At 38.9% G+C, this 126008-nt stretch overlaps 3 protein-coding genes across 3 annotated transcripts; 1 reads left to right on the top strand and 2 right to left on the bottom strand.

The window, feature by feature from the left end:
• Positions 1-4740: 4740 nt before the first annotated feature.
• Positions 4741-37865, bottom strand: Tcea1 (transcription elongation factor A1). Its single transcript, XM_042696135.1, has 10 exons — positions 37586-37865; positions 28421-28483; positions 23678-23783; positions 20878-20965; positions 17118-17263; positions 15964-16020; positions 14547-14701; positions 12308-12454; positions 8128-8199; positions 4741-6206 (listed from the first exon to the last, which is right to left on the bottom strand). The coding sequence occupies exons 1-10, from the start codon at positions 37646-37648 to the stop codon at positions 6198-6200; spliced, it is 906 nt and encodes a 301-aa protein (XP_042552069.1). The 5' UTR covers positions 37649-37865; the 3' UTR covers positions 4741-6197.
• Positions 37866-50362: 12497 nt separating this feature from the next.
• Positions 50363-82929, bottom strand: Lypla1 (lysophospholipase 1). Its single transcript, XM_042696139.1, has 9 exons — positions 82750-82929; positions 81766-81797; positions 66223-66288; positions 65503-65550; positions 64581-64651; positions 62204-62277; positions 58683-58784; positions 56021-56197; positions 50363-52277 (listed from the first exon to the last, which is right to left on the bottom strand). Exons 1-9 carry the CDS (start codon positions 82816-82818, stop codon positions 52224-52226), a joined length of 693 nt encoding a protein of 230 aa, XP_042552073.1. The 5' UTR covers positions 82819-82929; the 3' UTR covers positions 50363-52223.
• A 17479-nt stretch (positions 82930-100408) lies between these two features.
• On the top strand, positions 100409-108773 carry Mrpl15 (mitochondrial ribosomal protein L15). Its single transcript, XM_042696153.1, has 5 exons — positions 100409-100586; positions 101414-101568; positions 102398-102563; positions 107181-107304; positions 107573-108773. The coding sequence occupies exons 1-5, from the start codon at positions 100479-100481 to the stop codon at positions 107908-107910; spliced, it is 891 nt and encodes a 296-aa protein (XP_042552087.1). The 5' UTR covers positions 100409-100478; the 3' UTR covers positions 107911-108773.
• Positions 108774-126008: the final 17235 nt, after the last annotated feature.

Raw genomic sequence — 126008 nt, 5'->3', positions numbered from 1 at the left:
ACAGTACCACCGACAGAGAACTGGGATAAAGCAGCTCACTCCTACCTAGAGCTGGGCTTAGAGATACCACAGCTGTTACCTCAAGGTGCAGGCTGAAGTAACCCCATGCCTCCAGCCTTGGGAACACCCACTGACACATAATGAGAGGACCTGAGGGCAGTGAAGTTTGGTTGTGCCTGGAGAACTGAACCTTGGAAAACCAGAGCACACAAGGGTAACAAGCTGATGGAGACAGGCTGGAGTCTGGCTGCATGGAAACCTCAGGACTCCCTGAGGAGCCAGTGAAAAGCCACAGTCAGTAAGAGCCCACAACTTAATCTCTAAGTCCTTCTCTCTAAGTAAGGGATCTTTGGTGATTAAAACACCTAATACTTCATCACGTTTTTGCTGTACAAAAATAGTCTTTGAGACAAAGGACAAGGGGGGAACCAATGCAATAGCAATATACACAAAAGACAATATGTTGGAAATGATCTGTACAACTTGGGGTGGGGGGAGGGAAAGTAGGAGAAAAATGAGGGAAGGGCTAACAAGTTTGACAAGAAATATATCTATTACCTTACTTATGTAATTGTAACCCCTCTGTACATCACCTTGACAATTTTTTAAAAGAAAAAATGATGTTGGACTTAGTATAGCTTCAACTATATTGAATGTTGTATTTGTTAAATTCTATTTTTCACTTCAACTATATTGAATGTTGTATTTGTTAAATTCTATTTTTCACAGCCATAAATCAGAAAAAGGTGATTTACCTTGCAATCTCATCAATCAACCACTGTGATTCTACTACCACCCTTTCTTCTTTTTCTCCTTCCCTCTCTTAAGCTGAAAGCATGTGAACCACTGTCCCTACCACTTAATCCTTTTTTTTGGGGGGGGGGGGGGGAGGGTTGGTCATGGGGCTTGAATGCTGGGCCTGGGCCCTGTCTCTGAGCTCTTCAGCTCAAGGTGAGTACTCTACCACTTGAGCCACAGTGCCACTTATGATTTTTTTTTTTGGGGGGGGGGGGAAGGTGGTTAACTGGAGATAAAAATCTCAGACTTGGGGGGGGGGGGGAAAAAAAAAATCTCAGACTTGGGCTGGGAAGGTGGCTCAGTGGTAGAGCACTTGCCTTGTATGCATGAGGCCCTGGGTTCGATTCCTGAGCATCACATAAGCAAAAAAGAAAAAAGCCGGAAGTGGCTCTGTGGCTCAAGTGGTAGAATGCTAGCATTGAGCTGAAGAGTTGAGGGACAGTGCCCAGGCCTAGAGTTCAGGCCCCATTACTGGACCAAAAAAAAAAAAAGAATCTCACAGACTTTCCTGCCTGGGCTGGCTTCTTTGAACCATGATCCTCAGATCTCAGCATCCTCAGTAGCTAGGATTACAGGCATAAGCCTGGCTTCACTTAATCCTTTTTTATACTGTTTCCCTTCACCTGAACACCTTACCCCATTTCCTAATTGACTTCTACAAAGCCTAATCTCCACCATTCCTCTCCCTGTATAACTATTCCAAGAGGACTACACTCTCAATATCTGAACTACTCCTACCCTAGTAAAAGAAGATATACTAGAAAACAAAGACACACCTTGGTTAAATTCAATTAAAAACTGGAAGCAGTGACCCATTCATGTTTTGAACCTAAAACATAACAATGGTATACCACCTACAAACATCTTTAAATCCAAGCTTTTCTCACCCAGAGTAAAAATAAGATACACATGGAGTCTAGAGCATGGCATTGCTAGAAGAGCAACAGGAGTACATAAACCACCTGGATCAGGACACACAAAGGATGGAGATGGAGCTGCAGGAGCTAGCTAACTAGCAGTTTATTTGAGAACAGCTCAAGTACAGGCAGCCTCACAGAGCTCAACTGATGAGCCCAGCTCAGGCCGCTGGGAACCCCAGGAAATTAAAACTGCCTGTGAAGATGACTTTGAACCTGCATTAAGGAGCCTGCATAAGGGGGGATATGGGTAGCTTCACCCCTAGAGACTCCTACTGCACAGCAAATCAAGCCAGTGCTGCCTGACCTCCAGAAAATGGAGGAGGCAAACTTGGGCAGCTGCTGCATCCCCTTCTTCTACCAGCTGCTAAGGGACACCAGATGGACATCTGCAAAAACAGAGCCCAAGCCTAGTGGGGCCAGGGCTCTGCCCTACCCCAGACTTCATCACCCCAGTTCTTTTCACTCCTGTCCCTGGCACCTTGTCCCTACTATTCCTTCCTTGTCTCCCCCCGCTTTATCCCTACAGTGAGATCTGACCCCTTGTGTAACACATTCAGACCCTATGCTATCTTGGCAAGGACTGAGACTTTATTCACCCCTGCTCAAGAAAAGCAAGAGTCACACAATTGCCTCTCTGAAGTGGCAGCAGATTAACCTCCAATACAGTCACTTTGGCCAAGAACACACCACATTTTGTTGAGGGTCTATGCACAGACAGGCACACCAGCCAGGTGAGTGCTTAGTCTGGCAGGGCAGTCCTACATTCAGTAGGATACATGTTGTTTTTGTGCCTGGAATGGTGAAGATGATTCTCAATGGGGCACTTCCCCAGACCAGCTCTCTTACCTCTGACCAAGATTAGCTGGCAAGGTTCTTATGGACCCTAGGCAGTAGGTGCTGACCATGGGCTAGGCAAGGGCTGAGACCATTATCTTGAGCATCCCACATTTTCAGGCACCTTAAGGGCAATCAACTCCAGGCATCATTCTCTCCGGACTTATGAAAAATGGGGGAACTAATGAAAATCGATGAAGGGAAAATGCTGAAGGGATTAAAATGTAAGGCATAAAAGAGATAAGGAGTTGGAATAGAAGGGCCACAGTTAAGGATTATATAAAACAAATTCTTTACAAAGAAACTTGAGGACAATAGAATAGTTTTATATATTGTTATAGTTACATTTGTTTTATTATAGAATATTTTGTTATATTCTTAAGCTACTAATTATACTTATATTTTACTTTATTACAATCTGTGAGAGTAATGACTCAATAATTTTCAAAGCCCATTGAACTCTAGACCAGTCACAGTAAAATTCATTGTCTACGAATTAAAGGGTCACAGCCTGGGCACTGAAATGAGAAAACACAAAACCTATTACAAAAAAAGAAAAGGTATTAATAAAGCCGAAGTTTTACTAAATTTGCTCTTTTTTTCATAGCTGGTCATTTAAAGTCTTAGAGCACACAATGAAACCCACAGGTACTATTTTAAAAAGAGAGGGAAGAAATATTACAAAGGGTAACTATACATATCTCTGAATTTTCATATTAAAACTCTTTGTCCTGTTAATGAATTCTAAAAAACAAAAATGACCAAAAAAGGATGCACTCCTCCAAAAAAGCCAAAGCTCACCAACACATGGTGAAGTGACACCTAATGAAGGCCCTTCTGAATCTGTCTCCAAGAAAGATTTCTCCCTTCAACATCTGAATTAACATATACAATTTGATGTCATCTTTATATAAACCACAAGTAATTAAGTAGCTAATTTAAATCTGAGCTTTCCTACCAATAAAGTTTAAGAAGAAAATATATAGCCTAAAGGAAGTGTTGGAAGATTAGAGTATTAGATGTGTCCAAGCCTTTCTAAAAGCTATCTTTGGTTAATAGTTCTTTCTCCTACTTCTGGGTCAAGTTATGGCTCAAAAAGTCTTCTTTATGAAAGGGAAGCTGAATTACATGATTTCTCTGACATGCAAACATCCAATGAATCTATTTTAATCTAAAAGCTAGACCATAGTCTATTACCAGAGCAACAGCTTAGCTGGTTCCCAGAAGAATGCTTACATAAAGCTTATGGAGGCTAAATAGTGTAATTTTTCTAGTTTGTAATTTACTACACATAGAACGTTATAGATTTGCCCTTTTAAATTCATGCTATTTACAAAACAGGCTAAATAACCATGTACAGAAAAAGCAAACCCAGCAAAAGAAACTCAGGGGCAGAGATTATGCCCTGAGTTCAAGGCAAAGAAAAGAAGAGAAGAGAAGGAAAAGAAAAAGAAAGAAAGAAAGCAAAAGAAAAAGAAAGAAGGAAAGAAAGAAAGAAAGAAAGGAGGGAGGGAGGGAGGGAGGGAGGGAGGGGGGGGGAGGGAGGGAGGGAGGGAAAAAAGTGAAACAAAATGGCCTGGGGTGAAGATTAAGTGGTTACAAGCTTCCCTAGTAAGCACAGGGTTCTAAATTCAATCCTAAGTATAGGGAAAGGAGTAGCTTTTAAAAGGAAAAGATACTTTCCACATTTGAAATATTTGAACAGCAAGTTTTTAAAATAAGCATGTTACATTGTGTGTGTGTGTGTGTGTGCATATAAAATAATAAGTTGAATTTAAAAACTAGAGTAAGGCACCTGCAAGGTTATACTACTGTGACAGCAGCTGTGGACTGGATCCTGGGCTTCTCCTTGGCTTAAAAAAAAATCTTCTAGTACCTTGCCTTCAGAACAAGGAGGCTGAGATCTGTTCACAGTTCACAGCCAGCCCAGGCAGGAACATCCATGAGACTCTTATCTCCAATTAACCACCAGAAAACCGGAAGTGGCACTGTGTCTCAGGAGCGCTGGCCTTGAGCTGAAGAGCTGATGGACAGCGCCCAGGCCCAGAGTTCAAGCCCCACAACCAACAAAAAAACCAACCAAACAAAAGTACCTTGGTAGTTTAGCAGGAAGAGGAAGAGAGGATATTTTACAAATGATCAAACAAGAGTCAATGTCTTAAGAAAACGACAAAATGTGATACATGCATAACAACAACAAAAAGCTTTATTTATTGAATTACAAATTTTAAACCGATCACTTAATTTAAAAATGGGATTATTTTAACTTTATTATTATACTCATTCTTTCAAAAATGTACTTTAAAGTGATAGCGCAAAACTAACAAAGTAAAGGTATGTTGGTACCCATAGACATTTCAATGTTGTTTTCTGTATCTGTTAAAATGATCTGCAGTAGAAACAGAAGGAAGGTACAAAGTGGGTACAAGTATCTCTCCACAATTGTCTGAAAGGAGGAAGTCTCAGCATGATAAATGAGAGACTGTAATAGTGGCCTTTAAGAGAGTATCCCAAAGAAGCATGTAAACCCATCATTTCTTATTCCTAACAGAACAAATGGTACAAACTTAAAAGCAAAACTTCGTTGTAAGATCTATACTGTAAAACTACTTTCTATAGCCCATGTTTCAATTCATTGAACAATCTTATTCATAATATGACAGGAAAGTCAGCATGTAAGACTCAGGATAAAAACACCTTCTATCTCCATTGGGAGACTACAGCTTTAATGACTTATATATGGTCCTTACGCTTAATTCTTGGTCAGTATAGCTTTCCAAGTCAAAATCAAATTAAGAACTGTTTACAACAGCTACATCATACTAAAATGCCAACAGTTCCTTCCCAGTATTATTCCTATGAGGAGAAAAATATGTATCAGAAGCTTTTGCTTTTTGTCTATGAGAAAATTCATGAAAAAGTCTACCAAACAATAATTCTTCTACAAAACTAAATACACTGAAAAGCCAGACAGGCAAATAAACAATAAAAACAAACTGATTTCTGAGAGTAAAATCTATTAAGAGAAGTTAATATACATGTATGAGAAATATAAGAAATGATGATCATGGTTAGTTACAGATGCAAAATAATACTCAAGGATTGTGGACATAATAATTAAGTCAAAATCATATACTAGTTCAAATATGTACAGTTTTGATAAGCTGGTCAAGTATTATGTTTGATAAAACTAATATATTACCTTTTCTCCTCATAGGTACATACCAGTTATGAAAAACAAAGTACTTTCTATTTATGTATTAACAGAGAATAACAGAATTTCTACTGTACATGTGTGCATGTTTTAGACTATAAAAAAGTTAACATGTCCTTTAGGAAGAAAAAAATAATAAAATTGCCAAAAGTTTAGCTGATAAAAGTTTAATATCAATCTACTTACAAAAATGAAAAAAAGTTTGAAACCAATATACCAGTATTGTGGCCTCCCTATTGATCTGAAACTACAGAAGGCATTTGAGGAAGGGAAGTTAGGTTACAAACGAAGACTAACCCAAGGGATGTATGTAGGAAGTATGCTGCTTTAAAAATCCAACTTGCAGGAAAACTAGTTACTTGACTTAGTTTTAAAGCTAATTACAAAATCCATTTTCTTAATGGTCCAGATATTTTGCCAATCCATCCAACTCAACAGAACTGTGGGGAAAAAAAAATATTTTGTGAGACTTTTAAATAGAAACATTAGGGTATGACCTCCCATTTAGCACAGCAGCATACAGCTTGTATACTATCTTTCTGTTGTCTGTTTGGCAGTACTAGGAACTGGATTCAAGGCCTGTTGTTTGGCAGACATGTATCATCAAGCTACAGCTACAGCCCTTTCCTGACCTTGGGATTTTTGGGACAGTGTCTTGCTTCCTTCCTAGATGGATACCTGGACTGCAATCCACCCATCATGTTATAGGTAGGGTAAGTAGTGTGTACCACTGTACCAATTCTCCACTGAGAAGGGGTCTTATAAACTTTTCTACCTTCCAAATAGTTAGGATTATAGGCATGAACCATTAGCACCTGGCTTTTTATTCATTTTTTTAAAGGCATTTTGGAATAAAGACTGGGTCCAAGTCTGGTGATGCACACTGTAATTCCAAATATTTGGGAGGTAGAGACTGATCTGGAGGATAAAGGTCTGAGGGCAACCCTAGAAAAACAAATACAAAACCCTATCTGAAAAATAACTAAAGCAAAAATGTATTGGAGTTAGGCCAAGTAGTAGATGCCTGTCTAGCAATCATGAGGCCCAGACTCCAGATCCCACAAATAAAAGCTATTATAATTTTCACACAATTTACACATCTTAAGTGTCTGAGTTTTTTCAGTCTAGAATTAGTAGTAATTTAAATACATGAGAACATTACAGTGAATTAAAATCAGGGTATACAAACTTCAAAGTCTTGTTGTTACCATAGCTGCCTCCCAACTTTGTTTACAGTGAAAGTGTTCCTGTGACTGATGTGTAATCCTTCTAAGGTTAATTTCTTCTCCTTTTTTGGGGAGGGAAGGGGAAATATAGAATATAGTCACCACGAATGACAGGCACACAATAGATCCAGCCATGTGTTTCCCTACTACTTGGTTAACAGTTGTGTATAGTCATTTTGTGAGATGGAGCCTCACAAACTTTTCTGCCCCAGCTGGTCTGAGATCATGATCTCCTGATCTCTGTTCCCCAAACTAGCTAGGATAACAGGCCTCAGCCTTTCTGGCCAGTTATTTATTTATTTATTTTTGTAACTCTAAGCAATTATTCAAGAATAAATTAAGTAACACTGACATGTCTGTGGAGCCAAATTTAAGAATATACAGGCAATGCAAGTACTTACTAAAAAAAAAAAGTCTACCAAAGTATGACAGCATTGATCTGTAATTCCTAAAATCAACTCTAAGATCACTGGACTCCATTTCAATAAAGAAAAATCTCAAGCAACAAAATCTTTTAAAACAAGTGATAAACACAGATTTTTCTGGAAGTATAACAGGGGAAACCAATTTATCAATGCTAGAACAAATAGGATTATTATGGTAACTGTACATTTAAGATTCTTGCTAGCTGAGTAGAATGGCTCATACCACAATCCCAGCTACTGTAAAAGCAGATATCAAGAGGACTGCAGCTCCCACCCAGTCCAGGCAAAAAATCAGAACGATTCCCATCTCAACTAATAAACTTGGGAATGGTGGCATGTACCTATTATCAAGTTAAGTGGAAGGCATAGTAGAAGCATCATCAACTTGGGCAAAATTTCAAGAAAAATAATTAAATAGAAAATAAGTATTAGAAAAATAAAGCAAAATGGGTTGTGGGTGTGGTTCAAATGGTAGAACACCAAGTGTTCAAACCCCAGTACCATCAAAATATATACACAAAGTGGTAAAATCAAGTTCACTATTTCTAGTAGGTTATATATTAATACATATACAAGTAGTTATTCAGTCACTTGACAGTGCTAGACATTGTGAGCATACGAGTGCAATTCATTATACAGAGATATGAAAAGACCAGAGAAAACTGTTCTATTATAAATGAAAACAATATGATTACAAGAGAGTACTATACCTTCCATCGGTTTCCACATTCGTTACAGACAACAAATGTTGTCATTGGTTCATCCGCACTACGAGTTTGCACCTACAGCAAAATCAAGTGAAAATATTACTTTATAAAGCACCATTAAAAAAAAATCTCATCTAAACAAAGACAAATGGCATAAAGGTATATAATAATCCTAATGCTACCACAATAAAATGTGTAAAAATCTGCAACAAGTTCAGAAATAGTATATAATGTCAAAAAAAAAAATTACTGCCAGGTGCTTGCTTGTGGCTCATGCCTGTAATCCTAGCTATGCAGGAGGGTGAATTCTGGGGATTGGATCATGGTTCAAAGCAGGAAAGGCCCATGAGATTCTAATCTCCAATTAACCAACAAAAAAGCGAGAAGTGGAGCTGTGGCTTCAATGACAGAATGCCTTTTCTTTGTTGTTGCTGGTTGTGGAGGCTTAAACTCAGGGACTGGGCCCTGTCACTGAGCTCTTGTGCTCAAGGCTAGTGCTCTGTCACTTTGAGCCACAGCACAGCACCACTTCCATTTGTTGGTGGTTAATTGGAGATGAGTCTTACAGACTTTCCTGCCCAGGCTGGCTTTGAACCATGATCCTCAGGATCTCAGCCTCCTGAGTAGCTAGGATTATAAATATGAGCTAATAGTGCCTGGAAGAACATCATCCTGGAGAAGAAAAAGTTAAGGGATAGTACACACTGGTTCAAGAACCAGTACTGTTATATACATACACTAAAAAAAAATTATTTAGAAGCTTCAGTTCTCTAATATCTCCTTGTATGTCATATGGAATTTATCTCAGACAAGTAGGAAAATCCTCTAGTCAATCATTATACTTTTATACTAGCTAATAGGAAAAACAACATTAAGAAACAAATGTAACATGTTAATATTCATTTACAAATTCTAAAGGTAATAGAAGTCAAATTCAGAGACAAAATAGAATTCTGGTTGCACTGGCTAAGGGGAAAAGAAAACTATTGCTTAGTGAGCAACTTTTCATTTTATTAGAGAAAAAGTGATCAGGAGGAGAAAGGCACAATGCTATAAATATTTGAGACCCTGTCTCAAAACATGTACATATTAAAAAGAGAACTAAGCAAGAATAAAACAAGTAATATGATTTTTATAAATAGATATAGGACTACAGGTTTCTGAAGCTCTTCACTAAAGAAAATTACTAAAACAAAATGTCTCAAAGTCAGAAAAATTGCTTCTCTAAACTATACACATTCCAAAATAAGATGGAGGTTTATTGAAGTTATTCTTAAAAGTCAGGCACGGAGCCAGGCGCAGGTGGCTCACTCCTGTAATCCTAGCTACTCAGGAGGCTGAGATCTGAGGATCTCGGTTCAAAGCCAGCCCAGGCAGGAAAATCCGTGAGACTCTTATCTCCAATAAACCACCAGAAAACCAGAAGTGGCACTGTAGCTCAAGTGGTAGAGCGCTAGCCTTGAACTGAAAAGCTGAGGGACAGCTCTCAGGCCCAGAGTTCAAGCCCCACGACTGACAAAAAAAAAAAAAAGTCAGGCATGGTGGGGTTCTCTTGCAATCCCAACACTAAGAAAACAAGCAAGAGGATGAGTTCAAGACTGGCCTGGCTACTTAGCAAGATCCAAGCTTAAAAAAAAAAAATCAAAGAGGCCTTCAGATAAGTTTTACTATTTTAAACAATTTCAACAAATACTATCTGGAGCCCTAAAAATATATAAAAGTACTTTATGCTTTCTGGGGAAACCTTTAGTAACTTGGTAGCCACAATAACCAAGAATCACCTTGAACTATTTTTCTATTGTTGTTTGGTGGTACTGGGGTTTAAATAGGCCTCATAGTCATTCTCACTAGACTTCCTTGTTCAGTTGGTACACTACCTCTCTCTCTCTCTCTCTCTCTCTCTCTCTCTCTCTCCCTTCTTCTCAACCTCCCTTCCTTCCTTCTTTCCTTTTGCTGATTATTTTAGAGACTGAATCTCATGGACTATTCTGCCTTGGCTGGGTTTGTACTGTGACCCTCTAGATCTCCCATCTCCTGAGCAGCTAGGATTACAGGTTCATAACTACACTTAATTTTTTTTACGCTATATGCACAAGAACTTTGGAAGGTTTGTAAGGAGTGCTTTCTGGTTAGAAGAAAATCATTTCACTTCTAGACTAAATTCTGTTAAAAGAAACAACTGAAGATGGGTACCTTGACTCATACCTGCAATTTTAGCTACTAAAAGAGGATCCCAGTTTGAGGCCATCCTAGGCAAAAAGTTTGTAAGTCTCCATCTCAAAAAATAAAAAGTTGTGCATGGTGATACATGCCTGCCATTCCAATTATGTGGAAAACCTAAATAGGAGGATTGCTATCTAGGCCAGCCTTAGAAAAAACCAATACCCTATTTAAAAAGTAATAAAAGTAAAAAGCTAGTGGTATGGCGCCAGTGCCAAGAAAGCATGAGGCCCTGAATTAAAACCCAGTATTAGTCAGGTGCCGTGGTTCACATCTGTAATCCTAGCTACTCTGAGATCTGAGAACTGTGATTTGAAAAGTCCATGAGACTCTTAGCTACAATTCAGAAACAGCTGGGAATGGTGCTGTGGCTCAAGTGATAAAGCGCTAAGCTTGAACACAAAAAGGCTTAGGAACACTGAACCAGCAAAACAAAACAAAACAAAAAACCCAATACTGTTAAAGTAAAAAAGCAAACTGTATATCTATGATTTTTCTAGTTGTTAACCTTAGCTCTCTATAATCTGCTTTTGTAAATGTATCACTCTACTTTGCTAAAATTTTCCTAAATAAAATGAGTAATTCAACTTGTACAACCTGTATACAGAATGATACTAATACTGTGGCTTGTACTCAGTGACTGGCTGCTGTGCCTGAGTTGTTTGTTTTTAAATCAAGGTTAGTGCCTTACCACTTGAGCCACAGTTCCATTTCTGGCATTCTGGTGGTTAACTAGAGATAAAAATTTCATGACTTGCTTCAAACCACAATCCTCAGATTTCAGCTTCCTGAGTTGCTAGGATTACAGATGTAAACCACTGGAACAGCAGATTTTCTAGATGCTTAATTTTGTTAAGAGAAAAATACCCTAAATCTATGACCTGAAACATATCATGACCTGTAAGAGAGAATTCTGAATTTGGCAGATTATAGCTATAGTACAAAACAAAAGGACAAATAAAAAAACCCTATTTGGCAAATGAAACTGAAATAGTGATAAATTATTTTCACATACATAAATATAACCATAAGAAGCATATTCAAAAACAAATCAGTCTGCTGGAGCCAGGTGCTTATGCAGGAGGCTGAGATTTAAGGATTGCAGTTTGAAGCCAGCCTTGGCAGCAAAGTCAGTGAGACTCTCCAATTAACTACCAATAAGCCAGAAATGGAGCTGAGGCTTAAGAGAGGGCACTAGCTTTGAGCACTAAAGCTCAGGGACAGTGACCTGGCCCAGAGTTCAACCTCCAGGACTGTGGCGCACAACACATACACACAGACACACATACAGACACACACATACAGACACATACACATACATACACACACACACACACACACACCAATCATATGATACATGCAAAAGTTATCAATATGTTAAAAAAAAAAGTATCCAGAAAGCAGTTATACCTGAAGTTCCCACATGTCACATGAGAGAGTGAAGAACTTTCCTTCTATTACATCTGTTGTTTTGCAAACTATGAACAATTCTGACTTGTTTATATATTAACCAATATGGTCAGGGATAACACTGTCCAAAAACAAATATACTTATTACCTGACTTATGCAACTGTAAACCCTCTACTATAAATCACCTTTATAATAACAACTTTTAAAAATTAAATGATTACTTTATTCAATTTCATTTAACTGATACAATTCACACAGTAATTTTCCATGAAGATATAACTATACCAACTTACTGTCAGTTAATAAAGTACAGAGAAAGTATTCTTTCACCAACAGATCACATTTCCTTGTGAAAATGTCAAAGTAACAGTAAGCATTTTTGCTACCTGTATAAAGCAGGAGCTGCAAGCAAGCGCTTTATTAACAAGAATTTATTTTAGTATAACAGGGTTAAAGTAAGGAGAAATTTCTTAGAAAAGGAGAGGTTCTCTATTCAGGAAACTGGAATTAAAATAACAATGCAAGCATTTTAAATAATCTAGGATCACAAACCTGTGTGTAAGTACAATTCTTCTTTTTACATTTGCCACATGTAAATAAGTCAGTCTGAGTTCCACCTGTCTTAGCCATCTGATGCTCTCTGATGGCTTCTTTGGTCAAGTTTTTCCGCATCTCTTTTAGCTCATCACTAGCCATTTCCTATGAATGAAGTGGCAATATCATACAGTTACACAAACATACACATACACATCCAATATATATATTATAGCCTGAATGCTTTTATATTCAATTAACTTTATATGAATAAAAGTAAAATTAGCTTGTAAAGTTTTGTGTTTTTTTTGGTCCAGTCATGGGTCCTGAACTCTGGGCCTGGGCACTGTCCCTCAGCTCTTCAGCTCAAGGCTAGCGCTCTACCACTTGAGCCACAGCATCACTTCTGGCTTTTTTCTTTTTGCTTATGTGGTGCTGAGGAATCGAACCCAGGGCCTCAGGCATGCAAGGCAAACGCTCTACCACTGAGCCACCTTCCCAGCCCTAGCTTGTAAAGTTTTTAAAAAGTATATCTCATATTTTTCCTTAGATGACTTAAGACTTTGTCTCCTTTAAAAATATTCCTTTTAAATACTCTTAAGTTTAAATATGAAAACTGGATTCAAGTTTTGTTTTCAAAAGCTATGTTAAAAAAAAAAAAGAGACCTACAGAAATGAGTACCTGTAATATGCAGATTTTGTGTTCTCTACCACTTCCCCACTCCCCCAAACCAGCGACCTTTGTAAATGTTCAGATTTGTTATAAGACAAGAAGTACACAGGATATGCCAGGGTCACCATTTTGTGCCAGAAAGTCCAGAAGCTACCAGAGTATTATGATTAAACCAAAGGAACATAGGATGAACATGAAGGAGTATCTACTGGTCAAAATAGAACAATTTCTTCAGTCACCAAAATGAATTACTATGAGGCAATATTTAGAAGGGCACCATATGCAAAAACCAGAAATAGCTACCAGGGCCATTAACCAGGGAACCAACTCATTGTTTTGATAACTGGTAACGAGAGAAAAAAATTTACAAATTTATCCTGCCTCTTAAATTTTAACAGGTTGCGTTAATAAGAGAAAATGTTGCTTTATCAAAACAAATCTAGCTGCAAAGGGAATGACAAAATTACAACAATCACTCTCTTGCAGTGGTTAACCCTACTAAACAGTCAACTCAAGATCATCAGTGAGTGAACTCGAGCAGAAGAGGTCAATGGAAAAGTTTACAATGGAGAAACCTTATTATTGTATGAACCCTGATGGATCCCAGAACATTATGAGGAGTATATGTCTCCTGATATAATGCAATGGAAGTGAAGAGCATCACTTATCAAGAATTTATGCAGAAATAAGGTTGAACTTAAATGTAATTAATCCTACAAGAATTGGTTAGTAGCTTTCAGGATAGAAAAAAAACAGAGAAGACAGAAAAATAATGTCCTTAGGAAGAAGCAGATAAAATCACAATGTGGGACACAGAATTAGTTTCTCCAAGTAGGAAAATACATTCCTTCAGATTTAAAGAAACAAGCATATAAATCAACTTCAACACACCAAAGTAAACGTAGTGGGTAGACTTTAGATTCTGATACAAAGTAAAGTGAGCCAACATTACATAGTACTTTAGTGGGCATGAGAACAGGTAATTTATCAGAAAAAAATATTTTTAAGGATTCTTCCTAAGTATACAGAGGTGAGAGGCTACAATGCCTGAATTTTCTTGAAAATAAATTTGAGAAAAGCAAAGTGAGATGAAAAGGATGATAAATTCTCAATACTTATATTCTCTTCTTTGTGAAGGCTTAAATTTAATGTGATTTTTTAAAAAATTGTAAATATAGTAATTTTATTAGCTATGTAGAAAGATAAATCCCTTCTCAAGATACTTAATAGATTGGTGCCACACTGTATCTGTATCTATAAATTTCCCTACATAAATTTAAGAACAATGAATAAGATAAAACCAATTTAAGTATACTTAACCAATATTTGTAATTAGAGATTTAATTATTTTAGATAAATTCATAAAGACAGTTCTAGTTTTAGATGATTTACTGTTTGTCACTCAAACAACAATATCATATAACAGTAATAAAAGGGTCAAAGCATTGATGTCAATAGATTCAATAACCATAAGTATTTGTATATCAACTTGCTATATATGCACTATTAACATAGTACTTAAATAGGCTTTCCACTTGTTATCAGGGAATCACATCAAGAAACTTTACATACAGACATGCTTACCTCTGCTGTCATTCTAGCAAATAAATCAGGAGAAATATTGCCACACAGTACATTTTTCCTTAAGTTTGGATTCTTTGCATCTTTCAGATTTGATATCCTACTTCGTACTCTATTCTTATATTTCATATCTGTGTTCCTTATTTCTTGATATATAGGTATCTGACCGTTAAGGAAAAAAATATAAATTACATAAAAAGAAAAAAAATGAAATTATAAATATAAGAATATTTTTTATATTCTGCCAAAATAAGAATTCCTGAAATTTCTAAGCAGTTATAAAAATTGCTTCCAAAATTTAAATAAAAATAAGGCTCTGGTTCTACCTAGTCGAGATATAATCAGCAAATAGTACTATTAGTACTTTAATACTTAAGATGAGTAATTTTTTTAATGTTTAAAGTCAACAGCATGCAATTCAATAAGGTTTAAAAAAGTATAACTCAGATACGCTCAATCTAAGTGAGCAAATTTTTGGAAAGGAGCTCAAACAGGCAAACTTTAACTTGTCCAAACATGAATTTCACTAAAGACACTACGTCTCAATGACTATGTCCAAGATTCTCAGTCTTCTGAGAAGAGACCATTCAAGGTGGCTCAGCAGGTTAATCTCTTCTTCCTACTGAGCACAAAGATGCTTTAGCAAGTTCTTCTGCACAGAAGGTCAGGCCACAGAAGAAACTGAGCCCTAGAGGAGCTCTCTGCCTGAGAAGGTCAAGATATTCTCTGTTCCCCTCACCATATGGTGTCCAACATAAACATATTTCCAAACTTCACGATGAGGATTATGTATGCTTTGCTAAGATCTCCAACTAAGAAATCTTTACCTGTGTGTGTGTGTCCCTAACTTTTTGCACAATTAAATTCAAATGCTACTTCCCCAACTTTCCAAGGCAGAAAAACAAAATTGCCTTGAATAGCCTTGAATACTATGAGGTTTACTTTTTTGGGGGGGTGGGAGGGGGAAGAAGGGGGTGCTGATTTCCTAGGGCTTGAACTCAGGGCCCAGGTGCTGTCCCTGAGCATTTTTTTCTTCCATTCAAGGTTAGTGCTGCTCTACTACTTGAGCCACAGCTCTATTTTGGCTTTCTAGTAGTTAGTTGAATATGAGAGTCTCACAGACTTTCTTGCTTGGCCTGGCTTCAAACTGTGATCCTCAGACTTCAAGCTTAAGCTTCCTGAGTAGCCACCAGTGCCTATCTTCAGGCTTACTTTTGAACAACAGGACAAGCAAATGGAATAAATTTCTTGGCAGAATAGAAAAATTGTTCTTATCCTTATTTAATTTTTAACATTCTTTCCAATCAAAATAATACAACCAAGAAACTGAATAAACCTTTGAATTATAAACTAGAAGGAAAAAATTACAATTAACATAGCAATTACATAAAACAAGGATAAATGTGCATGCAAAGGATATCTTCCTCAATCTGAGATCCTAGTTCTTCTTCATCAGCTCCAATAGCAATGTAGTCATCTAAAACAGGTACAAAGAACTGTCAAGACACTGTAACTAACATGCTAAAAAAAAAATTCCAGTGCAGAGTTAAGTACATGATTCCTATTTCTTCAACCCCATTTGCCTCAAGTCCTTTTAGTTTAGTCTTGTTAGAATCTGGCCTCTTACTACCCACTAGACTCCTCCTCTGAGATTCACCTAATATCCATAGTGCTCCTGCATTGATGACTCCTTTTTCCTCAGGAGTGAGGAAGTAATTCATCTAGCAGGCAACTCCTCATTTCACAATTCCATAAATTCTGGTTGCTCCAGCAGAGAGTAGAGAAAGTTATAGAAAGAACTGTCTTGTCTCCTGTGACTCAGGCTTCAATGCAAAGAAACCATTTGTTTCATCTGCCAATCACATATACGGACACACTCAGAAGACTCCTATACAAATATTCAAAAGGATAGAAGGAAATAAATAGAAACTAGGAAGGAAAAAGGAATATTTATATAGAGAAAGACAGTAAGGAAATCAAAGTTGGTCAAACTAGCTATGATTCAATATAATAAAAAAGAAGAAAAAGGGTAAATTTGTGAAAGATGACAATAATTCCTGTATAAGAAACTTTTCTTTTAAACAGAAACATACACATTTTTTATACTTAGTTAGAATATATTTCAATTGTATATGAGACTTTAAAGACAAAATTCTACATGCTAAGTCTAGAGAGTATGTAAGTTCCTATAAAAATGTCAAGATCACTCTTCTAATTTTAAAAATTAAACACAATTATGAATATTCAATTTATAGGTTATACTAATATTTAACAATTCAGTATTGTTAACTATAATCTAAGGGTGGTATAATCAGGAAAATGAAAAAATGTGGGGAAAAAGTTTAAATTAGTATGGAAGATCTATATAGTAGCAGCAGTATATTTCCTGAAATTATATAGTAATAAGTAGCAAAAAATACTATAAGGAATTACTTATAGTAATGAGTAGTAAAAACTTGTTTCTGAGCTAAGCAGGGTGGGAGACTATTGAAAGGAAAGCTCATAAAACAACATTTATGGAGATGAAGCTCACAGTAGTGGTATGCTGAAAGCCTGAGAAGCAAAACAACTTACCTCCTGTTCGAAGAGCAGCAGCAAGCATCTCCCTACACTTTAATCGTACGGAATCAGAAGTGCTCGGTGCCCGAGGAAAAGATGAAACGTAAGTATCTCGAGCATTTGTCTCATCCTTTCTGCTGCTTATGTTGCCACTGGAACTACTAAAATACACATACATGCATACAGACACACACAAAAAAATCAGGTAGAACTCTCTTAAAATAACATTACCATCACTCTCTAAAAAACAAAAACTTTTAGACTACATAAATAAGATAGTATTTCAGTGATTCTTACATAATAAGGAAAAACGTTGCCTACATATAGACTAAATGAAATTAGAGATAAATCACATTCTATTCTTTAAAATACCAAATATTTACTTTGTCCTTTAAAACAACAGTACAGTGTTTACTATATTGAATTATACACATTACAGCTTTCCATACAGTACATAAAAAGCAAGGATCTTGGTGTGAGGAAAGCTTAATAGGATGAGAATATGGGGTGAGGGAAGAAAAGCTAAAATTGCAATGGAAGATCTAGATGACAGCTTGCAACAAATTAGAGGGAGAAAAATAAAAGGGCTGAAAAGACCTATTTTAGTTATACAATTAGTGTTCCAATGAGTCAATATTCTCCTTATACATGTATACTGTGAAATCTTAAAATACTATAAACACAGTTTCCTAATTTTTTCCAAGAAACATTGACAGCAGGAATAACTTTCTAGGCAGCCTAATCATTGTGGTTGCTTCTGATTAACTTTTTGTATTTCACTTTCAACAAAACAAGTTATTTCCAGGTTATTTCTGATTAGTTCCAATTATATTGCATCACATTGAAGATATTTGTGTTAAATATTTGAAACACTGATTAAATTGTTCTCCCTCAATAGATGTAACTTGTTGCATTTTTTTCAAGGATACAACCTCTTTGACTTTTCGCCAAAAATATGATTTTTAAAGCTCAAAGACAGACAACGGACAAAACCATCATTTGTGTCTAGTAACTGTAGTCAATACTCCCTGATACTCTTATGATCCTCTGCATTCACATTACAATTACTGTCTACATACATAAGGCTTTTCAAATAGTCTTCCCTAACAGATCTGACTATGACTTAATGCTCTTTGTATTTTCAATATGTACCATAATATCTGTCGGTGGTAAATAAACACATTTTAATTTCTTAAATATTTTAATTAAATGCTTTAATTAAATTGCCTCTCTTCCTATATTCAAACGCTCAGTGTGACCACTGAAAACTGCCCTAGTACACTGACAGCCTTTCCTCATTAGTGTCACTGTAACTGGCTTCAACTTCTGCTGCCTCCTTCTAATCATTTAAGCATATAATTTCCTCAAAGTCTTGCATCCCAATTACTAACAACTTAGATCTAACTTCCTTTATGTTATACTTCAGATTAGTTTCTCCAGTATTGTATTTTTTCCTTTTGTGAGTAGATACCAACCATTTTAACAGATTTCAGAAAATAATCTCAGAATAAAAAATTATAAGAAAAAACTACATTAATTTGACTAAACACTGCTATTTAACCCTATCTTCATCAAGTGCATTTAGTATTAATATACATTTTTTTTTAAAAAACTGTGTATGGAATATAAGCATTACTTTAAAAAAAGAAAAACAAAATACTTGTATCATGTTCTACTTGCATGTAGACTCTGTGTTAAACTGCAACTACATAAAATTCATAAATATACCAAGAATTTCTTCTTGCTTTAATGCCTACTTATTTTCTTATACTTCATATATTCAAGGCATTAAGCCAATGAGTTCTGAATAAAAATTACATTAAAACTTCAGATTTAGGAGAGGTAGAGTGGAAAGGAATGGTAGGGGAAAAACAAAGGAGGGGGTAACAATGCTGGATAGGAAATGGACTCATTACTTTGCTCATGTAACTGTAACCCCTCTGTACAGTATCTTTACAATAAAAATATTTTTTAATTCTGATTTTTAAAATATGACTATAAAAAAATTTGTGACATTATGGCTTATATACCAATGTCATATAAAACCAGCAAAAAACAAAACAAAACAAAGTATTCCAGATTAAAGGATACCATACAGATATGATGACTAAGTGAAATATGTGATCCTGGGTGATATGTTGAAAAAATACTTTCCCTTGTAATAAATCATATTATTAGGACAACTACAGAACATAGGAATAAGTCCTACAGCAAGAAAAAAGTATTATTTCACTGTTACTTTCCTATTATTGATAACTGTACTATGGTTTTATATTTAAAAATGTACTTGTTCTTAGAAAATACACACTGATATATCTAGGAGTATACAGGGCAAAACATCTGCAATTTAAAATAAAGTTAGTTTATGTATATACACACCTTACATTAGGACTTATTGGAGGTCTCATTCTTAATTTTCTAAAAGTGGAAAATAATCTCAAAATAAAAAGTTTCAAGGAAAAAAACTACATAAATTTGATTAACCACTGCTATTTAACCTTCATCAAGTACAGTTAGTACTAATATATATATTATTTTAAAATGTATGGAATATTAGTATTACTAAAAAAAAAAGGAATATAAGATCAACTTGGTGGAAATTGAGAAATAAAGTTAAAACTGATAGTAGGCCTAATGTCCTAAATACCTCTAAGGCAGTAAGTGGGTTACACAGCAGCACTCAAAAGCTCATAACATACAAGCAAGATAGTACATGTCTATAATCCTAGCTACTAAAGAAGCAGAAGGAGGAGGATTTCTGACTAAGGCCAGTATGGGTATCTCAAAGTACCTGAAGAACTTGTTAAAAATAGAACTCTGGGCTATCACAAGAATTCCTGATTCAGCTGGGTGCCAGTGGCTCACTAGCTACTCAGGAGGCTGAGATCTGAGGATCACGGTTCAAAGCTAGCCTGGGCAGGAAAGTCTGTGAGACTCTTATCTCCATTAAACCACTAGAAAACCGGAAGTAGCACTGTGGCTCAAGTAGTAGAGCACTCGTCTTGAGCTGAAGAGCTGAGGGACAGTGCCCAAGCCCAGAGTTCAAGCCCTACAACTGACAAAAAAAAAAAAAAAAAGAATTCCTGATTCAGTAGTTCAGAGTGAGACCTAAGCATTTCCATTTCTAACATGTTGTTACACTCTGCTTTTCTAGGGACCGCACATTGCTCTAAGTCAATGTTAACAGAACAGGTAAACTACATGCTTCCCCCAAACCAGAAGAAATACTTAGATGTAATCTACTATACAAATATCATTTGCTATGGCAACATTTTGGATACTGCACAGGTTCATGGTATGTGACAGCAAAAAAAATAATGCAAAAACCTCAAAGGAGCTGAGACAATTTGAGCCCATCATGCCTGTATTTCATGTTTTAAGCTTCTATGGTAAATGGCTAAGTTTGTAAGGGAAAAAAGCATTAAAAAAAAAAGAGCATAAGATTCAGAGCAAAATAAATCTAAAACAAGAAACATGGTCAAAAGAGGAAGAAGTCATTAGAATCCCTTATCTGTACCTTCATTATCAGTTTTACAGCAAGCCTGAGCAATCATATATAATGGGTATAATTTATATCATTTCTTTTTACTATGTACTCCTCTACCTCTCTTCAAAATTCTAGGAAATCTTGCTTAAAACCTTAGAATCATTGGCTATATACATTTTCTAATTTCCATTCAATTGGAAAGCAGAGAGAGAAGTGTAGATCATTAATCAATAATGGAGCAGGTAACAAACACTATGGAACATCTAATGTATAATTTCCTTGAAGTACCTTTCCTCTCTTGCTTCAGGGCTATTCTGGGATGGAACTGCAGGTTCTTTTTTCTTTTCCTCAGAGTCTTTATCGGTCGATGGTCCATCTGAAAAAATGTATGAAATCCCATGTTTGCACTTGTTAAAAATAAAATCTGAGGGCTGGGAAGGTGGCTCAGTGGTAGAGCGCTTGCCTTGCATGCCTGAGGCCCTGGGTTCGATTCCTCAGCACCACATAAGCAAAAAGAAAAAAGCCGGAAGTGGTACTGTGGCTCAAGTGGTAGAGCACTAGCCTTGAGCTGAAGAGCTAAGGGACAGCGCCCAGGCCCAGAGTTCAGGCCCCACGACCGGACCCAAAAAAATAAATAAATAAATAAAATAAAATCTGATATACATGTTAACAGACTATATAGAACAAAAGGAAGGAAAGAATATGGGAAAAATATGAGAACTAACATTTTTTAAATGACACTACAAACAATAGGTGATAATTTAATAATGTTTCATGAAGTCAAAAATCTATAGTAGTATAAATATAAATACAAATAAGTTATCTCCAGGCTAGTGAATGAAACATTTTCACAGAACTAGAGGTGTGGTTCAAAGAGGTAGAATGTCACCCTTGAAATGGAAAGACTTGGAAAAATTATACTAAGTGAAATAAGCCAGGCCCAAAGAAACATAGGTCCCATGGTTTCCCTTATTTACAATAACTAGTGTATGTCTGAGACAAGCAGAAAAGGTCAGATAAGATGATGTTAGGCAAAATGAACCACAAGACAAGGACACAAGTGGTTTCTTTCTTGCTATTGTTTCTAACGTATTTATAAGGTGATTTTTTTTTATGTCCCTCCCCCACGGTATAACCCATTTTCACTGTATTTGATGTTGGTATAATTTGGGGAGGGGAAGGGAAAAAATAAATCGTTTAAATAGGAATACAGGTGGACCCATTGCAACAATGAGATGTACAAGTCGTTATATCGAAAAATGAACTTTACAACTTTGGGAGGGGGGGGAGTGTAGTAGTGGAGATGGGAAGGCAGGAATAGTAGGGGAAAAACAAAGGAGGAGGCAACAATGCTTGATAAGAAATGTATTCATTACCTTGTTCATGTAATTGTAACCCCTCTGTAAGGTATTTTCACAATAAAAAAAAAAAAATACCACCCTTGAGCAAAAAAGCCAAGCAAGAGCACAAGGCCAAGTTCAAGTGCCAGGTTGTAGTGAGAAGTAAAAACTCTAATACAGGTCAATCTTAATTGCTTACAATGTGCTACCTACAAGTACTAGTAATTGTCTAGAAATTGAGCTAAAGATGAAAGGGAAAGCTTTAAACAGAAGATATTCATAAACATATTCAAAACAAGTAATTTAGCAGAACAAATTTAGTAATAGGCAAGTGCTCAGCTAAAGCATGACACTCGGGCTGGGAAGGTGGCTCAGTGGTAGAGTGCTTGCCTTGCATGCCTGAGGCCCTGGGTTCGATTCCTTAGCACCACATAAGCAAAAAGAAAAAAAAAGCCAGAAGTGGCGCTGTGGCTCAAGTGGTAGAGCGCTAGCCTTGAGCTGAAGAGCTGAGGGACAGCGCCCAGGCCCAGAGTTCAGGCCCCACAACCGGACCCAAAAAAAAAAAAAAAAAAAAGCATGACACTCATGGATGGATTACTCTGACGTTACAATGGAAAAATACAAAATATTTTCATAAAATGGCCATAAATAAGTAAATATATAATATAGTAAAATTATAGTTAGTGGAGTAAAATCTACGGCATGGAGGGGGAAAAAAGACAAGGGTAACAAGTAACTAATGATTGTATTTGAAAATTTCTGTTTTTCCTACTTTAATTTTCCTAATACTAAGCTGGGCACTGGTGGCTCATGCCTGCAATCCTAGCTATTCAGGAGGCTGAGATCTGAGGATCACGGTTCAAAGACAGCCCCGGCAGGAAAGTCCATGAAACTCTTATCTCCAATAAACCATCAGAAAATCTGAAGTGGCACTGTGGCTCAAGCGCTCGCCTTCAGCTGAAAAGCTGAGGGACAGCGCCCAAGCCCAGAGTTCAAGTCCCATGACCAACAACAACAACAACAAAAATTCCTAATACTAATTAACATACAAATCTTTTCTTGAACTTTTTTGAGGGGCACTATTTGGACTTGAACTCACGGTCTCCTCTTTGCTAGACAAGCGCCCTTACCACTTGAACCACACCTCCATCCCTACCTTGCAAAATATTAAAAAAATCATTTTTTTCTAGGCTGAGTACCAATTGTTCAAGCCCATAATCCTAGCTATTCAGGAGGCTGAGATCTAAGGATGAAGGTTCAAAGCCTCCTCCAGCAGGCAAATCTTAAAGTATTACCTCCAATTAACCAGCAAAAAAGCTGAAATTGGAAGCTTGGCTCAAGTGATACAATATGAACAATGAACAAAAAGGCTATGCAAGAGCACAGGTCTTGAGTATGAGTTTAAGGCCCAGTACCAGCACATACAGTTTTCTAAAGAAGAATGTAAACTCTAATAAATGTAAGAGCAAAACTAGCACAGCTGTAATGTCTTTTTTTTTTCTCTCACAAAAATTTAAACACTCTTCTTCCTCTCTTCTTTCTTTTTGGTGACAACGTTTGTTGTTGACAACTCTTTTTTTTTTTATACAACTTTCAGGAAGTTAAACATCCCTCCTACATACACATATTCTGAGGCACTGCTTTTAATACATCTAGACTCATACAGGAAAAAATACAACAACCATTTTAACAAGCCAGAATAACATAAAGATCAACTAAAGCCAGAATAACATAAAGATCAACTATACCTAATAACTTTTTCCACGATTTGATGAGCGACTTTGCTAAAGATGTAACTTCTTCATCTGTACTCTGCTTACGAATAGCATTAACTGACATTCCAATTCTAGTAGACTGAAAAAAAAATTGTACAGCAATTTTATTTCAAACAAATTAGTACATCAAACAAATTAGTACATCATCCACATCTTCTTTTTCTGATTCCCATCTCTCCTTTGAAATCTTTTTAAAACTTGAATTATTTGAGCCAGATACTGGCTCATGCCTACAATCTTAGCTACTCAAGAGGCTGAGATCTGTGTATCATTGTTTGAAGCCAGCCCAGGCAGGGAAGTCTATGAGACTCTTATCTCCAATTAACCACCAAAAGCCAGAAGTGGAAGCTGTGGCTCACTCAAGTGGTAAAGCACTATCCTTGACCAAAAAAAACAAAACAAAAAAACATTAAGGACAGAAGCCAGGCCCCCCCACACACACACACACCACCACCACCACCACCACCACCACCACCACCACCACCACCACCACCACCACCACCACCACCACCAGTGTCTGTAAACATGCCAGCCCCCCCCCCCCACACCACCAGTGTCTGTAAACATACTACTCAGTAAGTCTGATTAAATGAAATCGGTATTTCCAAAGGATAAAATACAAAATGTACTTTTATACAACTAATTATACACATCTGTTTCATTGCATTTTTCTACATGAAGGGTATCACAGAGCACAAGAGCAACTTATAATAAAGGAATCCACACAATAACTACCATCTACAGAGGTTTACATCCACTTTTAGGGAGATTAGGGAGTATGAGCCTGTAACTAGCATATAATCACAGATACTAAAACAGACTTTGCAAGATAAAGGTAATCATATGGTACCAAATTTGATATATGGTAGTAATAAGCAAGTGGCCAGGACATCACATTCAATAGACATTCTAACAACCCTTCAAAGTTGAGACCATTATCCTTATTTTTAAAGATGAATAGACAGGAAGTATCAATAATAACCTGTCCAGCTTTACACTATTACGAATTAGCAAAGCTCAGGACTTTAATATTGATTTGTCTACCTCCAAAGTCTATGCTCTTTCAAACTCATCAATGGTTTTCAAACTGTGCTGAAAGAACACAAAGGTTTAACTATGGATGAGAAATAAAGAATGATAAATTATTTAGTAAGTTCAGGTTATTAGCAGACAATCTTTCAAAACATACAGTCTAAGAAAGAAATCCTTAGAGGTTAAAAAGAGAACTCCTGCTGTAAGCTTTGAGGTAGAAAAATAAATTGGTACTTAAAGGTTTCCTTCTAAATTATTCAGTTCTCCACAAAAAGACAGATTCAAGAAAGATGTTTTGTTCAAGAACTGAATATATGATTGGCTGGAGTATTTATTCTATGCTACATCTTGGAAAGCTGAGCAAAACAGGTAAGATTCAATAGCAGAAAGATAAAGGGGACAACATAATTTTAAAGACTCCAAATAGTTTGGGGTTAACAGCATGTTTTCTAGAAGAAACCCTATTTCTTTTTTTTTTTTTTTTGGGGGGGGGGAGTTTTGGGATCCGGTCATGGGGCCTGAACTCTGTGCCTGGGCGCTGTCCCTCAGCTCTTCAGCTCAAGGCTAGCGCTCCACCACTTGAGCCACAGCGCCACTTCCAGCTTTTTTCTCTTTGCTTATGTGGTGCTGAGGAATGGAACCCAGGGCCTCATGCATGCTAGGCAAGCGCTCTACCACTGAGCCACCTTCCCAGCCCCAAGAAACCCTATTTCTGTAATGAGTGGAGAAAATAACTTCAGTTTCTAAAGCAGTTCTGTGCATAAGAGTTAACACAAATTAACAAAGAAAATGGTATTATAGGAGAAGCTTAGAGGAGACCAAAGATAATAGATGAATAAACTATACTTTTGGAGGATTGCTTTTAATTACAATGTTTTAATTACTAAAGTCAATGATTATCTTGCTTTGCACCTAAGAAATCCATTCTGAGCATACAGTTGTCTATCATAAACATGTTCAACTAAGGAAGAGATTGTCCAATCAAAATAAGAAGAAGTAAGGCTGTTGAGGTAGACTAAAAAGTAAAATTAGGATATATACTTTTTGGTCTTTAGGAAATATTCTGAGTGGAATGGAATTAAGAGAGGGACTGGCTAGGAAGTCATTTAGTTGAGTTACCAAGTTTGTATTTGTCTTTAAAAATTCTTTAAACTGGGCTGGGAAGGTGGCTCAGTGGTAGAGAGCTTGCCTTGCATGCATGAGGCCCTGGGTTCGATTCCTCAGCACCACATAAACAGAAGGGAAAAAAAAGCCGGAAGTAGCACTGTGGCTCAAGTTGTAGAGCGCTAGCCTTGAACTGAAGAGCAGAGGGACAGTGCCCAGGTCCAGAGTTCAGGCCCCACAACCAGCAAAAAAAAAAAAAAAAAAAAATTCTTTAAACTAGCTGGGTGCTGGTGGCTTACACCTATAATCCTAGCTACTTAGGAGGCTGAGATCTGAGGATCGTGGTTTAAAACTAGCTTAAGCAGGAAAGTCCATGAAACTCCTATCTCCAATTAACCAGCAGAAAACTGGAAGTGGAGCTGTGGCTCAAAGTGGTAAACTGCCACCCTTGAGCAAAAAAGAAAAAGAGCTCAGGGACAGTGCTTATACCCTGAATTCAAGCCCCACTATCAGGGGGAAAAAAAACAAAACAAAACCCTTTAAACTCCAAGGACTATTTCTGAAATTAATATGAATATGCTAAGATTTACAAGATGTGATAGGTGGACTATTAAAAAAAATACTCAGTGTGCAAACAGCATTGGGACTATGTGGTTCATCAGTTGACTATATAATGAATTATTAAAATAAGCTATACATTCTGATGTACTGAGAAATCATGTGCCTTGGCACAAGGTTTCAATGGAGCATCAAATGTTCATTTAGAAAGACAATATACAATATACCTTGGCAATGAGAGAGAGCCATAGCTGAGTCAAATTAAGGGAATCAGTTACATACTGATAGTGAAACAAAAAAAAAAAAAAAGAAGACTACACATAATAGACACTTTAACATCACAGCAAACAAGCAGAGTTTTCAGAAGAAAAATTTCCTTCATGATCACTCATGAGTTTTTGCCAAGATGACTGAAAGGTTACTACTACATCAATCAAAATCAACCCTATTCAGTGCAGAGGACTGAACCTAAATAAGACCTTGCTCAGTAAGCACTCTACCCACTGGACTATGATCCCAGTCAAACCATTCAACCTTTGGTAAAAGTCCATACAGCATTTTATGCAGCTACTATAAAGCATATATAATATTAACACACATAAGAACTACTAAAAACTTTGTGGAAAAAAATCAAAGATGACCTAAATAAAAAGACATCTTATGTTGAGGGATTGGAAAACTTTAATGTTAACAGTAAATACTAATTAAATTCAATGCAATGCCTACAGCAATCTTATCTGCCTTATGTGCATAAACCAACAAGCTTTTCCCCTTAATTACAGAAATTCAAGGGACGCTAAACAGCCAAAACAACCCTGAAAAAATCATTGGATATTTCAAAATGTTAAATACTGACATACCTACTCCCTTACTGAAGTATGAAACAAGATCTAGTAAAGATGTAATAGCCATATGAAAAGCAAAACTGGACTTTAATACATTTTTCAACAACTTCAACTGAAGCTAAAATGTTTGTGATTTCTTCAGTTACACCCACAATATAATTGAAATTTAGTGCCTTCAAAATTGAAAGAAGTGTTCAATTTCAGCTATACAATAATGAAAATAAATATATAACTTGCTCTCTCACCATATCATATTCTCCTGTAATTCTTAAATTCTGACTTAATGAAATAAGAAATATCAAGGAAGACACTAATTCATAATAAAATATGTACAATGGAAAAACAGCAGATTTGAGTTACTGACTAAATTTTTTAGTAGTTTAGCTTTTAAGGTTTTATGTTTTTAGTTTTGATAGAACATTAAAATAAGAACTCAGGGGGCTGAAGGTATGGCACAGTTGGTAGAGCACTAGCCAATGAGCAAAAGCATCAGCATGAGTTCAAGTCTCAGACCAAAAAAAAAAAAGAAAAGAAAAATAAGAATTCAGTAATGAATCTATGTAATGTCTACTAAACATTCAAATGTCTTACATACTTGGAAAAGAGCAATAAACAGCCATCCCACCCTGAGGCTATGTCATGCTGGCAGCAGCTATTGATGACAGACCAAGAAATCAAAATGTTGATGAGATATACAAGACACTATGTCGAAAAATGAACTTTACAATTTAGGTAGAAGGGGGGGAGTGTAGCTGTGGAGATGGGAGGGAGGGGAAGGGGTGGGAAAAACAAAGGAGGCAATAATGCTTGATAAGAAATTACCTTGCTCATTACCTTGCTCATGTAACTGTAACCCTTCTGTACAGTGTTTTCACAATAAAAAACTTATTTTAAAAAAAAGAAATCAAAATGTTGAACATCAAATCAGGGCCACAAGTTCAACACTATCTCATAGTGCGCTTTCTCGGTCAACCCTGGAGATTCATGTTTTATTCTTCTTGAGAAAGAGAGTATTTTTAATAATGGCAACTTAGGAGATCATTGATGTATGATGCCCATCTTCAGAAAAAAAACAGAATATACCACAATAGGACAGTTAAAAAACAAACCTGTACTAAAGATGTTTCACTATTTTACAATTACCAGTTCAAAAGCAATTGTTCATAGAAGTACATACCTGTAGTAATTCCAGAGTCATGGGAATATTCTTAAGCTCTTTGAGCAAATCCAATGCTCCAGCCTATAAAACAAAATAAGGTCATATTGAATTCCCCTGGCTCTAAAGATATTAAGTAGGCAAATAACTCACAATGGCCCATTTACTCATAGATGCATACATGTATATATATGCATAGTATTTCAAGTAGGGTTGAAAATAAGGATCATAAAAACCAACTTAATGAATTATGACCAGCACTAGTTAATTAACTGGTGTATACTGTTGTGTGAAAGTTTCTTTTTGGTAGTGGTTTAATATGTATATTCTGAGAAGAAATATAAGACTCCTTACTACAGTGGTATAACACACTCAGATTTCCATACAGAACACCTGCCTAGAGAAGGAGTCAACTCTGAGAAAGTGGGTCCCATAGATGTTGCAGTGCCTCTAGCATTCACTCAAGCATAAGGTGAATAGAAAAGGCATCTTTTCGGGGGAGGGGATACAAAATTCACACTTGTCTCTCTGTATCTCCCATTCTGTTGGGGTTTTTTTTTTTGTTTGTTTGTTTTTGTAGGTGGGGATTGAACTCTGGGCTTGGGCGCTGTCCCTATGCTCTTCAGCTCAAGGCAAGCTCTCTACCACTTGAGCCACAGCGCCACTTCTGGTTTTCTGGTGATTTATTGGAGATAAATTTATTGGGAGTTTCACAGATTTTCCTCCCTGGGCTGGCTTTGAACCGTGATCTTCAGATCTCAGCCTCCTAGTAGCTAGGATTACAGGCATGAAACACTGGAGCCCAGCTCCCAGTCTGTATTTTACAGTCTCACAAGAACACTGCTACCTACTTGGTTCTTGCATAATAGTAAAGAACAAGCTCTGAAAGAAAATTCCTAATTAAGGTCTGTGCTAAGCTCATAAGCCTACCCATTTCCAGTTCCTACTAGGAATCAAAAACTCCTATGTAATGATCAAAATAGATTACTAAGACCCATGGAATATTTGTAGAAAGCACCTCAAGTTAAAAAAAAAATAGATAAGCCACAGTGCCACCTACATTTTTTGATTAAGCATTTGAATTTGATATTCATTTAATCTCATATTTCAACTAACACATTCACTTAGTCCCATTTAAATGTGCACCTTGTATACTATATTTGAACATTCATTATTACAGATTCCAGCAATACAGAAAAAAGTTAAGTTACAACAATATTTAATTTTCTTTCTTTTTTTTTAAATTCCAGGCCTTATTTTCTTTTCTTTCTGGGCCTGGGTGCTGTCCCTCAGCTCTTCAGCTCAAGGCTACTACTTCTGACTTTTTTCTGCTTATGTGGTGGCTGAGGAATCGAACCCCAGGCGTCATGCATGCGAGGCAAGCACTCAACCACTGAGGTAACTCCTAGCCCCTCAGGCCTGGTGCTTTACCACTTGAGCTAAACCTCTAGTTCTGACAATGTTTTCTTCTGTTTTTTTTTCTCAAAATATTGTTTATCAAAAGGATTCCTTTAGAATTGGCATTATAAATCAACTTTTACATACATAAAATAGAAAATATTAGCAAAATAAGCTTAAGTGTTGCTAAAACTATTTCACATTCAGACAGAGGCTTATGAAACACTTGGACTCATATTCTACATTATCTCTATTTACCCCATAATGCAGAACTGTTCCAAGAGCATTAGTGATAGACTAGGCATGGTGGTGCATGGTAATCCTAGCACTTGGAAGGCTGAGCCAGGAAGATGACAAGTTGGAGGCCAGCTTGAACTACAGATAAGACTTTGTCACCAAAAGGGAAAAAAATAAAAGAAACACACACAAAAGAATCCATAAAAGAGCTAACAACATGCTGCTTTGTATTATGAGGGGCCATTCTTCACTCTGCTGCTGGCCGTTTGGTTACTTCCTTGGAGTTCAAGAGTACTTCACTAATGTCTTTTAGATGTTCTTCCAAATCAAAGATACCAACTACAAATTCTGATGCTAGATTTGATGTGAAATAGTGATAGTTTGTGAAAATACACTACTACAACCATTTGGCCAATGATATGTATAAAGTCATCTTCTTTTCCAAAATAATAAAATATGAAAATCACCCTTCATACAAATCAGTGAAACACTATGTATCCTAAAGGATGAGGCAAGCAACAACTTGCATAGTGTTACATTTCATAAATGTGAAACCAAGAAAAAGTTTTCAGTCATGTGATCTTTTTCCCCATTCGAAGGCCTTCCATAAGTAAACGTTTAAATTCAGGAAGAATTATAAAACAGGTTATAACACTTTTTGATCCTTCCTGATGTGAAGTTCTATTAATTCTTTTTATTTAGAGGGAATAAAAAACTGCAAAACATTGTTACAGAAGAAAAAGATGTTGAGTTAAAAGTTATTAGTTAATAAAAATTTCCACAGAATTGCATTTTTTATGAGCAAATACAAACACATAGATGTGTATAACAAAATGAAAAATCTTCAAAAAAAACCCCAACATATATAGGCATGTTTCTTACAGAGCTTTTTGTTTGATTTCGTTTTGGAGGTAGAGCTAATACTGGGATTTGAACTCAGGGTCTCGCTCTTGCTAGTCAAGTGTTCTATCACTTGAGCCACATCCCCATCCTTTCTTAATATGTTTTAGTTTTGTTTTGTTTTTTGGATTTGTTATTTGGGATTTGAACTCAAGAAAGCCTTAAGCATGCTAAGCAGGTGCTCTAGGACTTTAGTTATGCTTCCAGCTCTTTCATAGGTTTTTAATGAAGTTATTTGGCAGCAAAAACAACTTCAATGGATGTAAAGCTACTCATGTCCTATTTATTCTACTATTTATCCCACCTAGAGTACTCTATTTCACTTCAGAAACATCAATGTCTGATTATGAGGAACTGCCCAGATCCCAACCATGAGAATTACACAATGTATGATGGTGCACTGTATCTTTTTGATAAAATCTGAAAAATTTGAAATACCAAATATATCAGACTCCAAGGGTTTTAATTAACTGACTAGTTCTGTACCCTCTATCTACTAGGAACAATTTTTTTTCCTACCACATCTCCATGGTCTTTCTGATCTACTTCAAATCAGAAGATGATCAAAGGCTTAGATTCAAAGATGAAAATAGAAGGAAAAGAACCAACACTTAAAGGAGTTCCTTAAAACACAGGATCTCTCCAAAGCTTATATAAGTAACTCTGTTGGTCATATATGAAGTTGATTACTTTAACTCATCAGAAATGTGACAGTTTAAGCTACTTTCTAAGGCAATAGATTTGTATTACTTTTGTTATTTTCCCTGTCTACTCATACCTCTTTAGTGAGACAGTGTTTAGAAATACAGGCCAGAGTAGGGAGAAAAACTAACACTCATAGATAGCTATTATAACATTCTCCCATAATTATCATGTATTCTAACCAGTTAAGATAAATATTTCACTCAAAGTTCTTTAAAAAAATAAACTATGATTATCTGAATGAGTGAGATTAGCAAAAAGCAGATAATTATAAACAGATTCAGTAACAACTATCTTTGAGCGTTATTGTGTGCTTAGTATTATTTTAAATACTTCACATGTATTATCTCATTCAAACCTTTAAAATAGACCCCACAGACACAAGTACTCTAGCACCTCCATTCTGCAAGTGAAAAAATCAAAACTAAGGTATATTAGGAAACTTGAATATGGCCATATGATTATTAACTTAAAAAGGTGAGGTCTATTCCCATTTCTACCAAATTACTGCATCTCAACAACTACTCTTAATGCTGAGGACAGAATAGAGAGTAAGAAAGAAACCCCCACTGGCTTTATGGAATTTAACTTATTTTGTTTTGGTGCTGGGGATTGAACCTATAGGCTAACACAGTGTTCTAACACTAAACTACATTGCCGGGCACACAGAATTCTAAGACAAACTTTTGAGCATGTCAAATTACTACATTATATATTATCAATTATCCAAATAAAAGAATATTAACCAAGAAATGGAAACTGACCTGCTCAAGGTCTTAACAATGGAAGCATTAACATCAAGGACAAGAAATTCAGGGGTTAGGGATGTCACTTAGTGGTGCAGCACTTGCCTAGCAAAGCCTGATGTCCAATTCCTAGCACTACAAAACAACCAAAAAACCTACCCAAAACAAAATACTATAAGCCCTTGATCTTATACCATTGCCCTTTCTATCCAGTAGCTCACTAGTGTCAGCTCTGCTCTATGAACTCAAGCACATTACCAAACAAAAAGCTGTATTCTATTTTCCCAAACACCTACCTCCAAATGTCAAGTCTTTTGCTATGGATAATGATGCAAGAGAAAGAAAAAACTAACTTCCAAAGCCATATTTCATTCACAGAACTGGCTGAAAAATAAAATTACACTGTTGGTTGGTATCCATTAACAGAAATAAGTGCTTTTACAAAATATGGTGTTTAAACTTGTACAGAAGCCCAGTATACACAAGACTAGTAGACAAACATCCCTCTTCACAAGATTTTTTTTAAAAAGGAGCAAGTAATATGGTACTTACAATTAAGTATGAGTTATATACATGTGACAGATTTAGATCTAAATCCATGTTCTTGTCATTTCCTAATTATAAGTACTTGTCAATGTTCCTTGACCTTTTCAAGCTTCAGCTTCTTGTATATAGATAGGTGAGCATAATAAATACACTGACCCAGAGTAGTAAGTGAAGTGGTCACATTCAATAACACAAATGAAATATCAAAACAGAAGAAAGGCGACAAGAGTGGTACCTATAATCCTAATGATATAATCCTTAATAACTCAGGAAGTGTGAGGCAAGAGGATCTTGAATTTGAGGATGGCCCAGGCAAAGGTAGCACTAGACCCTGGCTCAAAAACAAAATACAAAAGAAAAGGGGTAGGGGTATGGCTCAAGTGGTAGAATACTTGCTTAACATTGTAAGACCCTACTTCAATCCCTAGTACCTCATAAACAAAACAAAAGATCTGACACACATGAGACAGCTGATATACAGAAGTATTTACTTCTACTGTAACATTCTCAAATAGCCATAAGGCAGCATGTTAAGTGAGTATATTTACATTCGATGAGTTCAAATCTTAAGATTTTTTTGAAATTGCAAGGATTTAAAAAAAATTTTTTTTTGAGACAGTCACTGTAGCCCAGGGTAGCCTCTAACTTCCATTCTCCCTGTCTCAGCTTTATGAGTGCACATCACTCTGGCTATTTTTTTTTTTTTTTAATGGAAACACCAGCTGGACATGGTGGCACGAACCTGTAATTTTAGCTACACAGGAAATGGAGATAGAAGACTCATTAGTTTAAGACCAGCCTGGATTATACAGTGAATTCCAGGCCTAGGCTACATAGGAAGACCCCAACTCAAAAATAATAATAAAGAAAAATTTAAAAACACTATACAATTTTGAGTTGCAGATCAGTTACAATTTTACTATGCCATGCCAAATTTGTAGTTTTACTATGCCAAGAGCACAAGGAAAGCAACAGAAGAAAAACTACATAAATTCACTTCATCAAAATTAAAAGTTTTGTACTACAAAGCACACTATCAAGCGTAAAAAGACATGTGCCACAACAGGTGACAATATCTGCAGATCTGATAAGGATCTAGTATTCAGAACATAAAGACCTAAAGAATGTAAGCCAGATATAGTTGTGCATGTCTGCATTGGGAACACTCAAGAGACTGAAGCAGAAGGATCAAGATTTGGAGGCTAGCCTGACCTACAGAATGAGTTCAAAGCTACATATCAATGCTTGTCACAACAACAAAAATGAACAAAAGAACAGGATATTATTACTTGACCAGTATGCATTGGGTCCCCGAGTAGATTCTAAACATCTACCTGAAACAACAAAAAGTAGGAGAAAGGGGCAATGGGGAAAACGAGGCAAAAGATCTGAAAATATTTCTCCAAAAAAGACACAGAAATGGTCAACAAATAATGAAAAGATACCTAATATTTTCAAATGTAAGAAAAACTCAAATCAAAACTGCCAGATACCACCTTATACTCAGGAAGACTATAATAATATTTTTTTAAAAAACAGATATCATATGTTAGCAAGATGTGAAACTGGAACTCTTATACAATGCTGGTCGAATGTAAGTTAGCAAGATGTGAAACTGGAACTCTTATGCAGTGCTGGTCCAAATGTAAACTGGTGCTGTTGCTTTGGAAAGCAATAGTTTTTACTGGGAAGAGAGGAGAGAGCAGTTTCTCAAAAGGTTAAACAGGGCTGAGGAATGTTTGCCTAGCATATACAAAACCCTAGGTTCTACCCCCAGCCCAGCAAATTAAAAAAAAAAAAATTAGACATAATTATCATACAATCCAGCAATTCTACTCCTAAGTATACACCCAATAGAAATGAAAAAATATGTCCATACAAACACTGGTACAGAAAAGTTCTTAGCACTATTCATACTGCCAAAAGTGAACCAGAAGTGGCTCAAGTGGTAGACTGCCAGCAAAAGGAGAACCAAAACAACACACAGTCAAAAGTGATAACAATCTAAATATACATCAAAAGATGAGAAAACAAATGTGATATATCAATAAAAAGAAATGAGGTATAGATACAAGATATAACAGACTGCTCTTTAAAACATTGTACTAAGTATGGGAATATCACTATGAAATCCCCCATGTTGCAATTAATATACACTAATAAAAACAGGAGGAGGGCACATAGTACTAAGCCAGGGATAGTAATATACAGCCACAATTCCAGTTACACAAGAGACCCAGATAAAAAATTCAGAGTCTAGGGGGAGTTTGCATTTTCTCAATTCTTACTTTTAGAATGGGGATAATACTTACCTTGTAATGTTGTAAGCAACAAATGAGGTAAAGTAGATAAGTACTATCCTTAGCAAAATACCTGAATCAGATTAACAGCCCAGTGGTAGCTGTTTTTGTTTTAGTGTAGTATCTATAAAGTATTAAGACAAAACAAGATCCAATAACAGCATTCGAACTTGACAATCATTTCTATTCAAGCAGATTTCATTTGCAAAGTGTAAAACAAATACAAAAAACAATTTTTAATAGCTCATAGCTGGACAATAGTGGTTCATACTTGTAATCCTAGCTACTCAAGAGGCTGAGATCTGAACAGCAAAGTTCTGAAGCAGTGCAGACAAATCTAAGAGACTCATCTCCAGTTAACCAGTAAAAAATTCATTTGTTTGGCAAGGTGAATTATACAATCTCAGTTTAGGAGGACGAAGCAATAATATTCCACATGAGCTTCGGAGACCCTTGTACTACACCTAACTAGACACTATCTCAACCAAGAAAAGGGAAGAAACCAAAACAGTAACTCAAGAAAATCAGAAACTACAGATTTAAAAAGGGGATGGGAGAATATCTATCTATCTATCTATTCATCTATCTACCTCCCTCTTATCTATCTTCCTACCCTAAAAGAGCTTCTGTCAAATACTTTGGGGAAGGGAAAGAGTATCATCCTGCCCTTTCTCTATATTTCATCAGCCTGTTAGTTTCAAATATAAATGTGTGTGTGTGTGTGTGTGTGTGTGTGTGTGTGTGCATGTGTGAGTTTTACCTTTTATCTTTTTCAGAGTAAGTCTTCATAATGAAGTTTTGAACTATCAGAAAACTTAGATTTGAGATGAAAATAGAATTTAAGGATTACCTGGGGCTTATGCACTCTTTCTTTCCCAGATGGATTACAGGGAAAAAAATGAAATACCCAACAAACTTATTTGTGGAAGTCTAAAGACCTTCGGGTAGAGAAAAAAAATTCCCAAATGAATCAAAGTAAAAGCAAATCATTTAAGGTGGATGAAAAAAAGGGCTAAATCGGTAAGAAAAAAATAAATGGCCTCGGTTCATATATGGAACAGAAAACAAACAGGAACTACTTTAAATGGCCAAAATTGCAAATACAGATTATCAGGGCATGAAATTAAATGCTGGGCAATGCACCTGTTGAAGGAAGAGGAACAGAGGACGTTAGAAGCCCCAAGGATTTACTATTAACACTAATTCCTAGTCTGGCAGTGATGCTGTCCATTAGAAGACTTGGCTTCTGACTTAATCCACATCTCACAGTAAGTGCTTGTCTTAAACAGGAGAACTTAACCTCTAAATCAGTCTCTTAATCTGGAAAAGGGACACATTTTATGTGCCCATGTCTGTGTTGTGAGTTACAAAAGCATTCTGCACAGATGGTTTAACTCTGTATGAACCTGAGCAACTCTTCCATTTTTTTTTCATATTAGCACGGTGTGGAATTTATTTCATAGCTTGGGGGATAATTATTTCATGTATTTGTGCGATGTGCTAACACAGAGTAACAAGTTCAGGTGCAACTGTGGAAGTTCAAGCTCAGTAAAAGGCTTGCAAGTGGCATTCACAGGTAGACAAAAAAAAAAAGAAGAAAGAAATGGTAGTGTGAGGACCTCGTATAAACCATAAAGAACGTGGGCACATAAGTACATCCAGGGCAAGATGACAGTACCCAGAAATGAAACTTGTCTGGATCTCTTTTACCCGCAGCAGCAGCACCGTGGTTTAAATATGCTCTTATCAGAGCTCTTTGTATTCTATCCCTGTGGAGATCCACTTGTTCAAAACAAAAAAGGGGGGTGGGGGAGGCAAACAAACGAAAACAACAACAACAGAAAGTTTAGCCACTTGCCAAGAGCCCGGAAAATGCATTTAATTCTCTGAAGTGCTAAATGTGCCTGTGCCTGCAGCACAGCTGAGACAGCCCGTGCAAGCTCGGCCCTGAAGGGGAGACTCACGCGTGAGCACCCTGACGTCCGGTCACCGCTCCCTCCCGAACGCTGCCCCGTCCGCGGCCGAGGCCGCCATCCGGCCGCCGCCGGGGCCTCCGCTCTCCAGCCTTTCGGGCACCTTCTGTTGGCTAGTTTTTACTACTCTGGAAGTTTAGCCTCGCAGGGGAAACGGGCCCCGATTCCTAACTCAGCGGGGCTCTGGCGGCGGTGCCAACCAGGAGGGAAGCCGCGGGCGGGCCGGGCCTGGGAGCGCGGGCCCGGGGCCGGGCACGGCCGCCCCTCGGCGGACGCGGGCGCCGGCTCGCGCTGAGAGGACCCGGGCCGGCGGCGTGGGGCCGGGGAGACGCCGCGGGCTGCGGCTCGGCCCGGCCTCGCTCCCGGCCCACCCGCCGCACTCACCGCGTTCTTCTTCTGCACCATCTTGTCCATCTTCTTGGCAATGCGAACCACCTCATCCTCCATGGCTCCGGCAGGCCTTCCCCGCAGCCTGCCAGCTGGGGACGAGAAGGAGGCGACGCGGGCACTGAGAAGGGCAGGAAGCGAGCCTCGGAGGTCTGGTCCAATCCGGTCCGGTCCAGTCCGGTCGACGACTCCGGTACCTCAGGCCCGGGCCCAGGCCCTTCCCCTCACAAGCCAGCCCGCGGCAGCCGTGACAGAGGCGAAGGCTCCGGCCCGCAGGCAGTGCCAGTCGAGCGCCGCGCGCCTCGAAAAGGCGTGACCAATCTACGGCCGAGGGGGGGGGGGGGAAGGGGCGGGGAGAGCCGAGACTCCCGCCTGGTTAGCCTCTGTTCTCCGTTCCCGCCCACGGGGCTGGGGCGAGTCCTGAGGCGCGGCTCCCGCCCGCGGGAAGGGCGGGGGCGGGGGGCGGAGGCTGAGCGTTCCTCTCGGCGCCCCGCGAGATTTCGCCTTCAGGTCTCTTCCCGAAGGGTGGGGTGGCAGAGCCCGCCGCGGCCCGCGAGACGCGCCGACCTTTGGCGCGTTTTTAAACGTGTGGGAACCGAGCTCCTTCGCCGGGATAGACAGCCACGGGGCCGCCGAAGGGATCCCGTTCCCCAGTGTGTCCCCCAGGTGCCTCAGATTGGACCCCAAGCCTCCCCACGAAACGTTGACGTCGTTTGAAACCTCCTTGGCCGAGACTTAAGCTCGGAAAGCGCGTTCTGCGGGTAGCTGCGTGGCACGGGAGAGACGCCAGAGCGAGGGATGGAACGGACGCGTCGCCTGCCCGGGGGAATGGACCGGGAGCCGCCGCGGCTGCAGCCGCAGGCCGGGTGGAAGATTCCACGGGCGCTGTCACGTGGAGAGGCCGGCGCGCCCCTCCCGCGGCCGACGCGCGCCAGTTCAGTTCCCTTCGGTGAAGGCTCACCCACTGATGACAGGCTTTCCCTGCCGACGAGACGGCGAGCCCCCTCGCTCGGTCTCTCTGGGGAGGAAGGGTCGTTTAGACTCTTTTTCTTAATCTATTTCGTTTTATTATTATCTTGAACTCCTATTGAGGTAAGAATTTGGGAAATAACAGATCCTAAGGTGCTCTTTTTCTTCTTTTGAGGTTTGTCCTGTGAAATTCTAGAACTAGACTTCCTTTGTCCAAAAAGCAAATACAGTGTTCACGTAGGACTATTGGCCAGAAATTGTATTGTTCCCATATCCACTCTGGTTGAATCTCCTCTTGCGCATCAATTATGGTCATTTAGTGACTACTAGAATTCTTTTTAAATTATGTCACTTTTGTGTTTTCTCCCAATAATAAGTCACTTTTCGGGGGGAAGTGTCCGTCGTAGGTCTTGAACTCTGGGGCTGGGCACTGTCTTTGAGCTCTTTGGCTCAAGGCTAGCACTCTACCACTTTGTGCCACAATGCCAATTCCCACAGCACCAATTCCAGTTTTCTGGTAGTTAATTGGAAATAAGAATCTCAGCAACTTTCCTGCCTGGGCTAGCTTTGAACCATGATCCTCAGATCTCAGCCTCCTGAGTAGCTAGGATTACAGGCGTGAGCCACCAGTGCTTAACACCTTTTAGTGTTAAGTCTCAAAAATAATCTCCAAATGAAGACCATGGACATTAACTATTACCATTTTAACAATATTGTCTTCCAATCTATAACAATGGCATGTCATTCCATTACTGTAAATCGACTTTAATTTCTTTTGGTAATGTTTTATCCTTCAAATTTTTTGAATTTATTAGCTTTAATAGAGCTTTTAAAGGACTTTTAATGGTGTCAATTGAATTTTTATACAAGGTTGCCTCATTTGTAAACAGCTTTTCTTAATTCTTTGCGATTCCTTTTCTTTTTTCTTGACAATTTCTGTCAAGAACTTTCAGTACACTGTTGAATGAAATAGGCAAAGACAACAATCTGTTAGAAAGAAAGCTTTCCATCTTTTACCATGAAGTATGATGTTAGCTGTGAGTTTTTCAGACACATTTCATGTTAAGGAAGTTTTCTTCTCAGCTAAGCATTTCTATCATTACTGGGTATTGGGTTTTGTCAGATGCTTTATCTGGATTAGTTGATACTCATTCTATATTAAACTATGATTATAGACCTAGAGATTTTTTTTTTTTACTAGAATTTCACTGAAGAGTTTTATAGCTGTATTGATTAAAGATTGTGGTCTGGAGTTCTTTGGATGGTTTTGTAACAGGTGATACTGGTCTCATGGAATGCATGAGGAGATGGTCTTTTACTTTAAAAGTGTTGAAAAGTATTGTCAAAAGAAAAAATAACTTAGCTAAATATCTCACTTGTTCTTATTTTCTACTATATCTTACCATGTAATTTTCTATAAAGTAGAGTGTTCTAATAGGCTGGGCAGGAAAGGTGACTTTTATGAGACAAATGAAAAGAAAAGCTATGAAACGGGCGTCACTGGCTTACACTTGTAATCCTAGCTACTCAGAAGGCTGAGATTATGATTTGACGCATGCAGAAGTTGAAAAAATGAAAGCAGATTGTTCATTGAAAAATTGTTTTTCTTACATGATGGGATGAAATGACAGAGCAATAAGTAAAAATGGGCAATTTTTTGGTACAAGGATTAAGGACAGATAATTTCATTATCATGCTAATTGTACTGGTCTGTTTGGGAAATTTGGCTGATTTCTCCCTAAGTCCTGAAGTTTAGCAATGTGAAATAAACACTCTGATTTGGTAACTAGAACTTTAGCACGAGCAACTCCATTTTGATTTTTGGCCTGGTCTATTGGGATCTAGTGTCAGAGTTTAATACAAAACAATGGTTTATAATTTTTATTAACCATTCTTTATTTGATAGAATTTACCACTGAAACCCTCTGATCTTAGGCTTTTCTTTATTGGTAGTTTTTATGGAGGATCCCCATTTAGGGAGACATGACAGAAATACCAGGGTCCAGGTAAAATGCAAAATAGGCCAGATGAAATACAGGTGTAAAAACTAAGCTCTCAGGATTTTTATGCATGTGCCAAATTCAAACCATGGTCTGAATTCTGCCACGGAAAGGTAGGTAGCCAATCAGCAAAATTTCAGCTATCCCCATAAAACCTGTACCCAACACCCTAATGGCACAGCAGCAGTAACAGCAATAACAGTGCTGTTCTTTACCTAGCTGCCCAGCATTTTTCTCTAATAGTGTCTTAATAAACTTTTCCTTCTCTTATTCTAACCCAATGGTTTTCACAATCTCTTGGCTTTTTTTTGGCTAAAGACTGGCACTTGAAGGAAAGACTTGGAGGACTTATTTTATAACAGGACCTTTAGTAATAATACTTAGATGTGGAAGAAACTTCAGGTCTCTGGACAGATGACTCCATGGTGAGACCTAAGATTTCCTCCTCTCAGGTTTCTGGAACTAATCACTCCTAGGAGTAAAGGACCTAAAATTTCTATAGACTCTTTGGTAGAATGACCTACTTCTGAAAATGCAGATCTCTGGCTAGGGCAACTCTGGTGAAACAAAAACGATCAGGGCAAAAGGACTGCCTGCAATCTGTAAGAGTGAAGAGCCTGTCATCTCTGTTTCAAGTCCTCACTGCCAATCCAAGAGAGGATTCTAACTCTTTCATACTTTTACTTCCATACCCTATCAACTCCAAGGACTTTATCTCTGCCCTACAGAAGGGTGCTGCTGCCATGTATAAGAAATGTTGATGCCAGAGGTGAATAATGGTTGTTCATTGTCCCTCCTTTTCTCTGGTCAGAGCTAGTCTAGACCTAGTACTTTGACTTCAACTACTGGGGTCCTCTCAACCCTGAAATTGCACTACAGGGGTCCACTCATCCTTGAGAATGTTCTCCTGATTTTGGGGTCCCTCTGATTAAAAAGGATACCCCACTAAGGGTAACACACCCAATTCTGTCCCCCATGTGCATCTAGGCCCCTTTTCTGCTGCTGGAATGCCCACTGACAGTCCCTTTTCCAATGTAGGATAAGCCACATCCACCCACTTAAGACTCATTCTTGGGGCACATTTTCCAATACTGAGCTAAATTTGATGCCCTTTTTTTTTTTTTTGTAATGTGGCATGGCTGGTTTACAAACTGTCAGATTGAGAAATCTGCCTTCAGAACTGCATTCTTAACTGTAGCACCATTTTACAACTTTTCTGCCACAATTTCTGTAAATGTTCTGAGATTCCTTCTGTTGAGGCCTCATGTTGTCTGGCATGCGTCCTCAAAAGTAAAGATTCCTTTGATACTCTAAATGATCCTAGCTTTCCATTGCCCTGTTTGCATGATCCAAACTGCTCATAGCCCTCTCCTGTCTTCCAGTTCCTAAGATGCATCCATTCGTGAAGACTTTAACCTTTTCTCAAATCTCTGGAGGCTTAGGTAGGCACTCTAAGCTCTGCCGTATGCAGACAACTATGAGTTTCTATTCCCTTCACATACTAAGTCAGGACAGATATTTAATGCCCAAGTTTTCAAACTCAACAAAGATCCAATGGATCTTCTTTCAACTCTCTGATATGTTCCCCCCATCCCTCAAAATTAAACATCTCTTTTTTTTCCCCCCTCTAGAAACTTCTATTACTCTTAACTTTCTGGACAGACTTTGCATTTTGCTCTCTGCCCATTGGAGTTTTTTGCTCTCCTCAGATATTTTTTGTGTTGCTGGTTAAAATCCAGATGAAAAAAGTTTCTATTTGTGTTATCATGTTACCCAAGCTATCAAAAATTAAAGGAAATAGGACTGGAGGTGTGGTTCAAATGGTAGAGGGCCAGTCATGAGTGAAAAAGCAGAGCAAGAAGACAAAGCCCTAAGTACTGGCACGAGAATAAATAAATAAGTGAATAAATAAGTAAATTTCATTTGAAAATATTAAATGAAGTACAGTCTAGTTTGAAAGGAGAACTTCTTAAATTGGTTCTATCACCTTTTTCTGGGAATCCCCCCGCAAAAAAAAATTCCCATTTGTTTGTGTTTTCCACATTTGATTTGTGCTTATAAGTTGTATATAGCATGGCTTATATTTCATCTGAAAGTCTTTTGGAAAAATCTTGTGGTAGCCTCCCCTAGTGGCCATATTCCATAGAGACCATCTCTCTTCCATGATGACACTTGGATGTCATCTTATTGCCCCCTAGGGAGAATTGTAATTAACCTCTGGCCAAAAGATCCGAGAATACGCTAAATTAATATAATTGTTTATTGGTAAGATTTTTGTACACTAGTCTATCAACCATCAGGCAAAACTTCATTTGTCTCTGGAAATGCACAAAATATCTGGCGTGGTCTTGTGGCTGATTTTTTTTTTTTTTTTTTTTTGCTTATGTGGTGCTGAGGAATCGAACCCAGGGCCTCAGGCATGCAAGGCAAGCACTCTACCACTGAGCCACCTTCCCAGCCCTTGTGGCTGATTTTCATCAGAGGACTTTTTTTTTTTTTTTGTCAGTCGTGGGGCTTGAACTCTGGGCTTGGGCGCTATCCCTCAGCTCTTCAGCTCAAGGCGAGTGCTCTACCACTTGAGCCACAGCACCACTTCCGATTTTCTAGTGGTTTTTATTGGAGATAAGAGTCTCATGTGGACTTTCCTGCCTGGGCTGGCTTTGAACTGTAATCCTCAGATCTCAGTCTCCTAAGTAGCTAGGATTACAGGCATGAGCCACTAGCACCCAGCCTGAGGGCTTTTTCTAATGTATACTTCACTCCTGTGTATGTCATACATATGTATGTGCAAATATCTTTAGAAATATTTCTTAAAGTACTATAAAGTTAATATATAAAAAGTTATATATAAAAATTATTCTCCTAAGAAAAATTGGAAATCTTATCTCAATCAGGTCTAGCTAAAATTTAGGCATTCAGATACTAATCCCCAAGCTCTGGACTAAAGAAAAAGTGATCTTTTTAAAAGTCAAATGGAAGTCATGGCTATCTAATACCTACCAATAGGAATTAAATTTCCACCTATTAAGCTTGGGAATCAAATATTCAAACTACAGCATGATCCACGCACATCATTCATTTTGGTCTTGATTTCTTTACTAGTTTGGTGTGGGTTTTTTTGTTGTTTTTTTGTCTTGTTTTTCTGTATCGGGGCTTGACCTAAGGGCTTCCTGCTGTACCACTTGGGCCATGCCCCAGCATTTAACTCTTCTGTGTTTTTGATGTTGTTTTTCAGATACATAGAGCATTGGACTTTTTGCAAAGATCACCAATCAGACCATAGTTGGTCTTTTCTTCACCTGCTGAGAAGCTGGGATTATAGGCATGTAGCACCTCACCCCATCCTAAATTTTGTATTATTTTGCTTTTCACTAAATCTCAGTAGAGGTTTTGTTTATTCTGTTAGTAGTAACTTCTTCAAATCTGTTTTCTTTCAAATCTAGAAATTTTTCAGGCATTTTACCATTAATTATTGCTTGTTTTTCCCTGCAATTTTCATTCAGCTTTATATTGAATCTTTTATTTTTGTAGTCTGTTAACTTCCCTTCCCTTTGTTAAACTTGCTTCTGAGTAAATTACTCAGAAATATCTCAGTTCTCGGGTTTAATATAGTTTGTATCAATCTTTTTTTTTATTGTGAAAATACTGTACAGAGGGGTTACAATTACATGGGCAAGATAATGAGTGCATTTCTTATGAAGCATTGTAACCTCCTCCTTTGTTTCCCCTTCCCATCCCCCCCCCCCCCCGCGCCCCCCCCATCTTCCTCCCCTCCCCCGCACCAAAGTTGTAAAGTTCGTTTTCGACATAAGGACTTGTACATCTCATCAATCTTTTTTTAAAGATCTTTTTAATGTAGGCATGTGTGCCTATCATCCCTTTTAGAACTGCCTTTGTTTTATACTATCTGTTCTAGTATGTTGTTTTCATTTTCATTTGAAAAAGCTTTGTCTCCAATATTTAGTGACTAGATTATTAAAATCTGTGGTTTCTTTCAATTTTTAATTGTATTAGCTTCTTTTGATTTTTAATAGTATTCTATTACGATCTGATAAAATACATTATTTTTCACATTTGTAAAGACTTGCTTTATGGCCAAAATGTGATCTATATTAAAGTTTCATGGACTGCTGTGAACATGTAGATCACCTCAGTTGGATGAATATTGTTAGTGTCTATCGTCAATTTAATTAATAGTTAAACTGTACTATTAATTAAGTTCGTTGGGTTTTTATGGATGACTTACCTATTGATAAGACTGGAATGGGGGGAGGGCAGAGTTGGAGAGATGGGGAGGGAAGGGATAGTAGGAGAAAAACAAATGAGGGGGTAACAATGCTTAATAGGAAATGTACTCATTACCTTATTCATGTAACTGTAACCCCTCTGTACAGTATCTTTACAGTAAAAAAATTTTTTTAAGACTGGGATACTAAGGTTGCCTAATATTGTTTTATCTGTATGCACCTGTCTATGTTCAGTAGTGTTTATTTCATGAATTGAATGTACCAACATTTTGTGTACATAAACTTCTAATTGGCATTTCATAATTGAAATACCAATTCCTTATAGTACTATATAGTAACTCTGTTTATCTCAGTTTTTATTGGGTCTCTTTTATCTGATTAGGTATAGTTATTCATGCTTCCTTTCAGCTTCCACTTTCTTGGTATATTGTTTTCCATTCATTTCACAGACTGTATGTGTCCTCTCTATTGAAACATCTCCCTTGTGGATAGCAAATACTGAGATCTTGGTTTTTAATCAATCAGCCAATCTGCATCTTTTGATTAGTTAAGGCTATTTGTATTTAAGGTTATATTGAGAAGTGTTTGCTAATATCTATAGTTATGTTGGATTATTTTTCCCTTGGTTGATACTATCAACCATTAATTTTTACCATTAATTATTGCTTGTTTTTCCTGCGATTTTCATTTAATTTTATATTGAATCTTTTATTTTTGTAGTCTGTTAACTTCCCTTCCCTTTGTTAAACTTGCTTCTGAGTAAATTCCTCAGAAATATCTCAGTTCTCTTGGGTTTAATGTAGTTTGTATCAATCCTTTCACTTTTATTTATTTTGGAGGTTGCTGGCTTACTGAGTTGGAAATAACTAATTCTTTCTAATTCTCATGTATTCATCTATTTTTGAAATCTATTCTTTCCTGAGCTCTGGTGTTTGTGACTGTCTTCTCCACACCTATTTGAAAGATTAAATATCTTTAACAATGTTGGGTTAGTGATCATGAGCAGCTTATTGTGCTCATCATGGAAGGTCCTTATTTCTCCTTTGATGTTGAAGGGTAACTTAGCTAGCTGGGTGCCAGTGGCTCATGCCTCCTAGCTACTCAGGAGGCTGAGATCTGAAGATCATGGTTCAAAGCCAGAACAGGCAGGAAAGTCTGTGAAACTCATCTCCAGTAAACCACTAGAAAACTGGAAGTGGTAGAGTGTTCGCCTTGAACTGAAGAGCGCAGGGACAGCGCCCAAGCCCAGAGTTCAAGCCCCATGACCCACAAAAAAAAGGGGGGGGAGTAACTTAGCTGGACTTAATATTCTTAGTTAATGTTCTATACTCTCAAGCCAAGCTCAGAGAGAGAACCAGAGCATGTTTTCTCTCTTATGTGGAAGCTAAATCTAAAATACAACTGGACATAAAAATGTATTAAAAGATTTATGCATTTACACATAAACTAAGGAGAATACATTTAGGGTAGGAACCAAAAGGCAAAACTCCTCTGAACAACTAAAGTACTATGCATCAAAACAAATTCCTGGAAATAGAAACATATTTTTGTGTGTGTGTGTGTGTTTTTTGGGGGGGGGAGAGGAGGCAAAAGGTAGGCACAGGAATGGAGGGAGTAAGGGTGAACAAATGCAGTCAATATACACTATGAACTATGGCCAGACACTGATGGATCATGCATGTAATCCTAGCTACTCAGGATCTGAGGATCATGGTTCGAAGGCAGCACAGGCAGCAAAGTCCTTGAGGCTCTTACCTCCAATTAACCACCAGAAAAACCAGAAGTGGAACTGTGACTCAAGTGGTAGAGCACTAGCCTTGAGCAGAAGAGCTCAGGGACAGCACTCAGGCCCTGAGTACAAGCCCCATGACTGACAATAAAATTAAAAATTAAACAAAAAAAACAAAACCACAAATGAAAAACAAAACCCTTGCAACTTGTAGTCAAGAAAGGGAAATGGGAAATGAAGATGAGGGAAAGCTAAGAAAGGGGTGAATTGTCCAAGAAGCATTGTACTCATCTGATTTATGGAATTTAACCCCTTTGTTCAATGCACCACTGGATCTAGCCATTGATTTCCCCAGAGCTTTGTTAAAATGGTAAGCCTTATAACACAATAAAAAAATATCTGAAATTCGTATATCTGAAAATATCTGAAAAATGTATACCAAGGGCAGCTCTGCTTTCTCCCCTCCTTTTTACCGTCATTATTTCATTTTTTTCTTAAATACGAATTCTAAGATATATGATCTTACTTCCTTATACCCCTTTCAGCTCTTTATACTATTTTTCATCAGAGAATCCTTTCCAAATGAAAATATTATGCATTCATTCCATTCTCATAATTCCACAGCATTCCATTTTATTTTGAATTTATTTAGCTGGTCCATTCTTATGTATTTTTCTTCAAGAATTTTGTACCTTCTCCACCAAATTTTTTCTGTTGGAAGAAGTATTTTCATTTCTACACCTCTTTTTCTATCTTCATTTTCTTTTTTGGGGGGGTCCGGTCGTGGGGCCTGTACTCTGAGCCTGGGAACTGTCCCTCAGCTCTTCAGCTCAAGGCTAGCACACTACCACTTGAGCCACAGCGCCACTTCTGGCTTTTTTCTTTTTGCTTATGTGGTGCTGAGGAATCGAACCTAGGGCCTCAGGCATGTAAGGCAAGCGCTCTACCACTGAGCCACCTTCCCATCCCCTCTATCTTCATTTTCATGCCTTTCCTTTTATATTCTTACATCTAAGAACTATATTACTTAAATGTTCTTAGCAGTCTAACCTTTCCTCTTTCGTCACCAGCTGTTCATTTGTAGTGACTGTTTCATTTGGTTTGCAGTTTGGGGAGTGCAGCTCAGCTTCAACAGGGCTGAATTTATACAGCTCCTGAATGTAAACTTTGACTCTTTATATCTTCCACGTGAGCTAAAGGCTAGCTGGTCCAGAGGTTCTTGATGTTAATTTTTGTGTTACTGGCCCAGAGAAATAGTATATTCAAAATCTAAAGATACGTACACATAAGATCCTGCCTAAAAACATTTCAGGGGGAAAATCACTTTTCCTAATCTAGCACCCAGCCCAATATATAAACAAGCTTCTGTGTGTGTGTGCGTGTGCGTATGTGTTGTTCTTAGGGCTTCAGCCCAGGGACTAGGTGCTGTCCTTGAGCTTTGAAACTGAACCAAAGCTCCACTTCCAGCTTTTTAAATGTTTAATTGGAAATAAAAGTCCTGAAAGTGGAGATATGGCTCAGAGTGGTAGAATGCTAGCCTTGAGCAAAAAAGCTCAGGGATAGCATCAAAGCCCTGAGTTCAAGCCCCAATAACAACAAAGTCTAGTGGACTTTTCTGCCCAGAACGTGCAGTCCTCACAGATTTCAGCCTCCTGAGTAGCTAGGCACCCAGAAAAGTACAAGGTACCAGACAACAAGCTTCCTTTTATTTTCCTGTGCTGGGGCCCAAACCTTTCCCCTTGTTTACTTTGTGTGCAACTCTTGGCTTTATCATGGTGCATTATTTCCACACCTTACCTCATCTGAGCTCAGTGCACACATGTAAGTGTGTTTCATTGGTCTCTCTGGCCACTAGAGATTACAGTTTCTCTATGGCACAATGACTTGCATCATAACATTACTCAGCATTTCTAGATATTTCATATCAAATAAACTTTGTGCTAAAAACCTCTGATATCACCCCAATTGTGCATAGAACAAGGTTGTAAGGGACATTAATTTGAATCTTAACAGCTCTGTAATCACAGGCACATTGTTTATATCCTGTCTAATTACAGGATCATATGAATAAAGGATCTAAAATGTTTAGTATAAGTCTGGTATTGCCTAATTTATTTATTTTATTTTTTTAAATTTTTTTGTCAGTCATGGGGCCTGAACTCTGGACCGGGGGCGCTGTCCTTTAGCTCTTCAGCTCAATGTTAGTGCTCTACCACTTGGGCCACAGCACCACTTCCAGCTTTTTCTGTGTATGGTGCTGAGGAATCAAACCCAGGGCCTCATGCATGCAAGGCCCTCTACCACTGAGCCATCTTCCCAGCCCCGCATAATTAATTTTCTACAAAGTAAAAAAGTACTTAGAAGGTAATAAATGTGTTGTATATCTTGTTTTAACAGTGTCAAAAAGACTGACTACAATAGCAAGGAAACTTCCCAATCATGTATGTGTGTTTATGCCATATCTGTGACCTCAGTAATATACTAATAGCAAGCTCTGATCATTGTTAACACACAGTATTTTTTCATAGTGATGATGGAAAAAGAAATAAAAATAATCAAATGTACTGCTATGGACGGTAAATCTACAGAGGATATTAGACAACTTTTTTTGGTGTAGAACTCTCTTGCCATGAGGATTATACCAAAAGTAAACAAACACTCACTTAAAGCTGAGCTGGTCACTTTAAATATTCAAAAACAAACTGAAAGGCTTGGACACTGGTGGCTTGCACCTATAATCCTAGCTACTCACAAGGCTGAGATCCGAGGAAAGGCCATGGAGACTCATCTCCAATTAACCACCAGAAAAACCAGAGGTTTTTCAGTGGTAGTTCACTCTCCTTGAACTGAAGAGCTGAGGAACAGCACCCAGGCCCAGAGTTCAAGCCCCATGACTGACACCCCTCCCCCCCCCAAAAAAAAAGCAACTGAAAAACTGACAACACAGAACAGAACAAATCCTCCTATACTAGGAAAGGTCAGAAATCAATAATGTAATACATGGAGGAAAACTTCCAGTATAACTGATTTTAGGACACTAATTTTAAAATTCCAGTGAATTTTTTTTTTTTTTTTGCCAGTCATGGTGCCTGAACTCTGGGCCTGGGCACTGTCCCTCAGCTCTTCAGCTCAAGGCCGGTGTTCTACCACTTGAGCCACAGCACCACTTGCAGCTTTTTCTGCTTATGTGGTGCTGAGGAATGGAATCCAGGACCTCATGCATGCAAGGAAAGCACTCTACCACTGAGCCACCTTCCCAGCCCAAATTCCAGTGAATTCTATACTAAAAAGGCAAAAGGAAAAAAAATAAGATTCTTAAATAGGTTAAGAACACTGAAAACAAAAACTTTTTAAGCAGATTAAAACAGCATGAGATTCTATCATCCCTTTTTCCATTCTAAGCTTATCACACCATCATCAAAATCTTTTTTTAGTGGCTTAGTGGTAAGAGTGTTTGCCTAGCATTCATGAAGTCCTGGGTTCAATTCCTCACTACCACATATACAGAAAAAGCCAGAAGTGTCACTATGGCTCAAGTGGTAGAGTGCTAGCCTTGAAAAAGATGCTCAGGGACAGTGCTCAGGCTCTGAGTTCAAGTGCCAGGACTGGCAAAAAAAAAAATATCTTTCCTAATGTATTTTCTTATGATTACACTGTTAGTTTTCTTTTTAATTATAGATACCCATTCAAAGTTAAACCCAAATGTTAAAACAGTCCAGCATAATATACACCTGTATTTGAGGTATAGCGGGAAGATCAAGAGTTTTAGTCTACCTGGGCTATATATCAATACTCTGAAAACAAAGCAAAAGCAGAAATACTTGAAATAACAGTCACAGAAAAGTCAGAATTAAATTTTATCTCACATTGATAGAAACCGTGAAAAACATTTACATATTCCCATGTTACACCACATTTCACTGGGGTATTTCTTGCCATAAAGACCTTATTGGTTTGTGTAACTGAAATGTTTATGTTCTTCAAGGCAAATGACTTAGTAAATGATTGTTGAAATTTTTCAAATCCAGACACAAACATATGGCTTCATTATTAACATCCTGTATAATCCATTACTAAATTCCATGATCAATTAGCACCCATTTATAAAGATGCATTCTTAACATTGTTTTGATCAGTTGGAATACAGCAGAAAAATTAACACTGTTCAGAAATACCAAGCACATATCTTTGCTACATATTAAACTGTGTAGTATATATTAAACAGTATAGGGTTCTGATCTTTATTATCCATAATTTGTTTTTAAGTAATTTTTACTGTTAATCCAGAAATTTTTACTTAAAAATCAAATACTATTTCTAGGTTTGCTCAAAAGATCTTTTCTTGGTACTAGTACCTAGGGATTGAACTCAGGGCCCAGCGGCTGTTCTTTAGCTTTTCCAGGCAAAGCTGGCACCCTACTACTTGAGCCACAACTCATTATTTTTGGTGGTCATAAACTCATTATTTTTGGTGGTCACAAACTTCCATGCCCCAACTGGCATCAAACAGTGATCCTCAGCTCTTAGCCTCCTGAGTAGCTAGGATTATAGGTGTGAGCCATCAGTGCCTGGCTCAAAAGAAATAATTTTTAAAATTCATTTGACTAAAGTGAAAATTTCAAGTAAGTCTGTTCACAGAAATAATGTAGAAGTTTCTAATGAAACACTCATGGGTTTCAAACATACATACAGAAAAGGTAAACTTAAAATTCTATGCTACATACCCAATCATTTAATAATTTGATTTTAAGATCAATCTTAAACATCTCTGAACATACCAGAGTATTAGCTATCCTTTTTTTTAACAAGAAACTAAACCACATAATCATATTACCTAAATATTCTAGTAATTAGATCTAAATTTGGACTAAGGTGTAATCTGAAATACGTAGTACAGGAAGTTTATGTTTGACTTCTTTTATAATGTACATAGATTTTAAATACCATGTATCTGATTCAGAATATAAAATTACAGCATATCTTGACAGATGTCTATGTCAGGGAGTCAATATTTGGTCTACTGTAAAAGTCAAGAAAGAAAATATTTTTTTGAGAGGATAGAAGGGTATTAAATAGAAATGATATCTGGGAAAAAGCCTTGTCCCTCAAATAAAAAGGCCATTCATTCAAGAGTACAGTATTAGTCTTTTCTGATATTTAAAAGCATTATTCCTAGTATTAGGAATAATACCATTACCATCTAATTCTTATGTATTACAGTAATTACATATCCATGAATACAGATATAAAAATACAGACACTGCATGACAGCTAAGCAATTGTGGAACAACTCCCTAGACTAAACCACAGCATTAATACATCATTTATACCTTAACTGCTTGTTTACATCTGAACAAAGTTTCACTAAGAATACTAGTAGTTTTTAAATGATATAATAAAAACTCTGATTACAGTTTTATTATTTTCTAAATTATATTTGAGAAAAACAAGCTGATGGCTTCACTTATTTTACTACTACTATAATCTGGATTATCTTATACAAATACATGTATAGAAACTTAAAAGATCATATTCCCATGGGGAGACATTATTGAATCTGAATCATTGTATGTATTTGCAAAACATTTTACCACTGCAAACATTAGAAGTTTTAAGATCAGGCATGGGAGAAGGTTTATAATTGACTACAGTGATGCTGGTGTACTTCCACACAAGGCCTCTTAGTGACATCAATCAATTGGAGGTAGGAGTTTATCAATGAATTGTTTGACATCCATCATTTCCTGTTTGGAAAAAGTAATTTAATAAGCAGGTATATAAGTCAGAAATTAGGTCATGAAAATATCATTAAGTAAACCCATAGATAAAATGAGGCCATGTATGTATTTTTTTTACAACTACAGTGAAAAGACACACACAAAAATGGAGGCCCAGGGTATAGCTCAGTGGTAGAGCACTTGCCTAGCATACTCCAGGGCCTGGGTTTCATTCCCAGCCAATAACAAACAAGGGGGGGAAGGTGCAAAAGAAAAAGAAATAAGAGCCTCCAATAGTTGTTGTTTTTGTTGTTATGGTACAGAATTTGAACTTAGGGACTTGCACTTACTAGGCAGGCACTCTACCCAACTCATGTGCCTTTAATAGAAATTTCAGAGCCGTCTCTATAAGGTTTACTTAGACTGAAATGATAGTTTTCACCTATTATCTAGTTCCATGAAAATGATATCTTCTTATTCTTAAAAACAACACTAAGGAGTGAGGAAGTTTAAAAGAGACAATCTCTATGCCAAGAAATGTCAGTAACTGTAATTAGTAACAACTATATAGAGAAAGTGGAGAAGCCTAGCTTTTACCATTTTTCTCATTAGAATGCAATGCTAACTAAATCCATAATATGAACTATTTGTGCCTTTCATAAGGTATTGCATACAACTAACCATTTGAAAGAAAGTATGTCTTATAATAGCCTGGAAATACAGATGAACATACCAAGTCTTTATTAGAAAACAAACTCGAGGAAACCTCCAGTAATCTGGCTTTGTTTCCCATCTCCCTCAAGCCCATTTCAAAGGCATCCACCTCACCAGATCAGAAATTAGCTATGTAGAGGGGCTGGGAAGGTGGCTCAGTTGTAGAGCGTTTGTCTTGCATGCCTGAGGCTCTGGGTTCAATTCCTCAGCACTACATAAGCAAAAAGAAAAAAGCCGGAATTGGCGCTGTGGCTCAAGTGATAGAGCGCTAGCCTTGAGCTGAAGAGCTGAGGGACAGTTGTGCCCAGGCCCAGAGTTCAGGCCCCACGACTGGACCCAAAAAAAAAGAACTTTGTAGTTACTCTGACAGTGTCCTCACCAGACCCTGAGGCCTATGACACCTCCTGCTGCTCATTTCATTCAGTGTCCTCAAATGTGTTAACACAAACACCTTGCTGGCCCTGAAACAGACACATGCTTCTTGGTTGCTGTTTTCTGTCTGTATTGATAATTATATACGACCTTTAAAAGATGTTATAAATATCCAAATGGCCATTGGCAGGCATGAGAGAAGGTTCCCTACCCCTCAGTAGGGAACTCCTAAATGAGTATGCAAGGGGCCAGCTCCTAACTGACCCTCCCTTTTCTGGATGGAATACTTCATTTTAGTGGGAGAGCACTTAAAGGATTCCTGGCCCTCTTATCATTCTTTCCCTAAAGCAAATGACTTAGCCAAGCAAGCTGAGTGGTTGTGAAATAGTGTTAGCTTGGACTACTTTACTGCTTAGCAGTTAATCTCTTTTTATTACAAGACTTTACAAGTTCCACACCTATCCCAGCTTCCTTTGTTTTCATCAAGTGAACCTATTTCTTTATTGAAAAAGAGCATCAAAATGAAAGCTCTTTATCTGTTACACATATCCATTATCTGTCTCAATTCACTAGTGTTTTCTCTTTGTTGTAGATAAGACAGTCCATCTATGGTTTTAGTTCTATCATATGATCTCTAAGATTCCCCCCCTCCCTTTCTTCCCTTTTCCTCTTCTTGTCGTTTTCCTTTTTCCTTTTCCTTTTGGTACTGGAGATTGAATTCAGAGCCTCACACTTGCCAGCTAAGTACTTTACCTTCTTGAACCATACTTTCAAACCTTTTTCTTTTAGTTTGATTTTCAAATAGGTCTGTTAAATTTTTCCCCCTTTTTTTTACTAGCATACATTAATTGTACAAGGAGTACTTCATTGTAACATTTCCATACATACAGACAATGTATCCCAAATCAACCTTATTCCCTTCTCTATCAGTCCCTTACCCCATATCTCCTCACTTCTAAAACATTTTGACAGGTTTCATTGTTCTATTTTCTTTTTTATTGGTTTTTGGGCTTGAACTCAGAGCTTGGGCACTGTCCCTAAGCTCTTTCACTCAAGGCTAGTGCTCTACCACCTTAAGTCACAGTGCCACTTCCATTTTTCATGGACTTTCCTGCCCAGACTGGTTTCAAAACACAGTCCTCCTGAATAGCTAGGTTTACAGGCCTGAGCCACCGGTGCCCAGCTCATTGTTCTATTTTCATCTATGCAAATAAATTACCTCAACCATATTCATCAAATAGGTTTTGTTCCTTTTTGCCCAGAATAATCTCAGACCTAATCCTTCTATCTCTGCCTTATGAACAGCTTCAATTACAGGCATGTTACCACTATGCCAAGCATTTTGACAGTATTCTCCTACAATAGTTGTTTACTGATCAACAATAGTGACAGTTATTCCAAATCTCCATTGATAGGCTTGAGTATCAGACAGATATGTTCAACATTCCTTTGCTGTCACAGGGTATGTCAGTCTCAATAGTCACTAAACTTAGTAGTATATTCTTCCTATTAACCTTAAGTGTCTAATATTTCCTTCTTTCCTATCAATAGAATTGACCTGTAAATTCTACTGGATTCAGTCTTATCTGGTTGTTCCAGAATGTAGATTAGATCACAACTCACTTCAGTCAGAAATACATGGTTTCTGGCTGACTACAGAATGGAGTCTTGCTGATAGTACAACCTAAAAGCTTCTACAACAGAACCCCTGCTCCTTCTCTCTTATCTTAACATCAAGCTTTTCATAAAGACTCCAGCCTAACTGGACATTTCAATTCTCCTACCCTATAGTCCCTTATCTGCATACTTGGTATATTCAGCCTATTCTTCAAAAATCTATCTCTTCTACTGTAATCTCAATGCTCCTAAAATAAAATTATAATCTCACTCCTCTGTTTTCCAGGATACTTTTCAGTAACAGCTAATCTGGGTTTAGAGGTGTGACTGATCTGTAGAGTCCCAACCTGGCAAGTGTTTAGTTCAAACCCCAGAACCACCAAAACAATGCCTGCTAATATAATACACATGTATCACATTCTGCTTTCTCTATATCTTTCTCTCCTGCTAAAAATATTTTTTTTTTCTGGTGCTGGTGCTAGGGCTTGAACTAAGAGTCTAGGCACTGTCTCTGAGCCTTTGTTTGTTCAAGGATAGCACTCTACCACTTGTGCCACAGCTCCACTCTGGGTTTTGGGTGATTAATTAGAGATAAGAGTTTCACATACTTTCCTGCCTGGGCTGGCTTTCAACCACAATTCTCAGATCTCCTAAGTAGCTAAGATTACATGCATGAGCCACTGATGCCCAGCTCCTCCTAAATTTTAAATAAACCAACTCCTCCTACTAAATTTTAAATAAACTATTTTAAATGTTCATGAATAAAAGAGAATATTGTTCATCTTTGAATTCTGCACAAAGCTAACTCCAAAGTCGGGCACCAGTGGCTCACGCCTGTAATCCTAGCTACTCAGGGGGCTGAGATCTGAGGATCACGGTCCAAAGCCAGCCCGGGCAGCAAAGTCTGTGAGACTCTTATCTCCAATAAACCACTAGAAAACGGGAAGTGCCGCTGTGGCTTAAGCGGTAGAGCGCTCGCCTTGAGCTGAAGTGCTCAGGGACAGTACCCAAGCCCAGAGTTCAAGCCCCACGACTGACAAAAAAAAAAGCTAACTCCAAGTACCTACCTGTTGACATGAACTGTGCATCATGCCTTCATATGTTTTGAAAGTCACATTGGCTGGATTGACCAATGTTTTCAGTTTTTCAGCAGTCAGACAACCAAACATTAGGGGAACTAAAGGGTCACAATCTCCATGGCACTGGAGAATAGAAATATCTCTATTAGCTCCACTTATAGGACCCTGCAAAAAAGCAAGACAAAATAGTATTATTGATGCAAATATATAAAAAGCATTATAAGACTGTAGATATGCACCTTATCAAGTATATTTGGCCAAATGAAATTCCTTGATCCCTCATTCCTTTACTTAAACTTCTAAAGGATGCATGATTATTTTGCCTTGGTAGCCAATTAGATCTTAATTCACCTTCCTATTCTCAGTATCTTAATATGTAAGGTAATTAGTACTAGCATACATCAGGCAAATGAATGTGTTAATAAATATTATGTGTAATATACCAGCTACTATACAGAGATAAAACTCTTAAATTTAAAAATGAATTGGTCATTGCCTCACTATTCACAATAGCCAAGATATGGAAACAACCCAGATGCCCCACAAAAGATGTGTGGAGCTATATACAATGGAATTTTAAACAGCCATTAGAAAGAATAAAATAATGTTATTTGCAGGGAAATGGATGGAACTAGAACAAATCATGTTAAGAGAAGAAAGTCCAGATCAGAGAACAAGCACCACATGTTCTCTCTGATATGCAGAAAGTTAAATCTAAAATGCACTGGGATATGACAAATTACACAGGATTCTAGATACTCACATATACCTAGGAGAGAATCACAAAGGTGTAATACCCAAGCACCTCTTCAGATAGATAGATAGATAGATAGATAGATAGATAATATACATACTGAATCAAACTACATAGATATGGAAACAAAGGACTTTAAATTTTTTTGAATGATTCTGTATTTTTTACCTAATACACATTGTATTCATGTGCACATCTGTGGGAGGGGAGGACACAGAATCCGAGGAAAAAGGGTGAAAAAGTGGAGCACAATGGACATTGATGAAAGTGAACTATACAACTCATGGGTGAAGATGGGAGGGAGGGAGGGAATAGAAGAGAATGAAGAAACAGGTAACACCATACAAATGGAAATATACTTATTACCTGATGCATGTAAATGTAACCTCTCTGCATGTCACTCTATAATCAGTAAATTTTTTAAAAAGTGAACTGAAATTGGCACTGTAGCTCTAGTGGTAGAGCACTAGCCTTGAGCACAGGCTCAGGGACAGTGCCCAGGCCCTGAGTTCAAGCCCTAAAACCAACAAAACAAAAACACACAAAAAAAAACTGAACCAAAAGCAAGGTGCCAATGGCTCATACCTGTAATCCTAGCTACTGAGCTAAAACCCAAAGGATCACAGTCCAAAGCCAGCCCAGCAGAAAAGTCTGAAAGACTCAACCCTGAATTAGCCAGAAATAAAAAAAATCTCAGCTAGGAGCACAGCTTAAGTGGTAGCGCACTAACTACAGGCTGAGCAAGCCTTCCTCTGAGTTCAAACCCCAGTACTGGGATGCTTGCAATCTAGTACTCAGGAAGCTGAAGTGGGAGAATATCGTAAGGACAGCCTAGGGTAAAAAAGACTGGGGGAAAAACAAAAAAAGGCTTCAAAAAAAAGCAGGCTTCAGCACACATGCCTAGCACACATAAGGGGAAAAAAAGCCATAGATTCAATCCCCAGTGCTGCAAAAAGGAGTTCAAAAATAATGTCCAAACCTCCCATGTGTTCTGTATATTGGCTCTATTGTTTGAATTTTTAGAAATTATATCTGCCTGTGCACTGGTAGCTCACACTTGTAATCCTAGCTACTCAGGAAGCTGAGATCTGAAGATCACAGTTCAAAGCAGGAAAGGCTATGAGATTCCTAATTCCAACTCACCATCAAAAAGCTGGAAATAGAAGTATGGCTCAAATAGTAGAATGCTAACCTTGAGCACAAAAGTTCAGGGACAGTGTCCAGGCCCTGAGTTCAAGCCCTAGCAGACAGACAGACAGACAGACACACACACACACACACAGAAAGAGAGGGAGAGGGAGAGGGAGAGGTAGGGAGAGAGGGAAAAAGGTACAGAGGAAGGAAGGAAGAGAGGGAGGAAGGGAAGAAGGAAGGGAAGAAGGGAGGGAAGGAGGGAGAGAAATTATATCTGATAGTAAACTTCAAACACTAAATATTTTAAACATTAAAAATACTCTGTTAAAACAGCCCTATTTCATAATACTCTAAAATGTACCAAATCTTCAAATATTATGATTCATAACAATAGACTTATTTCTTATTGCATTTCATGTAACCCACAGTAAAGACATTACAGTATATAGATATAAAGCCCAGTAATACAACAAAAAAACTTTAGGGAAATTCTCTTAAACTATGATTCATGAAAACCATGAGGTGATGAGTGGTGCACGTTCACCATCTGTAACCAAGGTACCACTGTGGTGTAGGATGTGTACAATGGGAGAGGCTATGTTCCTGGGGAAAAAGGAACTCTGTACTTTCCACTCAATTTTACTATAAGCATAAAACTGCTTTTTAAAAACAACGGCTTATTAAATAAAAGGATGAACTCCCCAACATTATCTATTACCTCTTAGCGCTGCAATTTTATGTTATGCACATCAACCAAGCTACCTGTGGAAACGAAGTCCGAAGTGGAAGCCAGCAACTCAGTGCAGTGACGCCTGCCAGTTTCTGCTGCATGGTGAGAGCAGTGTATAAAGATAAAGCTCCTCCCTGAAAAGAAAGCAGGGACTGACTGGAACATGCATTCTGTCTGCAGCAGGAAAAATTTCCCTTTCTTAATGATGTTCATAAAGTAACAAAATAGTCCAGCACTGGTGGCTCACACCTATAATCCTAGCTACATAGAAGGTTGAGATCTGAGGCTAGAAGTGTTAAGCCAGCCTGGGCAAAAAAGTCTGAGAGACTCCATCTCCAATAAACCAGGAACAAAAAACAAACAAACAAAAAAGCTGCACTTGAGGTGTATCTGCAGCACAAGTGAATCAGCCATGAGTGAATAAAAAGGCAGAGATTGGAGTGTGAAGAGAGAGTGAGTTCAAACATTACAAGTAAGGTAGCCATATTCTAAATACGTAGTTACCATTTTGTTCTCTGAAAAGTCTTAGGCAAAAAAATCTAACCTAGAAGCAAATTTGTATTGTTTTCTAAAACAGAAATTCAAGGTAATGACTGTATAGCAATCCTATCTACTACTGTTTAGCAGTAGTGTCTGCCCATACCCTGTCTTGGGAACTACATTCTTACTAGCCATCTCCAGGCCCCTAATTCTGTCTATGCCCACGAGTCATGGGGCATGAGAGTCTTTCTCCCAGGACTATGGACTACTAGTCTCTGCATGGCTGGAATGGTAACATGTAGAAGCTAGGAAGCTCCAGGATGCAAATGCTTCAATGGCCAACCAATGATGGAAAGGTAGAAGAAACAGTTGAACAGAGAGACAGAGGAAGGTAGAAGAGTCCTCATGGCTTGCTCAATCCTAGCTACTTACTGAAGCCTTGCTCTATTTTTATCTACAGTTCCCTAGATATAATGCCAAAGACTCCTGACCTACTCCTTCTTCCTAAATGTATTAGGAATTGGTTTTTGTAAGCTGTAATTGATGAATTATAAGTAATAAGATTCGTATGTCTCATTTTAATCAAACATCATTAGTCTCTATCCCCATATTGTGTCAAGACATTATCACCACAATCGCCAAATCAAAACCTTCTAACTAAATTTTATCAACAGCATCCCTTTCTATTGAATTTTATTTTTTTAATTTTTGTCAGTCATGGGGCTTGAACTCTGGGCCTGGGCACTGTCCCTCAGCTCTTCAGCTCAAGGCAAGTGCTCTGCCACTTGAACCACAGCGCCTCTTCCAGTTTTCTGGTGGTTTATTCGATCAGAGTCTCATGGATTTTCCTGCCAGGGCTAGCTTTGAACCGTGATCCTCAGATCTCAGCCTCCTGAGTAGCTAGGATTACAGGCATGAGCCACCAATGCCCAGCAAATTTTATTCTTAAATGATTCTAGAACTTTGAAATGTCCCCTAAGTTCTTGATTGAGGAGACTTATGGATTAGAAGCTACTGTATTGGGGAATGAGTTACATGAGCAGAAGTACTGATAGAATCTTAGTCTAAAGAAACTGGCTGTGCATTATTTACTATAGCTAAGATATGGAACCAACCCAGATGCCCCTCAGTAGATGAATGGAAAATGTGGTACATATACACTATGGAATTCTATGCCTCCATCAGAAAGAATGACATTGCCCCATTTGTTAGGAAATGGAAAGGCTTAGAAAAAATTATATTAAGTGAAGTAAGCCAGGCCCAAAGAAACATAGGTCCCATGGTTTCCCTTATTTGCAATATATAGTATATGTCTGAGTCAAGCAGAAAAGGTCAGATAAGGTGATGTTAAGGAAATGAACCCTAAGATATGTATTCAAATGTATTTTTTCTTTCATGCAATTGTTTCCAACACATTTGTAAGATTATTTCTTTGTTGCTTAGTATGTCCCTCCCCCACAGTATAACCCCTGCTTTCACTGTATTTGATGTCAGTATAATTTGTGGAGGGGAAGAGGAAAAACAAATCATTGAAATAGGGATACAGGTGGACCCATTGCAACAATAAGAAGTACAAGTCGTTATGTCGAAAACAAACTTTACAACTTTGGTGCGAGGTGGGGGGGGGGTGGACTGGGGGGGGGGGGGAGGGATGGGAAGGGGAAACAAAGGAGAAGGCTACAATGCTTGATAAGAAATGTACTCATTATCTTGCCCATGTAATTGTAACCCCTCTGTACAATATTTTCACAATAATAAATAACTAAATAAATAAAAAAGAAACTGGCTGTGGAACTATGTATATTGCAGCATTATTTACCATAGCTAAGATATGGAACCAACCCAGATGCCCCTCAGTAGATGAATGGATCAAGAAAATGTTATATAATGGAATTCTATGCCTCCATCCATCAGAAAGAATGGCACTGTCCCATTTGTTAGGAAATGGAAAGACTTGGAAAACATTATATTAAGTGAAGTAAAGCCAGGCACAAAGAAACAGGTCCCATGGTTTCCCTTATTTGCAATAACCAATATATGTCTGAGGCAAGCAGATAAGGTCAAAAGCTACAAACACACAACCAGATAAGATGATGTTAAGCGAAATGAACCCCAAGATAGGGACACAAGTGGTTTTTTTCTTGCTTGCTATTGTTTCTAAAGTATTTATAATGTACCATGTGATTTTTTTTTGTTTCTTTGTATGTTCCTCCCACACAGTATAACCCGTTTTCACTGTATTTGATGTCAGTGCCCTGCATCTTTTGTATATACACTTCTCTAATTTGGGGAGGGGAAGGGAAAAAACAAAATGCTTAAATAGGGATACAGGTTGACCCATTGTAACAATAAGATGTACAAGACACTATGTTGAAAAACGAATTTTACAATTTGGCAGGGGTTAGGGTAGTTGTGGAGGTGGGAGGGAAGGTATGGTAGGAGAAAAACAAAGGAGGAGGCAACAATGCTTGATAGGAAATATACTCATTACCTTGCTCATGTAACTGTAACCCCTCTGTACAGTATTTTTACAATAAAAAAAATATTAAATTTTAAAAAAAGAAATTGGCTATGGAGAAAGTACAGAAGGTTGGAGAAGAAATACAAAGAGGAAGACACCAAAGTGAACATTACATACTTTTATCCATACCTATCTTATAGGCCAAAGAAGGAAAAAAGTTCTCCTTTTCCCTTTCTTATGGTTGCCACTAGTAGCTTTCTCTAAGAACTGTGCAATTAAAAGGGCATATGTTATTAACTTAGAAACCTAACTACAATGTATTGTGCTTATTTTTTAAAAGTACATTCCAGGCTCCAATCTATTATTTAATGAATAGATTTTGCAGGCATTCTAAAAGGTAATGAACACTGAGACCAGGAAATTAGAAAAGCAAAAAAAAAAAAGTATACTAAGCAGAAATTAATTAGTTCCACTCTAATCAAATTTTATTCCATACAACTACAAGATTCTATAACAGCTTCTTAAAGAAAAACTCTTCTCTAGAAAAAAGAAACCATAGAAACCATACATTTCTATATAAATAAATATACTGAAAGTACTGACATATCTTACCTGAGAAAATCCTCCTAAAATAATTCTGTTAGAAGGAATGCCATTCTTTACCTCTTGATCTATCAAAGCTTTTACTTAAAAAAAAAAAGGAAAGAAAGTTACTACAAATACTTTAAAAATTAAGTATATTTATACAATTTAAAATAGGAAAAAAATAAGAACAAAGTACATTCAAGATAGAAATGGGAGTATGAGCCTCACTCTGTTCAGTAATTCGCTTTGGACAGGAAAGAAATAAGAAGTATTTCATAGGCCAACTCTATTGTGAGGACAGAACTTTTCATTCTGGAATTCACTAGGCTTGCCTATCTAGCAGGGCCTGGCCTCTTCCTGTCTTCCACAGAGAAGACATTCCATCTTCCCTTACTTGAGGTCATACTTTTACCATCTTTTATGCTTAGGCAAAATCTTAGCTTTAAGATCCTAGCTGGCTGCCAGTGGCTTGTGCCTGTAATCCCATCTACTCAGTTTGAAGCCAGCCTAGGCAGACAAGTGTGTGAGACTATTATCTCCAAGTAACCATCAAAAAGTTGGAAGTGGAGGGCTGGGAAGGTGGCTCAGTGGTAGAGTGCTTGCCTTGCATGCATGAGGCCCTGGGTTCCATTCCTCAGCACCACATAAGGAAAAAAAGCCAGAAGTGGTGCTGTGGCTCAAATGGTAGAGCACTAGGCTTGAGCTGAAGAGCTGGGGGACAGCACCCAGGCCCAGAGGTCAGGCCCTATGACTGGCAAAAAAAAAAAACTTGAAGTGGAGGCATGGCTCAAGTGTTAGAATGCCAACCATCTAAGCAAGGCAAGAACGTGAGGCCCTCAGTTGAAGCCCCAGTGTATATGTGGGCGGAGGGGGGGGAGCTTTGATTTATGTTTTGATGAGTCCAAAAGTCAATCTTCGTGGTTTGACATTCCCAATCATCCAATGCCTCTTGAATGTATTTTCTTCAATCTCAAAGAACTCTAAAATTGTTTTCTTTCTTTTTGTGTTAGGCCTGGGCTTGAATTCAGGGCCTGGCACTGTTCCTGAGCTTTTGTGCTTAAGGCTATCACGGGTCATAGCTCCACTTACGACTTTTTGGTGGTTAACTGCTAGGCTGGCTTTGAACCAAGATCCCCTGAATAGCTGGGATTATAGTATGAGCCACTGACACCTGGCTTTCTAAATTCTTTTTTGTTGTTAGTCATGGGGCTTGAACTCGGCCTGAACACTGTCCCTCAGCTCTTCAGTTCAAGGCTAGCTCTACCACTTGAGCCACTGCATCACTTCTGGTTTTCTGAGTAGTTTTTTGGAGGTCAGAATCTCATGGACTTTTCTGCCCAGGCTGTCTTTTAACTGCGATCCTCAGATCTCAGCTTCCTGGGCAGCTAGGATTACAGGCGTGAGCCACTGGCGCCCGGCTGGCTTTCTAAATTCTTAATGATAATAAAAAAGACTTACTGAGTTTTGGTTTTTAATGTATTTCAGAAAATTTTCAAACAAATTCAAAAGTAAAAAAGAACAGTGTGATAATTCTCCGCCTACACGGCATGTGGGTCAATTCCCGGCTGGGTTCTTTCACCAGTGCTGCCCACCCTCAGGAATCACCACCCAGAACATTTCCAATTCCAGTCATCAGTGTTCTAGTTGTAAACATCTGCATACATTTAAAAAGAAGACAAGGAAGCTTCTATATATTTTTTTAAACTACATCATCCCACAGAAAGTTAATGTTCTTTTTGTTTTTACACACCAAATAAGCCAACTTATTATTACAAAGGAGAATGGAATACTAACCAGAAAACAGGCTCTGGATCTGGAGATTCTTAAAGTATAGCCTATACTATGTAAATCAAAGCAAGGTTCTTACGTATTTGACAGAGCTGAAACTTGATAACTGTTTGTCTCTTATCTACCTTACTTCCACTGGTCACAGATATGTGTATGTGGTAAGAAAACAACAGAATGAGAATGGAAAAACAGTAAAGCATTTGTGAAGTTCATGGCTTCCATCACCACCACCACCAACAAAAAAAACCAGCAACAACAAAACCCAAATTTACAGGTTGGGAAGGTAGCTCAGTGGTAGCGTGCTTGCCTTGCATGCATGAGGCCCTGAGTTCAATTTCTCAGCACCACACAAGCAGAAAAAGCCGGAAGTGGGGCTGAGGCTCAAGTGGTAGAATGCTAGCTGAAAAGCTGAAAAGCTGAGGGGACAGTGCCCAAGCCCAGATTTCAGGCCCCACAACTGACCAAAAAAAAAAACCCACATTTACAAAAGAAAGAAACAACACTACCTCTTGAATTTACATAATTGTGTCATATATAATCAGCGTCAATTTCACTACTGAGTTTCTTAAGAATAGTTTGAATGACTCTGTCTTTATAAAAAATTTTCTGTACTTACCACTTTCTGATGCCTGTTTAATTCCATACTCATCTTCCTGGGATTCTGGTGAAAGCCCAATAATATCAAACCTAGAAAATAAGGCCAAATCTTAAAAGACCAATTCAATTTTAAGAAAATCTATCCTTGGTGAGTATCTTTTACTAAACAAGTGTCAAAGGTACCAAAGGCTCTATCCAGAGCCAATCGCAGGAATCTTAGACAGCACTGAGGAAAAATCACAACCTGTAAGCAGCACAGAAGAATGAGAACTTAGTCCTGCTTCCCGATCATGAAGTGCAAAAGAAATATGAGAATTTCTTGAGGGAAGAAAGAGAAGTGATTGTCTTGGAAACTATCTAGCTCTCAGGAAGAATAAGAAGTGGGAAAAATGAAGAGGTTCTAATTTAACTGATGTACCACATGTGATCATTCAAATGTCTAATTACTGGGCTGGGAAGTTGGCTCAATGGTAGAGCGCTTGCCTTGCACGCCTGAGGCCCTGGGTTTGATTCCTCAGCTCCACATAAGCAAAAAGAAAAAAGCCAGAAGTGGTGTGTGGCTCAAGTGGTAGAGCGCTAGCCTTGAGCTGAAGAGCTGAGAGACAGCGCCCAGGCCCAGAGTTCAGGCCCCACGACCGGACCCCCAAAAAGAAAACAAAAACAAAAACAAAAAATCAAATGTCTAATTACTGAAATCAATAAAGCCTTATTAAGCAGTAAGAGATGTTTCGCTCCAATATTTCTATTCCCTCAATTTCTCATTCCCCTACCTGTTTAGTTTAAATTTACCCACAATCTAAAGCATTGAAATCTTAAATAAGAGCATAAACTTAAAGTTATTTATGTAATTTTGCAATATAAAACTGGCTAAATAAACAATATACACAAGGGTACTTCTGATAAAAAACTAAAAAGTTCTTAATGAATAAACTCTTACTTACCATGAAGGCATAGCCATATTCATATTTAATGTAACAGGCATAATTGGCCTACATGAGAATACAAAAACAGACAAGTCAGATTAAAGCCAAACCTGATAAATTCTGTCAATCAATAGTTGGTAGTTATTTTAGACTCATACAAAATTTCATGCTGTAGTATTTACTAACATGAACTGTTTTGTATTTTCACACCTAAATAAGCTGCTCTTTAGGCCCCCAACTATTTTCTAAAGGGAGAGAAACAACTGCAAAGAACTAAGCTAGCTAGGGGGGAAAAATTCTTTCTCAAGTCCTTACTTTACATTGTAACTTTTCAGGACATGAGAAGGCAAAACCAGAAATCAAGACAGTTGGAAATAAATATAAGAACAATTTACTGTTCAAACAATGTAGCATTAATTTCCATATGCTCAGATTACGCTTTGCTTATTGTCTATTTCTTAGCTTTGTACCTGCTAAATAAATTAAAGCTATGCCTAAGTGTCGCTTACATCTGAGGCAAGGCTGGCATGAAAAATAAGGGTGGACAATCAGAAATTATCCAGGCAAAAAGAAAAACATTCTAAAATCTAGATACTCCCTGTTTCCTACAATAAATCTATATTAGAAGTTACAAAACCTAAGTTGGATAAAAAGATATTAATATTCAACTGCTTTTCTAGAAAAGCAAGGCTCTAACAACTGTTCTGAATTACAAACCTAAAGATGAGAAATACTCACGCATGTGGGCAGATGTATTTGATATGTGAACTTCTGATACCAGCAAAGGCTTCTGCCCATCCATGCCTGGTGGAAAATATTATTTGGAAGCACTATTATATCCGATACTGTTTAAAATGACAACAAATAACAGTAACAACAGTATTTAAAATTTGTGATGTTAAAAAGTGTGGACTATCAGTATTATTAAACAGTATCATGGACCTAGAAACACCCCAACAGATTTTGCAGACAGTCTCATGCCTCTAGACAGGATGTATGTGCTTCTTCCTATTTTTCACTGTACTGCAGTTTTAAAAATATATTTGTGTATTTATATCCCTTTATAACTTTATAAACAAGTTATAATAGAGGCAAGACAGAGAAGATAATTCAAATTTTGTGTGAAAAAAGGCCTCAAAAGAATAAACGAGTTTTATTCTATTTTTGCATTATTGAAAACTTGAGTTAATATTCTTCCCTTGTGCATTTATGCAAAAATCTGTGTAGGCTCAAAATAAAACACAAGAAAACTGGAAAAAAATACTTAGGCAAGATATAAAGTCCTTTGACATATTTTTGATATTATTTCTGACTTTTTTCCATGATTACCACTTGAGAAATATGATCAGAGATGTCAGTGAGATCACCAGCCTAAATGCAAACAAAGCCCTGGGTTCATTTCTCCAGCTCCACTCAAAGAACAACAAATGTGATGGAAATGGGACATTCTCTACAGTTTCTTGCTTGTTTACATTTTACATTACACTTGATTTTTTATATGTTATTTCTAAAGGATAAAATAGAAGAAGTAACTTAAGCCTTTTGTAAAATTATCTGGACATGAATGTTAAAAACTTCTGTTGGGGCTGGGAAAGTGGCTCAGTGGTAGAGTGCTTGCCTTGCATACATGAAGCCCTGGATTTGATTCCTCAGCACCACATAATCAGGAAAAGCTGGAAGTGGCACTGTGGCTCAAGTGGTAGAGCGCTAGCCTTGAGCTGAAGAGCTGAGGGACAGTACCCTGGCCCAGAGTTCAGGCCCCTCGGCCGGCAAAAACAAAAACAAACAACTATACCAACTATGAACTAGACTATTCTAGGAGCTCTGTGTTTGTGCATGTGTGTAAGTGTGAGTTTTATGTACATATGTGAGATACAGACCATATGTAATGTACATTATACACATATATATATATATATATATCTTTGTAACTCTTACATATTTTACTTTGAAAACTATAAAACATTTTGGAAGAATTGAAAAGCTTCATAAATAAAAGATGTTTCGTGTTCACGGCCTAGAAGACAACATTTGTAAGACAGCAGGACTCCCTTAATTGATCATCAGTGAACATAATCTTTATGAGAACCTAGGTGAGTGTGCAGAAACTCACAAAGTCCTGGGAATTCAAGACTCAGAATAACTAAAACAATCTTTCAAATAACAAAGTTGTAAGGAGTGAAAACAGAAAGCAATAGAGAGGGTTATTCTGAGCAAAACATAATACATACACATCTTAAATACCATAATGAAATCCCTTGGTATAATGGAAAGACACTAAGGGTACTAGAGGGAGAAGGGAGGTTTGACAGAAAGGGTGAATGAAGATGAATATGGTCAATGTATAAAAACAGAATATTAAATTGTTTTTAAAAAGAGAGTAGGATGAGGGAAAATGATAAGAGTTAAGCAGGGTGTGTGTGAAAATGTTACAATGAAACCTCCCTTGTACAACTAATATGTGCTAAAACAAAAAAATTTTTAAAGAACAAAGTTGGAAGACTAACATTTCCCAACTTTAACATTACTACAATATAAGAAAGATGACAGTAGTAGCCCAAGAAGTATTGATGTATATCAACTGAGAACCCATGTCAACTTAAAAATACCAGAACAAATCCATAGAGAAGGAACAGTCATTTCAACAAATGTAATGGACAGGTGAGCATGTACATATACAGAATGATACTTGACTGCTACTTCACACTGTATATAAAATTAACACAAAATAGGCCGAAGACTTAAATATAGTAAATGAAACTTTTACTACCAGAATAAAACATGCATACATCTTTGTGACCTTGTCAGTGATTTTTGAGATACAATGGAACAACCAACAAAGAAAAACTACATAAACTGGAAATCATCAAAATTTAAAACTGCTGTGTTTCAAAGGACAATGAATAAAGTGAAAAGACAAGCAATTAGAAGAAATATTTGCAAACCTAAGTCTAATAATTGTTTAGTATCTATAATATATACAGAATAATATTACACACACACATAGACACACACACACACAATCCCCTCCCCATTTACAAATGGGCAAAGGACTTGAAGATAATTCTTCAAAGAAGACAAGACAAATTGCCAAAAGCATAGGAAAAATACCTAACATTATATTAGTCATTAAAGAGATACAGTGAGGGCAATGGAGCACCTCTGTATTCCTAGTCCTCAAGAGGCTAAGGTTGGAAGATCTCCAGTTTTAGGCTGGCCTGGTATAGACTTACAGTGAAACTCTGCCTCAAAAACAATGCGAATTCTATTTTATACCAGGATAGCTATAAAATTGTCTAAAAACAAACAAGAAAAACATAAAGAGGGCCAGGCATTAGTGGCTCATGCCTGTAATCATAGCTATCCAGAAGGCTGAGATCTGAGAATCTTGGTTTGAAGCCAATCTAAGGCAGGAATCTGTGAGACTCTTATCTCCAATTAACCACTCAAAAGCTGAAAGTGGAACTATAGCTCATGTGGAAGATTGTTAGCCTTGAGCAGAAAAGCTCAAGGACCTCTCCCAGGCCCTGAATTCAAACCCCAGGACCAAGGGGAGCAGGGTGGGAAAAGGGAGGACTTAAAGAATTACAAGAGCCTGGTAAAGCTGTAGAGAAATCAGAACAAATATATATTTCTGGTGAAAATATAAAATGGTCAGGCATTGTGAACAACAATTGGGTAGTTTCTCAATAAAGTAAGTGAAATTACTAAAGGACCCCAAAACTTCAATTCTAGACAGATACCCAAGAAAACTGAAAACATACAGATAAAATGCACATAAATGCTCATAACAGTATTATTCAGAACCACTAAAAGATGAAAATACTGTCAAAGGTCCATCAGTGGACAGATGGCTAATATACTTATGACAAGGTATTACTCCACTATAATAAACATTTTAAATTATGACATGCTGCCAAAGTGGATAAGTCTGAAAACTATTTTTTTTACTCCATCTCAAAACAAACCAACCAAACTGACTGCAAGATACATCATCATATCCACCAAAATGGTTATAATAATAATAATAAAAAGATAATAGTGTTGAAGAGGATGGAGAGAAACAGAACCCTTATACACTGTTGAAGAAATATAAACGGTGCAGCCACTTTTGAAAACCATCTGGCAAGTCGTCCAAACATTAAACATGAAGTTACCATATGATCCAGTTCAACTCCTAGGTCTATCCAACAGTACTGAAAACATGATGCCCACCCCCAAAACACATAAGAGTAATGCTCTTAGCAGCATTATTCTTCTCCCAAGTGGAAATAATCCAAATGCCCACTAAATTTTGAGGGAGACAGAGCATACACAAAGATATCTACAACTGCAAGCGAAGGATGAACTAATAAACAAAATATGGCATATCTATACAATGGAGTATGATTAAACAATGAAAAAGAATAAAGTACTTATTTGTACTGATAAATGGATCCTTGTTGATTTTTCCTAATTTAAGATATTGCATGCTAGTTATGTTCAGTGTCCTTGTGAATGAGGAACACAAGCTGGAATTCTGCAAGGTGATAGATCATATTTGCAGGTTCATCTCAAATGTTGACATAATCATGTATGTGTGTTTGTGTGTGGGTGGAGAGAAGATAAAGAAGGGAAGAAAAATGAAAAATGAGATGGAGACAGAGCAGATACCTCCACCTGCATGCAATGGACTGAATGCACAATGGAACATATTCAGTAAAGAATTAATGACTTGGAAAGCTCTAGGTTAGTGATGTGTCATTTTACTGTATACACATATGACAGAGTGTGGTGATGCAAGCCTTTGACCCCAGAACTAGGGAGATTGAAACAAACAGATTTCAAAAACAAGTCTTGCTTAAAGTTACACAGAAAGGTACTCTCAAAAAATATATACAAAAAAAAAAAAAAAATACACACCCTAGCCGGGAGCTGGTGGCTCACTCCTGTAATCCTAACTACTCAGGAGGCTGAGATTTGAGGATAGCAGTTCAAAGCCCATGAGACTCTTATCTCCAATTAACCACTAGAAAACTGGAAGTGGTGCTGTGCCTCAAGTGGTCCAGTGCTCGCCTTGATCTGAGGAGCTCAGAGACAGCGCCCAGGCCCAGAGTTCAAGCCCCACAACAGACAAAAACAACAACAACAACTACACACATACCTATTTTTAAAAACTTGGGTGATTTTGGGTGGTGCAATGTGTGTAAAAAAATTATTTTCTAGCAGGTGTTCAAAACTATAGTTCTAGCTATTTAGGAGACCAGTTTGAGGCCAGCCTAAGCCAAAACATTTGTGCATGTACCTGTTATTCCAGCTAGGGGGGAAGAATAAAAGGGTGGGTGCAGTGGTGCATGTACAACAGGGAAACACAAATAGGAAGACCTAGTCAAGGCTAGTCTGGGCATAAAGAGAGACAGGATCTAAAAAAATAACCAATACAAAGAGGGCCGCTGAAGTGGCTCAAGTGATACAGCATCTGCCTAACAAGTGCAAGGCCCTGAGTTCAAATACATGTGTGTGTGTTTCAAAGTATAAATCTTATAGAAAAACGAGTAAAAGGAGTTGGATATGCCAACAATTTGCAATTCCATATACATAAAGGTCAAAACCAGACAAAATTTATCTGTAGTAGCAAAGAATAATGGTTCCTACTAGAGATGAGAGGATACTAGCTAAAAAGGGAATGATGGAACATTTGGGAGGCTTTATCTACATCTGGTTGATGATTACATGGGTGTATGCATGTAAAGATTTATCCAGCTAGACAATTCAAGACTTGAATATTTGACTATATTATACACCAACACAATTAAAAAAAAAAAAGCTTAAAATCACAACCAAGTCAATCAGGATGCTAAGCTGAACCAATTTAAATTAAGAACTATATAACAGCTGCAGACCAGCTGATACATTCTCTTCTACTTGCCACATTCAATCACAAAGTGGTGAAGTATTTGGCTAATGGTCACTGGAGTTGGCTAAGTACAGTCTTTCTGGGCTCCCAGCAACTCATTGCTCATAGATTCTACTACTGGCATTAGGATAAGCAGTCTGAAAAATTAAGCTGAGGGAAATAGATAGTTGTCATGAGATTAGTCTGAAAAGATTTGGGAATTCATTTTAAGCCAAGACCACAGATACTAGGGGTTGGGATATGGCTTCAATAGTAGAATACTTGCCTAGTGTGTGGGAGGCCCTGAATTCCTTCCCCAGCACCACAAAAAACTTACAAAACCCCTCTGAGTCTACAGATAAAAATCATGTTCTTCCATGTAAAGGTATTAACTGTATTAACTGACTCAAGCCAATTCACAGCTCTATGCTAAACAACCCATTTAATAAACCTTTCATTGCCTTTCATTTTACACTTAAATTTATTACTGCTTTTTATGTGACTGTGACCTATTATACAATGTAGTTATATTTTGGCATTAATAATTAGCAAGTTTTCTAATATTTTCAATAAAATTAAGGGCAATATTTCACAGTATGAGTATAGTTAGCATTGCAAGTAATTTACTTACATTGTATACAATAAATAACATTATACAATATTCATAAATAGTTAACTTACTTTCACTCCCAAATAAAAATGGACCTATTTGTTACTCCCAGAAATGATCAAGCAGTCCAGTTATTCCTTGCTTCCAAGTACAAAGTGTAATAGAATCTGCTTTTGATGAAATTAGTCACTCTTTACCTGGGCCTGCAAATGTCCAAAGACTAAGAAACAGAATTACAACTGAGCTTCTCTACCTTACCTTTTTATCTGCTTCCTTTGCTCTGAGATACTGTCACTTCACTAAGGCCACTATTGGCCACTTCTAAAGGCGAGAACAGGATTGATGGATAAACATCTTGTGACAAGAGTTAAAACTACCACCAAAAACACATCTTTCTACTATGACCAGGCTCTCACTACCAATCCTGAGATGACCACCCAGATCATATCTTTGACCACAGGACCACACTTGTAATTGGACTGTCTAGAAAATGATGCATTCTTCTGGCACCCTGCCCAATCTTCCTCTGTTTAAACTTAAATCTCATGTACCCTGGAAGATGCCTCTTCCTAAAGAGTGCCCATACTGCAAAATAAACCCTTTTTTTGGTTGGTCATGGGGCATTCAGGACCTGAATGCTGTTGGGATTTCTTTTGCTTAAGGCTAGTGCTCTACCATTTTGAGCCACAGCTCCACTTCCAGTTTTCTGGTAGTTAATTGGAGATAAAAGTCTCAAGGACATTCCTGTCTAGGCAGGGTTCAAACTGTAATCCTCAGATCTAGCTTCCTGAGTGGCTAGGATTACAGGCATGAACCACTAGCACTTGGCCAAAATAAACCTTTTTGTGCCCTTCACCACAACTCTTGCTCTTATTTTGCATTTTGGAGCAAATGACCAGACCTAATGGGTAGAATCCCTGGAGTTAGGTCTTTAGCCTAGAACTCCTGTTACCAGATCTTTTCAACAATGTGATCTACAAGGCACTGCTGGGTATAGTGGCTCACATCTGTAATCCCAGAGCTCAGGAAGCTAAGGCAGGGAGATTATGAGTTCAAGGCCAAACAAGGTTATATACCTTATATACCCGTCTCACAAAATTAATTAATTAAATGCAACACCTATTTGTTATTCCTATAAAAGATAACAATATAATCAATTATAAAAGGTCAATTCCCTGGCCACTGCCAATGCTGATTTTATGTATGCCATTTTAGCTTCTATCCTCTTCAATTTCTAAGAGTATCACTAGTGTATTTTCCATTTCAGGATTTGTGCTAATGACCCCAGGGATAACTAAACAAGCCCTAAACATCATAGTATTATTTCAGCTAATTATAGCTTTGGGATTGCACAGCTACTTAAAGAAAAAACAATTGTCCACCTATTTATTCGACTCTGAATGGAACATGGTTTCAATTACATTCCTTAACATGGTTAGCTAGGTGGATGACAATCTTATTTCCTTCTGTTGGCTAGGTGGATGACAATCTTATTTCCTTCTGTTTTACAATGTAAAAACATTTTATGTAGTTGAGAAGTAATGACTTAAATCTATGGTGACTATATGAAACAGAACAAGATATATTTTAAATTTAATGTTAATTTCAGAAATGTTCTAGCTTTCTGCTAGCAAATCAGGTAAGTCTCTCCTCAGATCTCAACCTCCTAAGTAGCTACAATTATACATATGAGCCACTCCCAGCAAAACTCAAAAACTCTTCCCTCTTTTCCAAAGGATCTTTAATATGTACAGAGATCCAAACTGATAAAAATGCATGTCTGTACATATGTGAATATATGCTTTGTTCTGTCCTCTGAAGGCTCAGAAGAAACAACTGAAATAAGCACATACAACACCCAACTCTTTGGTTCCTACAGACTGTTCTTTACCTGAAAGAACCAAGCCTGGTGGTGGTTTGGGGGGAAAGGACTGAGGAGACTGAGTCCAGGACTAAATCCTAGAAAATCTTATTTCTTTTATTTTTGCCAGTCCTGAGGCTTGAACTCAGGGCCTTGGCACTGTCTCTGAGCTCCTTTTGCTCAAGGCTAGCACTCTACCACTTGAGCCACAGCACCACTTTCAGCTTTTTCTGTTTATGTGGCACTGAGAAATTGAACCCAGGGCTTCATGCATGCTAGGCAAGCACTTTACCACTAAGCCACATTCCCAGTCCCCTGGAAAAGATCTTAATTACACCAGAAAGTAAAGACATGCTCAAATAATGGGGGAGGGGAGTTGTATGCCCAAAGAAAACAGCCTGGGGCTGGGAAGGTGGCTCAGTGGTAGAGCGCTTGCCTTGCATGCCTGAGGCCCTGGGTTCGATTCCTCAGCACCACATAAGCAAAAAGAAAAAAGCCGGAAGTGGCGCTGTGGCTCAAGTGGTAGAGTGCTAGCCTTGAGCTGAAGAGCTGAGGGACAGCGCCCAGGCCCAGAGTTCAGGCCCCACGTCCGGACCCAAAAAAAAAGAAAACAACCTGAATATGTTCCCACTGGCCAAGTGTAAAGACAATTTGAGCCTCAAAATAAATGACAGGTTTAAGCAACAGATTATAATCCTCAGAGTAAAACAAGAATCTGAAAGCTTGTACTGATTTAAAACCTTCAAATGAATATATACATACATAAGGGAAATAGACTCAATCCCACTGTAGACTCCAATAGTCAAGAATAATTTTTTTTTTTTTTTTTTGGTCAGTCGTGGGGCCTGAACTCTGGGCCTGGGTGCTGTCCCTCAGCTCTTCAGCTCAAGGCTAGCACTCTACCACTTGAGCCACAGCACCACTTCCGGCTTTTTCTGCTTATGTGGTGCTGAGGAATCGAACCCAGGGCCTCATGCATGCAAGGCAAACGAGCTGAAGAGCTGAGGGGCAGCACCCAGGCCCAGGGTTCAGGCCCCACGACTAACAACAATAACAAAAAGAATTAAAAATTTTTAAATTTTTTTTCATTAAAAAAATTTTTTATTACCTTTAAGTAGTTGTACAAAGAAGTTCCCATTCTACAAAACAGTATATGAGTACAGTGTCTGATAACATTGTCACTCATTGCTCCTAACCCACCCCTTCTCTCACTTTTTTTTTTTGAGATTATGTGACTACATAAATTTCACATATTTCACAGTATTGTGGAACAGTAAGTCACAAACACATTTTAACCTTCACAAGGCAAATTGTCATTATCATGATCTACAACATTTGTGAATTCTATGAGCTTTGACAATAATTTCTTCCACTTTTTTTCTGTTTATGCCAGTATTGGGCCTTGAAGTGAGCACCTCAAGCTCTGGTTCAGCTTTTTTGTTCATGGTTGATGTTCAACTACTTGAGCCATACCCCTAGACCAGCTTTTGCTGGTTAATTGGAGATAGGAGTCTCTTGGACTTTTCTACCCTGGCTGGCTTCAAATAATGATCTCAGCCTCCTGAATAGCTAGGATTATAGGTGTGAGCCAGTACTTACACCTGGCTCAAAGGTCATAATTTCATCTTTCTACATTTAAATATGGTATTGGGCAACTATCACAACCATTAGTGTATGCTAAATCCATGGGTGAAAATATGGTGAGAAAATAATTATCTTCATTAATATCAAGGTATCTTCCTACAAATTATTTGTAAACACCTATTAATAAAGTACACCTCTGTGGATGTTTGTGATGGCAATTCTAGAAACAATTACATCCAGAGGGCTCTGACATAATGAATGGATTAATCACATTATGGAGTCATACTACAGAGGTGTTACTACAAGTGGTAAAAGGTAGGAGGTAGGACCTTCTTAGAGAAAGGGGGTCACCAGGGGTGCATCCTTAAGGAGCAGATCCTTTTCCAGTCCCTTTCTAGATTCTCATTCTCTGCTTCCTATCTACCAAAAAGTGAAGATCAACCTCTCACCACCATAGTGTTCTATCCAAACACATGAGGAAAGGCAACCATACACTGACCATGAGTTCAAATAAATCTTCCCTCCTTTACCTTGTTCTCTGAGGTAATTCAGTCACAGTTACAATAATACAACTATCTTAACCAAAAGAGAAAACATGTAAAGTGACCTATAATGGAACAAAAATCAGCTGGAAGCCAATGGCTCACTCCTGTAATCCTAGCTACTCAGGAGGCTAAGATCTGAGGATCGAGGTTCAAAGCCTGTCCGGGCAGGAAAGGCCATGAAACTCTTATCTCTAATAAACCACCGGAAAAACGGAAGTGGTCTGTGGCTCAAATGGTAGGGTGCTAGCCTGGAGCTGAAGAGCTGAGGGACAGTGCTCAGGCCCAGAATTCAAGCCACATGACCAACAAAAAAAAAAAAAAAACACCACACTCTGTGTGATATGATACACTGAGGTAAGCATAACAACATTCATGTGTTGTTCCTACTAGAAAGGGATAAATCACAAGATAAAACCCAAACCAAGGGCCATTCTATAAGTGACTACCTTGTATGCTTGAAAAAAAACCTCAGCTGTTATGAAAGACAACTTCCAAAGTGAAGGAGAGTAAGAAAATATGATAACTGAATGTAATACCTGATGACAGATTAGATTCAGGGCAGATAAAGAACATTATAAGCCAGGTGCCAGTGGCTCATTCCTGTAATCCTAGCTACTCATGAGGCTGAGATCTGAGGATCCCGGTTCAAAGCCAGCTCGGGCAGGAAAAATCTGTGAGACTGATCTCCAATAAACCACTCAGAAAACCAAAAGTGGCACTGTGGCTCAAGTAGTAGAGAGCTAGCTTGAGCTGAAGAGCTGAGGGATAGCACCAAGGCCCAGAGTTCAAGCCTCAAGACTGACAAAAAGAAAAAAAGGGGGGGGGGGAGGAGTGTAGTTATAAAGGTGGGAGGGAAGGGATGGTAGGGGAAAAACAAAGGAGAAGGCAACAATGCTTGATAAGAAATATACTCATTACCTTGCTCATGTAACTGTAACCCCTCTGTACAGTATTTTCACAATTAAAAAAAGTACTTAAAAAAAAAGAACACTATAGTCATATAAAAAAATGTGAATACAAACAAGACCACACTAAAGCTACCAGCACGATTATGTTTATTGCAGCATTATTTACCATAGCTAAAATATGGAACCAATGGATCAAGAAAATGTGGTATATATACACAATGGAATTTTATGCCTCCATCAGAAAGAATGACATTGCCCCATTTGTTAGGAAATGGAAAGACTTAGAAAAAATTATATTAAGTGAAGTAAGCCAGGCCCAAAGAAACATAGGTCCCATGGTTTCCCTTATTTGCAATAACTAGTATATGTCTGAGTCAAGCAGAAAAGGTCAGATAAGTTGATGTTAGGGAAATGAACCCTAAGATATGTATTCAAATTTTTTTTCTTTCATGCGACTATTTCTAACACATTTGTAAGATTATTTCTTTGTTGCTTTGTATGTCCCTCCCCCACGGTATAACTGCTGCTTTCACTGTATTTGATGTCAGTATAATTTGTGGAGGGGAAGGGAAAAAACAAAACGTTTAAATAGGGATACAGGTGGACCCATTGCAACAATAAGATGTACAAGTCGTTATGTGGAAAACAAACTTTACAACTTTGGTGGGGGCGGAGGATGGGGGGGCGGGGGGAGGATGGGGAGGGATAGGAAGGGGAAACAAAGGAGGAGGCTACAATGCTTGATAAGAAATGTACTCATTGTCTTCCCCATGTAATTGTAACCCCTCTGTACAGTATTTTCACAATTAAAAAAAATGTGAATAGAAGTGTTGGATTAGATGGTAGAATTAGATCAGTACTAAATTCTAGATTGATGGTCTTACTGTGATTATGCAGGAGTATCTGTCTTTATATGTAAAAATATACACTTCAGTAACAAGGACTAATGAGTCAGTGTGTCTGCAACTTATTTGTAAATAGTCCAAAATGTTAATCTGAAAAACATACATGGAGCTATAAATGCTATTTCTGTAACTTTCATATAAATTTGAAGTTGTTTTTAAAAGTAAATGAAATTAAAACATAACAATAATGGAATATAATCCTCTGAATCTGAATCTGTACAAAATACTGAGCAAACAACTAGTTTGTCTATCAAATAAAAGACATGATAGCAAATAGTGATTCAATCAATAATCATTAAGAGTTGCTTAAAATACTGGATGCAAGTCTGATGAAGAACAATTTATGTAATCTCAAAGTATCTCCCCACAACTTGCTCTATTACAAAGGAAAAATAACTGCAATAGAAAACCCTGATACTACCTTAATCAAGCAACCCAAGTTAACACCAGTAATAACAAACATGACATCATTCATCTCTTGATATGATACAATGAATAGGACCCAGCACTTATATAACATTAATACCAAAAATGTATAAATTCATCTAGAATGAGTCAATATCAAATAAATTTAAAGATAAGGATGTTCTCTGAAAAAAAATGCCAGTGTCATGAACAACATTTCTGCCTGGGAAATTCTGCCACATGAAAAGACATTGAAGAGATGTGACAACTAAATTCAATGTGTGATGGGGAATTGAATCCCAAGAGGTAATGGGATGGCTAGAAAGGATAGTACTAACACACAAGCAAAGTTTGCATATGCAGTGTATAATATTCTGAGTTTGAAAACTGTAGTTATATAAAAGACTGTGCTTATATAATCATAAAGCATTCAATTTATATATAACTTACATGACTTACATAGCATACAGGAAATACATACTAAAGTGTTCTGAAAGTAAGCAATCACATATGCAACTTACCCTCAAAGGGTACAGCAAACATAGATTATATTCAATAAATACAGAGATTAGTAAATTTAGGTAAAGGACACTAAGAAATCTATTTTTTTGCAGCTCATCTATGAATCTGTAAATATTTCAAAACAAAACTTTCTTAAATGCTAAATGTAAAATAAATAGGCTATCTTTGGGCTGTGGGATTTCAAGTCATTTCTTTATAAGCATAGTTGCATTTTGAAATTTTTTACAATACAATTATTTTCCAAACCACAACAAAAGCTATTTTTATTTTAGAAGAAAAACTGATCTCATACGCTATACCCTAAAACATATTTCCTCAAATATTAACTTCACAGTTCATTATAAATTATCCTTTGATCACATGTGCTTCTAAAACTTCTTTTTTTTTTTTTTTGAGGGAGTCACTAGGCTGAGGATTAAACCCGGGGCCATGTTAAACTGTCACTTGTTAAACTGGTTTGTTGAGTTTTATCATGTATTCATGGAACCAATCTAGAATAAGCTTTTCTATAGCAATACCCCACACAGTGTGTTCACAACCAGAGACATTGAATTTTTTAATGTAAACTTTAGTCATGGGCTGGGAAAGCAGCTCAGTAGTAAGAGTGCTTGCGTAGCATGCATGAGGCCCTAGGTTTGATTCCTCAGCACCACATAAGCGGAAAAAGCCGGAAGTGGCCCTGTGGCTCTAGTGGTAGAGCGCTAGCCTTGAGCTGAAGAGCTGAGCCCAGGCTCAGAGTTTAGGCCCCACGACTGACCCCAAAAAAAAAAGTCAGGATCTTGATTGTCCTCACAATTACACTCTTAACTTCAAGACTGCAGAATGGACATGGAGTCCATAGAGAATCTGGCTACACTGAAGCTTTTTTTATTTGGACTGGTCCTTCAGGCCTAGAAGCTCTCTTACTGGGTAAGTTATAAGGTAAGCAAGCATCTCCCTGGCTTGCAGAACCACGAAGGGTTTGGTAATAAAGCAGAGGTTCTGCTATTTAAGTGGCTCCTTTTTGTAAAATAAACCTGTCCTTTTCATCAGATAAACTGACAAAGTCTAATAATGTTTCTCTGAAACTCCATACTAGTCTTACTATGGCATAAAATATGAAAAATCAATCTTCAGAACTGATCTATCCCAGGAGCTGGTTGTTCATACCTAATTCTATCTACTCATGAGGCTATGATCTGAATTCATCCATCCAAGACAAAAATCTACAAAACTCTATCTCTAAAATAACCAGCAAAAAGCTGGACTCAAGTGGCACGGCTCAATGAAGCAATCAATGCCAATGAAGCAATCAAGTTGAGCAAATCTGAGGCCCTGCCTCCAAACCTCAGCCCTAAGTTGAAATCACCATTCTAGGAAAAACAAAAATAGATCTACCCCATCTAGCCTGTGTGAAGAGCCGTAACACTTAATCTCATCTGATCTCCAAAGCTAAGAAGGTGAAGCCTGGGATTAGTAGCTGGAAAGGGAAATTAATCTAGCTGCATGTCTCATTATTCATTCATACATACATACATACATACATACACCCATTCTTTCATTCTGAGATTTTGCAGTGTTGCCTGGGATGGTTCTAGGTTCAAGTGACCCTCCTTCCTGCACCACCCTGTCCCCATTGGATGCCTCATTTTAAATAATCTTCAATAAAGTTTTCACTACTTTATTAAAATTTATCTTCTGTGTTTCTTCCAACTGCTATTTTTAAGGACATTCACACTTTACCTAAGTTTCAAACATAATCACAAATTTAAATACAAAGTAAAAGCCTCTCAATATGGAAAAATCTTGAGTAAAAAATAAATCACAAGCCAGGCACCAGTGGCTCATGCCTATAATCCTAGCTACTCAGGAAGCTGAGATCTGAGGATTGTAATTCAAAGCCAGCTGGGGCAAAAAAGTCCCCATAAGACTTTTTTTTTAACCAGTCCTGGGACTTGAACTCAGGGCCTGGGCTAGCACTTGAGCCATAACGCCACTTCTGGCTTTTTCTGTTTATGTGGTACTGAGGGCTTCACGAATGCTAGGCAAGCAGTCTACCACTAAGCCACATACCCAGCCCCCCCCCCCCCCATAAGACTCTTATCTCAAATTAACCACTCAAAAACCAGAAGTAGAGCAGTGGCTCAAAGTGGCAGAGTGTTAGCCTTGACCAAAAGAGCCCAGGGACACTGCCCAGGCCTTAACTTCATGCTCTATGAAGTTAAGGTGGTAGATCCATGGTAAAAAGTTTGTCCAGAACACATAAGATTCTAAGTTTCATTCTCAGCACTGCAAAAGCAAAATAAAATGCTTGATGAGCCTCTGCCTCTGACTTTCAGCTTATCTTCTCTGTTCATGTATCACCTAATCCAAAACTCTGCACGTCTTAAGTTGCTACCATTTCAACTAATACCCAGTGCCACTAGACCAGGTGGTTCACACCTGTAATCCTAGCTGCTCAGGAGGCTGAGATCTGAGGATTAAGGTTGGAAGCTAGCACCAGCATGAAAGTCTGCGAATCTTTTGTCTCCAATAAAAAAAAAGCGGGAAGTGTCATAATGGCTCAAGTGGTAGAGTGCTAGCCTTGAGCAAGAAGGAACCCAAGGACAGCATTCAGACCCACGAGGGAGGGGGGGGGGAGGAGGAAGGGGGGAGGGGGAGAGGAAGGGGGGAGGGAGGGGGAAGAAGGGGGGAGGGAGGGGGAGGAAGGGGGGAGGGAGGGGGAGGGGGGAGAGAGATCAACTAGTCCCTCTCCAACTGCTCTGAAATTCCAACTCCCCTGGAAAGCTGTACTGCATACCCTCTACAAAAATTCCACTCTTCTCTGGTATCCAATACCCCCAAGTAATCAAGGAGTAGTTTACAATTTTAAAATGTTCCAGAAAGAGAAATTGAAAAATTATAAATTCAAGATAGAGGGATAAATTCTGGGAGTTTCTCAAGCAGAAACGATAGTTATCTTAACACAGAAAGAAATACCATTAGCAATCTTTGGTTATGCATTTTCAGCATTCTTAAACATAAACCTTTGACCAGTAAGCAAAGTTACGTGACTCTATTTCATGAGTTATAAATAATGGCACCTACCCAGTGTCTCCCAGTCCATGAAGGAAAATAACCTAAAAGAGAAGGGAGAAAAAAAAATTTTAATCCCCCCCCAAAAAAATCCACACTAAACAGTTACTTGCTGTAGCTCTGGGTATGGTGAAGGTAGAATGAAAAGTCTTTTCCTACAACAGAATTGTTTGACAGGCAAACTGATCTTACTTTAAAAGGGCAAAATTACGAATCAGCCTTTGGAATTTGTTTTTTCCTTTTCTTTAAGAAAATGTCTTGCTAGGTAGCCCAGCTGGCTTGGAACTGGCAGCCCACTAGCTTCAACCTCCCTAGTACTAGGATCCCAAGCAGGAGCTACCCCACCCAGCTACTTCTCCCTTTAATCCTTGAAGATAATTAAGATAATTAGCGAGGGATTTTAACACTTAGAGGTCCCACGAAGACATCCTCAAATGCAAATGGTCATGCTCTAAGAAAACTAGTTTGTCTCTGTCAAGTCACCAAAGTTTCACATATATATATATATATATATATATATATATACTTTCTTTCCCCATCCCAATAAAAGGATTTTCGGGAGCAAAAGTTTGAGATTCTCACAGCCAAGTTTCCTACCCACGGCCAGCATCTTTCCGGTTTTTAAGGACACTAAATCCTAAACTTTCACTGAGGACAAGAGTGCAAAGCAGAGCACTGGGGCACACCTCCCCGCAATCCGCGCACAAGCCGCGGCACGGGTCCCTCTGTCCAGCCGCGTCCACCGAGGGGTCCGCAGCCCGGTATCCCGGCCGGTCGGTGACCGCAATGCAGAGGCCCCGGGGCAGGGGCGCGACGTCCCGCAGCGTCGCGTCCCCAGGCCGGGCCTCCGCACCGAGGCCCGCCTGCCGACCCACCCGCACGTACCCACCCGGGCAGGCAGGGGCGGGCGCTCCCGCCCTCCGGCCGCCCCCACCCCGGGCCTAGGACCGCGCCGGGCCCACTGGGCCCCTCCGAGCTCCAGTGGCCGCCACTCACCGCGGCGGTGGCTTTGCGGGCGGCGGGCACAACGGCGGGCAGCGGGGCGGACATGTTATTGCCGCACATCCACCGGCTCAGCAGACAGCGCGTCGGAAGCGGAAGGGAGAAGCGGGCGCCGGCCGCGGCCCAAGGGCGTGCGAGCGGCGGAGTCCCGGCCCCCGAGTCCCGGCCCGCCCCGCCGGGCGCGCGCTCAGGCGCGTGCGCGCCGACACGGCGCCGCACCGCGGTCCGCCAGCTCCGCGCGTTCCTGGGGCCCGCCGCCCCTCCCCCGCGGCCGGCCTCGCGCGTCACAATGTGGTGGCTGCTCCCGGGGCCCCAGCTCGAGCGCGGCCCGAGCCGACCTGCGCCCGCCCTGCTCTCCCGAACCGCGCATGCTCGGGCCACGGAGGCGCGCGTCCACTACACCCAACCCCGAGTGCGCCTTCCCGCCCTCCCGCACCGGTGTACTGGACAGCCCCGGCGGGAACAGTCGAGCTTCTGCGGCGTTTCCATTTGGGACTACATCCGTGTGTGGACTGGGCTTGATGCCGCCCTTCTTGCAAACCTTCCTTCGAAAAGCAAAACTCGCCGGAGTCACCGGGAATCCACTGGGTCCCTAAATTGATCGCCACTGCTTACTGGGTGGGTGTCGGTGGCTACAATAGGGATTCAATCACAGGACTGCACGCGTGGCTGCACCGCCTGAAAATGCTTATTGCATGCATGATATGGAATGGGCAAGACATAGGAACACTAAGGCCAAAATGTGGTCTTGAGCAGGCTACAATTCCTTGCAGTAAGGGAAAGGCTACATGCAATCCTTGTATGGCATTGTGTCGGACTGGGGAACAAAACACAAGGACAGAGCACAGTCCTCTTTGTCACACTGTGGCCCCAGTACCGAGGGTTCAGGTCTTGCTCAAACTACTTTCATCATTCCTGTCCTGGATTCCAGTAGCAAGAATTTTGGCACTCTCAAAAAAAAAAAAAAAGTTGCTTAATGGGCTGGGAAGGTGGCTCAGTGGTAGAGTGCTTGCCTTACATGAATGAGGCCCTGGGTTCGATTCCTCAGCACCACATAAGAAGAAAAAGCCAGAAGTGGCGCTGTGGCTCAAGTGGTGGAGTGCTAGCCTTGAGCTGAAGAGCTGAGGGACAGCGCCCAGGCCCAGAGTTCAGGCCCCAGGACCAACCAAAAAAAAAGTTACTTAAACTGATGTTAATTTATTCAAAGTGATAATAACGAAACTTGCTTTTCAAAATGAACTCCAGGAAATGGAAACAATAGATTTTTTTCTTTGTTGTTTTTCTGTTCTTTTCTTTTTATCTTGTTTGTTCGGCTGTCTTTGGGAGGGCAAAGGGAGGCACAGAAATGGAGGTTCAGAGGATGAACAAATGCAGCAGTAGTACTCACCAGACACTATGTTGAAAATGAACTGTAGGGCTGGAAATGTGGCTCAGTGGGAGACTTGCTTGCCCAGCATGCATGAAATCCTGGATTCGATTCCTCAGTACCACATAAATAGAAAAAGCTGGAAAGTGGCACTGTGGCTCAAGTGGTAGAGTGCTAGCCTTGAGCTGAAGAGCTGAGGGACAGCGCACAGGTTCAAGCCCCACGACCGACAAAAAAGAAAAAAAGAAAGAAAAAGAAAAAGCTGGAAAGTGGCCCTGTGGCTCAAGTGGTAGAGTGCTAGCCTGAGCAAAAGAAGCTCAGGGACAGTGCCCAGGCCCTGAGTTCAAGCCCTAAGACTGGCAAAAAAACAAAAAAGGAAGGGAGGGAAGGAGGGAGGAGGAGAGGGAAGGGGAGAGAGAGAACTGTACAACTGGTTAGTGGGACAAATGGAAAAATTGGGAGAGAGTGAGGGAAGAGCTGACATTGTCCAAAAAGAAGTGTACGCATTACCTGACTTATGTAAGTAACCCCTCTATACATCACCTTTTTAATAATAAAATAATAATAATAAGGAAATTCACATAACTTGTACCAGTACATTTATGTAAGGTTTTAAGTTATTTTATTGTAATGATATAAAAGAAAATGTCTTGAGTGCTTACTAAAAACATAACATTGTAGAAAAGTATTATGTGAAATGTTTTTCTACTTACATTTTTTAATTAAGAAGTTGTAAAAAGAAGTTCCCATTTAACAAAGCAGTTCATGGATACAATACATCTTGATCAATGTCACTCCTTTCTACAGTCTCAATTATGTGAATTTTTAAAAGTGATTTAGGGCTGGGAAGGTGACTCAGTGGTAGAGTGCATGCCTTGCATGCCAGAGGCCCTGGGTTCGATTCCTCAGCACCACATAAGCAAAAAGAAAAAAGCCGGAAGTGGCGCTGTGGCTCAAGTGGTAGAGTGCTAGCCTTGAGCTGAAGAGCTGAGGGACAGCACCCAGGCCCAGAGTTCAGGTCCCACGACCGGACCCCCCCAAAAAAAAAAAAGTGATATAATATGTAGAATTCCAGATGGCACCAATGATTCTAGTCAATTTACTCCATGTGAGGTAGTAGGAAAGTTCCTGCCTATCCAACCCAGTATCGCTTGTCCTGTAGTGTTTGCCTGAGTCCTACATGTTCAAAGGAGCCTATTTTTACTGTTCTAAATCAACTCTCTCTTCCACAAGTAAGGGAATAAAGTAACTATAAAATTGTTTAAACAGGTGGAACATTGCAACAATGAGATGTGCAAGACATTATTCTGAAAAACGAACTTTACAACTTTGGCGGGGCGGGGAAGGAATGGGAAGGGGAAACAAAGGAGGAGGAGGCTACAATGCTTGATAAGAAATTTACTCATTACCTTGCCCATGTAATTGTAACCCCTCTGTACAGTATTTTCACAATAAAAAAAAACTGGAAAGAAAGGCAAAATTATTCTACAGACAATATGATTGTACTTTTAACTCAGTAAGAAAATTCAGTAGTAGGGTCTGGGAAGTTGGCTCAGTGGTAGAGCACTTGCCTTGCATGCCTGAGGCCCTGGGTTCAATTCCTCAGCACCACATAAGCAAAAAGAAAAAAGCCGGAAGTGGTGCTGTAGCTCAAGTGGTAGAGCACTAGCCTTAAGCTAAAGAGCTGAGGGACAGCGCTCAGGCCCAGAGTTCAGGCCCCATGACCGGACCCAAAAAAAAAAAAGAAAATTCAGTAGTAGAGAAGAGACACTATTAAATCAATACACACAAAAAAGAATGGTTTTCCTAGATACAAACTATCTCTTAGTTTAATCGAACAGAGGAAACAATACAATAGAAAGTTAAATATATATATATATATATATATATATATATAAGCAAAGGGTTAAAAAAATCATTGTGGTATGGTTGGTATATAAGTGCATGTTTAGTCAATATATTTCAATGAGTTTGGAGCTAAATAAATACCCGAGAAGTCATAAATATATCCACCACCTCCCCAAAACTTTCTTTTTATTATTGTAGGTTTTGTTTCTGGCTTTTGTTTTGTTTTTGTAAGAACACAACAGAAAGTCAATGTTTGAGTATTTTAAGTCTTCCATATAGTATTGTTAGAGGCACTATGCCATGTAAGATATCTCTAGAATTTACTAGTCTTGCAGAAGTGGAACTTTGTACCTTTTAACCATCACCTCCCCATTTCTTCTTTTCCTCAGCTTCTGGCAAGCACCATTCTGCTTATGTGATCTTGATTATTTTAGATTCCACATGTAAGTTAAATTATATGTTTCTGTGTCTGGCTTATCTCACTTAACAGGATATCCTCTAAATCCTTCCACTTTGTCTCCAATGGCAAGATCTCCTTCATTTTATAAGGTCATACAAGCCCAGAGCTGGTGGCTCATATCTGTAATCCTAGCTACTCAGGAAGCTGAGATCCTTGCTAGAAATGGAGCTATGACTCAAATAGTAGAGTGCCAGCCTTGAGCTAAGCAAGAGCACAAACCCTTGAGTTCAGGTTCTACTACTGGTGCGTGCACACACACACACACACACACACACACACACACACATGCACACACACAAACACACAAGAAGACTGGATAATATTCCATATAGTATATATGCTACAGTTTATCTGTCAATGAACATTTAGTTTACTTCCTTATCTTGGCTATCATGAACAATAGTACAATATGGGAGTGCAGACATTTCTTTAAGTTAATGATTTTAATTCCTTCAGATGGATGTCCATCCAGAATTTGTATAACAGTTCTGGGTTGTTGTTTTTTTTTAGTTTTTTTGTTGTTGTTGTTGCTGTTGTTGGTCATGGGGCTTGAGCTCTGGGCCTGGGCGCTGTCCCTGAGCTCTTCAGCTCAAGGCTAGCGTTCTTCCACTTGAGCCACAGAACCACTTCCAGTTTTCTGGTGGTTAACTGGAGATAAGAATTTCATGGAGGGCTGGGAAGGTGGCTCAGTGGTAGAGCGCTTGCCTTGCATGCATGAGGCCCTGGGTTCGATTCCTCAGCACCACATAAGCAGAAAAAAAAAAGCTGGAAGTGGCACTGTGGCTCAAGTGGTAGAGCACTAGCCTTGAGCTGAAGAGCTGAGGGGCAGCGCCCAGGCCCAGAGTTCAGGCCCCACGACCGGACCACCCCCCCAAAAAAAAAAACTTAAACATTTACTCCAAACTCCAGAATATTTGTAATTAGCTATTGGGCATGATTATGACCTGTACTTGATATAAAATGTGTCACATACATTATGTCATTTCTTCCTCACATTACCTAGTACCAGGTACTATCTCCATCCCAGCCTTCACTGGATAAAGAATGGAAGAGTTCCAAAAGTTAGCTAACAAAGAACAATAAAATTAGTAAATGGAGAAATAATAGACTCAAAAGAAGAAATACAAATGACAAATGAATACAAGAAGAAATTTTCCACTTCCTTAGTCAGAAAGGAAGTGCAAGTCTGTATTATTATACTGAGTTTCTATCTCACCTAAGTCATAATGACACCCATAAAGAAAACTAAGTGTAGGATTCAGGAAAGAAAGGAAATTTACAACATTGATTCTATTTATCCATGAGTATGGAAAGTGTTTTGCATTTCCTGGAATCCTCTGATTTCTTTCTTCAGACTTTTACAGTTTTCACTATAAAGATCTTTTAAGTCTTTGGTTAGGTTAATGCCTAGGAATTTTTTTTTTGAGGCTACTGCAAATGGAGTTATTTTCATGATTTCCCTTCTTGCTTATACATTCTTGGCATACAGAAAGGCTACTGACTTTTGTGTGTTAATTTTGTATCCTGTTACTTTGCCAAAGTGGTTGATCAGCTGTAGGAGCTTGGAGATACAGATTTTTTTGATCCTTTAGGTAGAAGATCAGGTCATCTGCAAACAGGGATAGTTCGATTTCTTCTTTCCATATGTGAATCTCTTTTATATCCTTTTCTTGCCTTACTGTTCTGGCTAGGAATTCCAGAATTATATTGAAGAGGAGTGAAGAGAGTGGGCATCCTTGCTTTGTTCCTGATTTTAGGGGAAAAGATCTTAGTTTTTCTCCATTCAGTATGATGTTGAGTGTTGGTCTGTCATATATAGCCTTCATTTAAAAAAAAAAAATGTTCCTTCTACTTAGCTTCTGCAAAACTTTTAACATGAATAGATTCATTGACTATGGAAATCAATTTGGAAATTCCTTTAAAAAAATGAGGATCTCGCTATACCACTCCTAGCTATATATCTGAGGGAATGTAAATTAGCATACAATAGAAATACCTACACATGCATGTATATGACAGCACTATCCAAAATGGCCAGACTATAGAATCAGCCTAGGTGCTTATTAAATAATGAAGGAGGGTAATTTGGATTATATATATATATATATATATATATATATATATATATATACAATGAAGTATTACTTAGCCATGAAATAATAATTAAATTATATTATTCATCAGAAAATGGGTGAAAATGGAGATCATCATGTTCAGCAAAATGAGCCTGATTGAGAAAGATAAATATCACATTTTCTCTAATTTGCAGAACTTGGACTGGAGATATGGTAGTCATAGGTCATCAGATGTAAGTCTGCTCCCAAGGCCTTGGCAGCTTTCCAGGGACTATTCTTTGCCTTGAGCATCATGGCTGTGGTCTTTCTGTGCTTGCTATACAAATAGACTCCCAGTATCTTGGAAGTGCAAAGACACACTGCATATTCCACACAGCCTTTCACCTCCTCAGTGATGCATTCAGTACCAGACATCATGACTAATATTTCTTTTGATAATGATCATTTCAACTGGCATTCAATGGTGATGGTACTTCATTATTGTATTGCTTTTCATACCCTTGATGGTACTGAACATCTTTTTCATTTTCCCTTTAGTCATTTAATGTCATTGTTTTTAATGCTAGGGATACAACTCAGTGTTGTTGTGCATCCTTAGCAGTACTTCCAGTCTTTCAAGAAATGTCTATGCATAGCCTTTACACAATTTTTATTTTTTTCTTTTTAGTTTGATGTGATCTCACCTGTTTACTCTTGTTTTTGTTGGCTGTGCTTTAATGCCATTTCCAAAATAGCATTGACAAGACTGTCAAGGAACATCTAGATATTTCTAAGCTCTAAGCTTACATTTAGAATTTGGTACTTTCAGTAGATCTTTGTGCACAATATAAGGGCTCAATTTTATTATTTTGTATGTGGATGTCCACATACAAAGAGAATGTCCTTTCTCCATTGTGTACTTGTGGTCAAAAATTGGTTGACTTAGAGCCAAAGACAAGAACCACATGACCATCTCAATAGTTGTGAGAAAAGCATTCCACAAAATCCAACATCTATTCATGTTAAAAGCTTTGCAGAAGCTAAGTAGAAGGAACATTTTTTTTTTTAATGAAGGCTATATATGACAGACCAACACTCAACATCATACTGAATGGAGAAAAACTAAGATCTTTTCCCCTAAAATCAGGAACAAAGCAAGGATGCCCACTCTCTTCACTCCTCTTCAATATAATTCTGGAATTCCTAGCCAGAACAGTAAGGCAAGAAAAGGATATAAAAGAGATTCACATATGGAAAGAAGAAATCGAACTATCCCTGTTTGCAGATGACCTGATCTTCTACCTAAAGGATCAAAAAAATCTGTATCTCCAAGCTCCTACAGCTGATCAACCACTTTGGCAAAGTAACAGGATACAAAATTAACACACAAAAGTCAGTAGCCTTTCTGTATGCCAAGAATGTATAAGCAAGAAGGGAAATCATGAAAATAACTCCATTTGCAGTAGCCTCAAAAAAAAAATTCCTAGGCATTAACCTAACCAAAGACTTAAAAGATCTTTACAGTGAAAACTGTAAAAGTCTGAAGAAAGAAATCAGAGGATTCCAGGAAATGCAAAACACTTTCCATACTCATGGATAAATAGAATCAATGTTGTAAAAATAGCTATACTGACAAAAATGACATACAAATTCAATGTAATCTCCATCAAAATCCCAATGACATTATTTACTGAGATAGAGAAAACAATCTAAAATTTCATATGGAACAATGACCTAGAATAGCCAAAGCAATTATAGAGGGAAAAAAACAATGAGAGTGGTATCACAATACCAGACTTCAAACTCTACTAAAGAGCCACAACAAAAAAAATATCTTGGTATTGGCACAAAAAATAGACACAAAGATCAATGGAACAGATTAGAAGACCTAGAAATAAAACAATACACTTACAGTTATCTGATATTTAACAAGGGAGCTAAAGACATACAGTGGGGAAAAATAGCCTCTTCAAGAATTAGTGTTGAAAAAACTGGGCAGCCACCTGCAGAAAACTAAAAGTGTATCTCTGCTTGTCACCATGCACCAACATCAATTCAAAGTAGATCAAAGACCTCAATGCCAGACCCAAAACTACTGCAAGAGACTGTAAGAGAAACATTAGAATTTACAGGTATAGGCAGAAACTTCTTGGATAGAGTCTCAAGTACAACAGGAGAGAGACTCAACAAATGAGACTACATCAAACAAAAAGTTTCTGCACAGAAAAGAATATAGTTACTAAACTAGAAAGACAACTAACCAGTTGGAAAATAGATTTTTACCAGCAATACATCTGACAAAGACCTAATATCCAATAAATACAAGGAACTAAAGAAACTAACCCCTCCCAAATCTAACAAATCAATCACTAAATTGGGAAGGGAGCTAAGGAGAGACTTTTCAGAAGAGTTAAGAATGTCAAAGAAACACACGAGGAAATGCTCATCATTTCTGGCCATAAAGGAAATGAAAATCAAAGCAACTCTGAGATTCCATCTCACCCCAATTATATTGGCCAACATTGTGAATTCAAAAAACAACAAATGTTGGTAGGGATGTGGGGAAAATGGAACCTTACTGCACTGTTGGTGGGAATGTAAAGTAGTACAACCACTTTGGAAAGCTGTCTACAGGTTCCTCAAAAACTAAACATAGACCTTTCCTATGATCCAGCCATACCACTCCTAGGCTTCTACCCTGAACACCATGGGCAGGATGTAAGAACACCTGCACATCCATGTTAATTGTTGTACTATTCACAATAGCTAAGGTATGGAAATGACCCAGATGCCCCACAACAGATGTGGAGATCCAAAAATTGTCCTACCAATAAACCACCAGAAAACCAGAAGTGATGCTGTGACTCAAGTGGTAGAGCTCTAGCCTTGATTTGAAGAGCTCAGGGACAGTGCCCAGGCCCAGAGTTCAAGCCCCCAAACACGTGCGCGTGCGGGCACACACACACACACACACACACACACACACACACACACACACACACCACACACACACAATTTGTATCTTCCACCCTGTTCCAAAGCCACTTGCATAGTCTAAGATTTATTATAGCAACATTACACTTTCTGATGCCAAAATCTGTATTCATTTGCTAAGGCTCTTATAACAAAGTATTGCAGATATAAACAACAGAAATTGTTTCCTTACAATTCTGCAGTTTGGTAGTTTGAGAGCAGGTGCTAGCAAAGATTGGTTGTTTCTGAAAGAAGTACCTCCATTGGCTTATAAATGGCTGTTCTCTCAGTGTCTTCATATTGCCTTCCCTCTATACAACTCTTGTGTTCAAATAATCTATTCTCTTTTTCTTGCTATTATAAAGGTGATATACAGAGGAGTTACAGTTTCATAAATCATGTAATGAGTATATTTGTATTTGGACAATATCACCCCTTCCTTCTCTCTCCCATAATTTTTCCCTTCTGTCCCCACCCACAAGTTTTACAGTTCATTTTCAACATAGTGTCTATTAGTACCATTGCTACATAAATAATCTGTTCTAATAAGGTCAAAAGGGGATGAGAACATGGCTCAAGTGGTAGAACACTAGCACAAGTACAAGGTCCTAAATTCAAACACCAGGACCTAAAATAATTATTATTATTTTGCACTATAGCCTATCCTAATGATACCATTTTAATATAACTACCTCATTAAAGAACGTATCTCCAAATACAGTCTTATTCTAAAGTATTGGAGCTTAGAATTTCAACATAAGTGTTAGGTTTTTAAAAAGAGGTTGCCGAGTAAGAACCACACCATGCATGTGGTATTCAGGTAGGGGGTAGCTTTATTCAGTAGACCTGCTGGGACCAGGCCAGGTTGGCACTCCACTAGGCTGGCAAAGAGGGCTTCTGGCCCTGAGCTAAACCTTGTCTAAGGTAGGGGCAGGGAAAGGTGTGGCCAGGTAAAGGGAGGTGGGACCAAGTGGGAGAAAGATGTGGTCACATCAGATCCAGATGTGACCTCAGGGGATGCGGTTGTGACCTCTTCCAGGTGTCCTAGTTGCCTCGGTAACACAGGTACTAGGTAGGGTCTGCTCGCCATCCAGGAGTAGACCTTACAATAATGATTCTGAGACAAGCACAATTCATTTTATAACATGAACATGTATACTAAGTGCAAAGTGGGGAGAGGGTTATCATTGCCCAGTTCTCTCAGTCAGCCACCAATAGGAATACAACATTTTCCTACAAGTAGGGACTAAGTGACTAAGAGAACCCAGTCCTCATAGCTATATTTGCCAGACTAGAGCTTCTGTAACATGAAGCTGGGGTATTAGAGATACCAGCAGCCAAGCCACTCAAGAAGGAGCTATAATTGTAAATTAAGATCTAAGAGGCAAAATAGAATTCTTGATGACTTCCTCTTAGTAGCTGTCTGGAGTAGGTGATGTTACTTTAAGTTGAGGAAGGAGATATTGATAGAAGTGTGTGTTAGCTCACAGGATACAGATCATTGCTGTTCTTACCCTGATTTATTAGATTTTCTTGAATTAATGTTTCCTTGTATGCTCTATATCCTTGGGATAGTTTCAGGAGACTTTAAATTTGAAAAATAGTTTTCATGATATCCATAGTTGTTTCACTGTGGAGATGTTCTCCTTACATTGTCATTCTAGAAGTCCTAGTGCTTCTTTTTTTTTTTTAAATTGAGAAAATACCGTACAGAGGGGTTACAATTACTTGGGCAAGGTAATGAGTACATTTCTTATCAAGCATTGTTGCCTCCTCCTTTGTTCCCCTTCCCATCCCTTCCCATCTTCCCCCCCACCCTCCCCATCCCCGCCCCTACCCGGCCAACGTTGTAAAGTTCATTTTTCAACATAACGATTTGTACATCTCATTGTTGCAATGGGTCCACCTGTAAACCTATTTAAACAGTTTGTTTTTGCCCTTCCCCTCCACAAATTATACCAATATCAAATACAATGAAAGCAGGGGTTATATCGTAGGGGAGGGACATACAAAGCAACAAAGAAATCATCTTATAAGTATGTTAGAAACAATCACAAGAAAGAAAAAAACATTTGAATATTTATCTTGGGGTTCATTTCACCTAACATCAACTTATCTGGCATTGCCCATTTGTTAGGAAATGGAAAGATTTGGAAAAAAATTATATTAAGTGAAGTAAGCCAGGCCCAAAGAACCATAGGTCCCATGGTTTTTTATTTGCAATAACTAGTATATCTCTGAGACAAGCAGAAAAGGTCAGATAAGCCCTGGTACTTCTTAAGTTGCTTCTTAAGTTAGTTTGAGTTGTTTATGCATGTATTTCAAGAAATTTGATTTCAAGGAATTTAAGTTATTGAGTTTGTTGGAATAAAGTAGTCCACAAAATTCATATTTCATTTTTTTAATGAAAGACCCATAGTTAGCTCTCCTCCTCTGCCACCCCCTCCTTGCCCCCATTTGTCTCTCTTTTGTACTAGTCCCAAGGCTTGAACTCAGGGATTGGGCAGTGACCCTGAGCTTTTTTACTCAAGGTTATAACTCTACCCCTTGAGTCACATCTCCCTTTCAACTTTTTGGTGGTTAAATGGAGATAAGAATCTCATGTAGCTGGGTACCAGTGGTTCACGCCTGTTAGCTACTCAGGAGGCTGAGATCTGAGAATCCCAGTTCAAAGCCAGCTGGGGGGAAAATATTCCCTGAGACTCTTATCTCCAATAAGCTACTCAAAAAAAGTGGAAATGGCACTATGGCTCAAGTGGTAGAGTGCTAGCCTTGAATGCAAAGAGGCTTAGGGATAGCACCCAGGCTCTGAGTTCAAGCCCCAGGACTGGCAAAAAAAAAAAAAAAAAAAAAATCTCATGGACTTTCTCCTACCTGAGTTGGCTTCCAATCACAATCTTCACAACTCAGCTTCATGAGTAGCTACATGCATGAGCCACCAGCATCCAGCTGCTCTCATTATCAACATAGTTTGCATTTCCCCCATTTAGAATACCAAAATTCTTTGGCTACTTCCTCCATGTGTATCTCCTCAAAATTCTTTCTAGGATGTAAGTAGGGGCAATCATAAGGTTCCTGCCTTTTGTTTCATTTCCCTCAGACATTTCTGTACTTATGGAATGTATTTGATATTGGAAACCTTTGTGCCAGACTTTTTCTCCTGGTTTCTTAATTGTGTAGGGTGAGAAGGAAAAAAATATTTAAAATGGAAATATAAAAAATTTTCCATTTGGTGGAAATTTTTCATTTAAAATGGAAATATAATATTTTACTTTTCATAATATATGTAGGCATGACCAAGTACTTCAATAAAATGGAAAAAAACCTGTTTAAGAATAAATAAATACCCTTAGCTTAGGACCAGTGCTTACTCAAACTATCAAGGTAAAAATTTTCAGCTCCTTCCTTTTTCAAAATTAATTTTGGGAACTGCAGGTATGGTACAAGTGGTAGAGTAACAGCTGTGAACAAACAAAATTTATTTTTGATGGTGCCAGAGGCCAAACTCAGGACCTCACATATGCTATGCAAGAGCTCTATCATTGAGCTTTATAAGCTCAATGAAATTAGCAAGCTTTATGATTCTGTGGAGTTTATTGTATGAGCTACACTGGCTCTTTTGTATACCCTTATATTGAGTCCTTGTCTCAATGTAAGCTTTATCCTGATATGAAAGGGCTCTATTGTTATCTTGTTCCTGGCTGCTTCCTCATATCTTAATTATAACCATGTCTCCAGCTGTTTTCTTCTCCTCAGTATTTATCTTCACAAAACTAGTCTGTTCTTGGTCTAATTCTAAACTGTTTACTTCTTGGCTTATAGTAAATTTCTGCAATAATCTAAAAACAAAAATCCTTTTCTGCAGGTGCTGGTGGCTCACACCTGTAATCCAAACTACTCAGGAGGCTGAGATGGGAGGATCATGGCTGGAAGCCAGCCTGGGCAGAAAAGTTCCTGTGAGATTTCATCTCCAACTAATTACTCAAAAAACAGACATGGAGTGGTAGAAAGTGGTAGAAAACTAACCTTGAACAAAAGAGCTCAAGGATAGCACCCAGGCCATGAGTTCAAGCCCCGTGACTGACAGGAGGGAAAACAACAACAACAACAACAAAATATCTTTTCTGCAATGGTGGCTCATGCCTATAGTCCTAGTTATTCTGGAGGCTGAGATCTAAGGATGGTGGTTTATTTGTTTTTTTTTTTTTTTTTTTTGCGGGGGGGGGGGGGGTCCAGTCATGGGGCCTGATCTCTGGGCCTGGGCGCTGTCCCTCAGCTCTTCAGCTCAATGCTAGTGCTCTACCACCTGAGCCACAGCACCTCTTCCAGCTTTTTTTCTTTTTGCTTATGTGGTGCTGAGGAATCGAATCCAGGGCCTCATGCATGCAAGGCAAGCACTCTACCACTGAGCCACCTTCCCAGCCCCTAAGGATGGTGGTTTAAAGCCAGCCCTGGAAGAAACGTCCATGAGACTTTTCTCTCCAATTAACCACCAAAAAGCTAGAAGTTGGGCTATGTCTGAAGCAGTAGAGTGCTAGCCTTGAAAAAAATAAAAAAGCCCAGGACCAGCTCAGCACCAACATCCAGCCCTGACTTCAAGCTGCATGACTGGCAGCAGTGCACATGTGTGTGTGTGTGTGCGCGCGTGTGTGTGTGCGTGTGCGCACGCGCGCGCACACACACACACACACACTTGCACACACGCACCTACACAAAGAAATCCTTCTCACCTATTCTCTGACAAAATATTAATTAGTTATCTTATTTTCTCTTTTCGGCAGATAAGATGAAGTGGTTTCTGTTTTTTGGATTTGTTTTGTTTTGTTTGTTCCAAGACTTGAATGCAGAGGGTTAGCTTCTGGACCTTCTTACTCATAGCTGGTACTCTATCACATGAGCCATGCCTCTAGCATAGCTTTTTGCTGGTACTTGGACTTTGTGCCTCTCTTTTTCTTCCAGGTCTCAGACTCTGGAGTAGCTAAGCTTTCAGCCGTAAGACACTGGTGCCTCATTGTTTTGTTTTTGAGACAGAGATTTGCTTCAAAGCCCACACTGGCCTCAAACTAACCAATCCTATTGTCTCAGCCTCCTAACTGATGGGTTTACAAGCTTGTACCACTGTACCCAGCACTGTTTTTGCTGTTTTCACCATTGCAATAGCAGATAATTAGCAGATCAAACACTACATTTTTGCAGTGTATTATTTTTATGGTCATGTGATGAATTCAGTCCCTTTTATTTTCAGTTTCTTACTCCCATTGTCTGCTCACTTGAGTATTTTTAAAAATAATGAACTAAAAGGAGTTAATCTATGTTGACAGAGTATTAGACATTGGTTAGATGGGGGAAGATTATTTGAGAGTGTGTGAGGCTTTCCCAAAGAACTTTAAATTGTATCATCTTTATAGGGTTCATTTCAGTCTTTTTATGTAATGATCAGTAGTCACTATTAGCTAAGCCTGGGGTCAGGATGGACCTGACTTGTTGAAATAAATGTTTAATTTCAAGCCATCCTTGATTTAAACATGAGTTAGAATAATCCCCAAATATATTGGTTTGTAATGAATACCAATTGTATGATTATCATGATGAGGATATAAACTTCCCTAGACTTAAAGAATCACACACCTAAGCCAGGTGCCGGTGGCTCATGCCTGTAATCCTAGCTACTCAGGAGGCTGAGATCTGAGGATCAGGGTTCAAAGCCACCCGGGCAGGAAAGTCTATGAGACTCTTTTCTCCAATAAACAACTAAAAACCCAGAAGTGGTGCTGTGGCTCAAGCAGTAGAGTGTTTGCCTTGAGCTGAAGAACACAAGGACCGCACCCAAACCCAGAGTTCAAGCCCCATGACCGACAAAAAGAAAGAAAGAAAGAAAGAAAGAAAAAAAGAGAGAAAGAAAGAAAAGAAAGAAAGAATCACATGCCTATTTACTGCACTCCCTTAATCGACATTTTTAAGACACAAATGAATTTCTTCAAATTATTCTGATACTTCTATAGGCTTAATCAACAGGCTGAATATGGGAACACAAAGATAAAGTTTACAATTAGCTGCAAACTGATGCTCACCAATGACATCGCATAACCTATACAACAAAGATTATATTTACTTCCAACAAGGGCAGTGCATTTCTTTCCTTGTATTGCATTTACTCAATATGAATTTATACCACAATTAAAAAGTTATAGGTTCCAAGCTCTTCTGGCTCATGCTCGTAATCCTAGCAACTCAGGAGACCAAGATTTGGGGGTTGTGGTTTAAAGCCAGCCTGGGGTAGGAAAGTCTGTGAGACTCTTATTTCCAATTAACCACAAAAAATGCTGAAAGTAGAACTCTGGCGCAAGTGGCAAAGTGCTAGCATTAAGTGAAAAAGTTAAGGGACAGCACCCAGGTCCTGAGTTTAAGCCCTAAACTTTTTTAAGCCCAAAACTTTTTTTTTTACATTCAACTAGAAGTTTTTATATATGTATTTGGTTTATTTCATATGAGAAAAAATCTTTGTATGCTAGTTGACTGCCCCAAATCATTAATTAGAATAGTTCTTACTACCCCTGAAAACACATGAAAAACAAATGTAACAACCTAAGAATACTAGCTGCTTTCTAACTTAAGTAGGAGAAGCAGGGCTGTACTCCTGACAAGTACACTGTTTTAAAGGAGATGCTGGGAAGTGTCTATGACTGGTTTCTTCAAGAGCTCTTCAAATTGTTTGATCTTAGCTGGAAGACAAGTAATTGATATCAACCATCTACAAGGAAAGGCTGAGGGAAAAGAGCTGGCAACATTTTGTTTAAGACTGGACTGGAGGATCGAGGTTTAAAGCCAGCCTGGCAGAAAATTCCATGAGACTCTTATCTCCAATTAGCCACCAATAAGAGAAGCGGAGCTGTGGCTCAAGCAGTAGTCTCTCACCTCTCTGAACATTACGGTTTTTTTTTTTTGGTGCCAATGGACTGCTCCTCACATGATTCTGGGCATGGGACCATCCAAAGATGTTGATTTCAGTCTCAGAGGCTGTCCTGACTATATTCACCAAGGCCTGGCTCATCCTTTTCATTTGGTAGAATATGGTCTAATTTAGACAAAGGTCTCATTTGCCAGCCAATCCTCAGTAGAAACCAAAGGGTGGCTCAGTTCCTATGTAAGAAATCACCAGGGACAGAAACAAACCTGGGATGGCAGAAGTGGGGCCCTAAGCAGCATCTCCAGTGTTGAAATAGATCAGTCTGAGCAGACACAGTGTGGTCAGCCATGCTGGACCCAGGTCTAGAGACACTCTGCAAACGCTCTGCAGAAATTTAGTATTTAATGCAAAGAATGATTTTATAGGTAGGAGAAAAAATTGTATATCTTTCTGTAGACTGGAGTACAATTTGTAATTATATTTTGCAACTTTTTTTCCCCAAAGGAATTGAAGTTCTAAGTAAAACCCAAGATCTAGAAGTACAGGTATTTCCACCTAGGCTTTGTGGTCATGTTCATGAGCTTAAGCCTGGTGTCATTCCAGTTTTGCTCTGGATCTTCACAAACTTCTTGGAGCCATACATATATTCTCTCTTGTCCCCTTTTCTTGGTTGTATATGGTCTAGAAAGACTATGGAAAAACCCACTGATAAAAATGAAAACAAAGTGGGGTGTAAGGCTGCAGACACAAGTGGATTACCAACAAAACAACTAACAATTCTCTGATAAAAGGCAAGACTAATATGATTCTCCCCCAAAGAACTCAATTGTTTTTAAAACTGTACTTGATAAGATGAAGCACTTGCACTTTCTTCCTTTTCTCTCCGCCCCACCCCAGCTCTGGGGCTTGAACTCTGGGCCTGACCTGGATGCCATTCTTGAGCTCCTTTTTATTTTTGCTCAAGGCTAGCACTCTACCACTTGAGCCACAGGGCCACTTCTGGTGGTGCCCTGGCCTCTGTCACCTCGGCCACCTCTTCCCCCTCCTCCCCCTTCCTCTCTCCCTGCCCCCCCCTCCCTCCTCCTGTGTGTATGTGTGTGTGTGTGTGTGTGTGTGATTATTTAGAGGTAAGAGCCTCAGACTTTCCTGCATTGGCTGGCTTTGAAACCACAACCCTCAATCCTCAGATCTCGGCCTACAAAGTAGCTAGGACTACAGGCGTTAGCCACTGTTACCCAACTATGAAGCACTTTCCTTTTAGTCATCTGAGCTTTTTTTTTTCTGAAACTAAAATTCTATGGTATACATAGATACACACATATAATAATCTGATAATCTGGAAATAATATTTATATTTTAAAATGCACTAAGTGGGTCTGGGAATGTGGCTTAATGGTAAAGTGCTTGCCTAGCATGCATGAAGATCTTGGTTCGATTCCTCAGTACCACATAAACAGAAAAGGCTGGAAATGGGCGTGGCTCAAGGGGTAGAGGGCTAGCTTTGAGCAAAAGCTCAGGGACAGTGCCCAAGCCCTGAGTTCAAGCCCCAGGACTGGCTTTAAAAATGCACTTAGTTCTGCTTAATCAACTCGCTCATTCCCCCGTGTCTTCCTTAACGTAGTTCTCACTTGTGTCTTGTTGCTGTTGTTGTGCTGGTCCTGGGGTTTGAACTCAGAGCACTGGAGCCACAGCTCCCTTTCTGGCTATCTGGGAGCTAGCCGGGAAACCTCAGGGATTCTCCTTCGCAGGCTGACTTCGAACTGCTAGGCTAAGATTTCATCGCTTGAGCCACGGGAGCCCAGGATATCTCTTTAATGCAGGGCGTCTTCGATGCGGACTCCGTTTTTCGTTCAGAATACCGAACGGGGCTGAGAGCCAGGCACGACCCAGGAAAACACGACCTTAACCGGGGAGAACTAACCGCAAGCCACTCCCCGCAGCATCCCGGGCAGCCCCGGAAGACCCCGCCCTACGCCGAGTTCCCGCGCGCAGCGGCGGCGCGACAGGGGAGGGCCGTGGCCGTAAAGCGCAAAGCAGCACGGCGCGACTACGTGGCCACGTGACCTCGGGGGTTGCGCTCCGGGCGCCCTTGGAAGTCCTCACGCCGAGGGGGTCATGGCCGGTCCTGCTCGAGGCGGCGGGGCCCGGTCTCTCGATCTGCTCCGGGTGTTGCCTCGAGTGTCCCTGGCCAACTTGAAGCCCAATCCCGGCTCCAGGAAACCGGTAAACAGGCTGGTGGCGGTGCGGGGTTGCGGTGGATATCAGGGCAGCGACTGCGGCCTGGCGGGCCCGGCCCGAGGTTGGCGGGAACGGCTGTCCGGGCCGGGAGCTGAGGCGGCCGCGGGCGTCCGAACCCAGGTCCCCTGCCCCGCGCCCCTGCCCCGCGCCCCTGCCCCGCGCCCGCATGCGCATGAAGTGTATGTTTGGAGCGAACCCGCAGAAACCACAGAATGGTTTTCAAGTGCTTAGAGTCTTGATCGTCATAGTAAAGATCCGAATTGATTTACCGTCTACTGTCTTCTGAAACGCACCGGATGCAGGGCGAAAAGCTGTGCATTGTGAGCGCGCTGTCATTGTAACAGATTTCACCTGCTTTCACGAAGCAGTAGGAACGAGGAAAAGCTTTTCTTTGTGCAATAGAATTCAAGTAAAATGAAGCGGATAAAATTATATATTTACGATTCACTCCAAAGTAAGGCATTTTCTTGAATATCGTAAACTTTTGTTTATATTTATTCCTACAGTTGTAGGATTTCCCCCCAGCGCTTGCCTGCTACAGAACCCTTATTATTCCTGTCCCATCTATTGAACTTTGTATTTGAAACACATCTTGTATTTAGTTGCCCAAGTTTGTAGCCAGGTTTTCAGAGACAGATTCCAGTAGAGTGTGAGGATGGTTGAGCAGATAAAACGGTGCTTGGCACACAGCACCTGAAACCAGTGCTATTTGTATGAGCGAAGGGAATAATAATAAAACACTAAGTAAAGAGATTAAATACACTTTTGTAGAAATGTATCTGGAGATCCTAAAACTCTCTTCTTTCCTTTAGGAAAGACGTCCAAGAGGTCGAAGAAGAGGTAGGAAATGTGGCAGAGGCCATAAAGGAGAAAGGCAGAGAGGAACTCGACCCAGGCTGGGCTTTGAGGGAGGCCAGACACCATTTTACATTCGAATTCCAAAATACGGATTTAATGAAGGACATAGGTAAGGTTGCTACTTTTTAAAGTGCAAATTCCAAATTTCCACAGAGGATCACTTGTGAATTTGGTAGAAGTTTAAAATATACTTTGAAGCAAACTTAATACTGCTCCTCAGAGAGAGAGTGTGTATGTGTACACACACGCACGCATCTGTGTGCTTGAACAGGATCTTGAACTCAGATCTTGTATTCTCCTTCAGCTTTCTTGTTCATAGCTGGCACACTACAGCTTCAGCTATACCTCCAGCCCTATTTTTTTTTTTTTTTTTGCTAGTTGGAAATAGTGTCTAGCAGACTTTTCTGTCTAGACTAGCTTTGAACTACCATCCTCAAGGTCTGAATACTTAAGATCCCTTGTGAGCCACTATTGCCTAGCCCTTTGAATCATTTTTGGTAACAAAATTTAGCTTGGATTATTGAAGGAAGAGAGAAGCCAAGATATACTCAGTCCTGAAAAATGGACATGATAATGTTTAAACTCATGTTTCTTTAGAGGGTTAGCAGTTAAGAAAATCTCTCCCTTTGTAGTCATCAAGTGAGTAATAGCTATTATTATTACTTTATGTTCCTTTACTAAGTCAAATAGTTAAATATTCCATAAATTTGTTTGCTTATTTGTGCATATGAGTAAATATATAGTGAGACAAATTAATGTTGATGCAACAACAACAAAGGATATACTGATTTTTGTTACATGTTTGTATTGTACAGGAGGGTTTTATTTTAGTAAGCCGTAAAAGTGCTGAGGAAAACACAAAATAAAGCTCTGAGGTGATTTGCAGAACTTACAGGAAGATTAATTTTTATTTTGTCACTTACATTCTTGTTTCATAGCTTCAGACGCCAGTATCATCCTTTGAGTCTAAAGAGACTGCAGTATCTTATTGATTTGGGTCGAGTTGATCCAACGCAACCTATTGATCTAACCCAGCTTGTTAATGGAAGAGGTGTGACTATCCAGCCCTATAAGAGGGATTATGGGGTCCAGCTGGTTGAGGAGGTAAGTTTCTAGAAGATTCCTTGGTGTTAAATAGATACTTTTAAAATTTTTGTGTACAGCAGTCTGCCCATTTTCTATGGTGTAGCTATTCCCCAGCTCTGTATAACACCATATTCTTTACATTCATAACTGTAATACAGATTACTTTATAAATTAGGCACAGTTTGAGGTTAATATCAATTCGTTGACAAAGATCTTAGCAACCTCTTTATCTTCTCATAAGTGTCACTACTTAGTGACTACTTAACTTTACACTACATATACACTATTTAGCTTTGGGGTCATTATTAAATAAAATGAGAGCTACTCAAAGCCAAGCACTGTGATGCTGTAACAAACAAATGTAAATTTGGTAGGAAAAGGGATGATTGTTCTAGGCCAGACTGGGCAGGACAGTATAAGATATCATCACACTACCCAGCAAGCATTTTAAAATTTATAAAGGGCCGAGGTCTAGCACTTTCCTAGCTATATTAGGTTCAATTGCTAATATTGAAAAAAAGACAACTAGAAATTATTTCTGGAATTTTCCATTTGATCGTTTTGGACTATAGTGGATCTTGGAGATTGTAAGTATAGAAAGCAATCTGGGATTAAAGGGAAATTACTGTAATCAACACTCTACTAATTTTATTTTTATGCAGTAGGAGCTGTAAAGTGTGTTTTCTTCCTTCCTATTTTCCTTCCTTTTTTTTCCCTTGCTTCTTTGCTTACTTTAGTTATACAGAAGGGAATTTCACTGTTACATTTTCACATGTTTACAATATATTCCAGTCAAGCTTCTCCCCTCTTATCACTTTCCCTTCCCAGAATAATTCTTGTTTGTTTGTTTTTTTTGGGGGGGGTCCGGTCGTGGGGCCTGAACTCTGGGTCTGGGCGCTGTCCCTCAGCTCTTCAGCTCAAGGCCAGCACTCTACCACTTGAGCCACAGCGCCACTTCGGGCTTTTTTCTTTTTGCTTATATGGTGCTGAGGAATTGAACCCAGGGCCTCATGCATGCAAGATAAGCGCTCTACCACTGAGCTACCTTCTCAGCCCCAGTTCTTCCCAGAATAATTCAACAGGTTTCCTTGTCTGTTTTTATAGTTACACAACTGTGGAGCTGTATTAAGTACTGCATAGCAGTGATTGTTTACTTAATTATGCATTTAGGCAGTTGACACTCTGGGTAGAGTTTTGTGCCTTTGTCCTGGAATGTGTTTCTGTGTATCTTTCTAGCTTACTCCTTTACTTCTTTCGTTTTCTTCTCAATACCAGCATGTCAGGAATGATTTTTTTTTTTACAGCTTCTTATGAAAGAGCACCTTCCTGGTCCTTGTCACATTCTGTGCCTGCCTTACCTACCCCACATATTTTTCTTTGAATAATGAACAGCTGACATTTATTACCAATTTAAGTTCCTGTGAGGGCAGGTACTTTTATTGCTATATTTCAAAATATTGGAAATATTAGCTCATATGATAGTTTTTGGTTAATATTTATGAGGGGAGAGAATGAACCAACTCCCATTCTAGCATCAGTTAAGAGTGTCCACTAGAGGGAAGTATGCGTTTATGGAAAACCTTTTAGATTACTTTGAAAAAGTACTACATTACTGTAGATGCTTGACACTTTTTTTAGTAATACCACTAAAGATTTATCATCAGCAAATCTCAAATTTCATTTTATGTACATTAACTTTTAGCTGCTTTTAGGGCCACAATTGCTTTTTGCAAGGCATATATTTACAAAATTATAATCTGAGAAACAGTAGATAAAGACTGGCACAGCTCCTCTGCATCAACAGAGCTGTATTTTTTTTTGTTGCAGTTGGTCATGGGACTTGAACTCTGGGCCTGGGCGCTGCTCCTCAGCTCTTCAGCTAAAGGCTAGTGCTCTGCTCTGCCACTCGAACCACAGTGCCACTTCCGTTTTTCTGAGTGGTTTATTGGAGATAAGAGTCTCATGGACTTTCCTGCCAGGGCTGGCTTTGAACCATAATCCTCAGATCTTAGCCTCCAGAGTAGCTAGGATTATAGGTGTGAGCCACCGGCACCTGGCTGAGCTGTATGTTTTGTCTGGGAATTTAGAATTTTGGTTTTGACCTTTTGATCTTATGTCATTTACTTTAATTGTGCTGGTACTAGGCTTGAACGTATGACTAAATGCTTGATGTTTTTTGTTTTTTTTGTTTTTCACTCAGATCTGGTGCTGTACCACTTCCATTTCTGGCTTTTATTTTCTGTTCAAGTGGAGATAAGAATCTCATAGTTTTGTCTTCCCTTGGCTGGCTCCCTGGTAGCCAGGATTGTAGTAGGTATGAGCCACTGATGTCCAGAATATTATATTTTTTGACTACACTTATTCAAAACAATGTGTACTAAGTCTGGAAATAAGGCAATAGGCATGTTTTATGTGTGTGTGCTTGCTAGGCTGATACTTTACCATTTGAGCAACTCTTCAGCTTTAGACATGTATCCTAATATGGAAGAACCCATGAGTTCATCATCACTTAAATTATAACATCCTAATATACTTCAGATGTTTATATATTACATTAGTGAAAATTATCCTGCAAAGTCTACTGGAGTAATGATTGAGTAAATGCAATCACATCATTTATAGCTTTGAACCTTATTTATATTTTCTGAATTTCAGATTTGTAATTAAGTAGTGGATATCAAGACAGTGTTGATCAGCCAGTACCAGATAAACTAGGAAATATATATTGTCAAAGAAACCTTCCTAAAAATGCTATTTACAAATACTGCAAATACTGGAACTGACACCAGTGTTCAAGAATAGGGTTACATCTAAGTGTCTATGGAGCAGTAATTTAAAAAAATCACAATTCACTGGACACTGGTGGCTCACATCTATAATCCTAGCTACTTGAGGCTGAGATTTGAGGATCGTGGTTTGACTCCAGCCTGGGCAAGATAGTTTGTAAGACTTTTTTTTGGGGGGGTGGGGGGGTCTGGTCGTGGGGCCTGAACTCTGGGCGCTGTCCCTCAGCTCTTCAGCTCAAGGCTAGCGCTCTACCACTTGAGCCACAGCGCCACTTCCGGCTTTTTTCTTTTTGCTTATGTGGTGCTGAGGAATCGAACCCAGGGCCTCAGGCATGCAAGGCAAGCACTCTACCACTGAGCCACCTTCCCAGCCCCAAGACTCTTATCTCTAATAAGCTATAAAATAAAAAAAAGCTGGAAATGGGACTGTGTGACTCAAGTGGTAAAGTCTTGGCTTTGAGCTAAAGAAGCACAGGGAGAATCGCCATGTCCTAAGGATCAGAACAACAAAATAAAATAAAAATCAGAATATGTCAAGGTCCCAATTTTTTAATCAAAGCTGTCCCTGATTATAAATATATACAACAATATCAGATACAAAAAAATGTGAGAAAATGCATCTTAGATTCAGTGAAATATTTTGAAATACATGAACAATTTATAAAAGAAGGAACAAAAATGGAAACTAATTTGTTTTAAATATACCTAAATATAGGCAAGAAATGTCCTTGACCAAAAAGAGTGAAAATGCTGCTGTCTTCCTATTTTGAAGTAAATCTGTTTTGAAAGTAGAGAAAAATTAGCCTCTTCTGTGACTGAAAACATAGCTTTAAAATTTTCAGTACTGTGTTTTCTGGTGTCGAATGTTCTAGGAAAAAGCATACTTATTCTTTTCCAGCCTCAGAACTCATGTAAAATGAGTTCTGTTTTCTGCCTTTTTCCTTTCAGAGAGGGCTAACCCCTCTGAAGTACAGATATTGTGTGATACTTTTGGTCTTCTACCTGCTCAACATCCTTTAGCCCCTCTTTAAACTCCTTGGACATAAAGAAGATTAGTTGTTGTTGTTTTTTAATCTATATTGTGTTCTATTATGTAGCTAAGAACATGAATGCTGCTGGGGGTATAGCTTAGTGATAGAGCACTGGCTTTGTATGTTTGAGGCTGGATTTGATCCCCACTCCCCAACATTGTAAATGAAGCAAAACAACCTACCTCAAAGCTATGACTCTCACTAGACTTCCTGGGTTAGAATCCTAACTTTGTGATCTTAGACAAATTATTCTTCTGTGTTTGAGTGTTTTTATTTATGTAATGGTTACAAGGATTAACCAATCTACTATTAAATAAATAGGTAACATAGTTCTGGAATAAATATGGAAATAGTTATTCTACACAGATTGAGAATTGGTAAAACAGAGTGGCCTAAAAATAATGTAGAAAAAAATGTGATAGAACCCTAAAGCAGAGATATTTAAAAATAGGGGATTGCTAGTCAGGTGTAATGGCACATGCCTATCTTTCTAGCTATGGAGGAGGCTGAAATCTAAGTATAGTGGTTCAGAGCTGGCCTAGCCAGCTTGGAAATGATCTTGGAAATCCAAGATCATCTCCAGTTAGTCACCAAAAATCCAGAAGTAGAGCTTTGGCTCAAGTGGTAGAGCATTAGCCGTGAGCAAAAAAAGCTCAGGGACAGCACCCAGGCCCTGAGTTGAAGCCTAAGGCTGGTGCAAATAAGGGCATTGTTACTACATTATAGATAGCTTGGAGGGGAAACAATTTAAAAGAAGCTTGCTGTAATTATTTTTAGTCAAACACCTTACTAACCGATTTCATTCTGACCTATGACAGGGTGCGGACACATTTCAGGCAAAAGTTAACATTGAAGTACAGTTGGCTTCAGAACTGGCCATCGCTGCAATTGAAAAAAATGGTGGTGTTGTTACTACAGCTTTCTATGATCCAATAAGTCTAGGTAAGCTTAATTATTGTCATTTCTTTTTCTCTCTCTGTTACCTATTAGTTGTTACTTTTTTTTTTTTTTTTGCCAGGTTTGTATTTTGTTGCTGCCTTGATCCTTAGGCATTCATGTCCTCAGTTTGTAGTTTGTAACAGATAACTTCCATTCATTTCTCTCATAATTGAAAACTTAGTAAATGTATTTACTAGTATAATTCTCATCTCTTTCTTAAGTATAATAGTCATTAAAGAGCCAATATTTACAGTTATTTATTTATTTTTAGGAATTCTGTGCAAGCCTATTCCATTCTTTCTGCGTGGACAACCCATTCCAAAACGAATGCTTCCACCTGAAGATCTGGTACTATATTACACAGATGCCAAGAACCGGGGTTACCTGGCAGATCCTGCCAAGTTTCCTGAAGCAAGACTTGAACTTGCCAAGAAATATGGTTATGTTCTCCCTGATATCACTAAAGATGAACTCTTCAAAATGCTCAGTACGCGGAAGGATCCGAGGCAGATTTTCTTTGGTCTTGCTCCAGGATGGGTAGTGAATATGGCAGATAAGAAAATTCTCAAACCTACAGATGAGAATCTCCTTAAGTATTACAGCTCATGAATTCCTTCCAGGAAGGCAGTTATTGAAGAGTACCAGGAAAAGGACTGAACATCGGGTTTCTTACTGTATTCTCCAAATGTGTCATCCTCCAGATAGTGGTGTATACTATTACTGTAATCATGGCTTTTTCATTTTCTCCTAAAATTAAAATAATTTTAAAGTGCAGAAGCAAAGACTGCACATAGGAACCAAATCTGTGGGTTGTGTATCGAAGATTGAAATTCTGGTTGTCTATTGCAGAATGATTACAACTATTTTAGAATATTTCTGGCCCATTTTGTCATGATTTTAACAAGATTTGTCTTGTTATTGCTGTGAAGCAGAAAGAACAACACTGGAGAGTTAGATTGACTAACAGGCTGCTCAACCAAAGGTAGAGCAGCTGCTGGTAAGCTGTGGTCCTTTAATCAGCAGCCTAAGGAAGCTCTGCTACCCAGAACCCTCTCCTGGGATGGAGGTGATTAGGATAAATGGCTTCTAAGTAGCATATTTTCCAACAACATTGGAGGTTAGAGGAAAAACCATAAAAACAATCGGTTGTAAGAAAATTATACTCAGTTTGCTTGGTTTTGAGATGGCATCTTGAACTCTTGGGCTCAAGTGATCCTCCTGCCTCAGCCTCCCAAAATGTTGGGAAATACAGGTGAACTGTACCATACCAGGCTTAAAGTCACTTGATATAAAAGACACAGGAGCTAGTAAGGTTATTTGCTTTTTAGGGGTATGTTGTATTCACAGTTTAGGAAAGCTTAATTTACCATACTCATTAAAATTCATCTTGAATAATTCATGACAATCCTTCACAGTAGAAATAAAATGATTCCTGGCTAATTTTCTTGAAATAAAATGAAATATCTAAACTATGTAATTCTTTGTTAACTTTTCTCCATATACTCCTGACTTGGGATTGAGTTTACAATCTATTTTTCTGCCAAGAATGTGTTTGTTTGTTTTGGCTTAAAAAATTTTTTTTTAATTGTGAAAATACAGAGGGGTTACAATTACATGGGCAAGATAATGAGTACATTTCTTATCAAGCATTGTTGCCTCTTCCTTTGTTCCCCTTCCCATTCCTTCCCATCCATGTGTTTCAGTTTTTATCCAGCATTTGTGTAATTTGGCTTGGTATAAACCATTATTGACCTAGAACTTAGCAAAAACCATTGGGATCATCTTTGACTGTCGAATATGAAATTGCAGAGGTTCCAGAGGAATTAAAAAACATTTTTCAGAGGCTGGGAAGGTGGCTCAGTGGAAGAGCACTTGCCTTGCATGCATGAGGCCCTGGGTTCGATTCCTCAGCACCACATAAGCAAAAAAAAAAGCCGGAAGTGGTGCTGTGGCTCAAGTGGTAGAGCGCTAGCCTTGAGCTGAAGAGCTGAGGGACAGTGTCCAGGCCCCCACGACCGGACCCCAAAAAAAAAAACATTTTTCAGAGATCTCAAGAAACAGAGTTGGTGTGTTAGGGTTAGTTTTGGCTCCACTGGTGGGAACAAGTCTCAGTGTTTGGATGAGCTATCATTCATTTTCTCTCACAGATAAGCACAAGGTGCTGAGTTGGCTGTTGCTTCTGCCCAGTGACTTCACTGCTCCCTAGGGGACTTCTTCCTGAGCTGCTGGGAGGTCCTGATTTTTGAGATTCAAATAAGGACCAGCAGGAGCAAGCCAACTTTTTCTAAAAAGGTTCCTATATGCTGCCACACACATTTTCTCTTTATAGCCCATCAGTCAGAGCTTGGAAACAGCCCTATTATGGAATGGCCTGAGTTATTTTGATAACTCAGCTAAAAAATCCTTTTATGATAGATTAGTAAGATAATGAGCAAGGGTTTTTGGTACTGAATGATACTAAAATGATACAGGTTTGGTACTGAATCTTTAACTCAGATGAATTGAGTTGTGCGGGGAGCCGGGGCGAACGCCATTACAAGATGGCGCCCACTTCCTTGCAGCTTTGAGGTAAACAACTCCATATTAGGCAGTGCTTGGCGGGACTGTGGGTCCCGGGCTTTGCGCATGCGCGAGCCACGTAGAGTCCCCAGCCAATCCCGTGGCACCTGGTGACGGTGAAAGGCAGACGACCAATGATAGAACGACCCGTGTTCCTATTCCATATATAAGCGGCCACGTTTCTGTACACGGGGTCTCTCGCTCAAGCTCTCCCATCAACTCAAAAGCTCTCCAATAAAGTGTGATCTGAGAAGACTCCTGGTGTGGTGGTCGTTCTTCCTCGCTGGCCAAGAAGGCGTTCGCTGCAGAGTTGCATCTGGCAAACCCAGGAAACGTGCAGAATTCCTTAGTTCTAAATCTGCCATTGTGGAATGCTGTTTGATAAGTCATATAACCATAAATTGGTAAATTCATCCATGTTGGTATGCAAAGTATTTTCAAAGGAGAAGAGGGGAAAAGCATTGGAAACGGAAGACCTTTTTTCTGTATCTGTTTATACAACGTTTTTGACAAATCATTTTATGTTTTCCCTACTGGGCATTTGGAAAGTTACTTTAAATATAACATAAGGTGTAAATTTACAAAGATTGCAAAGAATAATGCCAAGAAAGTACAAAGAAAAAAATATATCGTCCATCATAGGGCTTGAACTCTGGGCCTGGGGACTGTCTACACTTTTTTGCTCAAGATTAGCACTCTACCATTTTGAGCCACAGCTTCAATTCTGGTATTCTAGTGGTAAATTGGAGATAAGACTTCCATGGACTTTCCTGCGTAGGCTGGCAGGAAATCCTCAGATTTCAGTCTCCTGAGTAGCTAGGATTACAAATGTGAGCTACTAGTACATAGCTAGAAGATACTTTTATTGGCTGTTAACTGTGAGTTCCTAGTAGTTGTTGATTACAATTTTTTTCTTAAAGTTCCTATGGGGAAAAAAAATCCTCAATCTTTTTTTAATACCAGAGCTTTAATTCAGGATCTTGCACTCTCAGCTTTCTTGCTCATGGCTGGAGCTCTACCACTTAGGCCATACCCCTAGCCTGTTTGCTCACTAATTTGGAGATGGTGTCTCAGATTCTGCACCCCTCACACCCACTCCCTTTCTCACAGGCTCTTCAAACTATCCTCTAGATGTCAGCCTCCTAGTATTACAGAAATTAACCATGGTACCCAGATCCAAAAAACTTCGAATCAGAACAAAAATAGTTCACAAAAGTAGTTCATGTTTATGAAACTTAGGTCTTAAAAGGAGCAAAAATCCCCTTTTCTTTTACTGATGCCCATTTTTGACCTTCACAGAGGTAACTAAACCATGTAGATTGTTTGTCTAAATCAAATGCATAGATGATAAACTGGGTACCAGTGGCTGATTCCTGTAATTCTAGCTACTTAAAACAGATCTGGAGGATTGTGGCTTGAAGCCAGCCTGGGCAGAAAAGTACCAGAGACAACTAAACAGCTGGAGTTGTGGCAACATGCGCCAAAAGAGCACCAGTCTAAGCATGTTCTGAGTTCAAACCCCAGAACTACCTATATATTCAGAACTTACTATATGTAGTTTATCTTTTATTTATTTGTATTTGGTGTTGAAGGTTGAGCCTAGGACCTCATAAGTGCTAAGCATACACTCAGCTGGTAATCTACACCTACTTTAAAGACACTTCCTGGATACTTTAAGAGTACTTCAACTGCTTTCTTATTCTGAAGCCATTTATGATGGAATACATTAGATAAGTAAGTTATTTCACTTTTATTAAGCTGTGTAAAATACAGTAACTGTAAAGGTTATGTAATGGAAGTCTAGTCTCTTTCAATTATATACTTTTTTTTTTTTTGCTGTGCTGGGGATAGAACCCAGGGTTCCAGGTATGCCAGGCAATGCTCTAGCACTGTCCAGGCTACCAGCTACAATATCTTAGTCATAAAGATTTTTGCCTTGGGCCAAGAAAAACTTTGATCTCAATGATTTGCCTAGAATGAAGTTCCTTGTGGGCACCCATTGGTGACTGATGCTTATAATTGTAGCTGCTCAGGAGGCTGAGATCTAAATGATCATGGTACAAAGTCAGTGGGATCAGAAAAGTGTGTGACTCCAGCTTCAAAAATAACCAGCAAAAAGCAAGGCTGAAGTCAAGGCTCAAGTGGTAAGGCACCAACCTAGCAAGCAAGCTGAGCAAAAGTAAGGCCCTGAGTTCAGACCCTAGTCCTATCTCTCTCCCCCAAAAGACACAGGAATTCCCTTAAATTTAAACATCCTCTTCTATATAAAGTGGAAATAAGGTCAGAAGATACCATATCTTGTGCCCTGTCCATGGGTAAGTTATGGCCTTACCTTATTAGGGCTGTAGGTTTTCCTTTTATGAAGCTATTTACAATTGTACTTCTGTGGGCTGTTCTGCCTCCACAGGAAAAGTAGTTCATGGGAAGTGAGGAGGAAATTAAGTCACTTAAAAGTAGACTGCTTTCTTCCCCTAATAGCCTTCCACCTCCAAATGTACTGGAGAGCTCTTGGGTTTCCCTCCCCCATCCTCCCAAGTAGAATGACTAAGCTCTCCTGACAACAAGTCTTTGAAGGAAAAGGAGTCAAACAAGGCTTCTTGATTGTAGTTGTCTTTGGTGGCCTCCAGGTGGAAGGAAATCAGGGTTGAATGAGAAAGGGAAGAATGAAAACAGGAAACAGATGTCTGGTGATGTATAATGCTGGCTAGTTCTTATTTGGTGAGCAGGGATTTAGTCACCAACAGCTGTATCCTGGTTGTAGTGTTATAATCCTATAGATCATTCTCAGCCCAAACAGGCATGTTCCACAAAATCTGTCCATTTTGTTTAAAACAGCTCGAAGTTTGTTTAAACTATACAACAATGCTGGGCTCCAAGATATTCTTATTGGATTGTGCCCTTTGCAAGAATAATGGGGGAGAGGGGACTGGTAACTCTATCTTAAAAGGTGACATTAGTTGGAAATCTTAAAGCAAGAAGGCCCCAGTCTAGACCTTAATAGTTTCCTGGTATGTGGCTTCAGCCGTTTTTAGACTGTCCAAGACCAAACAACAACAACAAAACCCTTGAGTTATTGTACAGTTTAAAAGATTCTAGAGAAATAATTGCTATAGATTTTCTATTTTTAAGTTCCTGGGTTTTGTTTTTTCCAATGTCAAGATGCTCTATTCTTTGGAAAATGAAGTGGTTCTGCTCTAATAGGGAAAATTGTATAGCAGGTGTCACTCAGTTTAGTGTGTATCAGAGAATGAAGTGTGCTCTCAGATGCTAAGACCAGTCACAGAGTGGCTGTGTCTCTAGAGGCTGTGCTGTAGAGACAGCATAGGACAAGTAGTACAGCCTTCCCCAACACCACACCTGGGCTTGCAGTCACTAGCCATTTACCTGGGCTCAAAGCAGTGCCAACTGTATTCTGTTGATGTGTCATCTGTCTGTGCCTCAGTCTCACTCAGAAAATAATCACTGATCCTAACATACTTGGTTCTGATGGACTGAAAGAAGTCAATGCAAAGCTTATAGTACAAACTCCTGGCACACTAATAAAGTGCATCTATAAACATTTGGAAATTAAGTGTTTTGTGTAGTTTTTATGTGGTAGCCATTCTATATACTACTACTTCCTTTCTCCTTAAGATTTTCATATAGCATGGGTGCCAGTGGCTCACACTGGTAACCCTAGCTACTTAGATAGCTGAGACCTGGAGGAACAGAGTTCAAAGCAGGCCTGATATTAGAAGTCTTTGACACTCCATCTTCAATTGACCAGTAAAATACCCAACTGTAGACGTAGCTCAAGTGGTAGAATGCTTTGAGTTCAAGCCCTAGTACTGGCACAAAAAAGAAGGAAAAGATTTTTCACAGTCTGTAGTCACCCTTTTATAAAGTTTACTAGTATCTCACTAATGAGAAGTTTTTACTTACTGGGAGCCACAGAGAACATTTTGAAGAGGCATCATGGTGGAAATTAGTCCCAGACCCAGGAGCATGAAGTTGAATTTCTGTTAGTTACTGGATTTGCTATACAAAACTTTCAGATTGCATTAATTGATATAAGGAACCCACCTATTTGGAAAACATACTGAGATTCAGAGAAGTTTTAGTTAATGTTGTCTGATTCCACAAGTGGTATGGAAGACATTGATAATGCAAAGCTCTGATCTTTGTTTTGTTTCTCTCTGGAGGAAAACTTGATTCTTTTTTTCATCCTGAAAGTCTGGTGCCAATCTTGTGTGTGTGTGTGTGTGTGTGTGTGTGTGTGTGTGTGTGTGTGTGTATGTCTGCCAGTTCTGCAGCTTGAATTCCAGGCCTGGATGCTGTCCCTGAGCTTCCCCCTACCCAACCCTAACGCCCCTCCCCCATCCTGGAGCTTGACTCAGGACCTGGGTGCTGTCCTTGAGCCTCTTTCTGTGCAAGGCTAGCATTCTACCACTTGAGCCACAGAACCACTTACAGCTTTTTCTGAGTAGTTTATTGGAGATCAGAGTCTCACAGACTTTCCTGCTTAGGCTGGCTTTGAGTTGTGATCCTCAGAGTTTAGCCTTCTAGGTAGCTAGGATTAGAGGCATGTACCATGTATGCTCAGTTTAAGGTTATGTTTACATAACCTTAAGAAGTTTAGGAAGTGTGTCTATAACTCAAGCGGTAGAGTGCTAGCCTTGAGCACAAAGAGCTCAGGGACAGCACCTAGGCCCTGAGTTCGAGCTCCATGACTGAAACAAAAGTGTAAATGGATATGTGATTTTAAATAGTTCTGGTTTACCAGCACTCTGAGAATTGCACAGTGAGAACACAGGAGGATATTCTTAGGAGAGGATTACAGTGGCTCTAGAGCTAGGTGCATGTGACCATATAAAATGATGCTTATCAAAATGAACTCCAAGAGATGGAAATGAGGATTTTTATTGTACTGTTTGCAATTCTTTCTTTCTTCTTTCTTTTTTCCCCCTTTGTTTTATTCCCTGTTGTCATTGTTTTTTTTATTTCTATACCCTTTGTCTTATATATAAGTTTATCTGATTTGGAAAAAGGAAGGAGAATCACAGAAATGTTGGGATGAAGGGTGAGCCAATTCAACAGTGATACTCACTATGTTGGAAATGAACTTTGAGGGAGGGAGTAAACTACTCAAAAAGAAATGTACTCATTACCTTGCTTATGTAACTATACCCCCTCTGTACATCATTGTTACAATAAAATTTAAATTAAAAAATAGTTACAGTTTATCAGGTCTAGGGCTCACAACTATGAATAAGAAAACTATGTTTTCTTTTTTTTTTGAAAACTTTCTAATTTTTCTCTCCTCCCTCCTCCCTGCCTCCCCTCCTTCCCTCTTCCTCTTTTCCCCTCCTCCTCTCCTCCTCCTCCTCCCTTTTCTTCCTCCTCTCCTCCTTCCTTCTCCTTCCTTCCCCTTACTTTCCCTCCCTTCTCCCTTCCCCTACCCCTTTCCTTCTCCATCCTCTCCCCAATACCCTCCTCTTTTCCTTTCCTCCTCCTCTCCCTCTCTCATACTGGGATTTGAACATAGAGCTTCTTCCTTAGGGCTTCTGCCTTACTAGGCAAGAGTTCTACCATTGAGCTATACTTTCAGCCTGTTTTCATTTTTAATAGTGGAAATAACTGTTTTTAAAAGACATTACATAAAACCTAGACTAATAGCATTAAGGTTTATAAAATAAATGAAAAGGTAAAACTTAAAATTTCTTGATTTTCTTTGACTGTACCAAGATTATTTCAGATAATTCATTATAATCTTTAAAAAAATTATTGTCAAGGTGATGTACAGAGGGTGTAGACAAGGGAATGAGTATATTTCTTGTCCAATTTGTTACCCTTCCCTCATTTTTCTCCCACTTTCCCTCTCCCTACCCCACCCCGAAGTTGTACAGTTCATTTCCATATGATGCCTTGTGAGTATTGCCATTGCCTTTGTCTTTTGTCTCACCTGTTTGTTGTTCTGCTTCCCTTCCCTAATCAGATAAACGTATATACAATCACCCAGGATACCAAAATCAAATACAGTGACAACAGAGGATAAACCATGGGGGTGGGGGTGGGGGAGAATAAATCACATAGTACATTAAAAACAACAACAACAAAGAAAAACCTCTTGTTTCCTTGTCTTGGAATTAATTTCACTTTGAGGGTCATATGTACATACCTATTGAGTTATTCTGCTCACAGGCTAGGATTATCCTAGACATATACCAAAAGAGAGAAACCAAGGGATCTATGTTTCTTTGGGTCTCGCTTACTTCAGTTAATGTGATTTTTTTCCCCAGTCTTTCCATTTCCCTACAAATGGCGTGGTGTCATTCTTTTTTATGGAAGCATAGAATTCCATTGTAAATATATACCACATTTTCTTGATCCGTTCATTTATTGAGGGGCATCTGGGTTGGTTCCATATCTTAGCTATGGGGAATAATGGTACGATAAACATAGTTTTGCTGGTAGCTTTCATATGGCCTTATTTGTGATCATTTGGGTAAATGCCCAAAAGTGGGATTGCTGGGTCATAGGGAAGCTCTAAGTGGAGTCTTTTGAGGAACCTCCATACTGCTTTCCAAAATGGTTGAACAAGTTTACACTCCTACCAACAGTGCAGTAGTGTTCCCTTTTGGCCACATCCCCTCCAGCATCTGTTGTCGTTAGATTTCTTGATTATAGCCAATCTAACTGGGGTGAGGAGGAATCTCAAAATTGTTTTAATTTGCATTTCTTTTATGCCAGAGATATTGAGCATTTCTTCATGTGTCTATTGACCATTCTTAGTTCCTCCTCAGAGAAGTCTCTCTTTAAGTCATTAAGTTGTTTCTTTGAGGATTTGTTTCCCTCTTTGCAGATGACATGATCTTGCATTTAAAGAACCCCATAGACTCTGCTCCCAAATTACTCGAGCTGATCTGAAACTTTGGCAAATACCAGAGTATAAAATTAACCCTCAAAAAATCAATGGCTTTTCTGTGTGCCAATAATGAGAACAGTGAGACTGAAATCAGGAAAGCAACTCCTTTTGTAGTAGCCCCCTCCCCCAATAAAATACCTAGGAATTAACCAAAGAAGTGAAGGACCTCTATGATGAAAACTTTAGAAACCTGAAAAAGGAAATTAAAGCAGAATTAAGTAAGTAGAAAAACCTCTCATGCTCCTGGATTGGGAGGATTAACATTATGAAAATGGCAATACTACCAAAGGCGATCTACAAATTCAGTACAATACCCATTAATATCCCAACAACCTCTTTAATGAAATAGAGGAAGCAATCCAAAAATTCATATGGAATAATAAAAGACCCCGAATAGTAAAAACAGTCCTTAGCAGAAAGAATAGTGCTGGGGGCTGGGAAGGTGGCTCAGTGGTAGAGCGCTTGCCTTGCATGCATGAGGCCCTGGGTTCGATTCCTCAGCACCACATAAGCAAAAAGCCAGAAGTGGCGCTGTGGCTCAAGTGGTAGAGCGCTAGCCCTGAGCTGAAGAGCTGAGGGACAGCGCCCAGGCCCAGAGTTCAGGCCCCACAACCGGACCCCCCCAAAAAATGCTATATTCACTTAAGAAAGAATAGTGCTGGAAGAATATCAATACCAAACTTCAAACACTATTATAAAGCTATAGTAATAAAAAACAGCTTGGTACTGGCACAAGAACGGACCTGAGGACCAATGGAATAGAATTGAAGACCCAGAAATGAACCGGCAGACCTATGGCCACCTATTATTTGATAAAGGAGCCCAAAAAATAGGATGGAGGAAAGAAAAACAGCCTGTTCCGTAAATGGTGCTGGCAAAATTGGTTAAGCACCTGTAGAAAACTAAAGTTAGATACTTATATATCACCCTGCACCAGAATCCATTCCAAATGCATCAAAGACCATCAAAGATCATTCAGGCTGCCCTTCCCCTGTGCTTCCTCCCTGTTTCTACTATTTTGGACCTCCAGAGAAACTCTTTTCCATCATAGCCTCCTTTTATTACTTAGACAATTCTCACCTTTCCCTCTTGGACTGCCTGCCTAAAGCCTCTGTCTTTCTACTCAACACTAAGATACCCTTTTTCAACACAGACAGGTTTATTTGCAGTGTGCTTACGTTATACTTTGGATCTTAAGTGTTCCCAAAGGCCCATATTTTAAAGGCTTGAAACCCATCTACTTGCATTCAGGACATTGCCAGTGTTTAGTGATCACTAATAAAGCTACGATTGAAATAAGGATACTGGGTCTAAACAATGTACCTAGTCCTCACAGCCAACTTGACACCTAGCTGGGGGATGGCTTTTCTTTGCTCCACTTCAAAAGCCTAGAGGTGAGATAAGCCATTCTTTGAATTGCAGATAAAGAGCTTTGCTTCAAAGAATGTGCAGATGTCATGCTGTTTAGCCTTAAGGAAATTTTGCTTGTCCTTGAGTTTTCCCTAGATGATCTGCTTCTGTTGGAATTGAGTTTCCATCCCAAACATGTTATTTTTGTTGTTAAAAGCTTCTGCAAGCTCTGGCCCAGCGACAGGTCTTTGAGACTGGCCCTTGGCTTTCCAAGAAAGACTCCCAATTCAACATCTCAAAATGTGGCTTCTTTGCTTCTTGTGACTGAATTCCTGTACTATGATCATGCATAATTTTGATTTTACCTATTTGATATGTGTATAAATAATGCATTTCTTTTAATCAATGAGTGTGTGCTCCATTAAATGATTTCTTTACTCCCCTGTGGATAGTCATTTTCATTCTTGTCAACATTGGTGTACTATAATGAAATCTGCTTGAATATCATATGTAACTCTTTAAAAGTTTTATTTTATTTGTTTTGTGTGTGTGCCAGTTGTGGGGCTTGAACTCAGGGCCTGGGCACTGTCTCTGAGCTTTTGTGCTCAACGCTAGTGTTCTGCCACTTCGAGCCACAGCTCCACTTCCAGCTTTTTTTGGTAGTTAATTGGAGATCAGAGTCTCACAAGCTTTCCTGTCCAGGCTGACTTCAAGCTGTGATCCTTAGATCTCAGCCTCTTGAGTAGCTAGGGTTACAGGTGTGTGCCACCAACACCTGGCACTGTACAAGTCTTTGTATTTTTCCTTTCTTCTGAATAAAGGGTTAGGGGTGGAATTTCTGAGTCATGTACCAACAACGAGACAGCTATTCATCCACATTTTTACCAGCCTATGGTGGCTGTCTTGTTCAATTTCAGCTATTGTACTGGTGTAAAGGTCTATTTTGTTGTATTTTTATTCTGCATGTCCAAACATTGTTTCGTATGTTCATTTGCTGTTCACATATCTTTTTAGGTAATGTATTCCATTTATTATTATTATTATTATTGACATTTGAGTGTTTTTGATTGTCATTTATAAATTTATTTATTTATTTAGTGGCAAGGTCTCCTTATAGTATATAGACCAGGATAACCTTGCACTCATCATAAAGCCTAGGCTGGCTTCAAACTTACAATCCTCTTATGTCAGTCTCCCAAGTTCTGGGATTATGTGCATGGACCATCATGCTTGGCTCTAGTATTTTATAAATATACTGTATACAAGTCTTTTATTAGGTATGCATTTTTATGAATATTTTCTGTTTGTCTGGTGTTTGCTTTTTCTTTTCTTGACATTGACTTTTGAAGAGGCACTTTTAATTTGATATAGTCCAATTTATCAATTCTTCCTTCACTTTTTTTTTTTTTTTTTTTTTTTGGTATGATGCTTTTGGGTATCTTTCTAGGCCTAAGTCACAAAAGAATTTCTCCTCTTTTTTTTCCTGGAAGTTTTCTTAGTTTTAGGTTTTACATTTAGGCCTCTGATGCTTTTCACGTTAATTTCAGTTTAGAGTGGGAGGCATGGGTCAAAGTTTACTTAAAATTATTTCTGGACATAAGGGTGTTCAATTGTTCCAGCATCCTTTGTTGAATAGACAATGTTTTTGTACCTTCAGAAAAAATCAATTGGTTAGATTTGTGTAAATCTATCTCTGTACTCTGCTTTTGATTTAAAAAAATTAACATTATATATTGCAACTATGGAGATTTATAGTTAAGTCTTTAAATAAGGTAGTAAGAGTCCTTCAGTTGAATTGAGAAGGGAACTTTTCTGCCCATGCTGGCCATAATTCCCTCATTTCAGCTTCCCAAGTAGCCAGGAGTCACCAGAACCATGGCTGGCTTGTTTGTTACAGCATCCTAGCAACATTTATTGATCTTGAGGGCTTTGACCTAATTGATGGATTGATCCCTTAATGAATTAATAATACCCGGGCACCGGTGGCTCACGCCTGTAATCCTAGCTACTGAGGAGGCTGAGATCTAAGGATCATGGTTCAAAGCCAGCCTGGGCAAGGAAAGTCTGTGAGACTCTTATCTCCAATAAACCACTAGAAAACTGGAAGTGGTGCTGTGGCTCAAATGGTAGAGCGCACGCTTTGAGCTGAAGAGCTGAGGGACAGCGCCCAAGCCCAGAGTTCAAGCCCCATGACCAACCAAAAATAAATAAATAAATAAAAATAAAATAAATTAATAATATATGGTACCTGGGAGCCAGTGCCTTACCTTTGCAATCCTACCTATTCAGAAGGCTGAGGTCTCAGGATGAAAGTTCTAAGTAAGCCTGGGAAGAAAAGTCCATCAGTCTCTTATCTCCAATTAACTAGGAAAAAGCCAAGTAGCTCAAGTGGTAGAGCACCAGTGTTGAGTGAAAAAGCTAAGGGAAAGTTCCCTAGCCCTGAGTTCAAGCTCCTGTACCAGCATACATAAACACACACATGCACACACATACACATACATAATATCTAGTGTTATTATTCCTTATGGCTAAATACATTCCATTGTGTGGAACATTTATTCCTTCACTTAAACTAGATGGACATGTGATTGTTTCTATTTTTTACCATTATGACTAATGGGGTTGCAAATATATATGTTCAAGTCTTCTTGTGGACATTGAAGTAAGGAGGCTGAGTCTAAGTAACTTCTTATAGCCATCCTGGTGCCTTGCTGGGTGAGAGGGTTTGCACCCAGTGCTAGTTGAGAGGTGAGAGAGGTTATTCATTGAATTGCAGATGTCAAGTTTAAGGTGAGCTAGGAAAGCTCTGCTTCAGAGAAATGCAGATATCATAGCTTTAGGAAAGAAAGCTTTGTTAACTTAAAATGCTGGCCTTCAATCTCTCCCAAATGCCTTGAGTCCCTCACCTCTGAGTAGCCTCTGAGATTTCCTTAAATGAAAAAATCTGAGCCATATCCCCTATATAAGGTTTAAGCTGGTACCTGAGCTACTGCCCCAATAAGGTCTGCTTTTGTTAAGCTTGGGAGCGCCACCCAAACATGGTTTTTGTCATTAAAAGCTTGGTTGGGGATTTGTTCTGGGCTACAAGTCTTCGAGACAGGAATCCACCTGCAGATGCTGGCTCTCCAATAAAGACTCCCATTCTACCTCTCAAAATGTGGCTTCTCTGTTTCTCATTGACTGAGATACATTACAACATGTACATTTTTATTTCCCTTCTACTTCTCATATTTATGCTCTATTTATGTTTAGCTTTGAAAAGAGGCTAGTATTTTCCAAAGTGGTTGCATTATGTTCTACCCCTACTGACAAAGAATGTTCGTGTTTCTCTACATAAATAACAAATTATGTTTGTTATTTATTTATGTTTCTTATAACCATACTAGTAGATATTAAATGGAATCTCACTGTGGTTTTACTTTACATTTTTCTTTTTTTTTTGGTCCGGTCGTGGGGCCTGAACTCTGGGTCTGGGCACTGTCCCTCAGCTCTTCTGGGTCTGGGCTCTGTCCCTTAGCTCTTCAGCTCAAGGCTAGCGCTCTACCCCTTGAGCCACAGTGCCACTTCCGGCTTTTTTTAATGTGGTGCTGAGGAATCGAACCCAAGGCCTCAGTCGTGCAAGGCAAGCGCTCTACCACTGAGCCACCTTCCCAGCCCCTAATTTACATTTTTCTAATAATGGTATTGAGAAGTTTTTTCATGACTTTATTGGCTATTTGTGTGTAATAGTTTTCTTATTCTCCTGTGCAATTTTATAAAAATAATTTTGGTATTGTTATCATTTTGAAGGCCTACATATATTGGGAAATTTTATTTATTTATTACTTGTCAGAATTATTAATATTAATATTATTATTTTGCTGGTCATGGGGCTTGAACTCAGGGCCTGTGCAATGTCCCTGAGCTCTTTTGCTCAGGGCTAGCGCTCTACCACTTTGAGCTACAGCTTCACTCTGTTTTTCTGGTGGTTAATTGGAGATAAGAGTGTCATGGTCACTTTTCTGCTCAAGCTGGCTTTGAACGGCAATCCTTAGACCTCAGCCTCCTGAGTAGCTAGGATTACAGGCATGAGCCACTGGCATGCAGTTCCTTGTCAGAATACTTATCCTCATTTTATAGAGAAAAAGACTAAGACATAGTAGAAAACTTAAGAAGTGGGGTCTAGGGAAAGAGGTCATTGGAAAAATGCGCCTGGAAGGAATAGTGGGACTCCAGCCTCTTCTTGTTGCTCTCTTCCAGCCATGAGGTGAATTTCTTTGCTCTGTCACACTGGTCTGTATCACCACAGACCTAGCAGTGAGGGGGCATTCAACCGTACTGAAACTCCTGAGGCTGTGAGCCAAAATAAACCTTTTCTCTCTATAAGTTGGCTGTCTCAGGTATTTGTTACAGTAATAAAAACAGTGGCATTAAGTTTAGTGTTACCCATTTTTATACTTTTTTCATCACCCCAAATGGGTGATGACATATTAGTTAATAACTCCTCATGTCTCTCTGTTTTCAGCGTTCCCATACTAGGAAGTACTGTATACAGTACTTCCTGTGAATTTGCCAGGTATTGGTCTTTCAGTTCAACCATATAACATTTGTCTCCTTTGTCTGGTTTATTTCACTTGGAAAAATGTTTCAAAGTTCATCCATGTTGTTGCATATACTAAAATTTCATTCTTTAAAAACTTTAAAAATTTGTAGTAAAATACACATCCCATAAAAATGACCATCTTTGCCATTTTTAAGTACAGAGTTCAGTTGTGTTAAATACATTTATTATATGATGCTATGTATCTCCAGAACATTTTCCCCTTGCAAAACTTATATTTTGTCCCCTTTAAAGAATAAGTTCCCATTTCTTTTTTTCCCAGACCCTGGCAATCACCATTCAACTTTCTGCTTCTCTGAGTTTGAATGCTCTTTTTTTTAATGGAAGAGGAAATATACATATATAACTTTTCCTGACTGGTTTATTTCACTTACCATTAGGTCCAAGCAATATTTATTGAAAATAATACTCCATTCCTCAGTGAATATTCTGGTATTATGGTAAAATTTATTGATCCTAATTGTAGAAGTTTCTTTCTGGACTGAATTCTTTTTTTTTTTTTTTGGTCGTGGGGCCTGAACTCTGGGCCTGGGTGCTGTCCCTCAGCTCTTCAGCTCAAGGCTTTTTTTTTTTTTTTTCTGCTTATGTGATGCTGAGGAATCGAACCAGGGTGTCATGTATGCAAGGCAAGCACTCTACCACTGAGCCACCTTCCCAGCCCCTGCACGGAATTCTTATCTGATTGTACTAGGTGTATAACATTTTGACAATGCCATATACAGTCTTGATCACTATCGTTTTGTAGTAAGTTTTGAAATTGAGAAAAATCTAACATATTCTTTGTTAAGAGAATGTCATGATTTGAAATGGAAATTGGATCTTGAAGGCTCTGACCTAAGCAACGGATTGATCCTTTGATGGATTATTAATATATGGCAGCATTATTGGGAGGTGGTGGGCAGTAGGAAATGGTGCCTAAGTAGAGAAGGTAGGAAGGAATACTTTATGCCTGCTGGTTTCAGTCTACCGGGCTACCCGGAGGTGAGCAGCTTTCCTCTGCAATGCCCTTTCACCATGATGCTCTGTCTTACTGTGGCCCAGAAGCAGAGGAGCAAGCCAGTCATGGCCTGGAAACTCTGAAGCCATGAGCCCCCAAAATCCTTCCTCCCTCCACATTGCTCTTCTCAGGTCTTCATCACAGCAATGGATTGTCTAATTTGTATAGATGGTTTTAACTCATTTGGGCTCCTTGCATGTCTGCAAACATTTGAAAATCAGCTTCTCACTTTCTGCAAGAAAGGGAAACTTGCGTATTAATGTGTAATAATACATAGAATCTTTGCATATTTAGCCTGTATCCTGCAACTTTGTTAGTTTTATTAGATCTTTTTTTTTCAAGTTGTTGATTCCTTTGGATTCTCTACATAGAGGATTATCTCATTTATGAATAGAAATGGTTTAACTTCTCCCTTTCTAATTTTTTTACTCATTTTCCTTGCCTGGTTGTTCAGATTAGAACTTGCAGTACGATGTTGAATAGCGGAGGTGAGCTCAGACATCCTTCTCTTGTTTCTGCTCCTAGAAGAAAAGCTTTCAGTCTTCCACAATTGAGTGTAATGTTCACAGGTGTTCTTTATCAGGATGGTGAATCACCCTGCAGTCCTATTTTGTCCAGTGTTTCTATTTTTTTATATCACAAGTAGTATTCAATTTTGTCAAGTGCTTTATTGGCATCTACAAAGATTTTTTTTCTCCTTTAGTTTATTAATGTATCATGATTTTTTTTTTTTTTGTTGGTCATGGGGCTTGAACTCTGAGGCTCTGGGTGCTGTCCCTCAGTTCTTCAGCTCAAGGAGAGTACTCTACCACTTGAGCCACAGCGCCACTTCTGATTTTCTGGTGAATTTTGGAGATAAGAGTCTCATGGACTTTCATGCCCAGGCTGGCTTTAAAGTGTGATCCTCAGATCTCAGCCTCCTGAGTAGCTAGGATTACAGGCATGAGCCACCAGAGCCCAGCTCAGCTGATTTTTATGTATTAAAATCATCTTATATACCTAGGGTACATCTTACTTGGCTCTAATATGTTTTTCATCTGTTGCTAAATTCAGTTTGTTAGTATTTTATTGATATTTACATGTATACTTATATTTGCACTTTCCTTGTGATAGCTGTGGTTTGGCATTGGTATAATAGGCAAGTAGAATGGTTTGGAAGTATTGACTTCTCATCTCTCCCCCACCCCACCTTGGCCTACAAAGTTGCCCAGGCCCACATGGATGCTGGGTGCACAGAAGGCGCCTCCAGTCCCAAAGCAGAGCGAGCCACCACCCAAGCCCCCAAAGAAGAGGTGGCCAAGGAGTGTCAGTAGCTGTAGGTGGTCATGGCAAGGCAGCTGAGGGCACAGGGGACATTGGCCTGAGTTGAGGATGGCTGCAGGAGTCTCTCATCTGTTTTTTTAAGTTGGTGACAAGTTTCTGTTCTTCCATGCATGTTTGGCAGAAGTCACTGATGATATCATCCACTACTCTGTGTGTGTGTGTGAAGTTTCTGTATTACCAATTTAATCTTTGTACTTGTTATACATCTTTTTCAGATTTTCTATTCATCTATTTCAGTAATTTGTGTCTTCCTAGTGGCAACTATTCCATTGAGGGAGTCTAACTTACTGATGCGTAGTCTCTCTTTTCTTTTCTTTTCTTGTCGTTTCTTTTCTTTTCTTTGTGGTCCAAGACAAGGACTTGAGCTCCATATTCAACCCTTTCACTCACTGCTGGCGCCCTACCACCTGAGTCATGCCCCCAGCCTCTGGTAAACAGTTTTTTAATAATGTGCCCTTATATTTTTAATTTTTAATTAATACTAATGTCTTTTACTAATTTCAGATTTAGTCATTGTGGCATGACTAAATGTGGCAAAAGGTACCTTTTATATTGACTTCAGAATGCTTCTAAAACAAAATACTTGTCCATATGAAGATTACCATAATATGAAATTAGCACAATAGACGTACTGTGCACAAGGGCCATATAATTCGTTCTAGTCTGCCAGCAAAGATTTTGTTCTGATTTTCTGCAAGTCCTAAACCTTTGCCTTCTCAGTGCCTGTCCCCATGAAACAGAAACTTACATTGTTTTCTCTTCCCTGCATCCAATATTACATCTGTGTCAAGCAGCCACTTGAAGGTGATTTTATAATCAATATTATAGGCTTCAAGGGCTTCAATTTATTATGTATTATGTTATCATTACTACAAAGAGGGACTCTGGTCCCGGGAAGTTTCTGAGGACATGAGTCTCTTTTTGTGGGGTCTCTGGTGTGAAGATGGAAACAACTCTTCAGGAAGGAGCTGACC

Source organism: Dipodomys spectabilis, unplaced genomic scaffold (assembly GCF_019054845.1).
Source record: "Dipodomys spectabilis isolate Male_0828 unplaced genomic scaffold, ASM1905484v1 ptg000199l, whole genome shotgun sequence".
In the NCBI taxonomy this organism is placed as follows: Eukaryota; Metazoa; Chordata; class Mammalia; order Rodentia; family Heteromyidae; genus Dipodomys; species Dipodomys spectabilis.
Note: the sequence above shows the minus strand (reverse complement) of the source record. Positions and strands in the feature narration are given on the sequence as shown.

Excerpts from the sequence above, each read along its gene's own strand:
- Tcea1 (XM_042696135.1), bottom strand. The coding sequence starts at position 37,648 with ATGGAGGATGAGGTGGTTCGCATTGCCAAGAAGATGGACAAGATGGTG. Across the intron at positions 20,966-23,677 it reads ATCGTGGAAAAAGTTATTAG|ATGGACCATCGACCGATAAA; the intron begins GTATAGTTGATC and ends ACATTTTTTCAG. Across the intron at positions 16,021-17,117 it reads TGCTGCTCTTCGAACAGGAG|ATGACTACATTGCTATTGGA; the intron begins GTAAGTTGTTTT and ends TACCTGTTTTAG.
- Lypla1 (XM_042696139.1), bottom strand. The coding sequence starts at position 82,818 with ATGTGCGGCAATAACATGTCCGCCCCGCTGCCCGCCGTTGTGCCCGCC. Across the intron at positions 65,551-66,222 it reads AAATACATCTGCCCACATGC|GCCAATTATGCCTGTTACAT; the intron begins GTGAGTATTTCT and ends ATTCTCATGTAG. Across the intron at positions 64,652-65,502 it reads AATATGGCTATGCCTTCATG|GTTTGATATTATTGGGCTTT; the intron begins GTAAGTAAGAGT and ends CTTATTTTCTAG.
- Mrpl15 (XM_042696153.1), top strand. The coding sequence starts at position 100,479 with ATGGCCGGTCCTGCTCGAGGCGGCGGGGCCCGGTCTCTCGATCTGCTC. Across the intron at positions 100,587-101,413 it reads ATCCCGGCTCCAGGAAACCG|GAAAGACGTCCAAGAGGTCG; the intron begins GTAAACAGGCTG and ends TCTTTCCTTTAG. Across the intron at positions 107,305-107,572 it reads CTATGATCCAATAAGTCTAG|GAATTCTGTGCAAGCCTATT; the intron begins GTAAGCTTAATT and ends ATTTATTTTTAG.